This window comes from Monodon monoceros, unplaced genomic scaffold (genome assembly GCF_005190385.1).
Source record: "Monodon monoceros isolate NGI ecotype Baffin Bay Population unplaced genomic scaffold, NGI_Narwhal_1 Super_Scaffold_20, whole genome shotgun sequence".
Lineage (NCBI taxonomy): Eukaryota > Metazoa > Chordata > Mammalia > Artiodactyla > Monodontidae > Monodon > Monodon monoceros.
In genome coordinates, this window is record NW_021703777.1 from 51658035 (window position 1) to 51786546 (window position 128512).

Sequence of the window (128512 nt, forward strand, 5' to 3'; positions counted from 1 at the left end):
GGTGTGTTAGTTTCTGCTTTATAACAAAGTGAATCAGTTATACATATACATATGTCCCCATATCTCTTCCCTCTTGCATCTCCCTCCCTCCCACCCTCCCTATCCCACCCCTCTAGGTGGTCACAAAGCACCAAGCTGATCTCCCTGTGCTATGAGGCTGCTTCCCACTAGCTATCCATTTTACATTTGGTAGTGTATATATGTCCATATATACTAGAGAAATGGAAATAAAAACAAAAATAAACAAATGAGACCTAATGAAACTTAAAAGCTTTTGCACAGCAAAGGAAACCATAAACAAGATGAAAAGACAACCCTCAGAATGGGAGAAAATATTTGCAAATGAAGCAACTGACAAAGGATTTATCCCCAAACTTTATGAGCAGCTCATGCAGCTCAATATCAATAAAACAAACAACCCAATCCAAAAAATGGGCAGAAGACCTAAATAGACATTTCTTCAAAGAAGATATACAGATTGCCAACAAACACATGAAAGAATGCTCACCATCACTAATCATTAGAGAAATGCAAATCAAAACTACAATGAGATATCACCTCACACCGGTCAGAATGGCCATCATCAAAAACAATAAATGCTGGAGAGGGTGTGGAGAAAAGGGAACCCTCTTGCACTGTTGGTGGGAATGTAAATTGATACAGCCACTATGGAGAACAGTATGGAGGTTCCTTAAAAAACTAAAAATAGAACTACCATGTGACCCAGCAATCCCACTACTGAGCATATACCCTGAGAAAACCATAATTCAAAAAGAGTCATGTACCACAATGTTCATTGCAGCTCTATTTACAATAGCCAGGACACATAAGCAGAATCTTACTTTTAAAATAAAAGTTATTTATAAGATGATACCTTAATTACACTCCTGCAATATAGCCATTATTTTATTGTATAGTTCTAGTTATCTGTATTTTATTAATAAAATTGACAAGGTGGCTGCGGCAGAATGCTGGGTGTCACAGGGAACATACATAGCTATTCCCTGAAATTTTCCCTTTTAATTCCACTGTGGCCCTTTTCCATGTGCCTTCACTTTAGCTGTTTGCCTTAAAATCTACAGTCTTGCTCTCCAGGGTAGTAAATAAAAAGCAACACTTGGCATTCTTTTATGTTTAAAAAAATAGTATTTTATTTATAATAAAATCTGAATATTTGTAACCCTCAAAAAATTTTTTTTCTCTCTTCCTAGTGCATTTTCTTGCACTAGAAAGCTAGATATCTAAATTCTCCCGCCAATTCCTCACTTAACATTTTTTTGTACATCAGTGTGTGTTTTATTGAAGAAGAAATGGGAAAAACCAAAATGCTTTCACTCCCCTGGAAAAAAAGCATATTACAATTATTCTCACAGTGACTGCATAAACAAGAATTAGTTTAGCAAATATGTCACTTAAAATGAGGTTGCTTAGCAAAGGCTTATGTTCTGAAATTTTCCATTGTACTTCTTTAAAGTAGGAGTGCTGTGTATTGTCCAGTTTTCTTAGAAAAGATAAACACAAGTTAGGTTCCTAACACTGAGCCCGGTACTGATGAAACAAAGAAACAGCCCTCACAGAAAGTGTCATTCAGTTGTAGAGACAAAACTTACATAAAATGATTATAACTATGTACCAAAAAGTTTTTAAATGTACTAGAAGTGTAAGAAGAGAGAGAGAGATGAACAAGAGTTGAAATGGTGAAGGAAGGCTTTAGGGTAAAAGAAGGATGAACTGAGTTTTTAAAGATGAATGATTTTTGGATGGAAAAAGTAAGCCAAGGATCACATATATTTCTCAGCAAAGGTTGAAAAGTGATTAATTTTCATAGGAGACTTGTTTGGCTGAAGTGAAAGATTGAGAGTTGAGAGTAGCAGGAAATTAGATTTGGTGGTTGCTGTCTTTCCTTTGACCTCATGGCACATTCTTTCTTTGTCAGAAAACATTATGATTATGTATTTGTTTGTCTTTTCCACTATGGTATTTGCTCTTACAACAGTGAAGACTGTTATGTTCAACTTAATATTCACAGTACACAATGAGATACCCAACAAAAATAGAAATTTTAAATGTTTGGATACTCCCGTTTCTCTCCAGATCAAGTAGACCTTTCACCTTTTACAAAAAAAAGAAAGAAAGAAAAAAAAAGTTTGGATAAATGAATCAATCATTGGGGGTGGAATGGATGTATGTAACAGAAGACACCAATATCCAGGGTAAATTCTGAAAATAATGCAGAAGCCATATAGCCTTCATGAGTCCTGTGCAAGGAGTAAAATTTTTTTTTTTTGCTTTTTTTTCTTATTTCCAGTTTTATTGAGAAATAATTGATATACATCACTGTACAAGTTAAAGGGATACAGCATGATAGTTTGATTTACATATATTGTGAAATGATTACCACAATAGGTTCCACTAACATCCATCATTTCATATTGATACAGTAAAAAGAAAAAAAAATTTTCTCCTTGTGATGAGAATGCTTAGGATTTACTCTCAACAACTTTTCTATACATCATACATCAGTGTTAACTGTAGCCATCATGTTGTACATTATTAAAATGATTTTTAACAAAAATGTTTTGAGAAAATTATATAAACCAAATAGAGTGGAGAGAGGCAAAGAAGCCTCTTCAGGTCATCTGGTGATGAGGTAATTAGGTTGGAGGCTAGGATGGTGTTAGAGGAGGTTGATAGTATTTATGAGGGACTTTTCAACCAAAAAAACAAAGCTTGGCAACAAATTGGATTTAGGGGGGTTAGTAATAGACCAAAGTAAAATAAAGTTCCAATATTTTTAGCCAAGGAGTTTTAAAACCATTGGAAATAGACAGGTAGGTTGGGAACAGAAGGATTTGTTTGTTTGTCTGCCTGTCTATTTGTTTGAAGGGGGAGAGAAGGCAGGCTAGTAAAAGAGCTATTTGGAAAGCATTTGGTAATTTGGGATATTGATGCAAATGGAAGTCTAAACAAAAGTCTAAATAAGTCAATTTGTGATAATAACAAACACAAACCCACAATTTCACTTTCTTTTAAAGGACTCTCCCAGAGACTATAAATAAAAAATTGATGTATTAATTCAATTATTTTCATCTAAGTCTATCACAGCAATAACAGAAAGAAAATGCCAAATACTTATCTGTCTTGATGTAATGAAAAGAAAATATGAAATTAATTTCGAATTGTTTAGGAATTTCATGTAATAGCCTGAGCTCAAATACATTACTCTACCTGAGAGATTTGTGTGAATGTGGGCCACAGAAAATGGTAGTACTCTTTCACTTTGTAAAACAAATGACCCATTTTTGATTTCAGCAACACTTTAAATTTATAAAGCACTTTGCTGAAGTTTCCTGAAAAACCGCACAGTCAGAATCTTATTTGGTATTTACATTGACTCTGTGAGGTACATAAAAGCTGTGTTATTGTCTCCATTTCACATATAAGAGAACATACAAAGAGAACCTTGGAAAGCAATGTCCTTCAAACTTTTTTGACAGTAACAGAAAGATATACATACTACATAAAGACTTTGTCTCTCTCACACACTTATAACTGAGAAAAGTTTTCATAAAATAAATATTCTACTCTGTTCCATTTCATTTTTTAATGCTGATTACAACCAACTGATGGGTACAACCTGCAGTTTGAAAAGCACTGGTTTAAAGGGATTGTTTGCCCAATGCCACTTGGCCTGTTGGACTCCTGTCTCTTCACTAAGTCCAGTTTATCTTTTTATTATAGCTCTCTGCTCTCTCTCTGAATAAAAGAGGTTTCAACCCTGTGACTAATGTTATGTGTATTTGATGGGGAAGACAAGAGGTAGGGAGGGCTTTTTATTTCCAGACCATGGGATACACAGTGAGTACACCTCACGCTTCACCATGCTCCACGAAGAAGCCCATGGACAAAGGCGCATCCTGTCGTGGCCAATTTACATTGAAATGATGACTTTTATCTTCATCTTTTGGTGCATATGTTGATATTCTATCACTTGAGTAATTCATACCTAAGTTGAATGAAGAAATAAACTAACGAGCTAGTTGTCACATTGCCAGGAATCTAAGAATTTATGATGTTTTGCTAGAGCTCAGAATGACCAAATTTCAAACTGACCACCTTGTTTTTCCACCTCCTAATAACCTCAGTGTTCTGTGATGATTTGGGGCTATATTTTCAGAAGTTTTAGCATAGTGTGGCCAAAATGTCATACTTTTTGCTAGTAATGGAATTTTCTTTTAAAACGGAATTCTATGTGGAGCTTCAGTAAATGAAACAGATATAAGTGGACTTGCTCTGGTCAAATAGGGATAAAGGAGCCCCAGTCCTCTGCTTGGTCATAGTCTCTGAAGACCTCAGATCCCATTGCAAGTCTGAAAGGCAATGGGATAGTCAAAATAGCATGGATACTGGATTTAAACAAAGCTGGTTTCAGATCTCAATGCTGTCTCTTACCAGCTATCTGAGTAAATTAGTTAACTAAGTTTAAAAGGGTAATTGTAAAGAATTACAATTCTTTTGTAATTTTCAATTGTAACAAGTAAGATATATAAAATCATCCAGTACAAGACTATACTTAAACACTCAATGTTCATTCCTTCCTCTTTTCCTATCTTCATTACTTCCTTCATAACAGGGTTTTTGAAGTCAGGAGAAAAAAATAATAAGGAAATATGAGTATGAAAATCAAATAATTATTTAAGAAACAGCAAAGAAAATTGCTTATATAAAGATTACTTCATATTTCTCAAATTATGACATTTATTCTGACTGATAAGTAAATTTGGCCAATATACTCCCTAGTCACCAAGCTGTCCTACTCACTCTGAAAGCTCTATATGCCAGAGCACAATGATTCCACTCTTGGAAGTATCGTGTGTAAAAGCAGGATAAGAAAGGAAGAAAGAGAGGAAGGGTGAGGAAGAAAAGGAAGGGAAAAGAAAGGGAAGGGAAGGGCAGGGGAGAGGAGAGGAGTGGAGGGGAGGCAAGGCAACAAACAGAATCTGAAAGGATTTAAAACCGGCTATGGTTAGGCTAGTAAGTGCATGTTAAGAAGAAAATATTTCCTGAATTAGATGTGTCCATATCTAATTTAAAATAATAAGGTTTGCAATGACAGTCACCTAAGACCACAAGAGCTCCAGAGCAGCAAATTTTTTGCAGATAGAGTTCACATCATTAGTTTATCTGTGTTACTAGGGTGAATTACACGTTGACAGCTTTTTAATTCTATAGGTAACCCAGGCCTGCAGGGAAGATATGGTCATCCCTCAGTGTCCTGGGGGATTGGTTCGTGGATATCCTCCCTCTCCCCCTACCCCACCCCGTGGCTGCAGATAATAAATTTCCCAGATGCTCAAGTCCCTTATATAAAGTGGCATAGTATTTGCATGTAACCTACGCACATCCTCCCATATACTTTAAATCTAGATTACTTATAATACCTAATACAGTGTAAATGCTAGGTAAATAATTGTAAATACAATGTAAGTGTTATGTAAATAGTTGCTGGAGCTTGGCAAATTCAAGTTTTGCTTTCTGGAACTTTCTGAAATTTTTTTTCCAAATATTTTTCCATCTGCAGTTGGTTGAATCTGCAGATGTGGAACCCACAGATTTGGAGGGTCTGTTGTATATGAGCAATCCTTTATTCTTTGGTGTGAAGACATGTGGTCTGAATAAATGTGGAGGCTTGCCTGTTACACACAGAATTTACAGGGCTAGAATGCACTTCTGAACTTGACAAGCAGTTTAAATTCAATAAATACTCGTTACACGTGTACAATATGCCCCAAACAGTACTGGAACATAGTAATAGCATGCTAATAGCAAAAATAACAATAATGATGATGATTTTGATAAATAATAGTTATTCAGTACATAAATATGTGCCAGGAACTGTGCTAAATGCTTCTGTGGGGTTTTTTAAATATTTATTTATTTATTTATTTAGCTGTGCCAGGTCTTAGTTGAGGCACGAGGGATCTTCTTTGCCGCCTGCGGGATCTCTAGTTGCAGCATGCGGGATGAGGGATCTTTTAGTTGCAGCATGCAGAATCTAGTTTGAACGTGGGCTCCTTGCATTGGGAGTGCAGAGTCTTAACCACTGGACCACCAGGAAAGTCCCTCTTCTGTATTGTGTTTTTGTTTTGTCTTGTTTTGTTTTTTTCAACCATGCTGCACGACTTGAGGGGTCTCAGCTCCCCGAGCAGGGATTGCATCCAGGCCGCAGCAGTAAAAGCCCAGAATCCTAACCACTAGGCCACCAGGGAACTCCCTTCTGTGTTCGTTACTTCATGTAAGGCTCCCAATAACCGTATAAATTAGATACAATTATTATCTTTATTTTATTCATGAACAAACTAAGATTATGAATGCGATGTAACATGGCCAAGGTTACCATCTAGTAAGTGGAGATGTCAGTACATCCAGTTAGCTCTATACCCAGAGTTTTTAATGACTACAATATATCGCACTATACAATATTGTCTATTTTCTTTCTTCCTGTAGGAGGCTGAAGAAGAAAAAGACAGGAAAATCTTAAGGTGAGAATAGATAGTTAAGAGATATCAGAGGGACGGACTTCCCTGGTGGTGCAGTGGTTAAGAATCTGCCTGTCGATGCAGGGGACAAGGTTTGATCCCTGGTCCAGGAAGATCCTACATGCCATGGAGCAACTAAGCCTATGTGCCACAACTACTGAAGCCAGTGCACCTAGAGCCCATGCTCTGCAACAAGAGAAGCCACCGCAATGAGAAGCCCGCGCACCACAACAAAGAGTAGCCCCCGCTTGCCACAGCTAGAGAAAAGCCTGTGCGCAGCAACGAAAACCCAAAGCAGACAAAAATTAATTAATTTAAAAAAAAGACTTACAAATTATTAAAAAAAGAAGAGAGAGAGAGATATCAGAGGGTCTTCCCTGGCAGTTCAACAGTTAAAGACTCTGTGCTCCCAATGCAGGGGGCACAGGTTCAATCTCTGATCAGGGAACTAAGATCTCACATGCCCCATGGCACGGCCAGAAAACACAGACACACACACACACACACATATATATCATATATATGAGATACATATTTATAAGTTGTGTGCCTCTCAATTTTTATTTTAATAATGATTATAATTTACATAGTGTTGTGTGCCAGGCACTACTCTAAGTGCAAGTATTCACTTGTTATTGTCATGACAGCTCCTAGAGGCAGATACTATTAATATCTCCCTTTTATAGATGAGAGGAACCTGAAGCACATCATCTAAAGTTAATCACCTTTGGAAAAGATTAGGTCATGTTGTCACTAGCGTGGGTAAGGTGAAGGTTAAAAATAATATGTTATGAGGAATAGCATCTGCAAGGACTGTAAATATGGAAAACAGATTGCTATTGTTGAGGGCAAAATAAAGCAAGCACTGATGAAAACTGGGGCCAGGCATGAGAGTAAAGAAACATAAAGAAATTTTTAAAATATGATCCAAGGACAAAAGAACCACAGGAAGTAAAGTGGAACCTTATATTAATCATTCAAATGAACATGGCCTTGGAGCTGAAAATAAACAGAACCAAGCCTAAAACAAATTAATTTATGGACAAGTAAGATTCTGAATTTTCATAACACTATACCTCTCCTTTGGAACTTATCACAGTCTATCTTGTATTACAGATGTCACATACATGCTATATCTCCCCTACCAAAAATTTAATTCCCTGATGGCAGGATATATGTAGGTCAACTTTTACAACAGAGTGTGCCTAGTATAGTTTTTTGACCAAGGAGTTGCTTTAAAAACTAGCATTTGTTACATAAATAAAGATGACAACCAAATTCAAATCATAGTACTATAAAGTCAATTTTGTTGAAAGCTTCATCGTTATAACTTAAAAACGTGAAATATTAAAGTGAAAATGTGACCCAGTGCAGAGCAGAAAATCAAATTCAGGTCATCTGGTTCCAAGGCTGATTGGAGAGGTAGAGAGAAAAAGATTTTTAAGAAATATAGGACTCTTGGATTCTATGCGAAGGAACTCTTCCAAGGATTTCAACTCACAACACCTGTTGAGTCAAATTCAAACTGAACTTTAAATAAGGTCAGTTTGCAAAGAAGTATGGAAAAACTGAAAGGGTCACTTTGTAATGTGGAAAAAGTTGGTCTGGATCATAAAATAGAATTAGCTGAATGTATGTCGTTTCGACTTAAGGTAGATAATATGATCTTTGGCGTCCTCTAGTGGATTGATTTTTAAATTCTTTTTTGCCCTAGACGCTGAAAAGATCTGAAACTGAAAATCAACATTTTAACTACAAATAAAAGAAATAGGTTTATATTTTGTATTATACTTACTTACATTTTATTACATTTGTATATATTTTATTATATTTTACATTTAGTAAAATTTTTCTACTCTACAAGCAAAGAGGAAAAACAGTATTTTTTTTAAGGCATAATCTACTCCCACTCCAGCCCTCCCCAAAAGCAAAGAAATTCTGGGCCTATTAAGTTAATTAAATGTAATTTAAATTTACTAATTTAATCAAAACTAATGAAAAGGTATACTCTCCCTCATTTGCTTAAAAAATCCTGTAACATTTTTGCTTGAATTAACTTGCTATCAGTTTTTAAGTGCTTGGGCACTCTTTTCATTTTAATGTTTCATGGGAAAACGAAGTTTTTCAGTAGAAAATCTTGGAAATGACGAAGTCAGAAATGTGCTTGACGGATGGGGAAAGGATAAATAAATGTCCACTAGAACTTGTTTTTGAAAACCACTTGCAACGTTTCCTTAATAGTTAACTCAACTTGTTCTTTTTTTAACATAATTTCACATTTAGAGAAAGGTTGCAAGAATCATACAAAGATTTCTAGGATACCTTTCCCTTGGATTCCCCAAATATTAACATTTTACTACATTTGTTTATTTGCCTTATTCTCTCTCTTGTTTACATTTTTTTCTGGATTGTTTAAAAGTAAGTTCAGACATGACGTCCCTTTCAATACTTCATTGTGTTTTTTCTAGCACATAACCACAGTACTAATTATCAAAATCAGGAAATTATCACTAATACAGTGCTATTTTTTATCTATATACCTTATCCATATCTCACTCGCTGTCTCAATAATATCCCTTTTAGCAAAAGAAAATCCAAGATTATGCGAGGGATTCAGTTGCCATGTCTTTTTAGTCTCCTTTAAACTGGAACCATTCCTTGGTCTTCCTTTGAATTTCATGATGCTAACATTTTTGAAGAGTGCAGGCCAATTATTTTGTAGAATGCCCCTCAATTTGAGTTTGTCTGATGTTTGCTCGTGGGTAGATTCAGGTTATGCACTTGTCGACTGAAAAAAAATGTACAGCCTAAAAGTTAAGAATTATGTTTTATTCAGTAGATTTTCTGAGGACGTAAGCCCAGAAGACAGCCTCTCAGATAACTCTGAGGGACTATTCCCAAGAAGCAAGGGAGGAGCCAGGATGTATAGGTTGTTTTGCAACAAAAACCAGGTAGTCGGAACATCAAAAGATTATTGTTAATTAAAGAAAAATGATATATCTCAAGTTAATGAATTTAGTGCTTTTCTAAGTATGGGAAGGTGCAAGAGTCCAGACTTATTGAAATCATCCCTTTGAAATGCACCTTAACTATCTAGAGCCAGTATCCTGCCTTTTTCCATCCTGAATGCCCTCAGCGTGCACAGTCGGGGGTGGCTGCAGGGGCTATGGCTTGATGGCCACAACATTCTTTGTTTACTGATATGGTAGGTGACATTCTTCATCCACAAACTTTTAGCAAAAAATACCTAAGAGGTGACACTTTCTTCGCAGCATATTCTAGAAGGAAGCAGAAGCTGTCGATTGGTCCCATTATTGGCAATGTTAATTATTTGGTTATTTCTCGACTAGTAAAGTTATTATTTTATAATAACGTTATAATGACATATATCCTGCAGGTAGATACTTTGAGATGATATAAATAAACTACTCTCCTCAAACTTACACCCATATTTTTACCATCCATTGGTGATTCTTGCCTGAATCAATTATTATTATAGTGATTACAAAATGGTAATCACTACTTCACTATACCTTTTACATTTATTAATTGACTTTCTACAGTAAAGAGCTTTTCCCTCTCCCCATTTATTTGTCGTTGTTGGTTTGTAATTTATATCAACATGGAGTCATGGTTTCTTTCTTTATTCTATAGTTTATCATTGTTTTCTATCAGTGTTTGTTTGTTTTCATGCTTAAACTATCCCAGATTTGGCCAACTGAAGCTCTTTCAAGCTGGTGCCTGAACATTTTTCACATGCTCCATCATTCTCTGGGCATTTCCTGACTTTGCAGCACAACAGCTGTTCCAAGGACATATTGTATTTTGCTTTCCCCAGCCTTGAGATCACCCATTTCTCCAGTTAGGTCTGGTTCCTTCTGATAGAGAATGATACTTAGAAAACAAGATCTGGGTGCTGGAGTGCTGGGTGTGCTCATTGCTACTCAGACGTCATTATTCCTAGGCTCTCTCCACAGGCAGAGCTGGAATAAATGTATTTATGTGTACACACGCGCGCGCGCGCACACACACACACACACATAAATTACCCTTACTCTTTTTTTACAATTGTACAGCACCCCATTGTGTGGCCAACTGTAGTTTATTCAGTTACTATTCAATGAATTGTTATTTAGATTATTTTCAATGTTTTTCAGTTATAAGCAATGCATCAATGGTTAATCTTGTGCATATGTATTTTCATATAATGGAAGTAGGGGTGTATCTTCAGGGTAAATTCCTGAATGTCAGATTGCTGAGTCAAAGGTAAATGCATATGTAGTTATGCTAGTTATTGCCAAATTCCCCTCCTTAATGGTTGTACCAATTTGCATTCCCATTAGCAATGTATTAGTCCCTGTTTCCCTACAGCCTTACCATGAAAGTGTGCTACTATTTTTTTTTTAATTTTGCCAATCTTGATAGTAGAAGATGGCATATCATTGTAGCCTTAATTGGTTGGCACTGCTCTCATAAGTGAGGTTGAACGTCTTTTCATATGATTAAGGGCCACTGTTATATCTTTTCTGTGAACTGTCTGTTCACGTTTTATGACCATTTTAATGAGATTTTGTCTCAAAAATAAAATCTAAATTTGTATTTTGAGGGTATATTCTAAATACCAGACACAGTTTTATGTGCTGAGGATATAACAATAAAATCACTTGCAAAATCACTCGCAAAAAGTTTACTCAGCATAATAGCATCTGAAATTGAAATACAAACAAGGTTTAAATCTTTGGTTGATGATTGTGCTGCAAGGTTGAAATAATTGCAAAAGAAATCCAAAATCCTACAGATCCATTCACATTACCCAAACATATTTTAAGTAAAAATCCACTTATAACTTTTTGTAGAAATGCCAAAAGAATATCAAGATACTTAGCAGTTGCTTTGGGCAACAACATGTTAGAACGTTAGCAGAATACAGAAGAGAAAACTTTCAAGAAAACTTGCAAATACTGTTTGAAAATAAGCAACATCACTTTTTAAAAAATTTTCTTATACAGTTATACATCTTCAGGATGATCCATTTAGAAGATGACTCTGGACAGACAGAAGGTTTCTCTCAATGTGTAACACACTGCAGTTTTCCACAATGGTGGCATCAAGCCTTTTATAACTTTTTCACCTTCACCTGCCTCTTCATCATCCCTCTTCTCATCATGTTGATCTGCAATGCAAAAATCATCTTCACCCTGACAAGCGTCCTTCATCAGGATCCCCACAGTATGTATTCCTTAGATTTGGTGTTAATTGGGGGTAGACAGCTTTTAACAGCAATACTCAAAGCACAGAAGCAGAGTGGCACTTACGATGCGCTAGATACTGTTCTAAGCAGTTTACGTATATTAATTAACTCTTTTAATATTCAGAATCAACCCATGAGGCAATACTTTTATTATCCCCAATTTAGATATGAGGTAATTTAATACTCCCAATATTATAAATTTGCAGCATGAAATTAAAAATGAAAGGACAGTTACTCCAATTACCCGATAGAAGCATTGGCAACTTGTTCCTGCTGGTCCATCACAAAGCTCTATCAAACACCTAATGTCTAGAATGTAGCGAAGTACAACTCGTTAAATGGTAGCCAATAGACTTGTTAAAGTTAAGCTTTTCTGTATCACATTCAAATCTCCTGTACCCACAAAATGTATCCACACACTATGCACATTTGTGTGTTGAGTATGCGAACTTGAACGTGTAATTGACTATTTCACCTTTAACTTCACAGATGCAGTTGTGCCTTTTTGCTTTAAGAATCTGGTGCATTCTCAAATACTAAAATTTATGAATTTTTAAAATTTTATATTGTAGTATAGTTGATTAACAATGCTGTGTTAGTTTCAGATGTACAGCAAAGTGATTCAGTTATACATATACATGTATCTATTCTTTTTCAAATTCTTTTCCCATTTAGGTTATTACAGAGTATTGAGCACAGTTCCCTGTGCTATATAGCAGGTCCTTGTTGGTTATCTATCTTGTTTGTTTTTAATTGGGGTATAGTTGCTTTACAATGTTGTGTTAATTTCTGCGGTACAGTGAAGTGAATTAGCAATATGTATACATATATCCTCTCTTTTTTGGATTTCCTTCCCATTTAGGATAACACAGAGCATTGAGTAGAGTTCCCTGTGCTACACAGCAGGTTCTCATTAGTTATCTACTTTATACATATTAGTGTACATATGTCAATCCCAGTCTCCCAATTCATTTCACCTTGGTGTCCATACATTTCTTCTGTACAGCTGGGTCTCTATTTCTGCCTTGCAAATAGGTTCATCTGCACCATCTTTCTAGATTCCACATATATGCATTAATATACAATATTTGTTTTTCTTTTTCTGACTTACTTTACTCTGTATGACAGTCTCTAGGTCCATCCATGTCTCTGCAAATGATCCAATTTCATTCCTTTTTATGGCTGAGTAATATTCCATTGTATATATATATATACTACATCTTCTTTATCCATTCATCTGTCAATGGACATTTAGGCTGCTTTCAAGTCCTGGCTATTATAAATAGTGCTGCAATAAACATTGGGGTGCTTGTGTCTTTTTAAATTATGGCTTTCTCAGGGTATATGCCCAGTAGTGGGATTGCTGGGTCACATGGTACTTCTATTTTTAGTTTTTAAGGAACCTCCACTGTTCTCCATAGTGGCTCTATCAATTTACATTCCCACCAATAGCGCAAGGGGGTTCCCTTTTCTTCACGCCCTCTCCAGCACTTATTGTTTGTAGATTTTTTTGATGATGGCAATTCTGACCAATGTGAGATGATACCTCACTGTAGTTTTGATTAGCATTTCTCTAATAATTAGTGATATTGAGCATCTTTTTCATGTGCCTCTTGGTCATCTGTATGTCTTCTTTGGAGAAATGTCTGTTTGGGTCTTCCTCTCATTTTTTGATTGGGTTGTTCGTTTTCTGATATTGAGCTGCATGAGCTGTTTGTATATTTTGGAGATTAATCCCTTGTCAGTTGCTTCGTTTGCAAATATTCTCTCCCATTCTGAGGGTTGTCTTTTGGTCTTGTCTATTGTTTCCTTTGCTGGGCAAAAGCTTTTAAGTTTCATTAGGTCCCATTTGTATATGTTTGTTTTTATTTTCACTACTCTAGGAGGTGGGCCAAAAAAGATCTTGCTGTAATTTATGTCAAAGAGTGTTCTTCCTAATTTTCCTCTAAGAGGTTTATATTGTCCACTCACATTTAGGTCTTTAATCCATTTTGAATTTATTTTTGTGTATGGTGTTAGGGAATATCTATTTTAAATATAGCAGTGTGTACATGTCAATCCCAAACTCCCAGTCTATCCCTTCCCCCTACCCTTCCACTATGATAACCATAAGGTTGTTCTCTAAGTTTGTGAGTCTGTTTCTATTTTGTAAATAACTTCAATTGTTTCAGGTTTTTTTAGAATCCACATATAAGCAATATCATATGATATTTGTCTTTCTCTGTCTGACTTACTTCACTTAGTATGATAATCTCCAGGTCCATCCATGTTGCTGCAAATGGCATTATTTTATTTTTTTAATGGCTAATATTCCATTGTACATATGTACCACATCTTCTTTATCCATTCATCTGTCGATGGACATTTAGGTAGCTTCCATGTCTTGGCTATTGTAAACAGCACTGCAATGAATATTGGGGTGCATGTATCCTTTTGAACCATGTTTTTCTCTGGATATATGCCCAGGAGTGGGATTACTGGATCATATGGTAGTTCTATTTTTAGTTTTCTAAGGAACCTCCATACTCTTCTCCATAGTGGCTGTATCAATTTACATTCCCACCAGCAGTGCAAGAGGGTTCCCTTTTCTCCACACCCTCTCCAGCATTTATTATTTGTAGACTGTTTGATGATGGCCATTCTGACTGGTGTAAGGTGATATTTCATTGTAGTTCTGATTTGCATTTCTCTAATAATTAGCCATGTTGAGCATCTTTTCATGTGCCTCATGGCTATCTGTATGTCTTCTTTGGAGAAATGTTTATTTAGGTATTCTGACCAGTTTGTGAGGGGTCATTTGTTTTTTTGATGTTGAGCCACATGAGCTGCTTGTAAATTTTAGAGATTAATCCCTTGTTGGTTGCATCATTTGCAAAAATTTTCTCCCATTCTGAGGGTTGTCTTTTCATTTTGTTTATGGTTTCCTTTGCTGTGCAAAAGCCTTTGAGTTATTTAGGTCCCATTTGGTTATTTTGTTTTTATTTACATTACTCTAGGAGATGGACTGAAAAAGATATTGCTGTGATTTACATAAAAGAGTGTTCTGCCTATGTTTTCCTCTAGGAGTTTTAAAGTATCTGGCCTTACATTTAGGTATGTAATCCATTTTGAGTTTATTTTTGTGTATAGTGTTAAAGAATGTTCTGAGTTCATTCTTTTACATGTGGCTGTCCAATTTTCCCAGCACCACTTATTGAAGAGACTAACTTTTCTCCACTGTATACTCTTGCCTCCTTTGTCATAGATTAACTGACCAAAGGTGTGTGGGTTTATTTTTGGCCTTTCTATCCTGTTCCATTGATCTATATGTCTGTTTTTGTTCCCATACCAGGTTTTGATTACTGTACCTTTGTAGAATACTCTGAAGTCAGGGAGCCTGATTCCTCCAGCTCTGTTTTTCTTTCTCAAGATTGCTTTGGTTATTCAGGGTATTTTTGTTTTCCATACAAATTTTAAAATTTTTTGTTCTAGTTCTGTGAAAAATGCCATTGGTACATTGATAGGGATTGCACTGAATCTGTAGATTGCCTTGGGTAGTAGAGTCATTTTGACTATACTGATTCTTCCAGTCCAAGAACACAGTATATCTGTCCATCTGTTTGTGTCATCTTTGATTCGTTTCAGCAGTGTCTAAGTTTTCAGAGTACAGTTTTTTTGCCTCTTTAGGTAGGTTTATTCCTAGGTATTTTATTCTTTTTTATGCTACGGTAAGTGGGATTCTTTCTTTAATTTCTCTTTCTGAAATTTCATTGTTAGTTTATAGAAATTCAACAGATTTCCGTGTATTAATTTTTTAACATGTTTATTAGAGTATAATTGCTTTACATTGCTGTGTTAGTTTCTGCTGTATAACAAAGTGAATCAGTTATACATATACATGTCTCCCCATATTTCCTCCCTCTTGCGTCTCCCTCCCACACTCCCTATCCCACCACTCTAGGTGGTCACAAAGCACCGAGCAGATATCCCTGTGCTATACGGCTGCTTCCCACTAGCTATCTATTTTACATTTGGTAGCATATATATGTCCATGCCACTCTCTCACTTCGTCCCAGCTTACCCTTCCCATACCCCATGTCCTCAAGTCCATTCTCTACATCTTCATCTTTATTCCTGTCCTACGCTTAGGTTCATCAGAATCATTTTTTTTCTTAGATTCCATATATATGTGTTAGCATACAGTATTTGTTTTTCTCTTTCTGACTTACGTCACTCTGTATGACAGACTCTAGGTCCATCCACCTCACTACAAAAACTCGATTTCATTTCTCCTTATGGCTGAGTAATATTCCATTGTATATATGTGCCACATCTTCTTTATCCATTCATCTGTTGATGGACTCTTAGGTTGCTTCCATGTCCTGGCTATTGTAAATAGAGCTGTAATGAACATTGTGGTACATGACTCTTTTTGAATTATAGTTTTCTAAGGGTATATGCCCAGTAGTGGGATTGCTGGGTCACATGGTAGTTCTATTTTTAGTTTTTTAAGGAACCTCCACAGTGTTCTACTTAGTGGCTGTATCAATTTACATTCCCACCAACAATGCAAGAGGTTTCCCTTTTCTCCACACCCTCTCCAGCATTTATTGTTTGTAGATTTTTTGATGATGGCCATTCTGACTGCTGTGAGGTGATACCTCATTGTAGCTTTGAGTTGCATTTCTCTAATGATTGGTGATGTTGAGCATCCTTTCATGTGTTTGTTGGCAATCCGTATATCTTCTTTGAAGAAATGTCTATTTAGGTCTTCTGCCCATTTTTGGATTGGGTTATTTGTTTCATTGATATTGAGCTGCATGAGCTGCTTATAAATTTTGGAGATTAATCCTTTGTCAGTTGCTTCATTTGTAAATATTTTCTCCAATTCTGAGGGTTGTGTTTTCTTATTGTTTATGGTTTCCTTTGCTGGGCAAAAGCTTTTAAGTTTCATTAGGTCTCATTTGTTTATTTTTGCTTTTACTTCCATTACTCTAGGAGGTGGATCCAAAAAGATCTTGCTGTGGTTTATGTCAAAGAGTGTTCTTCCTATGTTTTCCTCCAAGAGTTTTATAGTGTCAGGTCTTACATTTAGATCTCTAATCCATTTTGAATTTATTTTTCTGTATGGTGTTAGGGAGTGTTCTAATGTCATTCTTTTACATGTAACTGTCCAGATCTCCCAGCATCACTTATTGAAGAGACTGTCTCTTCTCCATTGTATATCCTTGCCTCCTTTGTCATAGATTAGTTGACCATAGGTGCATGGGTTTATCTCTGGGCTTTCTATCCTTTTCCATTGATCTATATTTCTGTTTCTGTGCCAGTACCATATTGTCTTGATTACTGTAGCTTTGTAGTAAAGTCTGAAGTCAGGAAGTCTGATTCCTCCACCTCCGCTTTTTTCCTTCAAGACTTCTTTGGCTATTCAGGGTCTTTTGTGTCTCCATACACATTGTGAAACTTTTTGTTCTCGTTCTGTGAAAAATGCCATTGGTAGTTTCATAGGGATGGCATTGAATCTGTAGATTGCTTTGTGTGGTATAGTCATTTTCACAATATTGATTCTTCCAATCCAGGAACATGGTATATCTCTCCATCTGTTTGTATCATCTGTAATTTCTTTCATCAGTGTCTTATAGTTTTCTGCATACAGGTCTTCTGTCTCCTTAGGTAGGCTTATTCCTGGGTATTTTATTATTTTTGTTGCAATGGTAAAGAGAAGTGTTTCCTTAATTTCTCTTTCACATTTTTCATCATTAAAGTATAGGAATGCAAGATACTTCTGTGCATTAATTTTGTATCCTGCTACTTTACCAAGTTCATTGATTAGCTCTAGTAGTTTTCTGGTAGCATCTTTAGGATTCTCTATGTAAAGTATCATGCCATCTGCAAACAGTTACACCTTTACTTGTTCTTTTCTGATTTGGATTACTTTTATTTCTTTTTCTTCTCTGATTGCTGTGGCTAAAACTTCCAAAACTATGTTGAATAATAGTGGTGAGAGTGGAAAACCTTGTTTTGTTCCTGATTTTGGAGGAAATGGTTTCAGTTTTTCAATATTGAGAAAGATGTTGGCTGTGGGTTTTTCATATATGGCCTTTATTATGTTGAGGTAAGTACCCTCGATGCCTACTTTCTGGAGGGCTTTTATCATAAATGGGTGTTGAATTTTGTCAAAAGCTTTTACTGCATCTACTGAGATGATCATATGGTTTTCCTCTTTCAATTTGTTAATATGGTGTATCACATTGATTGATTTGCATATATTGAAGAATCCTTCAATTCCTGGGATAAACCCCACTTGATCATGGTGTATGATCCTTATAATTTGCTGTTGGATTCTGTTTGCTAGTGTTTTGTTAAGGATTTTTGCTCTATGTTCATCAGGGATATTGGCCTGTAGTTTTCCTTCTTTGTGACATCTTCGTCTGGTTGTGGTATCAGGGTGATGGTGGCCTTGTAGAATGAGTTTGGGAGTGTTCCTCCCTCTGCTATATTTTGGAAGAGTTTGAGAAGGATAGGTGTTAGCTCTTCTCTAAATGTTTATCGAATTCTCCTGTGAAGCCATCTGGTCCTGGGCCTTTGTTTGGTAGAAGATTTTTAATCACAGTCTCAATTTCCGGGAGGTCCTCTTTCCATTGCCTGACCCCCAGTCTGGGGAGCCATACATGGGGCTCAAAACTTTCACTCCTTTGGGAGAACTTCTGTGGTATAATTACTTTCCAATTTGTGGGCTGCCAACCCAGCATATATGGGATTTGTTTTTATCACGACTGAGCCCCTCCTACCATCTCATTGAGTCTTCTTCTTTGTCTTTGGATGTAGGGTATCTTTGGGGGTAGGTCCCAGCATGTTTTGTTCAGCAGTTAGTTGTGATTTTGGTGTTTCTGTAAGAAGAGGTGAGCTCACGTTCTTCTACTCCACCACCTTGTCCTCGTCCTTCAATATCCTTAATGCCAACTAGGATTCTGACACCAGTTCCAATGCATGTGTTTCTTCCATGTGCCAAGCTTACATTGCCTCCCACAATGGCAATGGCACCTCCTATGTGGCCAGTTGGGAAAGAGGGGGAATTTATAAATTTATAAAGTAAACATGGTTATGTTGGCATGACAACCAAAAGGTAGGGAATTCAACTCAGCTTAACCTCAGTCTGCTGTCTTAAATTTATATTTTAAGAATTTGAGTAGCCCCTTATTTCAAATCCATATTAGTTTGATGGAAAATTTATTTTAAGAGCACTACTATCTTTAATATTTTCTATTTATTATGTAACATAGTGGAAAACTTGAAATATAAACAAGCTTTTCAAACAAATTGTCATTATTAAAAATATTAGAAATTTGCTTCCATTATATTCATCAGGTTGAATTATGATTCTGTCTTCCTTTTTGTCTATTTTGGTTTTGTAATAAAACTGGTTGTTAAACACCTACTCTTTTCTCTATCTAAAAGAACTACAACTGAATCAATCCAAGAATAATATACCACAAGCTCGACTGAGGACCCTAAAGATGACGGTTGCATTTGCCACTTCATTTACTGTCTGCTGGACTCCCTACTATGTCCTTGGAATTTGGTATTGGTTTGATCCTGAAATGGTAAACAGGGTGTCAGATCCAGTAAATCACTTCTTCTTTCTCTTTGCTTTTTTAAATCCATGCTTTGATCCACTTATATATGGATACTTCTCTCTGTAATTGTTAGACTACATAGGAAGTCACGTAAACAGACACATAAACTATGTAGGACAAGGTAATGGATTTCCCCTTTTGGGAATGATAAACACAAAGCATATTCCAGCACATTTACATACAAACAAAGCAGAGTTTCAGATTACGGTATTACACTTACTCCTTTGGAAATCACATTGTCAGAAACTCAATTACTAGGAAAATTTTTTTCAGGAAAAATAATTATATATTTCCTCTTAACCATTAGCTTCTAAATTAATCTCTTCATCTCTTCACTTTCTGAGCTTCTATAACATATTATATGGGTTTTTAAATCACTTTCTTCTTGTATAATAATATATAAATATTTAAAATAGCCATGGCCTAAGGCAAACAGATGCCAAAAAGTAACGCTGAGAAACACAGCCCTAACCTCAGCATGCCTTGGAGAGTTTTTCTCCAAAGGGGCTTAGCAGCAATTACAATCTTATGCTAAAACAATAAATACATAGAGCACAGAGATAGTATTTCCCCTGCCCATGTGATCAGTTTTCCCTTCTATGGTTTAAAAAAACAAAATGCAATGAATCAAATTTTTTCCTTGGCTTCAAAAGCATTCTGATGTTTGGAGTATTCAGCAACCAACCCACCGTCCACTGCTCCAACCTGACAAGATTTATAAATAGTTCTCTTTCATCCCATTCTTCACTTGGTACAGGTTGTGAAGTGCTTCCATATAAAAGGGAGTTTCAGAGGGGCTCAGATTTGGACAGGGGGTTAGAACATTCCTCTTGGGCTGTGTAGTCTATGGAGTTTGTGGTAATTAAGTGTAGTAATAATAACAATGTTTTAAAATACAATCATGAAAAGATATATACTGATTATGTTTTATAAATAACATAACTTCTCTTTTAATATCAGGGATTTTCTTCTATCTTCTGATCTTTCTAAATCCATAATCCACAAATCACTAAAAAAAAAAAAAGAAATCAAGCAAATGCACAAGCAAAAAGTTATTTGATATGTAAAATTAACTCTGAAAACCTCAGTTTCACTATATATAGGTCAAAGGAGACAGAAAGGTATTAGAAAAGGGAAAAGAAAAACTCTCTGTAAATGTATAACTAATACCTGCTGATGTTCACATTGAGTGGTATGGTTTCCAAAATATGTCAGCACAATACCTCTTGTAATTTAGGCCTGTTTCCACCCATTCCATGAAAAAGGGGATAGGATGAAAGGGTTCTATAATATCCATTAAATAAGAAAACTGTATAAGGGAATTAAAAGAAATTCACCCACTCTTTAACTTATTTTTTAAAAGAAATAGGTAAAATATTATTATATTCACATGAGGTATGTAGTGCCACACAAAAGATGAAATGTCATTTCCACACATTCCAGGCCTTGTGGAACTGTGGTTAAGTAAACTACTAATTAAACTAATGGTAGGTCTTTCCTTTCCTTATTTTTCTCTTCTCATACTTTTAGTGTTGTAGTGTGTAGTAGTTATTTTTCCACATTCTAGGTTATTTTCCAATTCTGTCTCCATTGGTCCTATTTCTGTCACTATTGAACTCCTTCCTTCTACTCTTTCATTCATATCGTCTTTTTACTAAACTCATACCTTTAATTAGCCAATCAATGCCCCAACTCTACAGTTGAATTGGGCTGGACTCAAATTTGTAATGTGCTAAAATGCTCAAAGTTAACTTTAAAGGTGTGTATACTGATACCAAGAATTTAAAGTTCACTAGATGACACAGGAATATAGATAAGTCACAACAAAACCATTCTTCTCTACCATCTCTTTATCATACGTATTCTTATTCCCAAACTGATAACAATTCTTACATATGGATTTAAAGGCAAAAATATACAAGATACAATCTAAGGGCTTTGTTAGATATGTGTTTATTGAACATATGTCAGTTTGGCTTTTACACATTCAAGAAACTGTTCTACTTAGATACACTCTTAGGCATTTTTTAATACATTAACTAAAGGGCTATTCAAAATCTTGATGCAGGTGTTTTTAAACTGTGGACCATGCACAAAACTGTATTACAATGCAACTGCTTTACTTTTATTCCTATTTGTATTATTTTATGCATTTAAAAACATTATCCTGAGAAGGGTTTTTGGCCATACCAGACTGCCAAAGGAGCCAATGTCACAAAAAAGGTTAGGAATTCCCAACTGATTCTGTATATTCATAAAGAAGTTTATTACAATAAAAATGTATCAGAATGTATTCACCTGATACATTTATATATATATATATATATATATATATATTCATAATAATGTTAATATTGAAACTGTACTGGATTGATTCAATTTGATCACTCACCATTTTCAACCTTAAAAACTCTCTTAAGGCTCAACATGTAATGAAAAACTTGGCAGAAATAAATATATTATATAAATATTGTGGTCTGTAAATTATAATGTGGATATGGATTTATACCAAAATTAATAGTGCAAAAGGTAAATGTGGCTTTTAAGTTAAAGGTACATCACTCAACATAGAGTATTTCATATTTGGTATTATAGTCATTTACTCTATTTTCAGTCATAATAAAAGATGAGGATTCCTTGTAAAAAAGGATATGTTCTGCAGAGTTAATCCAATATATCAGATAATTAAGATTCTATCTTGGATATCTCCTCTTCTATTTGGCATATAAATCTGGTTAAAAACTGGATTTCCTCTTGCTAAATTCAATTTAGTAATACATGACATGAACAAACAACAATGAATTAAAAGATTGTGCAAATTCAATTTCAGCCTATAAAACAGAGATATCATATCTTAAAACAAACAAACCAAAAATGTTGGAGTACTACAAACATAATCTTCCCAGCAGCATAAATCAGTGTAAATGAGTTAGAAAAAAATTTTAAGTGCCCTATCTCAGAACTTACTTGGTAGTCACAAAGAGATAATATTTATGAGCAGCTAAAATACATTTGAATTTCATCTATTTTACCTTTAGCCTAGTTTCAAATGTCAAACCAATTCTTGTTGTCTAATTACTATAAATTGTGTCCATAGGAGACTAAATAGAATAAGGTTCAATTTAATTTCTAAGATTAATTGATTTAAATCTTCAATTTAATTCTTTTGGTTATTAAGTATAAAAATTAGGTATAAAACAATAAGTCTAATTTTTTAAATTATATAATATACAAAGTGCATGCATAGGAAAAATAGAATATGTGCAAAAAGTATTGATATAGTTACCTCTGAATGATTTTTTAAATTTCTTGTGAACACCTGTATCCCAAATTTCCAGAATGAACATATATTGCTTTTCTAATGAGAAAAAGGTACAATAAATATTATATGTGTGTTTGTATGACTTTTGTGCTGTTTCTGTTAGAGTGCTTTCTGCTGTAAGCAATAGAAATGTCAGACTAGACGTGGCATGTTTTCATTTCACGTTACAGGAAGTCCAGAAGAAAGCATGCAGAGTTGGTTAGTTCAGAGCTTTGAGTCATTTTCTCTGCTTCCTCTAGGCTTCAGGGATCAGAAACTACTTGTCACCAACTAGAAGTCTCAAAGGCACAAAGAAAGGGTGGCTTCTCACTATACATCTCTTTCCCAGAACCCTCAGCACTTCCTCTTAGATTGGCTAGAACTGGAGCACATGACCACCTCTAAACTATCACTAGCAAAGGAGAAAGGGATTACCCTAAACACCTTAAGGGTATGTTTTATCTTATGGAGAGCAGCACTCAATTTCCCTGAACATTTAGTCACCTGATAACTTTAAAAAAATATTTAGTTCTTTTTTTCCTCTCTCTTTTTCTTTTTTTGTGAGAGCAAGAGGGGAATGTTTTGGGGATCAGAAGACAGAAGTACCTGCTACAATCACCAATTACCTTCTCAAAATAAAATCAGGACTATGTATATCACAAAATTTAAATAGCACACAATTTAAACACAAAGAATAAAGGCTAAATATAGTCTTGGTACATTGTAATTACACAATAAATGTAGCCCTAAGGGAAAAGAACAAACTTTATTATTTTTCACAATCTAAATCCGAACATTTAAACTCCTGTGGTTGGAATCTTCATCTGATGCATAGAGGGTAACTTCCACCCAATTATTGACTTTCTTTTATAACAAGTCCATTGGATAAGAAATTTGCATAAGTTTTAAAAATTCTAACTATGACTTGAGATCAAGTGAATAATTGTCAAATTAATAATTTAAAAATGTGATTAAAACTAAAAAGCTAAAAACTAAAAAAAAAAAAAAAATGTGGCAACCTGAAGTGGATTTCCCATGAAGCTAATGAAACTTAATTTCAAAGCTCCTCATTTAGCCCCCTCATGAGCCCTGGAAAAGAAGTCTTCCCATGGGTACATGTTTTTATAAAATTCATAAAAATAAGATATTATAATTGCAATAATTAAGACTATCTCTTTTCACTTTTACTTCCCCTCTGTCACACTCATCCCTCAGATGAGGTGGTGTTGGAATGGCCATGGATAGCTTTGGGATCCAGCCAAGGGGAACTTGAATTAGGTATATATTTACATTGAATCTAGAGGGATATTTTGTGGTTCTTGGCCACTTTCATGTGTAGTTAAGTCACTGCTAACCATCACAGTAAGCATCTAGGCATAGTACTAGATAAAATATTGTTACCCCCATACAGACTTACCTGGCATAGTGACGGGAAAGTGTAGAGCCAGAGGTCATATCATGATATGGAGGTGTCTAGAGTATGGCACCAGAACTATTTGAGTAGTGGAGGAAAAGTAGGGTATAAAACGTACAGAAACCTGTCTACAGAAATTATTTCACTCTTTAGCATGTCCACCCTAAAGTGATTCCCAATAAATCACACCCCCGTATAAGGTACTCTTGCTTCCAACCATGCTTTACCTATGGAAAAGGTAATGGGATATCATTTCTTTGATTAAGCTATAAGGTAAAGGTGATAGATGTTCCTCCCATGACTCTTGTTACATTATATATGATTATCTTAGCTGACTGAGCCCAAAATTCTCCTGCTGCCCTTGAAGAAGCAAACAGCCACGCTGTGAACTACTTTTGCAGAGAGTATGTGGCAGGGAATTGTGGGCAGCCTCTAGGACCTGAGGGTAGCCTCTGGTGGACAGCCAATGAGAAGTTGGGACCCTCAGTCATACAGATGCAAGGAAACGAATTCTGCCAACAACCTGATAGCCTGCAAGTGGATTTGTCCTTAGTCAAGCCTACAGAGAAGAGCACAGCCTGGCCAACATCTTGATTACAGCCTGCTGACACCCGAAACAGAAGACCCAGTCTCAAGCCTGGGCTCCACACCCACAGAAACTGTGAGATAAATGTGTGTTGTTTCAAATCACCATGCTTGTGGTAATTTATTATGCAACAGTGGAAAACTAATATACTTAGCATGTAAAATTGTAAGAAAAAGATTGGGTCCTCATCAAATCCTAGTTAAAATAGAAATTCTCTCCTTTCAGAAATATACTCAACAGTGCAACATATACAATTATAAATGCCTACATTATTTTTTCTTTTTGACTGGAAATGTAAAATTTATCAGAATTCCTGTGTTTGTAGGGTACAAAACTGTAGCAGTACTAAAGCCAGTGAGTACATCTGTTTCATGCATCTCAATGTATGCGATTAAATGTTAGGATGTCATTACTTACAAAGAATTTTGAAATTGAAAGAAAAAATTTAAAACTATCACTATATAAAACATTATATTATAAAACATTGTTATACTAAGACATAATTAGGGAGTATGAAGCCAAAATAATTTACGGGAAAAAGTACTTTAGAGTTATGTCAAGCAGTTAATGCTTAAAATTATTACTTTTTTTTTTTTTTAGATTTTGTGATGTTTGTAAAAACTTCAGGCCCCAGAAAACATGAATCCTTCTGATAGGAACTAAGCCTCTGCATTATTTCTAAGACCACCTCCCACTTTCCAAACTTATACACTAGTTCTGGTAAAAGGATTCAAATCTTATTTTCTTGCCAAATTCACTATCCCAGTGATCTCTTCAGAAAGCTAGACTTGCTAGAATGGGGTCCTGCCTTATTCCTACCATTCTAATGCCTCCTCTCCATTAGAATGGGACTGAAGTCTGCTCCTAAACCAACTTTAACTAAGGAGAACATGCTATTTTATTTCACGCATCTCTGCTGCAAACTATATACTGGTCTGTGTACCAAAATCTCTAATGCTCCCTACTTTTACAGATTTTTAATTACTATGCTCCACCCACCTAATAGGATGTATCTTGCTGCACTCTCATCCACTGCTTTCTCTATTACTAGTTGATCTCTGCAACTAGTAATTATCTATCACTAAACATGCTGAATGTGTTCTACTTTCTAGGATGCACTTACCATATTCACTGATAGCTGGTTCCTCTACAACAATTACTTGCCCCAATAGATGTAGTTCCCAGGAATACCTTCACAAGGTCTCCAAGTCCATTGCAGATAATAATCCCATGACAATCTATTTGACAAAATGCAACCACTATCAGAATAGCACTGTCAAATTCAATAGAAAACAGATCCCAAAGAAATAGAAATGCAGAAGTTGACAAAGATTTATCAGAGGAGCGCTCTCTCAACTTCCCACTGTTAAACATTCCTAAACTATATCCTGTTCTCTGTGTTCTCCTATTACAATGGAAGACTTGTCCCTGCTCCTCTTAAAAGCCAATTCCTCTCCTTGTGTTGTGGATACCATTCTCTCTCACCTTTCAAGGACATCACTTCTTCGGATATCCCCTTGTCCTCCTATACCATCAATCTCCCCCTTTCTACTAAATCATTCCCACTGCTGTATGAAAATGCTTTTTATCTTGCATCTTAAAAAAAAATCCTCCTCAGCCATATACTCAATTTCAGCTTCACCTCCCACAATCCATTTCTCTACTCTCCCTCCCAGAAAACTTCTCAAGAGTTGTCCACACCTGATAACTCCTCTTCCTTACTTCCCTTTTAATCTTCAACACCTGTCACCTTGTAGTCTGTCCTTACTGCTCCAGTGAAACTCTAGTAAAGGTCACCAAAGATCACCCTACTATGAAAACTAATGGTGATTTCTCTGTTCTTGACTTACTGTAATTTTCATCAACATTCAAACAATTGTTCATTCTCTCTGTAAAGAGCTCAGGTGAAGGAGGACTGGGCCATATCTTGGAGAATACTGGAGTGGCAGGAGTTGAAAGAGAAAGCTTAATTTGGGAGAGAGCACAAGACAAAGAGGTGGGTTGGGAAATTGTCAAGCACCAGGGAGCTACATGGAAGCTTAATTGATGTCTGAAGGCCATCCCTCTCTCTTCAAGTGAGTAAATAATATTGCCATCACAGAGGAGCCCCATTGTTGTTTTTCTTATCACTCTCTGGTGAATGGCCTTCCATTTTCAGATATCAGCACAATATCCCTTAGCCATTCATGAAAAAAGTAATCATCCTAAAACAAGGCTGAACCCCCATCTGAATAACTATTCTGGGTAGAAATCCAATTTTCATCAGTCTAGTATATTTTTAGTTCCACTGAAAAGAGCGGGTGGTAATTCCTTAACAAATTAAGAACAAAGCCCAGCATCAATACTTGAGTGGAACCGGACAGTGATGAATTCCTATACCAATTTGCTTCCCACTTGAGACACTCCTCTTAGCTCTGTGAAACCATCCCCTCCCAGTTTTTCTCCTATCTCACTAGGAGTTCTTTCTCAGTTTCATTTTTTCCTCTTTCTATTCTACCTAATGTTTATATGGGCTTAGATCTAGGGATTCTTGGTTTATCTGTCTACCCTCTCCCCCTTGGGGATATCACCCAGTACTGTGTGTGTGTGTGTGTGTGTATATATATATATATATATATATATATGTATATGTGTATATATATACACATATACAAACACATACACATGTACACACACATATTTATATATTATATATTATTAAATTTATATATTTAGCTCAGACTTCTTTAAGCTACAAGTTCATAGATCCAAATTTATACTTGTTTCCTCTACATGCACATCTTAAACTCAATATATCTTTATTATGTTATAATGAACTCTTTATTTCTTCCCTAAATCACTTTCTCATTTATTCTTTCCATCTCAATGCTGGCACCAAAATATGCCTAACTTGTTCAAGCCAAAATCCAGGATTTATTCTTAATTTATCTCTCCATAGTATCTTATATCTAATCCATCAATAAGTTCAGTCTTCATAACATTTTCCAAATCTATTTCTCTATTTCTATTGTCATTGACCTAGTCTAATCCAGCATCATCTCTCTCAACCTGATTAGAGCCACAAACTTCTCACCAAATTCCTCTTGCTCTGCTATAATCCATTCTCCACAATGCAGCCAGAATGCTCCTTTTAAATATAATTAAAATGTCACTAGTCTGCTTACTCTCTAATGACTCCACATCCCACTTAAAACAAAATCCAAATTTCTTATCTTGGTGTTCTTGAGCAACTTTGAATGATCAATTATGACTTCAGGCTGAGAAGCTGTGGGACATTGCCAATGTTAACTTTTTTCCTTCTTCAGTAAAAGGATGGAATTAGTATAATATCATCATTGTCCCTAAAGAGTGACACAGCAAGACCCACACTGTGGTTCAAGGAAATATATGTGTGTGTGTGTATAATATATTTTTTATATATTTATAATTTTGTATATATATTTACATGTATATGCTAAGAAAAATGAAATATGTAAAACTCTGTAAAATTCTTTGAGATATTTCAGAGTGCAGATGTAATACAAGTTTGCTGCCTTAATGTTTCTATTCAGTAATGGAGAAAAATACTACCTTTATCAATTAGGATGCTTTAAGCTAGAAGAATGAGAAACCCAATTAAAAATGGCTTAAACAAAAAGAAACTATTTCACATATCAAGCATTCCAGAGCTTAGCTGACTCAGAGTTCTGGGAAATTTAGGGTTTTGGCATATGCACTGTATCAGTTTTTTGATCTCAGGCTTGTCCATTTTGGCCAGGAAGAACATGAAACGGCTGCAGGAGGCATCTCCTCACAGACTAAGTCCAAAGACACAAAAGGGAATATTTCCATGATGTGTCTATTCTTATCAACAGGGAGAATCTTCTTCAGAAACCCATCCATAGGACTACCTCTCACTTATTATCCTGAACCGCCTAACATGTCAATGCCTAAACCAGTCAACTCTAAGGAGATTGGGATTTTGACTATTTTAGTCCAATCATAACTCAGTATCTAGGGTTAGGGAGAAATCTAGCCTCCCATGAAGCTCATGGCAGCCTTATGTCTGAACAAAATTGATATTCTGTTAACAAGAAAGAAGGGAGATCTCTTACCAAGAAAGAAGGAGTATGATGTCTGTCAACCTGTCTTTCAGCAATTTAAATGACTAAAAAGAAGCTGTGATTAGATGTCATCAATGACCATAATTTCTGTTCAGTAGAAGTATTAAAAGTGATGGGAGCATCTCCCATTTTGAAGCAATCACCAGATCTATCCACGAAACTTGGTGGTAGGCAAATCTATTTCTTGCCTATTCCTTTCATCCAGAATTGCCCAACATTTGGAACTAAACATGAAATCTCACCAGCAGAGGGCTGAGGATTCATGCAGGTAATTTGCTGTTGTTGCCATTGTTACTTAATATTATCTTAATTGATAATAAAGAATCTTTAGAGTATGTTTATTCTAAACTTTTCATTTTACTAATTATTAAATCAGATATCTCTCTTCCTACCTTATTGGAGATGATAACCTGGACTCAGTATCTATTCCCTCACCTTTGCTTCCTGTTTCTACCACCCTGCATTAAAGCATCCCTAATCACATTGGTGAGGTTAGTGTCCAGAATAGAAACAGCTGCTGGGAACTCTATTTCCTGGAATATAAAATCCAGCGTCCCACCCAAAGCCCAGTGATAAGAGGATTGTGAGAGATGACTCTTTCAATAGCTTCTTCAGTGAGAATAGTGTTGTCTAGTATGTCCCCACAAGAATGTTTATAGACCTACAACGAATTATAAGTGATGAAGGTCTCTCTAGAATGCCATCACTGGCAAAGATGTTGCAAATAGCTGTGCCTCTAGGCACTACACCATTGAAAAGGAAATCAGTGACCTAGTGTTGAACAGGATTCAGAAGCTAGCGGACCTGAGTGTAGGTTCAGGCTTTCTTGGATTTCTGCTGGTTGGTTGTAAAGCCAGTTTCTATTTCTCATTCCTGCTGATAGTTGATTATAGGAACAGTTCTCCATTTACCCAGCTTCCTAGTTTTTCTTAGCTGTAACTGAAGTCTTCAACTTCATCACTCTGGAGTATTACGATTGTGATTTTATATGAGATAATGGGGCTACCTATATTTGTGTAGAAACCTTAATTACAAGCACTCAATATACAATAACCTTAACCATATTATCAACAGTATTGTATTCTCCATCACTGCTTCCCTCAGATTTTATGATGCCTTGCACATTTATGTGACAGAATTCCATATTAACTTTTTCTCTATCTCCATACCTACCTCCTTCTGTCCACATATATCCCAGTTATCTTTGCTAGAAAAGTCAATCACAAACATTTTCTGTACCCAAAATTACTAATTCTTTTTCTATTACCTTGCAATGGTAAATATAAGGCATGTCTAAAGGCAGGATCCAGAGTATAAAATGACATCAGATCCAAGAGGAATGGAACCGCAAATAAACTAAGCAACAGAAACAAAAGACTAACACAAATACCGGTGCAGTCCAAAACGCAGTAAGGAAAGCCGTACTGAAAGGAGGTTTAGAGGTAGCCCAAAGAATGAGTTAGAGGAAGCAAGTTAGAGCAGTGCAAAATTTGGTCCTAGGTCTAGCAGCGCACAGATCACCAGGGAACTTGTCAGAAATGCAAATTCTCAGCCCCTACCCAAGCATACTGAAGCATAAATGCTAGTGGGGGTCCAACAAGCTGCTTTAATAGGCAGGCCAGGAGATTCTGGTGTGTGCTGAAGTTTGATGCCTCCAGGCTAGAGGTGCTGGCTGCCAAATCAAAGATGAGAAAACAAGCTGAAGATGAGAAGGGAGATGATCTGAACATCGTTTCAGTCAAGAAAAAAGATGTGAAATTGGATAGTATAGTTTGAGTCTATGGTGAACAGTGACTGTGGCTGAATTCATCTTTGGAGTAGGGCTCTGAGCATCCTCTTTCATAAAGGGGTTGAGGTGCCTTTATCATCCAATTAGGGCACATCCAGATGCATTTACAGCATATTGCCTAGAAAGACACAAAAACATGAAGTCCCACTTAGGGATTTTCAGGTTTGTCATCTGTCTTCTACCAATATTAGAAGAAGGTTAAACTTAGGAGCATGATTTATTATTTTTATCTCTAGTCACTGTTGCATAATCAGTTAAATCAAACAATAAAGTGTCTTGAAAAATATATTTCAATCGTTAATCTACAATGACTTGTCTTTTTATTGCTCTATGGGCAATTTTTAAAAAATATTTCAGGAAAATGTGATATACATATATCCTAATTCATAGACCACTTATGATGATAATTATTCACATTTTGAAAAGGTTTATTTCCTTCACAAAGGAATTCCCTCTAGGTTCTTCTAAATAGTCTGTAATAATCAGCTTCAAGCCAGTTCAAATGTTATCACAACATCTTTGGACAAAGAAGCCTGCTTCAAAACTCAGGAGGTTGGCTGCTTTCCAACCATGTTCATGAAGGCCTGACCTCAGGACGTAGTACTTCCTATTCTTTATGACAGTCACGGAACAGGTATTCCAATTGTTGGGATCTGGGTATAATATACTAGAGGAATACTCAACAAGGGATGAAGCTAGTCATGGCTCTGTACCTGTAATGATGTGAATTTATCCAAGACATTTAAACTCTTTACCTCTTTGACTCATCCTCTATAAAGCAATAGGGTTGTATACTGAGGTGACTGCTAAATATCCTTTCTGTGCTAATAGTGAATAACTTAGGAGAATGAAGTGAAAAATGCATGTAAATAGCCTGTGTAATTATAAAACACAATATAGATGTTGTTTATTATCTTTATAATTTATGATGTGAACTATTTAATTTGCAGAAATCCAATTTGTACATAAAATTTCAGGAAGATATTCATTACAATGTACACTTACATGATGATCAAGACAGGGCAATTCTAAATGTATTGTGGTATCCTGGATTGGATCCATACAGAAAAAAGAACATTAGTGAAAAACTGGTGAAATCCAGATTAAATATGTAGCTAGTTAATGGTATTGTACCAGTATTAATTTCTTAGTTTTGACAAATGGACCACGGTTATGTAAGATGTTATCGTTAGAGGAAGCTGAGTGAAGTATATACAGAAATTGTTTTACCTTTGCAAATTTTCTGTAAATCTAAAATTACCCAAAATAAAGATTTTAAAATAAAATTATTGTACCATGCCTTGAGAATGTAACTATGCATTCATACATACATACACACATATAAACACATGCAGCACAGAGACAACAGAAATGAAGGAAATCACAGAAATCAAGCCACCATATTTTTCAGCACTACACCAAAGCAACAAAAAAGGAGCTCTCTGGCGTTAGAAAAGTTTTCCTGAAACCTGTGAGAAAGTAAAAATGAGCTTGGACTAAGAAAGTAAAAATCTGCTTTGCCATTCATCAGGTATAGATAATAAACACAGATAAAGCCAGCTATAAAGTTAACAGAAAATAGTATTTCTCCCAAGAACATGCTGTAGTGTCACCAAAAAAACCCACTATGAGTAACTGCTGCTTTTTTTACTCACAGAGAACTCTTTTCTCTAAAATCATAGATTGTCAAAAAACTTGCTCTTTGAAATCTTTCATTAAGATTGAAATATCCCATTCTTGGCTAGATGATCTGAGTTATGTGATAGAGAAACAGCCTCTACTTCCAGAACTTCAGAAAAGGGGTTTGTGGACACATTCCTCACCTACTTCGACTCTGTAGCTACCAAAAAAACAGGGTCCGTGTTACAGTCCAGACCTAAGGTAGGCCCCCTTACATACATCCTTCCTTTCTTTTGAGTCTATCAAAATACTACTTCGTTTTATTTCTCCTAAATTCTACACTTCCCCAAATTCCTATAATAAACCTACCTTTTCCTTTGATGAGGCATCCCATGGTGGGCTCCATGGAATGTGGCCTCCCTCCTTGCAATGAGCCAGAAACCTGACATTCTTGGAATACAGTTTTGTTTCTGATGGATGTAGTCTTATTGGACTAGGAAGCCTGCCTCATACTAAAAGTTAAAGAACAGTAATTTCACATAAAACTGAGCTGCCAAAAAATATCAAGTTCAAATCCTATACAAAATTATTATCAAAAAAGAGAGAATAGGGCTTCCCTGGTGGCGCAGTGGTTGAGAGTCCGCCTGCTGATGCAGGGGACACGGGTTCGTGCCCCGGTCCGGGAAGATCCCACATGCCGCGGAGGGGCTGGGGCCGTGAGCCATGGCCGCTGAGCCTGCGTGTCTGGAGCCTGTGCTCCGCAACGGGAGGGGCCACAACAGTGAAAGGCCCGCGTGCCGCAAAAAAAAAAAAAAAAAAAAGAGAGAATAAGGAGTATAACATCATCATTACAGATAATGAAAGCATGCCCCAAAGATGTGTCACAAAATAGATCAAAACCGAAAGTTACTATTTTTAAACTAGCTAAATGACATTAAGAAAATGATACAAGGTATGAAAGAACAACATGATTCAGAATTAGAAAAACACAATTAATTCTATGGAGGGAATCCTTTCACACTGTATACATATATCAGATCATCACATTGCACACTTTAAATATCTTACGATTTTATTTGTCAATTATATCTTGAAAAAGCTGGGAAGAAAATAGAAAAACTCAGAAGTTAAGGTGACAGAACTCAGGGGAATTAGTAATAAAGAATTAATTACACACAACAGATTATGATTTTCCGTAAAGAACCTGAACCAATCCTTAGGTCAATGTTTTTCTCATCATTTTCGTTGTCTGATGCTCATTCTCTAGTAATTCTCCAGGAAGGGCTCATGAAAATGATAGTCTCATCAAATACTGATATCATATCAAGTGCTGATAGTAGTTTATACCCTTTGCACGTGAGAGTTAGTTTTGCTGGATATAAAATCCTTAGTGCATTCTTTGTCCCTTGAGTACCCAAAATATGTTGTTCCACTTTCTTCTGACAAAAGTTTCACTGTGAAAAGTCTAGTGATATTCCAATTTTCTTCCCCATTTTGCAAATGTAAGAATACATTTAAATCTGGGTATCTGTTATATTGTTTGTTTGAAATAATTCACACTATACTTCACCAAATCATGACCTCAGTTTTAAGAACACCATTATTTTCTGTACTGATAAAAAAGAAAAAAAATACATTGCAATTTCAAGGAAGTTAAAATGTGGAAAAATGTGGGTCTTAGATAATATTCAGTATATTCATTTTCTATTGCTGTATAACAACTTACTGTAAACATAGTGGCTTAAAACAACACAAATTTATTAGCTCACAGTTCTAAGGTCATAATTGTGGGCCCATCACAGCTGGGTTCTCTGCCCAGGGCCTCACAAAGTTGAAATCAAGGTACTAGCAGACCTGTTGTGATCTGGAACTTGGGGTTTTCTTCCAAGGTCATGTAGGTGTTGACCAAATTTAGTTCCTTGCAGCTGTAGGCCAAGGTCCCCTTCTCCTTATTGGCTGGAAGCTGGAGGCCACTGTAAGCCCCTAGAGGCCATTCCCATTCCTTTCTATGTGCCCCCTTCCCTTTTCGAAGCCAGCAATGGAGATTTTCCCTCCCATCAAATTCCTCCTCACACTCTGAATCTCCTTCTCCAGGAAAAGACCAGTCTCTTTTAAAGGTAGAGAGGCAATTTACAAATAAACAAACATACACCAGAAGGTGACAAATCTCAAAGAAGAAAAATTTTAAAGTGTACACTTGATTTTCCCTCAGTCTAGAATGCTCTTCTGCTAGATATTCACAGGACTCACATCACTTAGGTTTTTAGCTCATATGTCACTTCTTCAAAGAGGCTACCTTTGACTACTATGTCTAAAATTGTCTCTCTCCTCCTCCCCAAGTCTCTTTTCTTCACCTTATAAAGTTTTCTTCATCGTATTTACTTTCTAATGTTATTTTTCATTTATTTTCCATTTTTTTGCCTTCCCACAATGAGACTGATGAAATCAGGGATCACTGTATCTCTATCACCTAATCATCATCTAGTCATTAGGCCCTAATGTTTAACAGGCATTCAATAAATATTTAAGAAGGAAAGAAACAGGGAAAAGAAATTAGGAGAGAAACTGGTGTTATTTGCGGAGCGAACCTTTCAAAGATATTTATATCTATTAATTTTAGAATAAAGAGAGAAGACAGGGGATTAGTCCAGTCCTAGAGCAGAACCTTGAAAGAATGGGACACAGACCAAGTTCATTTTCATGATTATGTAGAAAAGGTACACAACTTGATTGAGAGATCTGAATGATGGCATAGGTGAGCAATATGAAGTTTCCAGGTATTTGGAGATGTGCAAGTTGAAAAGAGAATAGAGGCACAAAGAATAATGCCCTTTTGCCTGGACCCTCTCTCCACACCAGAATGGGAAGAAATTCTAAGTAAAAATATCATACATTACAGATGATATAAATACATAGTGTCAAAGTATTTGTCAGTTTTTAAAATCCTACAGACATTTCTCCAAACATACACTTATTTAGAATGAAAGATAAATCGTAATATTATTGAGTCACACTAATTCTTGTTGTTTTCCAAGAAAAGTGAAAGGGGAGTCAATGGAAAGGGAATTAGATGAGAGGTCCTTACACATATGTTCAGGTACTTAATCTGGCAAGTCACACCAACCGTAAATTTCTGTCCCTCACAAAGTGAAGGGGGCAACCTGGATGACATATGCCATTCATAGCTCGTAAAATCACGATTCTATCAAATTTGTGACAGTGCTTGACACGTAGTAGACGTCCAAAATTATTTGTTAAACGTGTAACGTCTTAAAATGTAATCCCAGACTGGAAATCCGGAGCTACTTATTACTAGCCTTTGGGGTTTTTAAAAGTATAAAATGAAGGGGTTTCTTCTTCCTGCTATAAAACTCTTAAGGATTTTGCTACGCAATCCTATCACTTCGCTGGCCACTGGAATCCTCTGTGTTTGGTAGGTGACTCGTACCTTCAGTGTTTTGGTTCGGTTTACATCTGCCAGACGCCAGTCGCAACATTCCATTCCCTGCAATCACCTGCAGCAAAACCCACTCCACGACCACACCCAAACCGGAAGCCAGGACGCCTCTGGGCTTGACGGGAAGGCGCCGCCGGGCTGCACGCTCCCCCAGGCCCGCCCCCTCCGGTGACGTCACCGCCCGCCCCTTGACCTCACGGTCCTGCCCCCTTTCCTGCCTCCCAGTATCCAGCAGCGGCTGCGTCCCAGGAGGCGATGGAGGGCTCCGAGCCGGTGGCCGCACGTCAGGGGGAAGAGGCGTCCTGCTCCTCCTGGGGGGCCGGCAGGTGAGAGGACGTGTGTGGGCGCGAAGAAGCAAGGCGTGGCGGGCAGGACCCAGAGCCCGGCTTTCTGCTTCTTCCCCTAAGGCGGGCAGGGAGTGCGCGAGAGGCCGCGGGGCTGGCCAGAGCCGGCCCTGGGCGGCTAGGGGAGCGCGCGGTGTGGGTGTGGCGGCGTGGGCTCCGGCCTCTGCGACTGCCGGCTTCGTTGAGGAAAAAGCCCACTTATCGCCCCTTTCAGCGCTTTCTCAGTTCTGGTTGGGGTCTGCCATTCCTCCTTCCTCCTAGTCGCCGGACGTGGAGGGGAGGGAGGGGCTCCGGCGGGGAGTTCTGGTCCGAGTCGCTCGGTGTGAGCTTCCCAGACCTGGTGCCGGACACCTTCCCTCCTTTCGATAAAGTGAAAGCTAAGCTCTGCTGTGGCTGTCCTCCGCTGAGATCCTCCTTTGAAAACTATTACCAGAGGGAACTTGGTAATAATGAATCAGTGGTAGTCAGAACACTCTGAGGCCTCTGTTGACTAAACTTTAAAAAGAAAGAAAGAAAGAAAAAGAAATCCAGGAAAAAAACACGAGTTACCCATTCTTATTTCCCAGTTGGTGTTGAGGTTCACGTCTTTTCCATTCTGGCAAAAATAGAGGGGAAATGTGCGTGTAGTTCCTGTTTCAATCATTTCGTAATTAATAAAGCGGATAGTTACATTCTGCCCACTACCAGAATACAATATGCCAAAGATAAAAGTGGCGCAAATTTGATTTTGAGCTAATGTGAGTGTTCACAAACCTGTAGCATTTTCACCAGCTTCAGACTGAAGGGATGCTTTTTGGTACCATGGTATTGCCTGCCATTGCCAGCATTGCCAGATTTACTTGGGAGATATTATGTAATACAAACAAAACCTTCCCTTATTTAAAGCATTTCTGATCGCCATGTAGACCTTATCATAAGAATGATTTTTGAAATATTCCAGTAAGGCAGAACTTTCTGAAAAGTAGGTGCCAGTCGTATCGTTAAGTGACAGAACTGGTTAGAATGTAATGCTCTACTCATGTTTACTTAAGAGCTTTACCCACTAGACTACTGCCCTCCATGCAAGGAAGATAGCTAGTGAAAGTATACCACGGATAAGAAAGCTGTAATAAAAATTTTTGTTACAGTGCCAGGGTATATTGTGTATTTGTGTGTTTTTATTAGCTAGAAGCAAATACTTTGGCTTGTATAGCAACACCAGGCCTAGAAAATAAGTTTCCAAAACTGGATTTTGTGCTATCACGCTGTTTTTAGAATCCTGTGATTGATAATTAGAGCTTCCCAAAACCTAGAATGGATCACACTTTTGCCAAGATGATACTGATCTTAGCTGTCACCGTGGCTCAGGCCCAAATGTCCCAGCTGGTTCCCTCTGGCCAGGAACTATTTCTGTTTCCCAGTGTTTACCTATTATCATTTTTCTTTCTGTGCCATGCTGTGAAAAAATTGGAATGAACTGTGGTAAATGATACATCACTTTGTGTCTTGTTACACTAGTATGTTTAACCTTTTTTTAATTTTTAAAATTCATTTAACATATTTTTTTTTTAGTGCTTTCTTCATGCCTACTGTGAGAGGCAATAGGCAGTATAATGTGGTTGTCAGGAGCTAGACTGATTAGATTCAGGACTCTGCCATTTACCTGCTCTGTGACCATGGGCATATTATTTAAGTTAATCTCTGTCAGTCTCAGGTTTTTTCCTCTGTTCAATGGAGACAGTAATAGTGTCTATCTCATAAAATTGTTGAAAGGGTTAACTGAGTTAGTACATCTAAAGCACTTAAAGCAGTGTGTGACACATGTTTGCTCTTGTTATTAAATGTCAGGTACTGTTTTAGGGATTTGGAATACAGTAGTGAATTCCTAATGGATCATATATTCTATAGGGGAAGGCAGATGATAGTTAATGAAAAAAATACATAATTAATGATTTGAAGAAAATACAGCAGGTTAACAAGTTAGGGAGCCACTTCATTGATTGTGTTACTAAACCAAACTTGGTCTGCTTCCCCAATGCACACCAAAGCCAATCTCCTGGCACCAGGTAATGAAGAAAAGTACAGTTTATTGCAGGGCCAAGCAAAGAGAATGGGCAGCTCATGCTCAGAAGACAGAAACTCCCCATTGGCTTTCAGGGAAGGGTTTTTAAAGACAGTTTGAGGGAGAGGGTTGTGGGGTGTGTGATCCATGCTCAGTTCTCTGATTGCTTGATGGTGAGGTAACAGGGTAATGTTTTTGGAACCTCAATCATCAACCTTCTGGTTCCAGTTGATCAGCAGTTCAGCACACAGTTAACTTCGTCCACCTGGTGGGAGTTCTAGCATTTGCAAGACAACGAAAGGTCCTTGACTTGTTTTATGGCTAAACTGTTCTTACTTTGACTGCTTTCCTTTGTTTCTACATTTTCTCATCTCTCTGATTAAATTTGCTGTTTGGAACTCGGGGAAAGCCTAGGAGGCTAAAACTTTTGTACAAACAAGCGGGGAGAGGAAATCTGTCCCAGGGAAGGCCCCACAGGGTCCTGCTCAGTTTCAATGGGGTGATCCCGAATGGTCTGTGATGTTTGTGAAGCAATATTTTAATAGAGGCTTAAATGGTAATAGTCAGTTTTTCAGAGATCTGAAGGAAGAACATTTGAAGCAAAGGGAATAGCAAGTATAAAAACACTGAAGAGATAGCAAGCCTGGCTTTTTGAGAACCATCAAGTAGGCCAGTGTAGCTGAAGATAGTGAGCAAGAGGGAGAGGTGTGGGCGTTGAGGTTGGACAGGTAACTGGGAGACATACATAAAGGCCCTATTATGTATGCTAAGGTGTTTGAATTTTGTTCTAAGGGTAAAGAAAACTTACTGAAGGATAATTCTAAGTTAGGGAGTAATGTCTGACTACATTCTAAACGTTTTAGGCTGTTAGATGGAAAATTAATTAAAGGGAAGGGCAATAGAAATAGAATAGTTTAGGAGGCCTTTGAAGTAGTTCAGATGAGATATGATGATGGTTTGGCCTGAGATTGTATTGACTGAAATGGTGAGAAGTGATCAGATGTGAGAAGGTAGAACTAACAGCACTCACAGATAGAGAAAATAAGGGAACAAGTAAAGATCCTTAGATTTTTGGCCAGAGCATGTGAGTAAATGGTGGCATCATTTGCTTGGTAGTCCCAAGTGAGTTGGGAAAGGCTGGGGAAGAATAAATTAAGCAAGGGAAATTGAATTCTATTTGAGGCTTGTTATGTTTTTTTTTGTTTTTTGTGGGGTTTTTTTTTTTGTGGTATGCGGGCCTCTCACTGTTGTGGCCTCTCCCGTTGCGGAGCACAGGCTCCAGACGCGCAGGCTCCGCGGCCATGGCTCATGGGCCTAGCCGCTCCGTGGCATGTGGGATCTTCCCGGACCGGGGCACGAACCCGTGTTCCCTGCATCAGCAGGCGGACTCTCCACCACTGCGCCACCAGGGAAGCCCGAGGCTTGTTATGTTTGTGATACCAGTTAGACATCAGAATAGAGATATTGTTCTGGCAGATGCATAAAATCTGGAGGGCAGAGGAAAGGTCAAACATGTAGAAATAAGCTTAGATATCATTATATGGTAAATTCCGAGTGTGTATATTATAGAAGGTTTATGGGACACTCAAATAAAATTGCTAAAATATAGATCCATCAGAATATATGTAGCATTGATAAACAACACGTGAGAATAAAACAACCATGGGCTCTAATTTTATAATACAGGGTAGGCAGTCAGTGGATTTAATCTTGGATCTAGTTTTAAAATCTAAGTAAAGTGGTAAATAATAAAATATATACCTGGTTTGTAAAACCTGTTTTAGTAACTAGTGAATCTGATCCCATGTATAATTGAATATGTGTATTACAGAATATGAGTATTGAATAGCCATACTGGCCCTTATAAGTTATGTTTTCTTTTTTCAGTGTGAATACAAATTTGCCCAATATGCCAACAGAATCTGTGGAGATTGATGATGCATTATACAGGTAAGTACCTTATGGAAACTGAAACATTTTCCCCATTCATTGTTCTCCAGTAACGGAGTAGTTTTATTCAAAGACACCATTAGGCCTATGCAAAATTTTGTAATATATATTCTAAGAGTTCCACTCAAGTTAAAAATTCGGCTTTCTTTTTTTGTTTTTTTTACTGTAGGCTGAAAGCTTGAATAATATTTAAATCTTGGTTGCGTTAGGTTTAGGTGATATGACTAAAAATGATTTTACTATCCACTACAAAATATACCTCTTGTTTCTGGACAGGAGTACAGATTTATGTTCTTGATAGTGCAGGAGTCTCATGAGAGACAATTCATTTCACTTTAGTTAGTTATACAGTAGCATCTAGAGACCATGTTAACTTCACCGTGATCTCATTAACAACATTGCATGTTTGCACTGTATAGACAGTGGAGAAGTATTTTGTGATTGAAGAGCTGTGATTTGAATGGAATTTAGTGGGACTTTTTTTACCATATTTTTTCATGAAATAAAAATACTTTTTTCAAAATTAAAGAAAAATTAAAAACACATAAGTTGCTGTCATTTCTAGTAGATACTTTGAGATGTTTGCATGAAAGATAGTATACTCTCAGTTTAAAAGTTTTTAGATTTCCTCTATAAGTAATCATGAAAAAATGAATTTTATGTAGGTAGAATTTGGAACAATAGGCTCATCATGTATTTTGGATTTTTCTATATATTTTTATGTGTGATGCAGAGTCAATTTTGAGCAGTTTAGGAGGAGCTGATACATACCACCTGGTATGTTGATTTCAAGTCACATTTTGCGCTATACCTTGGAAGAAGAGATAAAGACTAACTTGATTTTGCTTACGTGAAAACTGTTTCACCATGTGGTCTCCTGACTATGATTATACTTCCGAAGTCATCTTAAATTTGGATTCTTCATCTGTAATTACAATGTTCTTAATGTCCTTCTGATCATATTCTTGGGAAAACAAATGGCAGCTCCTTGAGATAGCATTAGCTAATTTTTTTCATTATTTGTTACAGTCCTTGTGAAACATTTTTATATCCCTCCAATCCTATAATGGCTGATTAATGAACATAATTTTCAGTAAACCGGAGATTAAATTTTCCATTTGCAAAGCTAGGTAAGTAGGCTTACAGTTCGCTTGTAGTCAGTTTGCTGGACTGAAAGTTATACAGCAATTTAGGTATCATATATAGCAGTTCATATATGATCAGGTATTGCTGGATCATAAGGTAGTTCTATTTTTAATTTTTTAAGGAACCTCCATACTGTTTTCCATTGCATCTGGACCATTTTACATTCCCAGCAACAGTGCACAAGAATTCCAGTTTCTCCACATTCTCACCAACACTTGTTATTTTCTCGGGTTTTATTTTTGTTTTATTATAGCCATCCTTACAGGTGTGAGGTGCTGTCTCATGTTTTTGCATTTCCCTGATGATATGTGATGTTGAGCACCTTTTCATATTCTTGTTCGCTATTTGTGTGTTGTTGCTGGAGAAATGTCTAGTCCTTGCCCATTTTTTAATTAGGTTATAGGTAGGGTGGGGGGGGTTGCTATTCAGTTGTAGTTTCTTATATATTTTAGACATTAAACCCCTTATCAGATACCTGGTTTGCAAATATTTTCTCGCATTCCATAGTTTGCGTTTTCATTTTGCTGATTGTTTGCTTCACTATGCAGAAGATTTTGAGTCTGCGGTAGTCTCACTTGTCTGTTTTTGCTTTTATCGCTGTGCTTTTGGTGTCATATCCAGGAAATCCTTGCCAAAACCAATGCTGAGAAGTTTCCCTCCTGTGTTTTCTTCTAGAAGTTTTATAGTTTCAGGTCTTTTGTCTAAGTTTTTAATCCATTTTGAGTTGATTTTGTGGATGGTATAAGGTAGAGGTCTAAATTCTAATCTTTTCATCTTTTGTTTTGGAAATCCAATTTTCCCAATGCTATTTGTTAGTCCAAACCTACCTTTTCCTCTGAGTACACTGGCCATACTAGACTACTTCTTACTATAGTTTATGCGTTTACACCTGTTGTCTTTTCTTTTTTCTTTTTAGTTTATTTTTGGCTGGGTTGGGTCTTCATTGCTGCACAAGGGCCTTCTCTAGTTGCGGTGAGTGGGGGCTACTCTTATTGCAGTGCGTGGGCTTTTTATTGCGGTGGCTTCTCTTGTTGTGGAAAACGGGCTCTAGGCACACATGCTTCAGTAATTGTGGCACATGGGCCCAGTTGCTCCGCAGCATGTGGGATCTTCCTGGACCAGGGCTCGAACCCGTGCCCCTACATTGGCAGGCAGATTCCCAACCACTGCACCACCAGGGAAGTCCCCAAGGTCAATACTTTAAATACTATTTATTTATTCCTAAATATTGTCATTGAAATTTGTTTAATATTTACTAGGTATACAAGTTTTTCCCAGATATGAATAATTGAATCTCAGGTTATAATTATTTGTAAACATTTAGGCTTTCCTACGAAACTGAAACTCTGTAAAATCTACAAATCTTGAATGTTAACTAAGTCTGATATTTGTACATATATTTAGGTAGGAAATATTTTTAGGGCAGTTTCAATACCTACTTTAACAAAGTGGCATGTTAAATATATTTCACTTTTTTCTTATTACTCAATCTTAAATTACCTCATAGTTACTGATCAGCTAAACCTGAAATTATTCTCAGAATCTAAAGATTTCTTTTTTGGGGTGGGGGAGCACTTCTGACAGCATTCTGGGCCCCATCTATATTTAATTTTGCATCTTTATTGCCAGCAAATTGCTGGGTGAGTTAGACAGCTAGTTAGACTTGAGCCAGTTCTGTAGATCTGCCCATTTCTTTTCCTCTGAAGATATGCCTGAGCCTGCTAATCCCAAGATTTATCTAAAGAAATGAATGAGTCCTAATTTAGGACTAAAGCCTTGGTTTTCTAACTCTGCTTTTACCAAAGAACTCTCTGTTGGAGGTAATTAAAACTAATTCAGTTAGTGATACTTTGCTGTCTCTTTTTTTATGTTCCTTGCATATAGGTTCCTGTGTAAAGATCACTATATGAACAAGGCGTGAATATCAGAGCAGCACCAGGGCATTCTTAGCTTTCTGGATTAATACAGTCATAATAGTATCAAACCTGTGTGTGTTCTAGTGTAATACTAGAGGAAACTTCTCTGGCTTTTGAGATAACAGTTTTTCTGGATTTGCTTCTACTCAACTTCTTTCTGAGACTTTTCTTAGTCTGCTCTTGCTTTGCCTGCACCATAAATGCCAGGTTCCAACTTGAGGATTTTTGTCTCAGTTCATACTCTAGTTCACATCCATTTCCATGATTTTAGCTTTCTGTCTATATTTGAGTCCCTTTCCTCAGCTTTCTTCTTCCAAGCTCAAGACCTTTGTTTTTAAATGCACACAGGATGCTGTTTTCTTATTTGTTTGTTTTGGCTGTGTTGGGTCTTAGTTGAGGCACGCGGGATCTTTTCATGACGGCACGCAGTCTGCTCAGGTTTCTCTCTAGTTGTGATGTGCAGGTTTTCTCTCTCTAGTTGTGGCACATAGGCTCCAGGGCACGTGGGCTCTGTAGATTGCAGCACATGGCCTCTCTCGTCGAGGTGAGCAAGCTCAATAGTTGTGGCACATGGGCTTAGTTGCCCCGTGGCATGTGGGATCTTAGTTCCCCGACCAGGGATTGAACCTGCATCCCCTGCATTGGAAGGCGGATTCTTTACCACTGGACCACCAGGGAAGTCCACAAGGTGCTTTAAAGGTAAACCAGGCAGATGTTCAGCAAATAACTACCTTTTTTTAAATTTACATATAGTTGATTTACAATGTTGTGTTAGAATATCTACTTCTTAGAGAAACACTATTGTACAGTGAAATGAACATGGTCTCTGGATTTAGAGGATAATGTTCACATCCAATCCTGACATTTATATGAACCAAAACTAGTTATTTAATCTTTCTACTTCTCATGTGTAAATAAGAATAACATCTCTTAAAAATAATATCTAAGTCTTAAAGTGTTCACGCAAAAGCTTAATATAAAATTTTCAGCATTAAGTAGCACTCAACACCATTGGAACCCTTTTCCATCCCTCTTCCCATTCTCAAGCTTAATTAAATGGTGCCACACCCACTCAGTAACCTAAGCTAGAAACCTTGGTGTCATCTTAGGTTATTCCCTGTTTGTCATCTTCCAAATTAACTTTTTTAAATCCTTTATTTTTAAACAACTCTTAATTCCAGCTCTTTCATTTTCTCTCCCTGCATTTGGAATCTCTCAATTGAGCTATTATAATATTCTCTTATGTGTTCTCTTTAAAACTATTCTTGTCTCTAATCCATCTTTCATAAGTTATTCAAAGTTGTATTTTTGGCACTTACCTTGGAGTCCATGGCTTCTTGGCTTAAAATCCTTAAATGATTCCCTATAATCTACACTGATGAGGCCAAACTGTACAATATACATTTAAGCCCTTTTATGGATACAGCATAACAGTAGCTGACAGTTTGAACTTAGGTATTAGATATGAATTTGAATCATTCTCCATTTATTAGTGTATGATCTTAGGTTACTTAACCTTTAAGTCAGTCATTTCTTTCATTTATTCATTAAATATTTAATGAGAAAATGTGCACAAATTGCAAATAAATCATGAAGAATAGTACTGTACCTATGAATTCAGTAGCTTCTAATTTACCATGAGTTATGGCCATATCTTTCTTTTTAGCCTCCATGTCACTTCTCACCACTTTACACTCTGACATCCTATTCTTTAGCCTTGTTCAAAATTTATGTATATATTGTCAGGGTCTAGGATTTGATTTTGCCCTGTTTACAAGCTAAAAGCTAGCCTATTATTCTTTAGTGGATGCTAACATAAGGTGTGAAACATCTGGGTTAGAGACAGAGGATTTCATTACTTATAGCAAACAGCATGGGCATCAGCCTGCCCACTGTTATCAGTGGGCATAATTTGTGTGACTTAAATTTTTTTTAAAGCTTTTTAGTGCAGAATATGGTTTATCTTGATCAATGTTCTGTGTGCATTTGGAAAGAATGTGTAGTCTGTTATTTATTGGATTGTCCTATCAATGTCAATTAGGTCAAATCGATTAATAGTGTTGTTCAGCTCTTCTGTATCATTACTGATTTTTTGTCATTCTTTATATCAGTTACTGAGAGAGCGGTGTTGTCCATAATTTCCTGTTTGTATATTTCTTATTTCAGTTCTACCAGTTTTTGCTTCACATAGGTTGAAGCTCTGTTATTAGTGCATAAACATTTAGAATTGTTATGTCCTCTTGATATATTGACCATTTTATCATTATGAAATGGCCCTCTGTATCCTGGTGATTTTCTTTGCTCTGAAATCTGTTTATCTGATATGAAAAGTCTGCTTTTCTCTTGATTATTGGTAGCATGATATCTTTTTCCACCCTTTGACTTTCATTTGTGTATTCAAATTAGGCTCCTTATAGATAGAATATAGTCGGATTTTTCTTTTTATTCAATCTGACAGTCTTTTTTTTAAAATTAATTAATTAGGCCGCATTGGGTCTTAGTTGTGGCACGCAGGCTCTTCACTGCAGTGTGCGGGCTTCTTTATTTGTGGCGCACAGTCTTCTCTCTAGTTGTGGCACACGGGCTTCAGAGCGCAGAGGCTCAGTAGTTGTGGCACGAGGGTTTAGTTGCCCCGCAGCTTGTAGGATCTTAGTTCCCTGACCAGGGATCAAACCTGCGTCCCCTGCATTGAAAGGTGTTTTCTTCACCAGTGGACCACCAGGGAAGTCCCTGACAGTTTGTCTTTTAATGGAGTGTTTACACCATTTATATTTAATGTGGAATGTTGATACTGTTTTTGCTGTTTGTTTTCTAATTGCCTAATCTGTTACTGGTGTTCCTTTTTTTTCTCTCTCTCTTTTTTTGTTGAATAATTGAGTATTTTAATTATATTTTATCTCCTTTAATTGGCATGTTACTCTACAGGTGTCCCTCACTACCCTTGGGGGATTGGTTCCAGGAGCCTCCATGTACACCAAAATCCATGGATGCTCAAGCCTCTTACATCAAGTGATGTACAATGAATGCAGTTGGCCCTCCATATCCTCAGATGTGAATATAGAGGGCTGACTGTATATTTATTGAAAAAAATCCACGTATAAGTGGACCCACACAGTTCAAACCTGTGTTGTTGAAGAGTCAACTGTACTTCTTTCTTTTGCCTTTTTTAGTGATTACTTTATGATTTATAGTGTACATCTTTAATGTGTCACAGTGTATGTTCAAATCTTATTCTGTCACTTCCTGTATGACATAAGAAGGTTGCAACAGTATACTTCTGTTTTTCCTGTTCCAGGATTTGAGTTATTGTTGTCTTAACATTTTACTTCTACATATGTTATAAACTCACAGTACGTTATTGATTTTGGCTTAAGCAGTCAATTATCATTAAAAGAGATTTTAAAAATAAAGAAAAGGGGGTTTTGTATTTATCCATAGATTTGTCATTTCTGATATTTTCTATTCCTTTGTGTAAATTAAGATTTCCATCTGGTATCATTTTCCTTCTGCCTGAGGATTTGCTATAACATTTCTTATAGTGAAGGTCTGCCAGCAATGAATTCTTTCACCTTTTGTATGTCCAATGAAGTCTTTACTTCCTTTTTTTGAAATTGAGTATAGAATTTTAGGTTGACAGTGTCTTCCTTTCAGTGTTATAAAAATGTTGTACCGCTGCCATCTGATTTGTACTGCTTTCCTGGGAGAAAGTTGTCATTTGTACCTTTCCTCTGCATGATCTGTTTTCTCTGATTTTTTTGATATTTCCTCATCATCCCCAGTTTTAAATAATTATGATATGCCTTGGTATAGTTTTCTTTATATATCTTGTTCTTTGTTTGCATCATGGTCTGTGAGTTTATTGTGTTCCTGGAAAAATTTTAACTGTTTAGTTCTTCAGTTTTGTTTTTCTCTCCCCCTTTCTCTAGTCTCTTTCAGGGACCTCAGTTTCACATATATTAGACCAAGTGAAGTTGTCCTGCAGCTCATTTAAGCTCTGGGTTTGGGGGTTTGTTTGTTTTTTTTTCCCAGTCTTTTTTGTTTTCATCTCTGTGTTTCAGTTTGTAAAGTCTATTGCCATGTTTTCAGGTTCACTTCTGCAGTGTCGAATCTGTTGTTAATTCCATTCAGAGTATTTTTCATCTTAGATTTTATAGTTTTCATCTCTGAAAGTTTTGCTGCTTCTTGAGCATATGAATTATATTTTTAATTATTTTAATGTCTGTTTACACATTCTATCATCTGTCATTTCTAAATGTGTTCTGTTGTTGATTTTTCTGTTCACTGTAAGTTGTATTTTCTTGCTCTTTTGCATATCTGTAATTTTTTAGTGTATGTCAGACATGAATTTTACTTTTTTGGTTGCTGGATAACCTTGAATTCCTTTAAATATTCTTGAGCTTTTTCAGGGACACAGTTAAATTACTTGAAAACAATTTTATTTTCTCAAGGCTTACTTACTTTTAAGCTTTGTTAGGTGAGATGAGAGGAGACTCAATTCTGAGGCTACTTTTCCCCCAGTATTGATGTAATATTCTTTGGAGTATTCTATCCAGTGCTCTCTGTATTATAAGGTTTTCCATTTGGCTGGAGAGGAACATAAACTCTTTCTGACCCTTTTTAAAAACAGTGATTGTTTCACTTGCACTTGTCACCTGGTTCTTTCCCCAGCTTGAGGTTGTTTCCTCATCGTAACTTAGCTGAAGACTCAAGGAGAACCCTCTACAGATGTCTGGTGTTCTCTCTGTGCATCTTTCTGCTCACAAATTCTAGCCTTGAATTCACAACTCGCTCTCTTCAGTTCAACAAGGAGACCACCAGGCTTTTCTTGGGTTTCCCTTCCTGCTCTGTCTCCTGGAAACTCTCCAGGCTAGGCAGTCATAAAACTCACCTCATTTATTTTTCTCCTCTGAGATTACTGTCCTCAGTTACCTATTTTCCAATGTCTCAAATATGTTGTTTCATTTATATTGTCCAGTTTTCAATTGTTTAAGGCAGAAAGAGGATAAATCTGGTCCCTATTACTTAACCAAGGCCAGAAGTGGAAGTCTTAGGTACATACTATATATCTCTTACCTGCCATTCTTTTTCATGCTTTTCTTTTTCCTAGCATAGAATGCTTTTCCTTCTTTGATTAATTTAACTCCTCTTAAGTCTTCAGATTTCAGCTTGGATGAACCTCATTTGTGAAGCTTTCCATGACCTCCACTGATAGAGATAATCACTTTCTCTTCTGGATTTCAGGTTCCCTTAGTTTCTGGTACTTCTGTATATAGTACTTAATAATGGATTATTTGATTATTTATCTCCCCCAATAACATGTCGCAGGCATCCTCCTAGGTATTTTATATATTTTAAATAATTTAATCCTCACAGTACCTCATGAGGTTGTTGCTATCTTGATCCCCACACAGTGCCAGTGCCTGCCTTGAAATAGATATTTTAATAAATTTATGAATGCCTGAAGATAATTGAAGTACATCCAGAAGATAGTGATTAGAGTGTTGAGGGGGACTCAAAATGATGCCATGTTTGGAGTCGTTTAAGGAACTAGAGATGTTTAGCCTGGAGAAACCTGGAGGAACCTGAATACCATCTTCAAATGTTTGGAGGGCTGTCACATAGAAGAGGGATTACACAAGTTCCCTGTGGCCCCAAGGAGGTAAAATTAGGACTAGTGGTGAAAACTACAGGGAGATATTGTACCTTCATTAAAGGGAGAATCTTTAATAAATAGGGCTCTTTAAAAGTAGAGTAGTTAGCCTTGGAAATTTCCTTTTTACTGGGTACATTCACTGATATGTTGCATGTCTATTTAATACAGTCAGCTGTAATGTATCAATGCTGGGCTTGAAGTTACACTCTCAGCTCTTTAAATCCCATCCGGTAAGATTTAAGGGTCAATTGCAGAGTACCTGCCATTGCCTAGCACAAACTAGGCACTTACTTAGTACCCTTACCCTTGGTGGCCAGCATTGAAAAGGCAGGTAATTTAATCAACTGTTGAGAATTTGTCTGAGATTATATGATTCTTTGAAAACCTTGACTCATATATCTTAATTTTATTCTTTTGTCTGGATGTTCTTTGTCATTTATAACCACGTTTGTGTCATGGCTATTCATTATTTACCTAAGTAATCTTAAAAATAATTGATGAAGACAAGTGTGAGATGAAAAACATTTTTCTAACGTAGTTTTTGTGACTGTGAACGTAGAAAAAAGAATTCAAGCCCTCTGCTTAGTAGAGCATAGGAGTGTTGTTCTTGTGTGCCAGTTCATTTCTTCCATTAATTTAGCAAATTGGTTTTGTGTGTCTGCTATGCTCCAGGCCCTGTTAGTCAATGGGGATACAGTAGTAAATAAGGCAGGCCCTGTCTTAAGGAATCTGCATCTCCTAGGAAAAATAGACAAATAGTGAAAATGCACTGTGTTAATTGTTATAATAGATTGAATGTAGGGTGTTATGGATGCACACAGAAGATGATCTAACACTGTTTTATGAAAGTTTAGGGGTATCAGGGGAAGTATCATGGGAGAAAATAATATATAATTTGAGACCTGAGGACAAGTAGGAGTTATTCAGGCATAAAATAGTGGGGGAGAGGAATATTTCAGAAAAACATCTAATAGCCAAAGAGAAAACACGTTTGGAGAACTGAAAACCTTTAGTACACCTGGAACATGGAGTTTGTTGGTAGAGTGACAAAAATGAGACTGGAGAGCCAAGCAGGGACTAGATTATGAACAGCTTTGTGACTAATATTAGAGTCTAGACTTTATCATAAGGGAAATAGGAAACCACTGGAGTTTTTAAAGCAGGAAAATGATTTGACCAGATTTGTATTCAGAAAAGTCATTCTGTCTTTCTTAGTTGGAAGTTAATAGGTAATATGTAAAACTGAAAAATCAAGAAAAAGTACAGACATGTTATTGAGAAAGAAGGGGGTAAATATTAGAAGAAATAACTAAAAGAATTGAGGGTGGTTGTTCTTAGGACTTGGGAATCAGGGTAGGGAAGAGTTAGGTCAGGAACTGATTTTTTTTCTTCCTGTAAAAGCCTTGTAGAATGATTTAACTTTCTTAATCTATGTGCAGTGTAGTATAGTGGTTAAGAATATGGATGCTAAGACCAGACTGCCTGAGTTGAATCTTGCCTCCACTATTTATAAATTGCTTAATTTCTCTATGATTAAGTTTTCCTCTCTGTAAAAATGGGAATAACAATAGAACTTATAGAATTTTTGTGAGGATTAAATGAGTTAATACAAATAAAACACTAAAACAGTGCATGGTGTGTAATAAACACTGAGTTTTAGCTGTTATTCTTACATGTCAGCACTGTTCAGGTACTGATATATAAGGAGGATAGACAAATTTACAATCATAGTGGGGCATTTTTTAAATGTTGCTTTTAGTAATCAAGAGAACAAGTGAACAAAAAAGTCAGAACAGGTATAGAGTTCATCAGCATGATTATTAAGATTAATCTAATGCACATATAAGGAATGTTGTATGTAACAACTGTAGAGTACACATTCTTTTCAAGAACCCATGGAACATTTGTAAAATTGACCAAAGAAATTTCTCAAATATTAAAGAGTGAAAATTATATAGATTGTGATGTCTATTCACAATACATTTAAGCTAGAAGTCAACACAAAAGGTAATTGTAAAATGCCTCATAAAATTAGAAATTTAAAAATACACTTCAGATGAACCCATAAGTCAAAAAAAGAATCATGATTAAAATTGGAGAATAGTAATTTAAACTTCTATGGATCAAAATTTGGGATGCTGTTTAAGATCAGTTAAAGTTCTACATGTGGGGCTTCCCTGGTGACACAGTGGTTGAGAGTCCGCCTGCCGATGCAGGGGACATGGGTTTGTGCCCCGGTCTGGGAGGGTCCCACATGCCGCGGAGCGGCTAGGTCCGTGAGCCATGGCCGCTGAGCCTGCGCGTCCGGAGCCTGTGCTCTGCAACGGGAGAGGCCACAGCAGTGAGACGCCCGCGTACCACAAAAAAAAAAAAAAAAGTTCTACATGTGTATTTTAGAATAGAAAACCTAAAAATTAAGGAGTTTTTATTTCAGGAAACTCAGGGAAGAAAAATAGAAAAGTAGAATTATTAGCATAGGAAACATTTCAAAAGCCAAGTTCACAGGCAGTGGCCAAGGGCTAGCTCCCATAAGCAGGCTAAAGATCAGGCCTGCTATATTAACTTTTTCCAGCACATTAAGGATTTGAAACTATGGGGGCTTTGATACACTGCCAGGAGGAGAGTAAATGGGTACATCCACTTTGGAAAACAGTTTGGCATTATCTAATAGTTAACCCTGCATTTCCTCTCCTAGATATATGTGCTATAGAAACTACTACACTTGTACCATGACACATATATAAGAATACGCAGTCTCATTATTGGTAACTGTCAAAAACTGTAGAATAGGTAAATTATGGTAAACTATCACAATAGAGAATAGTACAGTATAATAGAATACAACATGAAATGAAAAATAATGAACAGCTACGTTGATACGAATAACTCATAAAAGTATTCAAATGATCCTGTTTATATAAAGTTCCAAAACAGACAAAACTTAAATATATTGTTTAGGAATACACAAATAAGGGTTGTAAGACTATATAATACACTGTTCCATACATACCATAGTAGATATTCAATAAATATTTCATAAATAAATAAATCGATTTTATCTCTGAAGCAGAAATGGTGAATACCAATTTAAAAAGAAAAGTCTAATAGAGAACAGACTTGTGGTTGCCGTGGGGAAGGGATGGATTGGAAGTTTCGGATTAGCAGACACAAACTTATATATATAGAATGGTTAAACAACAAGGTCCTACTGTATAGCATGGGGAACTATATTCAATATCTTGTAATAAGCCATGATAGAAAAGAATATAATAAAAGAATATATATATGTATAACTGAATCACTTTGCTGTATAGCAGAAACTAACAACATTGTAAGTTAACTATACTTCAATAAAATAAATTTTAAAAAAACAAAGAAGAAAAGTCTAGCTTTTATTATATATTGTAGGGAGTAAGGATGGAAATAGTAAAGATAGCTTGTGTTTATAAAGTTTCTTCTTACTAAACAAGAGACCCTTTTTCAGGCTTTTATCTTGAATATCAATAGATGAAATATGGAAATTAAATAAACATCTATATATTAAACATACATTAAACCAGCATCTGTAAATGTGCATGTGTGTCAATTCCAAAAGAAATATTTGGGCTTCCCTGGTGGCGCGGTGGTTGAGAGTCCGCCTGCCGATGCAGGGGACACGGGTTCATGCCCTGGTCTGGGAAGATCCCACATGCCACGGAGCAGCTAGGCCCGTGGGCCATGGCCGTTGAGCCTGCACGTCCGGAGCCTGTGCTCCGCAACGGAGAGGCCACAACAGTGAGAGGCCCGCATACTGCAAAAAAAAAAAAAAAGCCAAAAGAAATAGTTGCAACCCAAGGGGCTCTGGAATTATTTATCTATACTGAACTCATCTTTCAAAATAATTCTGGTGAGAAGCCATTAGAATGCCCCTATCTTCAAAAACTAGTATAGCATCAAGTTAATGAATGTTCTTTCAAATAAACTCTTGCTATTGACTATTACTATATCTAACTTTTTAAAATTGCCAATGTGTATTTTTTGAAATTCTCATCCTGATACTGCCTTGTGACTGTTAGGATGGATGACTTAACAAGGTCCTTTATGTAATTTATCAGCTTTTATATTTAAAATAATGTTTGAAAACTACTTAAGTCATCTAAACTCCAAGAAGGAAACCAAATTTTTGCCTGAGAAATCCTTTTCACAGTGAAAGGCTTTAAGTGAAAGTGGCAAACTCAGATGCCTGTGGTGGCCGCCGAGGTAGTAAATAAGAGGAGAAGGATGGGAACTGTGGCAAATCTAGATCACATAGTCCTCCCTCTCTGAACAGGGCAACTTCTACTCAACTCTGTAGCCATGAGGGAATGTGGACTGTGGTGCCAAATCTTCTAATTTTTAAAAATATGTCATATATTTGACATTAATTCAGAACTTTTAAGCACTATGCAAGTGATCCAAAACAAGTCTGTGGGCAGGATCTAGCTGCCAGGTTATTAGTTCACAAATGATTTTAAAAGTATATACAATTTTGGTAAAATAATTTTCATTGTGTTTTACATGTAGTCGACAGAGGTACGTTCTTGGAGACACAGCAATGCAGAAGATGGCCAAGTCCCATGTTTTCTTAAGTGGTATGGGTGGTCTTGGTTTGGAAATTGGTAAGCAGTATTTTTATTCATAATTTTATATGATGCTTTTGAGCAACATAATTTAAAGAATTTAATTCCTTTCCCTTGTATTATTTTCTATAAAGGAAATTAGACCCAAAACCTTGATCAGGTTCAGTTTTGATTTTGGGTGGGGGGGCAGCTGGGGCAAGAGTATTTCATACTGTTACATTCTTCCACAAGGAACCAGTAATGACTCTCCTGCTTCTCTTTTTGTGATGTTGATAGTTATTAATGATCTTTCTCTGTATCCATTAATTCATTATGGTAGAGCACACATGCACACATTCATAACAGCATGTCTGGAAGCATACACTGAAATTTTAAGAATGATTATCTCAGTGTGGTTTGATTATGGAAAATTTTATTTTTTTCATTTTGTTCATCCATATTTTCTAAGGAACCTATATTTCTTAGGTAGTAAAAAGTTAAAATTATTCAGAGATTTAACCAAACTCCATGAAGACATATCTAATATACAATTCCTAATATTAAGCTATTCCTTTTTTTTTTCTTCCCCCTTTATAGCAAAGAATCTTGTTCTTGCAGGGATTAAGGTGAGTAAATGTCCTTGGTAAGAAGAATTGTTTGTTTGTTATGAACTCTTTTTTTTTTCCTCTCATCCGTAGTGGTAATATTAGTTACACTTTGGCCTAATTATTGCTTCTTCATTTAGTAGCAAAATTGTCGTAATTCTCTATTTTCCTCCTTTTAAAAAGCTTTTTATTACAGAAAATTTCAAAATTATCCAAAAAAAGAGAATAGTGTTAGCAAAACCCCATGTATCCATCATGCACCTGCAGTTATTAGCTCATAGACAGATTTGTTTCATGTATCTTCTTCCCATTCCCCACTGCTCCCAACTGCCCAATTATTTTAATATCAATCTCAGACATCCTATTATATCATTCTTAAATATTTTACTATAAACCTCTAAAAGATAAGGGTGCCTTTTGAAAACATAACCACAGTATCACTTCCACACCTAAAAACGTTAACAGTTTTTTAAGATCATTGTTATCTTTAAACAGAACTTAGCAACTTAAACAACAGCATTTACCTCAGTTTCTTTGGGGCAGGAATCAGGTGCAACTTAGCAGATTCCTCTGAGGATCTTTCACAAAGCTCCAGTCACCGATATTGGCAGGGCCTGCAGTCATCTTGAGGCTAGGGAAAGGATCTGCTTCCCAAACCTGCCCATGTAGTTATGCATAGGATTCAGTGGCAAGGTTGTGTCGTTCAACTTGCCCACCTCAGTCCCTTGCTGGCTATTAGTCAGAGGTCACCCTCAGTTCCTTGCCATGTGGCCCTCTTCATAGGGCAGCTCACAATATGGCAGCTTGTTCCATCGGAGTAAGCAAGCAAAAGACAAGAAAGGGAGGGGCTTCCCTGGTGGCGCAGTGGTTGAGAGTCCGCCTGCTGATGCAGGGGACACGGGTTCATGCCCTGGTCCGGGAAGATCCCACATGCCGTGGAGCGGCTGGGCCCATGAGCCATGGCCACTGAGTCTGCGCGTCCGGAGCCTGTGCTCCACAACGGGAGAGGCCACAACAGTGAGAGGCCCTCATACTGCAAAAAAAAAAAAAGGGAATGTGCTAGCAAGATAAATCGCAGTCTTTTGTAACCTAATCTCAGAAGTGACATTCCATCACCTATGCTGTAGTCCTTAAAAGCAAGTCACTAGGAGGAGACAGGATTGCACAAAGGCCTGAATATCAGGAAGTGGGAATCATTGGGGTATCTTTGAAGCCTGCCTACCACGATCGTCAAGTATCTAGTTAGAGTCCATATTTTCCCAGTCGTCTAAAGAAAGAATTTTTCTTAAATTTGTTTTGTTCTAATCAGGATCCAAGTAAAGTCCATATACTGGACTTGGTTTCTTTGAATCAATAGATTTCCCTTCCCTGATTCTTTTTCTTTCTTTCAATTTACTTTTTAAAGAAATCAGGTCATTTGTCACGTGTACCTCCATCTCTGTATTTCTTATAAACTAGTCGTTATATCCAGAGAATCAGATTCAGATTTGATTCTTTGGGCACTACTGCTGCACAAGTGATATTGTGTTCTCCCATCAGGAGGAAATAATATTCTGTTATCTTTTTTTGTGATTATTACTACCTATTAATGATCACTGCCTAGATCATTATTTTATTGGGGCTGTGATATTCTATTTCTGTCATTTCTATTTTATTTATTAATGGGAATAATATTTTAGAAAAGTTTCCATTCATCACTTGTTTGGTTTCGCTACATATAGTTAGTACATGTGTAAAAGGCAAGATAAATACTTGATTTTCCCCCTTTATTTACTACTTTTCAAAATCACTGGTTTTCTCTGAATCCTCAACAGTGACAGGTGAAACTTAGGTGGTATGTGTGTATGTGAACATCATGATGGATTTAAACATATTTGATGTGTTTTGAGTCATTGATGTTCAGATTGTTTCATCTTTGCTTTGGGGGATCTTCTTGAAGCCCTTGAGTCCTTTTGACACTACCCCAGTATTCTTTGGTTGTCACTGCCTGTAAAGTCTTACCAGTGGACAGAGCTAGAACATTCATTGTGAATGAACACTGAAATTTCTGAGTTTCAAGTTTAGGATTACAGGGTACTTACTTATTTACTTCTTAGATTTTATATTTGTATCTCTTCTCTTACTATAAGGTTTTGGGTCTTAATGACATGAACCTGATTACTTATTTGCTTTATCCTATATTATATCCTGTTATATCTATGACATAGTTTTGGAATAACAGTTCCAGCATTATTATAACAATATGATTATTGAAAACAGTTTAAGATAAATTGTTTTATCCTTAGTATCCCATCTGGATTTGGCAGACAAATTAACTGCTTTCTTAAGTCACTAAATAATTCCTTTGTGTAATTATGCAACAAATTCAAATAGATAGTTTTGTCCATTTATTCACTTTACTTTGGATTTTTAGGGATTGCTTTTTTAATTTGATTTAGTTTTATTATTATATGAGACATATTCAAAGTCAAATTTATAAAGCAAAGTATATTCAGGTAAGTCTAGCATCTCTCTACCCTATTTCCTCCTTCCCTTATTAGGTTGCCTTCTTTTTTTAATCTGTTTTTAAATATAAGCAAATACATACATATAGACATGCAAATCTGTATGTGTGTATGTACATATTTATCCCCACCTGCCTTTCTTAGGTAAAGTGCCATACTTCTACCTTGCTTTTTATCACATACCAGCATATCCTGGTATTACTCCATAGTGATAAATATATTTTTTCACTTATTTTTTTCATAGCTGCATGGATATATGTTGTGTTGATGTATCATACGTAATTATACCCATTTCCTCATTGGTGGACATTTTGATTATTTCCAGTCTGTTGCTATTACACATAGTGCTGCAGCTAAGAGTCCTGTACATATGTATTTTTATATTATTTCCAGTGTGTCTTTGTGATAGATTCTTAAAAGTGGGATTGCTGTGTCAAAGGAGAAATATACTTGTCATTTTGCTAAAGAATGCCAATTTTTTTTCCTTTGAGGTTTTGTGCTACTTCATATTCCCACCAGTAATGTATGAGAATGCCTGATTTACTTCACTCTCACCAATTTGGATTTATGCCATTCTGATGAATGAGAAAAGGTGTTTCATTCTTGAGCAAGGTTGAACATACTTAAATATTTTAAAGGGCCCTATGTATTTCTTTTTCGGTATACTCTGCGTTCATATACCTTGCCCCTTTTTCTATAAGATTTGTGGCTTGAAATATAAGTTAAAAATATATTTTCCAGTTAGTCAGTTTTCTTTCTTACTTAGAACATGACCATTTGGAAATGTTAGTTTATGTGAATTTTTAAAATCTTTGTATATATGTTGATCTGTATAATGTGCTACTTTTCTAAACTTAAATTCGCTTACTGTTTTTTAAAGTAGATTTTCACATAGCATAAAGGCACCCTGGTGATGTAAGTGCATGGTAATATGCCTAATTTATTCATTTTTTTAAAGTCAACTAGGGTTCAGTACTATCTGAAAAATAAAGTACATATACACACACCTACAGCAAGCATATAGTATATTTATTTGGAATTACAATATTACCATCATGTTAATTATTTTTTACTTAATTAATTGAGAATTGTTATTGATAAATGTCATACGTGGAAAGTATTATTCTTATTGTCATCAGTATACAACTATCGTTACATGAACGTCTGTAACTTGGAATTACAATTTTACTGTGTTAAGTAATCAAAACCCTGCTTTTAACATTTGTCTTATCTCACTTCACAGTTGACAGTTGAATAATGAAGCTATATTCAAGTTAATGTAACAGTAATCTCTACCAAAAAAATCATATACTAGCATTAAAAAATTATTTTGCGTTATAAAAAAAAAACAAAGTAGTTTTTCCATGAACTTTTCTGGGTTTCCAGATGTATATAGTCATATCATCTGTGAATGGATCTAACTTTATAACCTTTCCAATTACTAGGACTTTAATTACTTTCTATTGTCTAATTAGATAATTCTTCCAAGTCAGTGTAAATAGTATTGGAAATAGTGAGCATCCTTGTCTTACTCCTGACTTTAACAGATAGTTTTCTCTTTTTTGAAGGCACTTACAATTCATGATACAGAAGAATGCCAAGCATGGGATCTAGGAACCAACTTCTTTCTCTGTGAAGATGATGTTGTTAGTATGAGAAACAGGTGAAGATAAGATATTTTGATGTATTATCATAGGATTTTTCTTTTTTCTTACTGTTGTAGTTACTTAGAATATTTTCTGTATCCAGAACACCAGTTCAATCATAGTTGTTTAACTCATAACCATAAATTCACTCTACTGTAGATAAGTAAGTGTTGACATTTAATTATTTATATTTGTCAAAAATTTAATACATTCACATTGCTACCTAGAAATGCATTTCTTTAAGATTGTTTAAGTAGGTCTTTATTATTACTGAATCATTAAGAGCCTTAAGGAGCATTGACCTATAAGGGTACACTTTGAGATTATGTGAATATGCTATATTCATATTCCATATTACTATGCTATTACATATGCTACTACTATGGAATATGACAGTGTGCTACATCTCAAGATTGTATAGTAAAAATAAGTTTCAACTTCTTTTATTCCTCTCCAGTTTAAATTCCCATGAAATTTTGAAACATTCACGTTCTTCTGATGTCATCAAAGTGTCCAAGTTTGAAAGATTGAGTATATTTATTGAACAAAAGAGTAGTAAAAGTCTTTTTTCTTTTTCTTTTCTTGTTTTAGGGCTGAAGCTGTACTTCATCGTATTGCAGAATTAAATCCATATGTTCATGTCACATCATCTTCTATTCCTTTAAATGAAACTACCGATCTTTCCTTCTTACATAAATACCAGGTTGGTACTCCATTTTATATTAGATGTTATTGACAGACTCCAAGGCAAATCATTATGTATTAATATAGTATAACTAGTTTAACCTAGTCTGTTGAGCAGCTCAAAAAATTTCAGGTAAAAAGACTTAGACTAATACATTTCAAGTGCTTTGTTTTAGGGAAAGGGCCTAGGAACTACTCACAAAGTAAATATATTGGTCAGCTATTTTCACAGTAATGTACATGAAAAACTACCCAAATTTAGTGGTTTATAGCAACATGTATTTCTTTCTCATGCATCTGCATGTCAGTTTGAGTTCTGCTGTTCTAGGCTAAACTTGAACTCCACAGTCTGGGTTCTGGTCCGTGTACCTCTCTTCTGGGACGAGGAGGCTACCTAAGACATGGTCTCATAGCAATAGCAGAAATGCAAAGGAGCGAGTGTAACCATTCAAACACATTTGTGTTGCTTCCATTAATAGTCTGTTGGCCAAAGCAGGTCACATGGACAAACCCAAAGTGAAGGAGCAGGAAAGCACACTATACTCTTCCTAAGGCCATGGGCAGAGAGTAATGTATAACCCAGGAACAAGGAAGTAAATAATGTGGACCAAAAATTCAGTGTAAGTCAGGTAACAAATAAAAACAAAATTTCTCAGCACCTTGAAAGTTCTAAAAGTGACTAGATTGACCCTGATTTTCCCTGTGATTAAATTATGATGTTATCCATCGTCTAGGGAAAAGCACTCCTGTGTTTCTTTAAGATCTCAATACTTCTGGCACTTGTGTGACTATATGCATGTGGGTTTTCCCCCCAGCACCAAACAGTTCTCCAACTCTCTGGACACCTAGCTTGGTGTCCTGCAGTTTAATCCAGTTCTGATACTGTCTGCCTGGAGAAATAGTGTTAGATTCCACAGGTTAAGGGCTCAGTCCCACAAGAACCCACACCCTCCAACCCCTTTCTGACTCCAATTTCAAGTCCAGGTTATTACCTGTGCTTCTGAGGACTGGCTATAAGTCAGAGGTTTCCACATCCCGTTCCTCAGGTTCAGTTAATTTGCCAGAGCAGCACACAGACTCAGGAAAAGAGTTTACTTACTAGATCACCAGTTTTTTGTAAAAGGCTATAACTCAGGAACTGCCAGATAGAAGAGATTCATAGGTCAAGGTATGGGGAAAGGGTTGCCAAGCTCCCATGCCCTCTCCAGGTATGCCATGTTCACAAGCTTGGAAGCTCTCTTAAGCTCCTGGTTCAGGGATTTTTGTGGAGGCTTCATTATGTAAGCATGAATGAGTAACACATTGGCCGTTGGTGATTAAGTCAGTCTCCAGCCCCAGAGGTCTGGGAGATACGGCTGAAAGTTCTGAACCTCACATACTAAGGTTGGTTCCTCTAACAACCAGCCCCCATCCTTAGGGGCTTTCCAAAAGTCTCCTCATTAACATAAACTCAGGTGTGGCTGAAAGGGCTTGTTATGAATAACAAGACATTCACTTCATCTTTATCACTCTGAAGCTATTTCAGGAAATAGGACAAAACTAAATATTATAACAAAAGATGCACCTATAGCTCTTATATAGGAAATTACAAGTGTGGTAGGAGCTATGTGGCAGGAACCTTGGATGAAGACCAAAATATATATTTCTTACTATAATCATAATATCACACCCACTTAAGAATCAGTGTAGACTTCCATTCTTGACTGGATAGCTTGAAATCCATCCTGCTACAAAGATGCTTCATAGACTGTCTACAATAGAATTGCTTAATAGACTTCCTTTTCAATGATTACATGAGGTCAGAATATGTAAGGGAGGTGCTCAGAGACCAAAAATGAATAGGTAGCTAACAGAAGACCAGTTAACTGTTGGCTGTGGTCATTTTCAGGGACAGGGTTTGCCTGTATCAGTAACCACATTTCTTGTGAATTAATGGTCACACAAAAACGATAAAAATTTGTCTATATATGATGGAAAAGTGTAATTGAGACATACCACCTTTTGTAGCTCTCTGGAACCTCAGAAAGCTACACCCTTAATGAAAGGGTGTAGAAGAACAATCTTTGCCCATCAGAACAAGAAGCTTGTCTGTTTTCTTTTGAGCTCTGAATTAAAAAAAAGATCTTCTCTGGGAGTTCATAACGATAGGCCTGCCCTCACATAAGTTTGGAGTAAACTTTATAATCCGTTATATTCTAAAATTTCGCAAGCTGAGAACTTAACATAAAACATAGTACTGCCCCTGTCCACCTCCCTGTGGCTGCCCGGCCGGCCGAAAAGTTTCTCCAGGTGCAGAATTCCGGTCTTCGTGACCACCAGCATGAGTGTGCGCACCAGTCAGGAGCCAGCCTGCCCGATGGCCCTGGGAAATGGATATATCAGAAACTGAAGCAAGAAAGTACTCGGCAGAGGGCGGAATCAAGATGGTGGACTAGGAGGATGCAGAATTCATGTCTCTGCACAACTAGGGCACCTACCAAGCACCGGTGGTGGACCACGGACGTCTATGAGGACGGGAGGAAGCCCCACAGACTGGGTCCTAAGCAGAGGCCCCGCCCCACACTTGAACGTCACCCTGCCTAAGCCCCGCCCCCAAGGCCTTTTCCAGCTGTGTGGGTCCTGAGCCTAGGCTCGGTCCAATGCTCAAACGTCACCCCCCGCACCGGCCTAGGTCCCGCCCCACCCTAACCCCACGCCTGCCTAAGTTCCATCCCTGCCTAAACTCCGACCCCATAGCCAAGGCTATTTTTTTTCTTCATTTTTTTCCTCTTTTCCTTTTTCCTCTTTTAGATTGAAGTTCTATTCTACCTTGTTGATTCACTGTTGTTCATTCATTTATATTTTATTTTTCCTAATCTTTTATTTTTCTAATTTTATTTTATTCTTTATACTTATTGTTCTCTTCTTTTGGCTTGTTCCCCTGCCCCCCGCCCAGCCCCTTTCTTTTTCTGTTATGGTTTTATTTTACCTTCTGGCAGTTGTTTCAATTATTATTTTTTTTTTTTTCTTTTGCGGTACACAGGCCTCTCACTGTTGTGGCCTCTCCCGCTGCGGAGCACAGGCTCCGAAAGCGCAGGCTGAGCGGCCATGGCTCACGGGCCCAGCCACTCCACGGCATGTAGGATCTTCCCGGACCGGGGCATGAACCCGTGTCCCCTGCATCGGCAGGTGGACTCTCAACCACTGTGCCACCAGGGAAGCCCCAATTATATTTTTATTTTTCCTAATATATTTTTTATCTTTCTAAATTTATTTTGTTTTTTATTCTTTGATATTGTACTGCTTTTTAATCTTTCTTTTTTTTTTTCCTTTTTTTTTTTTTTTTGCCACGCCCTGCAGCTTGCAGGATGTTGGTTCCTATTCCAGAAGTTGGGCCCAAGCTCCTGTGGTGCGAGCTCTGAGTCCAAACCACTGGACTAACAGAGAACCTCAAACCCCAGGGTATATTAATCAGAGTGAGGCCTCCCGGAGGTTCTAATCTCAGCACCAAGACCCGGCTCTATCCAACTGCCTGCAAACTCCAGTGTTGGAATGCCTCAGGCCAAACAACCAGTAAGACAGGAATACAACCCCACCCATCAAAAAAAAAAAAAAAACAAGACAAAAAAATGTGTTACAGATGAAGGAGCACGGTAAAAACCTACAATACCAAATAAATGAAGACAAAATAGGCAACCTACCTGAAAAAGAATTCAGAGTAATGATAGTAAAGATGATCCAAAATCTAGGAAACAGAATGGTGAAAATACAAGAAACATTTAACAAGGGTCTAGAAAAACTAAAGAGCAAACAAACAGTGATGAACAACACAATAAATGAAATTAAAAATAGTCTAGAAGGAATCAATAGCAGAATAACTGAGGCAGAAGAACGGATAAGTGAGCTGGAAGGTAAAATGGTGGAAATAACTGCCAGGGAGCAAAATAAAGAAAAATGAGTGAAAAGAATTGAGGACAGTCTCAGAGACCTCTGGGACAACATTAAACACACCAACATTTGAATTATAGGGGTCCCAGAAGAAGAAGAGAAAAAGAAAGTGTCTGAGAAAATATTTGAAGACTATAGTTGAAAACTTCCCTAACATGAAAAAGGAAATAGTCAAGTCCAGGAAGCTCAGAGAGTCCCATACAGGATAAACCCAAAGAGAAACACACCGAGACACATATTAATCAAACTATCAAAAATTAGGTACAAAGAAAAAATATTAAAAGCAGCAAGGGAAAAGCAACAAATAACCTAGAAGGGAATCCCCATAAGGATAACAGCTGATCTTTCAGCAGAAACTCTGCAAGCCAGAAGGGAGTGGCAGGACATATTTAAAGTGATGAAGGAGAAAAACCTACAACCAAGATTATTCTACCCAGCAAGGATCTCATTCAGTTTCGACAGAAAAATTAAAACCTTTATAGAGAAGCAAAAGGTAAGAGAATACAGCAAACCAAACCAGCTTTACAACGAATGCTAAAGGAAAGTCTCTAGGCAGGAAACACAAGAAAAGGAAAAGACCTACAATAACAAACACAGAACAATTAAGAAAATGGCAGTAGGAACATATATATTGATAACTACCTTAAATGTAAATGGATTAAATGCTCCAACCAAAAGATATAGACTGGCTGAATGGATACAGAAACAATATGCTGACTACAAGGGACCCACTTCAGACCTAGGAGCACATACAGACTGAAAGTGAGGGGATGGAAAAAGATATTCCATGCAAATGGAAATCAAAAGAAAGCTGGAGTAGCAATTCTCATATCCACAAAATAGACATGAAAACAAGACTATTACAAGAGACAAAGAAGGACACTGCATAATGATCAAGGGATCAATCCAAGAAGATATAAGAATTGTAAATATTTATGCGCCCAACATAGGAGCACCTCAATACATAAGCCAAATGCTAACAGCTGTAAAAGGGGAAATCAACAGTAACACAATCATAGTAGGGGATATTTACACCCCACTTTCACCAATGGACGGATCATCCAAAATGAAAATAAATAAGGAAACACAAGCTTTAAATGATACATTAAAGAAGATAGACCTAAAATTTTTAGGAAATTCCATCCAAAAACAGCAGAATACACTTCTCAAGTGCTCATGGAACATTCTCCAGGATAGACCATATCTTGGGTCACAAATCAAGCCTTGGTAAATTTAAGAATATTGAAATTGTATCAGATATCTTTTTGGACCACAATGGCATGAGACTAGATATCAATTACAGGGAAAAAAAACTAAAAAATACGAACACTTGGGGAGACTAAACAGTATGCTACTAAATAACCAAGTGACAACGACCCAAAACCTATGGGATGGAACAAAAGCAGTTCTAAGAGGGAAGTTTATGGCAATACAATCCTACCTCAAGAAACAAGAAAAATCTCAAACAGCCTAACCTTACACCTAAAGCAATTAGAGGAAGAAGAAGAAAAAAACCCAAAGTTAGCAGAAGGAAAGAAATCACAAAGATCAGATCCAAAAAGAAATGAAAAAGAAATGAAAACATAGCAAAGATCAATAAAACAAAGAGCTGGTTATTTGAGAAGTTAAAGAAAATTGATAAACTGTTAGCCAGATTCATCAAGAAAAAAAGGGAGAAGACTCAAATCAATAGAATTAGACATGAAAAGAAGTATCAACTGACACTGAAGAAATACAAAGGATCATGAGAGATTACTACAAGCCATTATATGCCAATAAAATGGACAACCTGGAAAAACGAAAAATTCTTACAAAAGTAACAACCTTCCGTGACTGAACCAGGAAGAAATAGAAAATATAAACAATCTAATCACAAGCCCTGAAAATGAAACTGATTAAAAATTTTCCAACAAACAAAAGTTCAGGACCAGATGGCTTCACAGGTGAATTCTATCAAACATTTAGAGAAGAGCTAATACCTATCCTTCTCAAACTCTTCCAAAATATAGCACAGGGAGGAACACTCCCAAACTCATTCTTCGAGGCTACCATCACTCTGATACCAAAACCAGACAAAGATGTCACAAAAGAAGAAAACTATAGGCCATTATCACTGATGAACATAGGTGCAAAAATCCTCAAAAAATACTAGCAAACAGAATCCAGCAGAACATTAAAAGGATCATACACGATGATCAAGTGGGGTTTATCCCAGGAATGCAAGGATTCTTCAGTATATGCAAATCAATCAATGTGATAAACCATATTAACAAATTGAAGGAGAAAAACCATATGATCATCTCAATAGATGGAGAGGGCTTCCCTGGTGGCGCAGTGGTTGAGAGTCCGCCTGCCGATGCAGGGGACACAGGTTCGTGCCCCGGTCCAGGAGGATCCCACATGCCCTGGAGCGGCTGGGCCCATGAGCCATGGCCACTGAGCCTGTGCGTCCGGAGCCTGTTGCTCCACAACGGGAGAGGCCACAACAGTGAGAAGCCTGCGTATCGCAAAAAAAAAAAAAAAGAAAAAAAAGATGGAGAAAAAGCTTTCGACAAAGTTCAACATGCATTTATGATAAAAACTCTCCAGAAAGTAGGCATAGAGGGAACCTACCTCAACATAATAAAGGCCATGTAGGACAAACCCACAGCCAACATTGTTCTCAATGGTGAAACACTGGAACCATTTCCACTAAGATCAGGAACAAGAAAAGGTTGCCCACTCGCACCACTGTTATTCAACTTAGTTTTGGAAGTTTTAGCCACAGCAATCAGAGGAGAAAAAGAAATAACAGGAATCCAAATCGGAAAAGAAGTAAAACTGTCACTGTTTGCATATGACATGATAGTATACATAGAGAATCCTAAAGATGCTACCAGAAAACTACTAGAGCTAATCAATGAATTTGGTAAAGTAGCAGGATATGAAATTAATGCACAGAAATCTCTTGCATTCCTATATGCTAATGATGAAAAATCTGAAAGAGCAATTAAGGAAACACTCCCATTTACCATTGCAACAAAAAGAATAAAATATCAGGAATAAACCTACCTAAGGAGACAAAAGACCTGTATGCAGATAATTATAAGACACTGATGAAAGAAACTAAAAATGATACAAACAGATGGAGAGATATACCATGTTCTTGGATTGGAAGAATCAACATTGTGAAAATGACTCTACTTCCCAAAGCAATCTACAGATTCAGTGCAATCCCTATCAAACTACCACTGGCATTTTTCATAGAACTAGAACAAAAAATTTCACAATTTGTATGGAAACACAAAAGGCCCCAAATAGCCAAAGCAATCTTGAGAAATGAAAACGGAGCTGGAGGAATTAGGTTCCCTGACCTCAGACTATACTACAAAGCTACAGTAATCAAGGCAGTATGGTACTGGCCAATAACAGAAATATAGATCAATGGAACAAGATAGAAAGCCTAGAGGTAAATCTATGCACATATGATCACCTTATCTTTGATAAAGGAGGCAAGAATATACAGTGGAGAAAAGACAGCCTCTTCAATAAGTGGTGCTGGGAATACTGGACAGCTACATGTAGAAGAATGAAATTAGAACAATTCCTAACATCATACACAAAAATAAGTTCAACTAACATCATACACAAAAATAAGTTCAAAATGGATTAAAGACCTAAATATAAGGCCAGACACTATAAAATTCTTAGAGGAAAACATACGCAGAACACTCTATGATGTAAGTCACAGCAAGATCCTTTTTGACCCCACCTCTTTGAGAAATGGAAATAAAAACAAAAATAAACAAATGGGACCTAATGGAACTTAAAAGCTTTTGCACAGGAAAGGAAAACATAAACAAGACGAAAAGACAACTCTCAGAATAGGAGAAAATATTTGCAAATAAAGCAACTGACAAAGGATTAATCTCCAAAATATACAAGCAGCTCATGCAGCTCAATATCAAAAAAACAACCCTATCCCAAAATGGGCAGAAGACCTAAATAGATATTTCTCCAAAGAAGATATACAGATTGCCAACAAACACATGAAAGGATGCTCAACATCACTAATCATTAGAGAAATGCAAATCATAAGTACAATGAGCTATCACCTCACACCGGTGAGAATGGCCATCATCAAAAAAATCTACAGACATTAAATGTTGGAGAGGGTGTGGAGAAAAGGGAACCCTCTTGCACTGTTGGTGGGAATGTAAATTGGTACAGCCACTATGGAGAACAGTATGGAGGTTCCTTAAAAAACTAAAAATAGAACTACCATATGACGCAGCAAACCCACTACTGGGCGTATACCCTGAGAAAACCATAGTTCAAGAAGGGTCATGTACCACAATGTTCATTGCAGCTCTATTTACACTATCCAGGACATGGAAGCACCCTAAGTGTCCCTCAACAGATGAATGGATAAAGAAGATGTGGCACATATATACAGTGGAATATTACTCAGCCATAAAAGGAAACGAAATTGAGTTATTTGTAGTGAGGTAGATAGACCTAGAGTCTGTCATACTGAGTGAACTCTAATGTGTGACTGTAAGTCTAGTGCATCATTAACCTAAGGACCTCACCATTTGGAAGTTACAGTTTTCTCCATCAGCTTCCCTTATCCTTTTTGGTCTGATTCTTTTCCTCAAACTGTGGAAACGTCTTTTTTCAAGTTGCTTTTGTTGCAGAGTTAAGCAAATGGCTGTTAGCAGCTGTGGTAAAAAAAATCCACAGAATACCCCAACTGTTCATCTGCTTCTCAGAAAAATGTACTTTGTGTATTTTTTTGTAAAACAAAGCTTTTTCCAGTGTCAGTGGTGGAAATGTCACAGAAATTGATCATTGGTAGTTCAGAATTTATAGTTTCACCAGAGAGAAAAAAAGAAAGACAAGCCAGCAAAGGTATTACCTCTGGAAAAGATTTGGTAAATATTGAAGATTCTACATCTCAACACAAGTTGGTGTCCCATTCCCTAATTCTATCTCTAGGTTCATCCATAGACCATGGGCCCTTGTCAGCCAATTCATTGCCTTCTTAACTATTAAAGTAACGTTTCTTTCTTACATAAGGGGTGAGAGAAGTTGGTTGATAATTTCTTTTATGCTGTTTCCAACCACTGCCCAAGTTAATGATTTCCCAGGATTATGAATAATTCAGAATGTTATTCCAGCTTCTTTTTTAAAAAATGGTTTATATGGAAATGAATTGGTTTTCAAATTGAATTAAATCAGAATTTTGGGGCATTTTCTTCAATTGATTCAGAATGAGATTTATGGTTGTGGTTAAATATAGGATGGTTATTATTTAAGACAGTTCCTGGTTATGTAGATGGAATATCAAATACACCTTACAAAACTGACTTGCATTAGTTACAATCTATGACTACCCAGTTGGACTGGTTTTGGTATATTCACCTTTTATAGAGAAGAGGCACTGTGGAAGACTGTCATTGATATAGCACAACTTTGGAGACAGAGAGCAGTAAGTTTAAGAAAAGTTAGGTTATCAGCCCTTAAATTTTTACCTTTTTCAAATTTTCACCCTAAACTCTTATTTCTGATTTGTATTATGGTATAGTTTTTGCCATATAGGTGTCTCTGAGTGAATTGTTGCTATGTTATTTTCATTCAAAGCATATTTTGTGAATGTCCGATCAGTAATTTTTTGTGTATAACATATTTGAGATGATTGTTATGTCTTGAAACAAGTGTGATTGAGAAAGCTGTGAAGGTGCCTTGTGATTTTAAAGATTTTAAGTCTTGATTTTACTTCTATGCACATTATCATGTAGACTTGCCTGCATTCAGGAGATTATATTGAATAACTTCCTAAGGCCTCTTTTAGCCTAATGAGTGAATGAATTATACAGGGCTTAGAATTTGAAAAAGACAGTAAACTATCATGTACACAATAAATATCTTGACACACACACACACACACACACACACACACACACACAAAGCATAGTACTAAGCTGGTGATATGCTGGAATGCCAGACAGAAACAGAAGATCTAGAGGCATATACCCTCAACCAGGCCACAGTATATTCTAATATGTAAAGCTCCTATGAGGCTGTGTTCATAATACAAAATAATAAGACAGGAAAAAGCAGTTCAGCATGATCAAGAGTCAGTGGATATAACAAACAATAGAATTAAACCTCCAAGAATTTCAGACAATAGAATTATTGGATAGGGACTATAAAATATAGATGTTCAAACAGACTAAATCTTACAAGAAGGGATTAAATATACAACAGGAAAATAAGACACTATTGAAAGCAATCAGGCAGATATAACCAAATAGAACTTTTAGAAATGAAAAATATAGTCCTAAAAATTAAAACAATGAATATATTAAATAGTGGATAGATACAACTGGAATAAGAATTAATAAATCGAAAGATAGAGCTGAGGAGATTAGTGAAACCACAGGGACTTCCCTGGTGGTGCAGTGGATAAGAATCCACCTTCCAGTGCAGGGGACAGGGGTTTGAGCCCTCGTCCGGGAAGATCCCACATGCTGCAGAGCATCTAAGCCCGTGCACCACAATTACCGAGCCTGTGCTCTAGAGCCCATGTGCCACAACTGCTGAGCCCGTGTGCTGCAATTACTGAAGCCCCCACGCCTAGAGCCCGTGCTCTGCAAGAAGTGAAGCCACCACAATGAGAAGCCTGCATACAGCAACAAAGAACAACCTCTGCTTGCCACAGCTAGAGAAAGCCCACGCACAGCAACGAAGACCCAACGCAGCCAAAATAAATAAATAAATAGAATTAAATCTAAAAATAAAAACTACAGCTCACAGTAATAAGAGAATATACTAAAGAGAAATTAAAAGAAATGAGAGCTTGAATAAAAAGGTCTAATTCGTGAGATTGGACTTCTAGAAAAAGTCATATTCAAATTATGGTTGAGAATTTTCTAGCATTGATGAAACACAAATTAGACTCAGTATGTACTGGGTCTAATAGGATTTGATTTTACCCTAATTGCAAGCCAGTAAGTTAGCCTGTTACAGTTTCATGGATGCTGGCAGAAAACATGAGATTCCTGGATCAGAGACTAAGGACTTTATTACTTAGAGCATGGTAAATGTGTGAGCATGATATTTGCCTTGTTTCCTCCTGCATTCCTCCAAATCCCACCTGTGCAGTGCAGAGGGCTCAGTGGATGCCTGCACATGTAGTGCGTTCCTTTAGAGGAAAGGAACATTGAGCTTGGGGAACTTGCTGTTTTATAGCAAGCAGTGAACAAGCTTGCTCTTTGTCCCAGAGGGAGACATCACCTCACTTCTCAAGTCTGCACAAGGCAAATACAAACCTGAGAAACAGCCCACGTAAAGAATGGTCAGAGCCTTGCATTCGTGGTATACCCAGTGAGAGATATATAAACAGTAAGAGATCGATGGAGGATTACCGCTCTGTAGGAATCACACCCTGTTCTAAGCTAGATAAAACTAAATCCATACCTGGTTATTTGTAGTGAAACTAAGTTATCCATTTCATGGAAACCAGCAGTAAGGAAAGCTCTGGACTGAGCGTGTCAACCTGCTTTTGCCACTTGATAGATAAATGACCCTAAGAAAATATTTGACCTTTATGAGTTTAAGTTAGCTATGATAAAGTCTAATTATAAAACCTTCTCTACTTATCTCACAGGGTGATGATAAAAAACTAAAGTAAGCATTGAAAATTATAATTTGCTATCTTAAATAACAGAACTTGGTGGCACTGTCATAAATAAAAGTTGTAATATTGTGAATCTGTTGAATCTCTGCAGTAAAAGTAAAAGAAAGCTCAGCCAACTAATGTATCTCTTTGAAAATGTAATTGTTTTAAGCTAGCATTTAATTAATATTTTGATGACTAAGCATTTCCATGGCAGTAACAGGTAAAATAAAATCTCCAAGGGGCTTCCCTAGTGGTGCAGTGGTTGAGAGTCCGCCTGCCAATGCAGGGGACACAGGTTCGTGCCCCGGTCCGGGAGGATCCCACATACCGCGGAGCGGCTGGGCCCGTGAGCCATGGCCGCTGAGCCTGCACGTCCAGAGCCTGTGCTCCGCAATGGGAGAGGCCACAACAGTGAGAGGCCCACGTACCGGAAAAAAAACCCCAAAAAAAAACCTCCAACCATTTGGGTTGTGTAAATGCCACATAGGATATTAAGGTTTGCTTCTAATTGTGATGATAATTGAAATTAGTGTGGGCAGGTTTTGTCCTGTATATACTATGACATTTTATGTAAGGGACTTGAGTATCTGCAGATTTTGGTATCCACAGGGAGTTCTAGAACCAATCCCCTGCAGATACCTAGAGATGGCTGTATATGTTACTTTTACTTTTGCTACTCTGTACCTCTGAAGGTATTGACCTTAAAATGGAGTACAATATGATAGTATTTTTTACCAAGAAAACAAGGTATTTTTAGCATAGTGCAAACTGAAATGCTTCTGATTTAGAAGTTGTACATTACCAAAATAATTGTTTATTTTTTAATCTTTAATTCTTGTATTCTTCTCAACAGTGTGTAGTATTGACTGAGATCAAACTATCATTTCAGAAGAAGATCAATGACTTTTGCCGTTCTCAGTGCCCTCCAATAAAGGTAATAGTATCACTTAATAATGACACATAGTTTACCAAAGGAAAAGCACTTTCAGTATTAGAATTTATAGCTTTTCAGTGAGTTATATAAGAAACTTTTTACATGAGGACAATCAATAATACTTTTTAATTTTGGTTTTCGAAGTGTGGTCCAAGGACACTGAGGGTCCCTGAGACCCTTTCATAGGGTCTGCAAAGTCAAACTATTATAATATTACTGAAATGTTATTTGCTTTTTTCACTCTGATTCTCTTATGGGGTGCAATAGAGTTTACAAAGTCTACTTGATATGTGGTGATATTATTGCTCTGACAGCTAATTGAAAGTGTGTGTGTGTTCTTGTCTTTTAAGTGTTTCTTGGTTTTACTTTCTAACACAGTAAATATCAGTAGGTATAACCCACATAAATAAAATCTAATTGGGTCATCAGTAATTTTTAAGAATGTGAAGGGATCGTGAAACCAAAAAGAAAGAGAACTGTTGAATTGTAACAGTAGAGTAGAGGTGGCTAGACCAGTTAGGGGCTAATGCAGTAAGTAGTCCAAGTGAGAGATACTTGTGCCTTGATGGGAATAGAGAGTGTGAGAAGTCATTGAATTCGAGGTATCTTTTGTAAAAACAGACTAATGGGATTGAGAATGGATGAATAAGAGTTGTGAAGGAAAGAATGATAAAGAATGACTCCTAGATTTTTGTTCAGAGTAATTAGGTATTGTTAAGTAGTGATGACATTGAGAAGAATGGAAAGAGGTCTAGATGAGAAGAATGGAAAGAGGTCTACATCCCCTACAACTGCATACATATTACTAACTCCACCTCCTTCGTGGGGTCCTTTGTTCCTTTGGCAAAAGGAAAATGCTATTTGTTCCTTTGAGATAGGCACTAAACTATCATCATACTGTATAAAATAGATGTGCTGAAAATCTTTGGATTGTGGTACTTACATAGCATATTTATACTCTGTAGAACATTTGTGTTGTTTTACAAATTAAATTAAGTAGATGAATAAGACAGAGTAGTCAGTAAACTTAGAACAGAACACAAAAGTTTTACAAAATAGGGCTTCCCTGGTGGCGCGGAGGTTGGGAGTCCACCTGCCGATGCAGGGGACACGGGTTCGTGCCGCAGTCCGGGAGGATCCCGCGTGCCGCAGAGCGGCTGGGCCCATGAGTCATGGCCGCTGGGCCTGCGCATCCGGAGCCTGTGCTCCGCAACGGGAGAGGCCACAGCAGTGAGAGGCCTGCGTACCGCAAAAAAAAAAAAAAAAAAAAAAGTTTTACAAATAATTACACAAGGTTGTAAAGTAAAATCTTTATGTGATTGATGCATATATTCATACTTTAAAGTTGTTTTGCAAAGAAAGAAATTGTCCTTGAGTTTGCAGCTTTTAAACTTAAAAAAAAAGCTTATAAGTTTCTTCTCAGTTTTATGTCTCATAAAAAATGCTGTAGGTACCTATTTTGATAGTAAAGGCAGTGCATGATCAAGTAGGAGGTAGTCTTCTGTTAGCTATTTCACTACCTCATATAATAGGTGGTATAAATTATTTTAATGGGCTACGTTCTTATGCCCAAATATGATTGGCTTTAGTTCTTGTTAGAAAAATATCACCTTATACAGGATCATATGTGTTACAGATTAAGACTTTTTCTTTATTATCAGTATGTCTAAAACTAACTGAGCACAAAAATAATTTCTTTACATTTTCTTAGACTGGAGAATGTTATAAAAATCACTTTCAATAAAACATTTATGATTGTGTTTAAGAATCTGATTCTTACCTTTCATAATTTCGATGTGCACTGTTAGTACCTCAGCCCCTTTCCTGTTGACGCCACTCTGAGTTTTTAGCTGTTTTATTTTCCTTCAACTCTACCGCTTTTGGTGAATGGACACTCCATTCTTCTTTTCTAAAATGAAAGGTAAGAATTCACTGCTAGACTGTCAAACCAAGTTATCTTTCTTATATTCTGTGCTTGATTTTTAGGGCAAGGCACGAATTTTTGTTATTTAAAAATTATAGAATGTACAATGATGGTGTGCTGATGTTGCTTCTAATTTTGTTAACACTAGATATCCAGTCCGAAATATCAAAATCCTTGATTCCAAAACCAATTTACAAACAAATTATCATATTTGTGGTCACTTTATACCTCAAATAATATGCTTAATTATAAATAAAATTGTCACCAAAAGGCCTAAGATAGTTGAGGGGTTTTTTTTCTTTATATAAATGTATAAGCTTGAACTTGTTTCTTCATTTCACAGTTCATCAGTGCAGATATACATGGAATTTGGTCACGGTTGTTTTGTGATTTCGGTGACGAATTTGAAGTTTTAGATACAACAGGAGAGGAACCAAAAGAGATTTTCATTTCAAATATAACGCAAGTATGATTATATACATATATTATTGTATATGTATATGATTGATTTTTTTAAGTTGATGTGAAAACTATTTTTTAAAAGGTGATATTAGCAAAATATTGTAATATGCAGTATTTTTTATTTGTTTAAAATTGAAGTTAGAATATTAAGAGAGAGTATTCTGGATTCCATCTAACATTTTTTAACAATTGATGAACATTTGCTTATGTCATTAATTTTAATTTTGTTCTCTGTCATGTTCCTGTGGGACATGAATTGTGAGTCAGTGTTTACTGAACTGTTGATTTGTCAGATCATAGATGTACTAAGTATGTAATAAGTCACTTGGCCCAACACTCTGACTCCAGGAAGATGAACACTTAAGTCATCATAAACAAAAGCTTTTCTAATTTGTTATATTTCTAAAACATTATTTGGAGGATGAGAAAAGTTTAAGAGTTAATTAACCTTCAAATCAAAAACTCTGAATTTTCTAACCATGTTCTCTTAATATCATGCAAGCTTAATTTTTTATTCCCTGAAAGAATTGGAGAAATTATTATGATCCATTTTTACTACTTTTTCTGTAGTTTAGCCTAAATCATTAACTTTATTTGCACTCTTAATGATCAATTTACATTAAAGCTCAAAAGAAACCAAACATAAGGAAATGATAATAAACTTTGACTGAATAGTATTTGTGATTTTATCTTTATGCTTTCTTTTTAAAGCCAGTGTAATGTTGCCTTTCTCACCCCTTTTTAAGAAAAAATTCATTGAAAAATCATTTTGTGTATCTCTTTGCTTACAGAATGGTTATTGTTCAGCCTTTTACCTTCTCTAGTTATTGTTAGTTTGTCCCTAAGAATATTATAGAGTTAGAATAAGCTCCAAGGGATCTTGTATTGCACTGATATTGTCTTTTTTTGACTAGTGCAGGAAATATGGAGGTTATCCATAAAAAATTAGAAAAATATCATGAATGTTCCCATTTAACTTATCTGTAAATTATTTCTCCTTAAAGTCCTTATGAATTCTGTTCTTGCTGAGATATTAGTAAACCCACATTACATTAATTTTATCTACATGTTTGTGATCATAATTGTATTTCTCAAACTCTTAAACAGCAAGAGAATTTTTAGAATCTACATACTTATGAAAGAGAGAATTATAATTCTATTAGTTTTTATGTAAATTAAATTATTATCACATTATTCAAGCAATGTGATGGATTATATGCAGTTAGGAAATTTCCTGGTGTCTGACCTATCTCATCCACCTTTTAGGTGAGTTAAGCCAATTCCTTCCTGTTTTTATCTTGATAAGCAGGGATACATAATATTTCTTTGCTTTAAAGTGTTGGATAAGCTTTAAACTACCACTTTCCTGGCTTTAAATTTCCATCCTCTGTTCTTACATTTCTTTGATCTTCAAAGTTAGACTCATCTTTTATGTACAGAGTCTGTCATGAATGACTTTGAAACTTACCATTCAGTCACTTTGAATGTTTTTATAAATCGCAAGAATCTTTGCATCTGTGAAATATTTGAACTCCCTTGTGGAATCTGTTTCCCCCAAACATAGAAATTATATTTTAAACATTCATAATAAAATAAGTTTGAAAATCACATAATAAAATGATAAGTCACTATTTTGTTACAATTCTTTAAAGCATTGCTTTTAATATGGAAGGAGAAGAATGGCTTGGAATTTTGGTTATTTTGAGAATTTTATGATAATATGTTCCTTTTTGTGTGAGATTTGGAATTTGTACAAAAAAGGAATACATGGACTTGTTTTTTAGTATATTACTCTTATTTCTAGGCTAATCCTGGCATTGTCACTTGCCTTGAAAATCGTCCTCACAAACTTGAAACAGGACAATTCCTAACATTTCGAGAAATTAATGGAATGACAGGCTTAAATGGATCTACACAACAAATAACTGGTAAGTTTATGTGTTTTATTAATTCATTTATACTTATCCATTATTCAGCATGTTTACAGTTCAGACACTATACTCAGTGTCAAGAACACACCATCAGCTCAGACAGACATGATCCAATTCTTGGCCTCAAGACATTTAATCCAGGTGAGGGGATACTGACATTCAGCAGTGATGGTATAAAGAGAGAAAAGGCATTCTGGGAACTCTAACCTTAGCAAGGAAACCTACTCACTTTTGGTACAGCAGCAGTGGGGACAGGGTATCTTGATTAAAATTGATTGCATTGGCTTACGAAGATGATGAAAAGAATATTCTGTGCAGAGACAAACAGTAAGAAGCAAGATAGAATTCAAAGAACTTAAAGATATAATATAGCAGGGGTGACAGTGGGAGTTGAGATAGCAAGAGTCTTAAGACATTTAAGAGAAAACTTTATGGTAGGTGAGCGAAGATTCTGGCACCTTATTTACACATTAGGGAGTGCAAGAAGAGGAGCAGGTTTTGGAGAGAGATAATGAGTACAGTCTAGGCTTGTTGGGTGAGGTGACAGTGAAGTATTCAAGTGAAGATATATGTTTTTGTTCAGTGGCTTGGATAAAGGGATGAATGGATGTTACTGCAGGCAGGTTTGTGGATTTATTGGCAAGAAGCTGTAGGAATGTTTTGTCAGTGGACTGAGATGAAATCATGACCCAAAGGAGAGGTAAGGTGGTAAGGCCAGAGATTTGAGGAGAATAAACATTTTAAAAAATCGAAAAATCATCAGGCTTCATTTAGGATCCATTTGAAGTTGAAAATAATGAATTTATAGCAGTGTTAGTCTGTGTAGTTTGTGATTTTCCTCCAGCCATGTTTAAAAGAGCTAAAGACATTGCTAGATGTCTTGTAACTCAGAGACAGCATGTTTACACCTGTTCAGTTGAGAGTGATTCAGTTTTATCTTTAGGGCATCTAAAAGTATAATTATGTGATTAGTGTATAGACTAGTAAATGGATTACTTTTATTTTTCTTTTCATGACTACGAGATGGATCCTTAGGAGAGAAAAAAAAAAAATCAGTCCCTGTTACGAGCTCTTTATACCAAAACAACTTTGGATCTATATTTAAGAATCTTTGGGGAGTTCCCTGGTGGCACAATGGTTGAGACTCTGCTGCCAGTGCAGGGGGCCAGGGTTTGATCCCTGGTCAGGGAACTAGATCCCACATGCGTGCCGCAACTAAAAGTTTGCATGCCACAACTAGGCAGTCCACGAGTCACAACTAAGGAGCCCACCTGCTGCAACTAAGACCCGGCGCAACCAAATAAATAAATATTAAAAAAAAAAAATCTTTGGTAACAAAACTGTTGGATTGTTTCCCAGACTGTATCTAAATATGTAAAATATAGATTGAGATCACTGATATTAAAGAATTTTTATCTGTTTTTGCATAAATTGACTCAACTATTTAGGACTATCCTTTGTTGTGTTGGGGGCCATGCAATGGTGGATTGCGGTGCTGGATCTGCATCTTGAGGCTATATGTATATATTAACAGGAGAAGCCACTGGATATCAAGGAATGAAAATAAAACCCACATTTTGTACCAAAAATTCTTTGGGCAGAGAGAGAATATTTGAATAGAGTAGCAGTTTATGAAACTTTTTTTTTCTTAACATTTATTAGTTGGTACTTACTGCTCTAAAGTAATTTTCTGTTATTTGAAAAACATTTTTAAATAGCTAAAACAATATATGCTTATTCTAGATATATATATATTTATGTTTAGGTAGAGTTAAAAATGAGTACTAGTTCAGACCTCCCCTCTACTCCAGAAGTAACAGCAGCTAAGTTTGATGTTTACTCTGCTGACCTTTTCTGTCTACTTAATATATAAACCTTGTTTATTTAATTTAATTTTGTGAATAAGCAAATCGTTCAAAAACAATAGAAGGGGGACTTCCCTGGTGGTACAGTGGTTAAGGATCCACCTGCCAATGCAGGGGACATGGGTTCGATCCCTTATCCGGGAGGATACCACATGCCACGGAGCAACTAAGCCCATGCACCACAGCTGCTGAGCCTGCACTCTAGAGCCCGCGAGCCACAACTACTGAGCCCGCATGCCACAACTAGTGAAGCCTGCACACCTGGAGCCCGTGCTCCGCAACAAGGCAAGCCACCACAATGAGAATCCCATGCACCGCAATGAAGAGTAGACCCACTCACCGCAACTAGAGAAAGCCCATGCACAATGAAGACCCAGTGCAGCCAAAAATAAATAATTAATTTTAAAAAAAATAGAAGGCAAGTGTTTATAGTGAAAACTTTATTGCCCACCTATGGCTCCCACTCATTCTTACCTGTCCACTATTCTTAGTTTATTGTGTGCCCTTCCAGGTTTCCTTATGCATTTTTACATGCAAGGTAACATATTATGACTAGAGCTACCCTTTGCCTTTTCATTAAATTAAACATCTAGATGGTCTTTTCACATCAGTAATTGTAGAATAGTCTCCTGTATGATTGAAAGTGGTATAGTATAATTTTGATTTGCATTTTACATTTTATGAATGAGATTAAGTATCTTTTCTTAAGTTTTAGAGCTATTTCTTTTTCCTTTAATGTGAATCATCTGTCCTTTGCCCACTTTCTCACTGAGTTGTTATTTTTCCCCAGAACTCCTAATATATAGGGCATGTTTGCTGAGTTTTTTTTTTTTAATATGAGTCGCAAAAATTTTTTTCTAGTTTGGCATTTGACTTTGCTTGTGATGGCTCTATGTGTATATGATGTCAAAGCTTTCAATTTTTTCTTTTGAGTCATAATTAGGAAAACCTTCCTTACTGCAAAGTTTTAAAGCAATTTTTCTCCTATGCTCTTATCTAATAATTTTTTGTCATCGTTTTTGATATTTAAAACTTTTATCCATTTGGAATACTTTCCCAGATGGCTTTTTTTCCAAAAGATTTATTGAGTATCTTTTCTTTGCTCGTTTGAGGTACCACCTTAATTGTGTCTCTTGTGGGTCTGTTACTGAATAATCTATTCTGTTTGTCTGCCTGTCTATTCATGAACCAGTATCATACTATTTTAATTATTATGAATTATATATAAAGTATCAGTATATTAATTATTGAGTCTTTATAAAGTATTTTAATATCTAATAATAAGCACCTCTCATTCCTTTTTTTTCCTTCCAAGTTTTCTTGGCCATTTTTGCTTAAGTCCTTATATTTGTATGGGAAAAATAATCTGTCTAGCTCTCCACACTTCCACCCACCACCAAATAAAATGATTTATACTGAGATCTTAATTTTGTAAACTATGAAAAATTAACATCTTTATGGTGATAAACCTTCAAATTTAAATACTTATATCAGTATGTAATGGTTTTCTTTTTTCCTCCTTTTAGTGGTATCACCATTTTCTTTTAGCATTGGTGATACTAGAGAACTGGAACCTTATTTACATGGAGGGATAGCTGTTCAAGTTAAGACTCCTAAAACATTCTGCTTTGTAAGTATTTTTTTTTCTGATTAAAAAAATGTTTCTTTACAGAAGAATGGCAGGGAGAAAAAAAGCAATAAAAGTAATTCAGAGGCTGAACAGATTTTGTTTTTTAATTTGTACCCACTTTCAGGAAAATGGAATCAATCTATGGAAATAAACTGATAGCAGCAAAAAAATTTACAGCTACAATACCCATCCATATAGTTCACAAAGGAACTACTCCTTTGTGAATCATCAAAGAGTTGATTATACTTCTTATAATTACTTCCTAAGACAAAAGATATAACTAATATGTATTTGAAAGATTTAATAAGCATTGATTCAGTATATGTTCTGTTTTATTACTCAGTCATTTACATTTTTGAAGTAAAAGGAATATTTCTTTTATTTATCATATTTGTTAATCCAGGTTTTTAAATTTTTAATGTTTTGGATTTCAAGCAATAGTGTAGGGGCTTCCCTGGAGGCGCAGTGGTTGAGAGTCCGCCTGCCGATGCAGGGGACGCGGGTTCGTGCCCCGGTCCGGGAAGATCCCACATGCCGTGGAGCGGCTGGGCCCCTGAGCCATGGCCACTGAGCCTGTGCGTCCGGAGCCTGTGCTCCACAACGGGAGAGGCCACAACAGTGAGAGGCCTGCGTACCGCAAAAGAAAAAAGAAATAGTGTAATATGTTAGAAATGTTAAATAATTTCCATAAACTGGCATTGAAAGGAAAGGTAAGTATCCGTACAGAGAGAATGTAGAGGCTACTTGTATCAAGGAACCAGCGAGCCTCTTGCTGCTTAAATCCTTAGGCCACTTCTCAGCATAAGCTGTCTAATAAGTCTCTGTTTTTTCTTGCAAGTTCTCAAGGTTTTAACTTGACTGCCTTTTCTTTTCCAGAACAATTATTAACTAAAGTCCTCTACAAGGTTTTGTTCAAGCCAAAGTTAGAGCTAAACAGATTAAAATGCTACAGCTAGTCAAATCTGCTGTAGGAAGATTTGTGCATTACTTCCTCTTGCCATTTACTCCAATTTTTAATTATGCCTCAAGTAAATTTCAGATTGGGTTTGTTTTTTTCGGGGGGCAGAGGTGGTGGTGGAGTGTTGGTTGGGTTTTTTTGGGCTTGGTGTGTCCTTTGCTCCACACAGAAAATTTTAACTGGGTATTTATTCAAGTTATGTCAGGCATAACGAGTCCTGATAACTTGGTATCAAAAAAATATGGTAGCTCTTTGACTAAGATTATAGATTTTTTCGAGTATACAAATGTTTGTACCAATTCTTCCCAAATTTACTATTTGGAACAGGTTATCTAGTTGCATATAACATTAAAAAAATAAAGTGTGATAATACGAAAAGTGGTAACCAGTGAATGGTAGCTATTTTACATTTCAGTTAAAACATATTAGCCCAACCTTATTTATTTCAGACCTTTGGGAGGGAGCCATTGCTTTTAGTGCTCTGTGTAGTTTGTCAAGTAGTCATGTGCTTGCTCCGAAGTAATAGTGGATTTTTTTCTGTTGTTTGTTTTGTTTTTTTCTGTTAGGAACCATTAGAGAAGCAGATAAAACATCCAAAGTGCCTTATTGCGGATTTTAGCAAACCTGAGGTAAATAAATGCTTTGCAGGTTTGAGAAAGGCGGGTGGGGATTGTTAAGGGATTATGAAGATTTCTGTCAGACTGTCGGATTTTTAAAAAATAAAAGTTGTATTCATGTATCTAGAGCTGATGCCGAAGGATTAAAAATAGGAATTTATATAATGGAAATGTTAAAATAATAGGAAAAAGGTTTACTTTTATAATGATATACCAGGTTTGATAGTGTAAAGGTGGTTTCATTAATTTATGCAAAGGTGATCATATTAAAAGATTTTCTGAACCATGTAGAGTTTTATATAATACATAGTTCTTCCATAAAAACTTTGGAAGCATTTATTCTGTTTTTTTTAAATCACTAGATCAGTTTTGTAGCAGTGAATGTATTTGTGATAAGTAAAGAATTATATTCGATATTAACAGTTTCCAAATTTGTAAATGTTAATAAAGAAAAAGAATTCGGTGCTCTTGTACAGACATTTTGTTTCCTTTGTTCAGTTGGTAATACTTTGTTTCATATGGATAACCTAATAAAAACTAGTCATAGAGCCTGGGATTAAAACTTAGATCTTGGGCTTCCTTGGTGGCACAGTGGTTGAGAGTCCACCTGCCGATGCAGGGGATGCGGGTTTGTGCTCCAGTCCGGGAAGATCCCACATGCCGCGGAGCGGCTGGGCCCATGAGCCATGGCCGCTGAGCCTGCGTGTCCGGAGCCTGTGCTCCGCAACGGGAGAGGGAAAAAAACCTTAGATCTTTGTTTAAATATATCTTTATGACCTTGAAGTCAAGTCTCAGCTTCCTTATCTGTTATATAAAGATAATAGTAATAAGCTAATACATTTATTATAATGATTAAATTAAATAATGTCTTAAAAGCATTAGCACAGTGCCTGACACATATTACACACTCAATAAATATTGACCAATTTTTAATGTTCTAAATAGGCACCTTTAGAGATTCACTCAGCCATGCTTGCCTTGGACCAGTTTCAGGAGAACTATAGTCGCAAGCCAAATACTGGGTAATGTTCTTTGTTTGAAATAACTTTTTTTTTTATTGTAATACCACTAGATACACCGAACTGTATAAACACTTCTGACCTGGTCTTTTTTCTGGTAAGAGTGGAGAGATCAATTTATAAAAATGGAGTTATACTAAATAAGAATTTTCCTATTTTGAAGTCTTCAAAAGCTATACCTTTTTAAAATAAAAAATCTGAGAATTATTAAATTATGAATCCACTATAGAATTTTTTACCTCCTGGTATTGTTGCAAAAAGTTTTTGCCATGTGTATTTAAAACTAAACATTATATACTGTTCTTAGGTGAGCATGATTTTGATGTAATTTTGAAGTAATGTATTTATAAACCAGTTACCTTAAAGTCAGTAAGCACTTTGTAATCCACAGGTTTTCAACATATTTCTTAAATTTCAGTTTTGAATATGACCTGTTTATAGCAATTGAGAACATTGAAATTGCGGTGTTTTATTTTGAATCCTAGATGCCAACAAGATTCAGAAGAGCTGTTGAAACTAGCAACATCTATAAGTGAAACCTTGGAAGAGCAGGTGAATATTCAAAGTTATGGCCATCAAAAATTATGTAACATATAAATCTTCTATATATTACTGTTCTCTTATCCTGCAAATTCCAGTTTTGCTACTTATTGACTCTGTGACAGTAAGCAAGTTACTTGACATTATTCTACTTCAGTTTTGCAAATCTTTGCCTGGTTTTTAATTAGGTTGTTTTCTTCTTATTAATTGAGAGCATTCTTTATATAATCTGGAAATTAGTCCTTTATCAGACACACATTTTACAGATATTTTCTTCCAGACTGTGGGTTGTCTTTTCATTTTACTATCAATACAGTGTCTTTTGAGGAGCACAGGTTTTTAATTTTGCTGAAGTTCAGTTTATCAGTTTTTCTTTTTTATGGTTTGTGCCCTTTTTTAACTCAAAATCATAAAGCTTTTCCCCTGTATTTTCTTCTAGAAGGTTTATTGTTTTGTGAGTTTATTTTTCTATACCATACAAAGTATAGTTCGTGTACATGACTATACATTTTGAACTCACTGTGTACAGTTTTGTACTTTTTTTTTTGCTGTACGCGGGCCTCTCACCACTGTGGCCTCTCCCGTTGCGGAGCACAGGCTCCGGACGCGCAGGCTCAGCGGCCATGGCTCATGGGCCCAGCCGCCCCGCGGCATGTGGCATCCTCCCGCACCGGGGCATGAACCCGTGTCCTCTGCATCAGCAGGCGGACTCTCAACCACTGCGCCACCAGGGAAGCCCTGTACTTTTATTAATTTGTTTTTTTCTATCTTGCCAGGCATAGATCAAGGTTAATTTTTTTGTGTATGAATATCCAGTAATTCTAGCCCATTTATTGAAAAGACAGTTTTTTCTTTATTCAGTTTTTTTGGCATCTTTGTCAGAAATTTATTGACCACATATGTGTAGGGCTCTTTCTGAACCCAATATTATCTTCCATTGGTTGTTTCTAGCCTTTTGCTAGTACCATCCTATTTTGATTACTGTAGCTTTATAGTAAGACTTGAAATCAGGTTTAGTCGCTGGTGCATTTCTCAGAAGGAGCTTAGAATTAACCGTATTCCCTGAGTTCTTAACACATTTCAAATTTTTCTGTAACCTTTATTCTTGAAAGGAGCCTGGCTGAAAGTAAAATTCAAGGCTGTTAACTTCCTTGATATCTTGCTTTGTATCTTGTAGTTGAGAAATACGATGTCAGCTTACTTTTCTTACTTTTTATAAATAATCTGGTCTTTTTGCCTTGGGGCCCTGTATATTTTTTTCATCTGTGAAATCTAATAGTTTTACCAAGTTATAACTCAAGATTGATCATTCAGTCAATTTTTCCAGGTATACCATGAGCCCATTTTGATTGATACTTTCTTTTATTTATTTATTTTTCCCCTTTGGGGAAGGTGGAATGGATCATTTGGGTTCTTAGTTATTAAATTTCTGATTCAAGGTGGGGTTTTCCACATCTCCAAGTGTTTGTTGATATATAATTCGCTCAGTCAAATTTACTCTGCCTTATAATTAGTTTGGGGGAGAAATTTTCAGTACTGAAATGTTTTGATTCCAATTTTCTCTCTCCTTTTTACATCTTCTTTGTCTGGTAAACTGATTTTTCTGTATATGCTTTTGGACAGGGTAAGGTTTTTTGGTGCTTTTTCAGATTTCTATTTCTAGAGCCCCTCTTCCTCTTCTCTTCCTGAAAAGGAGTTTCTTTAATAGGTGATTTTTTTTTTTAACTAAAAAAATTTTTTTGGTGGATACATGTTGATATATCTTGTGGATCTCTTTGCTTTCTGCCAAATCCTACTTAACTTCCTCTCTTACTTCCTTTTTTAGCCTTCTCTGTCAAGGGATATCTCCCCCTTTCTATTTACATCATTCTCCCCAGGGAAGTTCTTTCACCATAGCCACTGCTGAGATCTGCCAGACTTCATACATGTTCGGTATTTTTTGCACTTAGTATGGGCCTTCTGTTTTCTCAGGATGATTTTGACTGTGCTTTGTCACATTAGGCTTTTCATTCTCTCTTCTGTGGTTACACGCTTCCTGCTCTCTGTTCAGGCTTGCAGCAATATGAAGTCCAGAAATAGTTCATTTGGGGTTTGGTGTTTGTTTTTCTATTTACAGGCAATTTGAAGTTCATATTTTCTGTTTCTTAGTAATACTGAAGCCCTGCCACTGGTTTATTTCTCTTCTTGTGGATATGTATCATCTTTTGGAGACCGTGTGCAGAAATTCAGATATAGGCCTTAGTCGTTATCCTAGGGTGATGAAAAACTCCCCAGATTTGGATGTTTGTTTATTAAAAAATATAAAATCTTGAAAGATAGTGTAACCTAATGGTAAGAATAGAGCTGGAGAGTTGGACTTTTTGGGTTCAGATCCTGGTTTGACCACTTACTAGCAGTAAAATCTTGAGTAAATTACTTAATCTTTCAAAGTTTCAGTTTTCTAATTTGTATGATAGAAATTATATTTCCTAGGATTATTTTGAAGATTACATGTGGACTAATAATATACAACTCAAAATAGATGCTCAACCAAATTACCTGCTTCTATTAGCATTCTTGTCATTGTTTTTAATATTATCAGTACCACCAATATCTCTGCATTCAGAAATGCCACATCTTAAATGAAATTGTAATCTGAGTTGAGTTTAGTGCTAAATAGTTGTAAAATAGTGAGATATAGAAAATTGAAATGGAGTGGGTGGAATGTGAGTAAATAGTAATCTCTTTTTGTGTCATAGATATCTTTGATAATGTAATAAAAGCCTTCCTTCTTCCCCTAAATGTACATTTTACATAGAATTTCAAGAGATTAATTGAGCCCTACTTGAATCCTAGGTTAAGATTCTAGTTACTGATGTTGAAAGAACAGGAAGAGAAAGAGAAGCCAGAGCTCATGAAGAGATCTTTGTGACAAATAAGAAATTGTGCTAAAATAATAGCTCCAAAATCCAGTTCTCCATTTTTTTCTTAAAAATACTAATAAATTTTATTTTGAGAAACATCATTTCAGTTTAAGTATGATAATGAGAACTTTGTGGTGATTGGCTCTTAGATTTGTATGCAAAAGTGCCATTACTCTCAATTTTTTTCCTAAACTGCCTTTTCTAACAATGTATTGCCTCATTTTTTACAGTTTTACTTTTTATTTGCCACTTCAAGCACAAATGATAGCTCATCATTTTTTATGGGTCATTTTTTTTTTTTTTTCATTTATGTAGTTGCAAGGTTTTTCCATAGTTTTCATTAAAACATGTTTTTTAAAATTCTGGTTGTTTGTCCAACATCACGGTAGATAATCCAGTTAATTCTAAATTGTTCCCTAGTGTCACATAAAGAGTCAAAAAGCAAAATTGGGCAGGTACTGGTAATGAAATATACTGCTTAAGGTAACTGACATGGAATTGGATCTTTTATTATGAGATTGGGACTTTTTTTTAGGACTTAAAAACTATTAGGGAAATTGAGTAGCTCTTTTAGAAGTTAAGGTATAATTATTTATTGAAATTTTGAGTATACCATGTGAATACTGTTAATATTATTGTCTTTCATGGCTTGTGTTTCAGCCTGAAGTAAATTATGACGTTGTGCGTTGGCTCTCTTGGACTGCCCAAGGCTTTTTACCCCCACTTGCTGCAGCAGTAGGAGGTGTTGCCAGCCAAGAAGTATTGAAAGCTGTGACAGGAAAGTTTTCTCCTTTATGCCAGTGGGTTAGTTCTCTATTTTAATATTTTTTTTGTACTTAAGGTTGAATTATTCACCCATATAATGAATGTCTGTTATGAATTATAACATAGTATTAATTAATATATTATAAAAGCAACCTTAAAGTATTTTTTGATGCATGAGTCAGATGTGATGTGCCACCAAAACTTAATTCTATAATGGAAGCTGACAAGATCATTTGTTGAGGCTATTGGCATGTAACCCAGAGTTGCATTCTAGGATGTATTTCCCTCATTTGTGAGAGTGAAGGAATTTTCACTCTTATATTCCTTATATATAAGGAATTTTCTTATCCTTATATTTAGTTTCCACTACTGTTAGTTTAGCAGTCACATGCTTTCAGGACTCCTGAACTGTTTCATGGAGTCTTTTGGCATCATGAATCTTCAGATTCCCTAGTTTCTAGGTATAAACTTCTAAAGGTAGAAAGCATAGGAATGGTAAAAGTTTGAGAACTATATAGAGTAAAAACATCACAAGATGGAAAAACCCTGGTTTCTATTACCAGAAGGAATAATTGGCAAAGTGTATCAAAGGATACTCTTCAGGCCCTTTTTTTTTTTTTAATTTTAAACATTTGAATATAACATTGATCTTGTTTATTATGTTTTAAAAAGTTTAAATTTAGCTTTAATAATTAAAATTTGTAAATTTATTATTGCTGCTATTAATTAATGTTATTTTGCTGCTGGATTATTTGGTTTATTTTAACACAGTGTACAAGTTCAATTGTAAAAGTCTGGTTTAGATATAACTATTAGCAGCATGGGGAATATAAATTATGTTATTAATATAGATTCTATGTTATAATTAAATAAATAACCATTTATTCATGTTCATGGTCATGTTCACGTTTTTTAGCCATATAAGTTACTTAAAATGAAAATGAGAATGAGACTCAGGGGTTTTTTTCATTAACCTGAACTAATTCTGTTTGATATTATTTTAAATGCTGAAATTGTGGCTTCCTAGACCATTTCCTCTGTAGTATATGTAATAATTACAGATGACATAGTTTCCAAGTTGGAAATTAAATATGGACTAGGTACTTTCCTATCAAAAGTAAACAAATTATTCAAATGTAGCTGAAATTGAATGAGCTTCCAGAAGTTTTTATGTAGTTATAAAAAATAGATTTGGAGGTGAAATTTCCTTTTGTTTGTTAATAATAGAATATATCATCTGTAAGATGGCTAAATGACATGAATCAAATTATATCTTTTTACAGTTCCTCCAGATTTAACCATTGTTTCAATGAAAGAATGTAAGGAATGTTTATTGCATAAGAAACAATTATATTTTTAAATCCATTATTTTACTCTGAAGCAGCATGTTTATCATTGTTTTCTTTAATGATCATTAAATAACTACAGAAGATAATTACTTTTTCTAGCAATTTAGCTTTCTACATAGTAAGTTATGTTTTTATCTTCTACTTTAAGTTATATATTGAAGCAGCAGATATTGTCGAATCCCTAGGCAAACCTGAACGTGAAGAATTTCTCCCACGGTAATACTGACCTTTTTGTTGCTTTTTTCTTAGTTGTATGTTTATAAGGAGCAACTAGATTAAAAGAGTTTTTGTGCAAACATGCATTTGTTTTAGATGTCTTTTCTCCTGAGCTCACTTCTGCAGTCATTTCTTCTCTACTTAGAGATTGTGTCATAATAATGCAGTATCTCGTTACCACCTTATAAATAATGAATATAAAGTGTTAAATTTATATCATGAGAATGGTTAGGTTTCGAAACATCATTCTGATTTTAGATGAAAACAATTGCTACCTGCAGCTTTTATTTATATCAGTCATTCTTTACCTTTTGGGTCACATATCTCTTTGGGAATCTGATAAAAGCTTATGAATTCATTCTCCCAAAAATACACATAACCCAAAGTTCTGCCTTCAATTTAAGTGGGTTAACAACTTCAAAGCCCAGCCATAGTCTTCTCTACAAACCTTTATTAAAAATCCCTGCCTTAAAAATTTTTTTCCAGATAAACTAAAGTGACCTTCACTTAAGTCATTTGGACTTAGAATATTAAGTCAAATGGAAAAAAGAAACAACTGATTTCTTTATGAAGTTTCTTCTCTTTCAAATAAGATAATTTATCTATTAGTTTGGAAGAAACTCATTAAATTGGTACTAGCAGCAATTAAACTAATCTTAATAATGTTTTTTTATGCCATTCTATTTTCTTGGTTTATATTGTTTTTTACAGAGGAGATAGATATGATGCCTTACGAGCCTGCATTGGAGACACTTTGTGTCAGAAGCTACAAAATTTGAATATCTTTTTAGTAAGTAGGAATAATAATGAGAATAAATAGTACAGTCAAACTGCTCTTGTATATCAAGTTAATTTATTAAAGGAAATTTGAGTAAAGTTTCTAACATAGTAGACATTCAGGAAATGTTTAAAACAGGAATTTGTAAACTGTACCTGCAGGCCAAATCCATCCTGCTGCCTGTTTTTATAAATAAAGTTTCACGAGAACACAGCCAAGCCCATTTATTCAAATATTGTCTATGGCTTCTTTCATACTATAATAGTGGAGCTGAGTAGTTGTGAAAAAGACCATATCGCTTACAAAGCTGAAAACATTCACTGTCTGGCCCTTTATAGAAGACGTTTGCCAACCCATCGTCTAGAGAATTAGTACGTGTAAAGTTAAAATACGAGTATAATAGTTTTGAACATTAAATGATTTTCTAGAAATACATTAAAAATTGTGGGTTTGGGGTTTTTTTTTGTTTTTTCTTACCAAATGTAGGAATATGTAGGTGGATCTGTCTTTCTTAAATGTCTTAGTGCATTGACAGGGAAGCTCTCCCCAATAGCATAAGACGACTTCTCCTGCCACTTATTTTTTTTAATTATTATAATCAGTCCTAAAAGTACTACTGATTTTTATTATTCATTTTTTAAATAATATTTTGGAAATCAGCAGTATTCCTGAGCTTTTACCTGCATGTAGAATCTATTATTAGTTTTTACTTAAAAGTCTTAGAATAGTTGTATTCATCAAATGAGTTTAGAAAATTGTCTATAAACAAGTAATCTTTTTAATTGTAATGTTGCACTGTTTCATGCTGTTTGTTTCCATCTTATATAAAAACTGAGTTCAAACTTTGGCTTTTGTGTGGAATATTAAAATGTCTTCTTTTTAAAGGAATTATAAATATTATGCTTTTCCTTCTATGATTTATACATTTTTTTAATCGAGACACTTATAATGATATCATGAACCATTAAATCTTTTAAAGTAAAATGATTTTTAAGTTACTTTAAAAGTTCAAATTATTTTTAAAAGTATGTATTGTAACAGCATTTGAAGAAACTTAAGATGAAATTGCTCTTTAGTAAGTAGATGTTTTAATTTTATTTAATCTGATACCTTTTATTTTTCTTCTCCATAGGTAGGATGTGGAGCCATAGGCTGTGAAATGTTAAAAAATTTTGCTTTGCTAGGTGTTGGCACAGGCAAAGAGAAGGGAATGGTAAGATATAAATCCTTGAGAGTTAAAAGTTTATATTTCTTTTGCTGCCCAGTTTTGAATCATATTTGACTGCATGCATCTGAAGTATTGGTTTTTGAGGATAGGGCCACTAGGCTAGAAATTGGAAGATTCTGATTCTACCCTGACCATTTTTCAAAATTTATGTGACCTTGTGACAAATAACTTGAGTTCTCTGCTCCTCAGTTTCTTTCTTTAGTATTGTGAAACTGTTATCTGTACTACCTGCCTCATAATGTAATTATGAAGATCAAATGTGAAAGGGCTTTTGAAACAATAAAGCACATTAATACTGTTATTTCTATTAGATACTACTTATTATTAAATAAATATTTAAGATGGGAGAAGCTAACATTAGAAAGTTGCAGAGTACTCAAATATTGTTTCAATTGGTGAGTATCAAAAGAGTGAGTAGTGTAAACTTTGGTATACAGTATAAACTCTTAAGATGATAAATGTCAGTTAACTGGAAAGCCATGTCATATATTTAAATAAAAATGTATTTCATTGATGCTGTTTGCCTTTAAGATGTACACTACAGTGGTGATGTCATAGATTTATCATGGTGACTAACAGTGAGTAATTAAATGACTAAAATTTATTTAATAGTTCACATTTTATAGTTTATTAAACTTTCTCACAGTTACAGGCAGATGTCCTACAGTTATATTATTCCTGCTCAGCATTTCCTAAATTGTGTTCCACAAATGACTATTAGTTCTGGTAGTTTTTAAAGTATTTCTTAAAAAAAAATCCTTGGTTACACAAGTTTGGATATCACCTACTTTACTCCTTGGAACTTCATAATACATATCAGCATATAAAAGTCAGGAAAAGAACTATAGTAAATAAACCTACTTACTTCAGGTAACAAAACAAGGTAAGTTAATGTGGACAGATTTCTAGCCTACTGCAAATGCATAGTCTTGCTGTATAAATTCTTCTTTTTTAAAGTGTTTACATAAGTAGCCAAACTAACTAGAAGGAAGGAAAGAGAAATCCCCAGGTTCCAGGAACCAAGAGGGAAATTAATTCCTGAGCTAAAAGCTGTGGTGACTCATAAGTGTTTCTGTCTTAAGTATATGTCCAATACATTAACTAGAAAGAAAGTCATTTGTAAGAAATCATAACTCAGAGCTGCACCACACTGGTGTATGGGGTCCAAAATTATATCATATAAAAACTTCAAGAAGAGAAATGAATATAACAAGTTTAGGGCCATTGAAACCTCTGATTAAAACAAATGCAAAAACACATCATGGTGATACTTACACACTGAGAGTACATAGGACTATGCAGAGAAATCAACATCCATTCAAGACAATTCACAATGAAAAATGACAGTCTACTAGAAAAAGGTACCACCTGGAAGAATCAGCCAATGAAAATAGAAGAATTAACTCTCTAAGAACTATAGATAATAGGAGTGCTACAGATAATAGAACAAACTGTAAAGTTAAAAATGACCAAAGACATAGAAAGAGGAATGGAAACATGAGGGAAAAAGGCACTGGAATTTTCACAAAAAGCCAAGGAAGAATTTTTGTATAATCAGTGAACTTAAAATTCCAATATAGCTGAAGTGAGAATTGATGAAAAGAAGATAAATACCCAAAATATAGTATAGAAAGATTCTTTTTTTTTTAAATGAAAGAGGATACATTTGCATGGTCCAACATAAGTGTAGTAGTATTTCCAGAGAGAGTAAAGATAAGGGAGAAGAAGTAATATATTCCAAGGATAATGACAAGTTTCCAGAGTTGAAGAGACAAGTGTGTTCAGATTGAAAAGGTAAACTAATCCCAAATATATATATATATATATATATATGTATATATATATATATATATATATATATATCTGAAATGCCAGCTAAAAGAAAGTGAATGTGTTTGGGAATACAAATCAACATGTAACAGCTGGAACACACTCTGAGAATACTGCTTCTAGTGAAACCTTTTACAAATACTAGCTTAAGTGGCAAATGCATTATGAGTACTTTTTAGATTATCTTGGATCTGTTTACTTTAATCTTTCATCCTTTAGAATGGGGGTCTGCAAACTTTTTCTTAACCAGATTGTAACTGTTCTAGGCTTGTGGATCTTAAGGCTCTGTCACAGCTGCTGAGCTCTGCCATTGCAGTATGAAAACAGCCATAAAGTGGCGTGACAGTGTTCAGTAAAATTTATTTACAAAAACAGGCAGCCTGCCTGCACTGTAGTTCGTAGACCTCTGCTTTAGCAAGAGCTTTCAAATTGAAACATGCAGGCTTTCTTTCCCAATCAATTGAGACTGAGAATAAATATGTATAGAAAGAAGAGCTAACTCCTCTATGGCTAATCCATTACGGTTCTAAAATGTGATAGTGATGTTAAACCTTTATTTTGTTATGAAGAGTTAAAAAAAAGTTTTGAGTAGGAGTTGCAGTTGGTTTCAGCTGTTTTGTTTGACATGTTCGTATGCTAAACATTATCATTAAATATAAGTATAAAAACAGTAGTATTGGTAACCAGTTTTGGAGTATTTGTATTATAACTTTCACCAGCCAAAATAATTTAGAATAACTTGTGGGAGTTGTTTTAGTCATTCAGAGAAAAACAAAGTAGATTTAAATTTATCTCTTATGTAATTTCAGCCATTTTTTTCCTTGGTATTAGGTTACAGTAACAGATCCTGACTTGATAGAAAAATCCAACTTGAATAGACAGTTTCTATTTCGTCCTCATCACATACAGGTGTGTTGTTATACTGTTTCAAATTTGAATCATCTATTATGTTATACAAATAAGAAGAGAGTTTCCTTTTTATAAATAGAAAATGGAGCTTGAACAAGCATAGTATCTTCTTTATTTTATTAGAATCTCTCAAATTATCAAATAATGGGAATGACAATAGAGTAAATATATAATTATTTTTTAATATAAAAATTAGTTTTTGCATTGATTTTGGGTGTTAAAATCTGAGTTGTGAATGATGGGCAGTATTTTTTTCATTTTATAATCAAGATGTATCTATGTAATTTTAGAAACATCTTAGGATATAAAAACAGCTTCCCTAATTTGAAGTTTTTATAGATGACAAATTTGGCACTGTCTTTTTTATTAACCTTTATTACAAAACAGGTAAAGTTTGAGAATTTTTTGCTCTTTTGCTCTTGTTTGATTATTTAACATCCCTTTTTATTATAAAATAATGCTTATTTTCAGTCTTTTTTATGGAGGTCAAAATATTTAAGTCAGTAAAAGAAACAATTTAGTCAGTCAAGCAAATTTGCTCTTTAGAAATTTTTTTCACTTTGTTGTTCTACAACTCATTGAGAATCTTGGTAAACTAAGAAATGTCATGAACAGGAAAGTAATTAAAGCATACTTGTATATAGTTATATAGTGGCATAGTTAACCGAATGACCTCACCTATCCAAATACAAAGAACTAAGTAACAGGGTCTCTCATGAACTAAAATTTATGTGATAAGATTCATTCACAGACCTTTGTGCATTTTACTTATAAAAGAACTATTAAAGCCTGTTTGTTTTACACTTCTAACAAAGTTTACAATTTGTATGTATGAATGCTAATAGCACTGAGAAGTAAAAACATGTCCGTCTAACAATATGAGAAGAGACAGATACCATTAAAACTAGATGCATTCGTTCAAGCTGAATGATCTATAGATACTTAGGGTTAGAGCCAGTACTCCCAAATAAACTATGATAGCACCTGAAAGGACACCAGTGATTTAAAAATGATCACTAACTCTAAAAGAAAAGAAAGGGTACTCTTTTTATAAAACTGAAACATATATAATAATTTTTTATTTCCATCCAGAAATGGTAAAATTTTTTAAACATTTTAGTACCAAAATATTGATATTAGGTTACCATACCTCTGAGAGTTCATATTCTATAGAACTTGGATTTCTAATATTGTACTGAATGTGTTCTCATTTTTTTTTTCTAGGCACTTACTTGATTCAAACCTCATTACTAGGGAAAAATGTACTTTTAATTAGACTTTTAACTAATATTTTAAGAATTACAGAGCACTTAGCTGTAAAATAGAAGTTGTTTACATTTTTATTAATAATGTATGAATTATGGGGCTTCCCTGGTGGTGCAGTGGTTGAGAATCCGCCTGCGATGCAGGGGACACGGGTTCGTGCCTTGGTCTGGGAGGATCCCACGTGCCACGGAGCGGCTGGGCCCATGGGCCATGGCTGCTGGGCCTGCGCGTCCGGAGCCTGTGCTCCACGGCGGGAGGGGCCACGGCGGTGAGAGGCCCGCGTACCGCAAAAAAAACAAAATGTATGAATTATTAATTCTAATGTGCATTACTAAATGCAGCATGACCACAGTGAATGTAATATCCACAAATTAAAAATGAAAACTGGTCTCATTACATTATTCTTCATATAAAAAATGTTTTAAGTTCAGTCATGGTCTATTTTTCCTGTTTACCATTTATTTCTTGTTTTTATATGTTATTTGTTTAGAAACCTAAAAGCTATACTGCTGCTGATGCAACCCTGAAAATAAATCCTCAATTAAAGATAGATGCACACTTGAACAAAGTATGTCCAGCCACCGAGGTGATTTACAATGATGAGTTCTATACTAAGCAGGATATAATTATTACAGCATTAGATAATGTGGAAGCCAGGAGATACGTAGACAGGTATGTTCTTGAAATTCAGGTTCATAGAAATTGTCTTTCTTTTGTTTTCACTCATTTCTCACACCTATTTATTGAAAAGTTACCGAAGTTTCTGATTATTCTTTATGTTCCTATTATAGTTCTCCTTGAACCCAAGCCTTTTGATGATTTCCCATTAGAGACAGGATAAAATTAAAAATCTTTAAAATGGCCTAAATGTTTTTCATAGAGTATCTGCCACCTGTCCACCACTCCAGCTTAAAATTTACTGTTTCTCCCTGGTTCCCCTTATTCTAGCCACACATTCTTTCTTTCAGTTCTTACAGTGGGGGCATCTAACACTTTTCACCTCAGGGATTTGTACATGATCTCCTTCAACCTCAGGAAATTATGTTTATCTTGTTCTAAAGCTCCTGACCCCAAATCTGCCTACTTACTCTTCACTTCCTTTAGTTTTTTCTCTCATCCTTTCAGTTTCAGCCTAAATGTCTTTATCCAAACAGACTTTCTTTAACCCCTGAATTCTAAATTAGATCCTCCTAAGATAATCTTTCACAGCACTCATTTTTCCTTCATAGCACTTATTTTTTATTGACATGCACATTTATTTAATATTTGTTTCCTCACTAAATCATTTATTCAGTTATTATTTATTTTCCCATCACTCTGTCCTCAGTGCCCAATACATGGTGTCATTCAGTAAATATTTGTTAAATAAGTAGATGAATAAATGACTATGATGTATACACCTTACATAATCTTTCTTATATCTTTGTATGACTCTCTAATGTTAGGGTGCTAGAGCAGATTTATTAGCAGGAAAATTTACCAGTTGAGAGTACAGTGGAAAGTTTGTAAACTTGTGCAGAGAAAGGCAAAAAAGAAACTTTAAGAAATTAAATAAAATATGTTGAATATAGGTATCATAAGTATTGAGAAAGAAGGTTTGGGATGAAGAAAATGTTGAAAAGATATAGTGAGGTAGAACTTATAGTCGGAAAATAAACCAAAGAAGAAATAGAAAACAAGAAAAGAAAGGGTAACATATTAATTAAGAGTTAACCCAGAGGAAAAAAAGTTGAAGCCCAAAATTTGATAGGAGTTTGTTTTTTCTGTTTTCTTATTGAAGTATAGTTGATTTACAATGTTGTGGCAATCTCTGCTGTACAGCAGTGACTCAGTTATACACAGAGACATTCTTTTTTTATATTCTTTTCCATTATGGTTTATCATGGGATATTGAATATAGTTCCCTGTGCTACACATTAGGACCTTGTTGTTTATCCATTCTGTGTAGGAGTTTTAGAACAAGATAAACGTAATGTGTCTTGTTCTAAAACTACCAAACTTGGGAATGGAAGGTAGAGACAAAAATTGCTAGAGTGAGCAACAAAGTTTGTGGGAGGAAGGGGATGGTAATAATAAATGGGTTGTTTGGTGGTCATGTAGCTGTTTCCTAAAGTGTTATATCCAAGAAGTGATCAACATGTGAAATGGTCAGTAGAAATTGGTAAGTTGTCCTCTGCTTACATTGTTACTGCTCACTTTTATGTTTGTTACCTATTTTCTTTTCACATAGCCGTTGCTTAGCAAATCTACGGCCCCTCTTAGATTCTGGAACAATGGGCACTAAGGGACACACTGAAGTTATTGTACCTCATTTAACTGAATCCTATAATAGTCATGTAAGTGAACCACTTTTTTAAAGTAAATATCTCTTCTTTATATCTCATCATTTTTATATCTCACGGTTTGTTTCTCTTCATTAGTCAGTAAATTTGGTTTAGCATTCCTAATCCCTTCTGTTTTTGATCCGCCAATGATGTCTGTGCATATGTGTATAGACATTTTTTTAAATGTAGCTGAACTTATTTTTTTAATCATCAAAATTTTGTTTCCGGTCTTTCTGGAATATTATTCTTGTGTTTACTGTTTGTTTCTCAGAGCTGCTTGATTAGTTTTTAGCAACCTTTGAACTGGTGACCCACCCAAAATCTTACTGAAGACTCGGTTTCTCCATATGAGGGACCAAGCCATTTATAACAATATATTTTATACAAATGATATAGGTGTAACTTTTTTTTTTTAACCTCCACGAGTGATTTTGCGATACTACCAACTTTGAAAATCACTGGTCTAAGAAATGTAGGCTTGAGGATTTAAAAAAAAAAAAAAAGGTCGGGCTTCCCTGGTGGTGCAGTGGTTGAGAGTCCGCCTGCCGATGCAGGGGACACGGGTTCTTGCCCCGGTCCGGGAAGATCCCACATGCTGCAGAGCGGCTGGGCCCGTGAGCCATGGCTGCTGAGCCTGCGCGTCCGGAGCCTGTGCTCCACAATGGGAGAGACCACAACAGTGAGAGGCCCACGTACCGCAAAAAATAAATAAATTAATTAATTAATTAATTTTTAAAAATTTTTTAAAAAGGTCAACCCAAGTTGTAAAATTGAAAGAAGAATATTATTTTAGAAACATAAATATCCCTTTATTTTATGGATATGTTTGGTTTAGGAAATTTTTAAAATTTTAATAAAATTTGTTTTCCTCTTTACTCTCATGCAATCAGAAGTTTATATAGTGAAAACACTATAATAGACAAAATTGATAAGTTTGATTTGAAGGAAATTAGGTGGAGAAAATCATGATATGCTGGGATCATACTAGAAGATTTTCAAAGTAGGGGATGTTACAAAAAATGTTACAAAAAAAGTTCCCTTGATTCTCTCATTCTACCACATCTTCCCCTTCTCCTATACGTATATTCTCTAACTTCATACTCAGAAAAACTAGAATTGAATACTCCATCTGGCTTTCCTTTTTGGTTTATAAAATATTCCGTGGTATTTTATAGATCAACACACTAAAATAAAATCTCTAAGTAAAAAGAGACAAAGTGAGTTGTTTTAGATTGGGTAAGCCAATAAGACTAAATGTACCAAATGTACCCTTTAAGAGAATATGAATTTCTTCAATGGTACTTTTTCATATGACACAACATAGACATTTGTCATTTATTTAATACACAATTTCTGCAAGAAACTATACCAAGCATCAAGAACATATGATTCCTGCTTACAAATATTTTTTCTACCTGGAGAAAGAAACGGTATGTGGGCACTATATTGGGAATTCTTGAATTATTTTTCAAAATGCAGAATATTTAAAGTGTTAAATGTCACCTTGATACTTGGAGAAAACAAAAAAAGGTAATTATATATGGTAATCTGCTATATGAGTACTACATGGTACCAAAGGAGTGCACAGATAATAAGTGACCATAGAATTTGTGTTTGTTGTTACATGGCTAGAAACACGTGGGTTAAGTGTCAAAAGAATAATCTTTTCTTCTTAATGTGTAGGAGAAAGAAGATAAAAAATGTTGGATTTGTTTTATTTTTGAATTTTGTTTTTTAATGGTCTTAAAACACTCAAGTAAATTCATTCCATAAAAAATTGTCATTGCTTCTCTTAACTGTTGTCATATTTTATAAAATAGCGGGATCCCCCAGAAGAAGAAATACCATTTTGTACCCTAAAGTCCTTTCCAGCTGCTATTGAACACACTATACAATGGGCAAGAGATAAGGTAATAAAGATATTTTTTAAGAAATTTTTCTTTGAAGTAGAAAAGATGATATATTCAACTTTTTTTAAATTTTTTTATTTTATTTTATTTTTTTATACAGCAGGTTCTTATTAGTTATCAATTTTATACACATCTGTGTATACATGTCAATCCCAATTGCCCAGTTCATCAGATATTTCCAACTTTTAAACATACTTTTATTTGTAATGTGTTTTCCTCTTTTCCCTTATAGTTTGAAAGTTCCTTTTCCTACAAGCCTTCGTTGTTTAACAAATTTTGGCAAACCTATCCATCTGCAGAAGAAGTCTTAAAGGTAAAAAACAATATACTTTCTTTTTAATTGAAGTGTAGTTGATTTCCAATGTTGTGGTAATTTCTGCTGTACAGCATAATGATTCAGTTATATGTATGTACATTCTTTTTCATATTCTTTTCCATTATGGTTTATCACAGGATTTTGAATTTAGTTCCTTATCTTATACAGTAGAACCTTGTCGTTTATCCATTCTGTATATAGTAGTTTGCATCTGCTAACCCCAACACTTTATGTCAGTGTAATCTTATTTTCAGGTTGCCTATAAATAGTTTACCTCCTTAAACAGAGTTTATACATTAATATTGTATATAGTAAATATATGAGGAATCTCGAAGTTAGCAGGTCACAAATAACCCTTCATTTTTAATTTGGTCAAACTATATGGAGTTGCAAATATTTTACCATGTTTGACTCACAGAACAGCAATTCATATGGTTCAACCTGATAAGGATTTGATAAATGATAAGAGAGCTACAAATAATGAAACAGATTGTTAAGCTCTTTGGAAAAAACTGAAGTAAGTTTTAGTGAAAATTTCAGGAGTAGGAATGGTCTCAGATTTATTAGTCTCATGGTGAAGGCAACTTCAAAGCTGTTTTTTCACTTTCCTTTAATCCTACACTAAAAATGCCAGCTTTTTAGTATAAAATATTATTCATAGCACTTCGTATAGTAAGTACATACATAGTACTAACTTACCACTAGCAAGACATGAGGATAACTTGGGAGATAAGAAACTTTAGAGTTAACATTTTACATACTATCTTTTCCCATCTCCCCTCCAGAAAAGAAAAGAAAGAGGGAAAGTAGAAAGACGGGGACAGGGAGCGTGAGGTGAAAATAATAAAATCATAAGACACATGAGCTGGCACTTCAAACTTTGGCTGACATTTCCTGGGAATATGTGCATGTGTGTTTGTGTGATTAATTGGACATGTATTTGCTTTGTTTTCTTTTTTCCTTTCATTCTAGAAGATACAAACTGGACACAGTTTAGAAGGCTGTTTTCAAGTTATTAAGTTACTTAGCAGAAGACCTAGAAATTGGTCCCACTGTGTAGAATTAGCAAGATTAAAGTTTGAAAAATATTTTAACCATAAGGTAAGTATACATTATAAAACATTAAGAAAAAGTCTAAACTTGGCTCATTTAATTACTATGAAATTAATTTCATTGACCTGAAAATGTGTACTCTTTCTTTCAGGAAGCTTTTCAGAAATTAGTAAGTTAACTGAGAACAAGTGACGGGCACACAACTAATTTCTCCCTGAATGTTACTGATTAAAGAATGCATTTAGGGCTTCCCTGGTGGCGCAGTGGTTGAGAGTCCGCCTGCCGATGCAGGGGACGTGGGTTCGTGCCCCGGTCCAGGGGGATCCCATATGCCACGGAGCAGCTGGGCCCATGGGCCATGGCCGCTGGGCCTGAGCGTCCAGAGCCTGTGCTCCACGGCGGGAGAGGCCACAACAGTGAGAGGCCCGCGTACCGCAAAAAACAAAACAAAACAAAACAAAAAAAAGAATGCATTTAAACTCCACCCATTGGCTTGTCAGTTATACATTTAACTAATCCTTGTCTTTCTGTGTACAAAATGGGTTTTAATAAAACAGGGTTTCCTTCTAGAGAAGAAGGAATACATTTAATCAGTAATCATAAAGAAGTTTGTTGTTCAGAGTAAAGCAAGAGACTGAGAGAATAGAGATTCCATCAGAAATTTTGTTGGAATTTTGCCTTCCCCATATATATCTAATAATCACATTTTGTCTGTTTCCTCATTGTAAAATGGGAGTAATAAATTGGTGCCTGACTCATAGCATAGTGGTGAGGATCAAATGAGTTAATACATGCAAAGTCTTTAGCATAGAACCTGGTCCATCCCATAAATATTTAGTGAAATATTAGCTGTTATTCTTACTCCAGTTACATACAGAAGCTTGAATGTGTCCTGCACTCTGTTTAGTCTCTCCCTCTCTTTAGGCTCTTACCTATTGGAATATAAAATAAGCTCATCTTTTAAAGTCTTTAAATTATACTTATTCCTGTTTTTCACTTCCTTTTTTGCTCTGCTTCTTGGAAAAGTGGTCTATACTAACTGTTGCCATGTCTTCATCCAGTAAATGTGTCTTCTTTCCCCACGACTATTGAAATTATTCTTACCATGACTATCAATGACCTCATGTTTCAAAATCTACAGAACTCTTTTTTCTCCTTCTATGGGTTTTTTAACTTTTTTTTATCATGGAAAAATTCAACCACAGAAATAATAGAGAAAATAGCATATAATTAATCTCCATGTATTCCTCATATATTTGTCACCCAGGTTTAACAATTAACAGCTCATAGAAAATCTTATTTCATCTATAATCCCACCTAATATACCCTCCCCCAGATGGTTTTGAAGCAAATCTCAAGCAGCATATCATTTCAAAATATAAAATACTATGTATTTTTACTGTTTTTTATTTGCTTGTTTTAAGGATTAGCTCTTTGAAAGGAGCAGAATGATATGTAAAATATGCCACCGTTTGTGAAAAGGGATAAAATAATCTATATTCATGTTTGCCATAGATGCAAAAAAAAGAAAAAAGACTATATAAGTGTTGATAAAAAATAGCAATAGAGGTTATTCCAAGTTGGGGTGGGGGGCAGTGACAGGAGAATGAGCAGATTGAGTACACGGTGACCGGAAGACTTCACTATATATCTTTTTATGTATGTTGTTTTTTGAGGTTTTTTTACTTCAGTTAATATTAAGTAGTGATTTTTTTTTAATTCAATTTTTTCTTTAGGCTCTTCAGCTTCTTCACTGTTTCCCTCTGGACACACGATTAAAAGATGGCAGTAAGTATATATCAGTGTTGAGAAGAAAGTTTAATGCAATTTATTACTGACTGCTGACACTGAAAATAATATTTTGTATTTTGTATTTTGTTAGGTTTGTTTTGGCAGTCACCAAAAAGGCCCCCCTCTCCATTAAAATTTGATCTAAATGAACCTTTGTAAGTATATATATCCAGTTTTATATACATCCTTCATTGTAAACTTCTTAACTGTATAGGTTTACATTGGAGGGTGAAAACTGCAGGCTCTTTAATGTTAAATTATTGCATCCCTGTTAATCTAAGAGTTAGCATAGCATTTTGGCCAACAAAGCCAGCCACAATACTTCTCCCCATACATAGGTGAATCTACTTATTTACATGGTAAATAATCTTATTATTTTTGTCTTCTCTAAAGTACAACCAAAGTGTCATCTCTTTGACATTATTCATTAAAAAAGTAAAATGAAGACAGATGTTTTCCTATTTAATGAAGTCAGTATATAAGAAACTTTAGTTACATGGGGGAAAATGATCACTACTAAATAACTCCCTAAATAATCTCAGGTTAATTTTCAAAGGAGTTCATCTTTGAGTAAATGCCTGTATATCCTATCTATCTTAGATATGCATTTTATACACAAACACACTTATATGTATATATTTTAATTAAACACTTAGCTTGTTAACCTTCCTTTCAACAAATAATTCTGTGCTTAGTTTTTTCCTCTGGTGCTTATTCTAGTCACCTTATCCTGATTGCTGCTTTTTTTTTTTTTAATAAATTTATTTATTTATTTATCTTCGGCTGCATTGGGGCTTCGTTGCTGCGCTTGGGCTTTCTCTAGTTGTGGCGAGTGGGGGGCTACTCTTCGTTGCGGTGCGCGGGCTTCTCATTGCAGGGGCTTTTCTTGTTGCAGAACATGGGCTCTGGGCGCACGGGCTTCAGTAGTTGTGGCTCTAGAGCGCAGGCTCAGTAGTTGTGGCACCCGGGCTTAGTTTCTTCGCGGCATGTGGTATCTTCCCGAACCAGGGCTTGAACCCATGTCCCCTGCACTGGCAGGTGGATTCTTAACCACTGCGCCACCAGGGAAGCCCTGATTGCTTCTTCTATAAAACTTACCTTTTTTGGTTTTAAACAAACTCATTTGCTTAGTTTGAACTCATTGTACACTCTTTAAAACCAAGTTTGTAATATTTTCTTATGAATTAAAATGAATTTTCTTCCAATAATTTTTCTACTTCTGGCCACTTCTCTCCCCAAAGTAGTCTTGATCACTACCTGAATATTAGTGCTTATGAGGATAAACATGTGATGTTTTCTCTTTTATAACTTCTACAATGCCTTGGTCTAGACCGGAATTTCATTGCCTAACTTTAAAAAAAATAATCCTGTAACAAAAATTCTGTAATTACTTATCTTCAACATTTTAAAGGCTATAGTTTCTGGTAAACATCTTTGAAACTGTGCATTCACACTTTATTTTTTAATTTCAAAAGGCACTTCAGTTTCCTTCTGAATGCTGCAAAATTATATGCTACAGTCTATTGCATTCCATTTACAGAAGAGGTAAGATATTCTTCAAGCCCTAACAAGTGATAGAAAAGGTTAGAATTAGATGACTTAGCTAATTGCATCATCAAAATGTGTTTTATGTTATAAGAATCATTCTTCGATATAAACTTCATTTTGTTCTAGTGTTGCCCATTCTAATAAAGCAGAAGCTAAAATCTCATTGCAGCATCACTAAGTGGAAGAAAGTCACTTTTTTTTCTGAACTTAAGTAGCGAAACAAATATTTGTAAAAGCAGTCTTACTTTATTTTTAAAACATTTATAACCTACTAACTTTAATTATTGTAATTACACTGAAAACCCAAAGTGACCTATTTCATAACAATTTTTAAATATTTCTTAGTGACTCTGTTATCATTTGTTTGGCTTATTTTTGTGAAATTAACATATGCTTTTCAGGAGATTTGAAAATGCTAAGCCTACATTGACATTTCTTTACTTTTATCATTTATACCTTTTCTCTTAGCCATCGTCTTCATTGACTCATATGTAAAGGGATCTAATACAGTTTTATTTGAAAGGCAGGTCTGCATTAGTGAATTTTCCTTCTCAAATGCATAATAGAGCTAAATAAATTAATATACTTTTAGGTACTAGGCTAAATGGGAAATATGAGCCAGATCCATAACTAGAATTGGCTATTTTGGATCTAGATAAAAATGCCTGTTGTACATTAATCCCTTTTGGAATTAACACGCAGTAAAATATACCATAAATTTCTGGTAAAAATAGTGGCCTTCAGTTGGGTATTCTTTTTGTGAAAAGAGTGATAATTTTGTGATGAGTTGTAGGTGACCTCAAAAGCACTGTGTCTCAGTTTTTCCTAAGTAGATTCTTAATAATAAACATGTATATAGCCTTAAATTCATCTAAGTTTATCCTGAACCATTTAAATATTTTCCTGCTTCCAAAGGTATGAATTCCATTTACTGTGAGTCAATGTATATTGAGTATAACTTTCTGCAGGGAACTTTGTAAAACAATGAAGAGATAGTTCATGATCTCAAGGCACTCTGTCTGATAAAACCAGTCCTAAAACTACCTTTTTAAAAATTTGTGGATGGACTTCCCTGGCAGTCCAGTGGTTAAGACTCCATGCTCTCAGTGCAGGGGGCACGGGTTTGATCCCTGGTCGGGGAAGATCCCACCTGCTGCATGGCACGGCCAAAAAAAAAAAAAAATTTGTGGAAAGAACTAAGATTTAAGGTTTGTTGACTAACAAGTACTTTTTTACACACACCACCCCCACTTCCCAGCCTTTGTGGATGGTATTTCTATAGAAATAAAAGTAAATGTCACAAACAGATGTGGTCTAAACAGTTATATCATAAATTATTCAAATATTTAGTATGATAAAGGACCTTTTTTAGGTTGTTTTTTAGGTTTAGAATTCAGAATTTTAAGAATATGTTGATAAAATTACTGTTTTAAAAACCAGGACTTATCAGCAGATACCCTGTTGAATATTCTTTCCGAAGTAAAGATTCAGGAATTCAGACCTTCCAACAAGGTATGTGTACAAGTTCATTAATTTAGCAAATAGTTATTGAACTTCTACTTGTGTCAAGTCTCTTTCTAAACCTGGAGAAGCCCATAGGAACAAAACAAAATTCTTGTTCTTGTGCGAGTTGGGCCAGAGGCAGACTATTAAAAAAAGTGCCAATAATTATGTAATATTGCATTATGGGCATAAGTGCTAATAAGAAAAAATAAAACAGGGAAAACAAAGGGTAATGGAGCTGGTGTCATCTTATACAAGATAAAAGGGGAAAGCTTCTCTGATATGGTAACATTTGAGCAGAAGCCTGAAGGAAGTGAGGGAGTGAGCCATACTGTTATCTGGTGAAAGAGCAGTACAGACGGCAGGAACAAGTTCAGAGAAAGGCCTTGAAAGACTTTGAAGGCTAGAATTTTTCTGGAGGAGAATATGCAAGAGAAGAGTGGTAGATAGCGAGATTGGAGAGGTAGTGAGGGTTATAAGTACTTCATGTTTTATTATGGGATAAGAAGCCAGTGGAGGATTTTAAGCAGAGGACACAGCCTGACATATTTAAAAGGATGACCCTGGCAATTGTGTTAAGAATGATTAGGACATGAGAGGGGAAGCAGAAATAGCTATTAGGAGATTATAGTCAAGATGTGATGGTGGTTTGAATGAACCATCAAACAGGGGTAGTGGGTAACAGGGAAGATGTGGTAAGAGGTTGGATTCTGTGCACATTTTGCAGTAGCCCTGACAGGATTTGTAAGGAATTGGTTTGAGTGTGCAAGAAAAAAAGATTATTTTCTTAGTTGAAAAAAAGAAGCAAGCTTAATCGCTCCAAGTGACAGAGAGAAGATAGAGGAAGTTTGAGCAGAGAAAAAAAAGATGTGAAATAATTGCCTAGGGGAGTGGGAAAAGTGAGGAATTAGAAGATGTTGTAGAATTTTGAGATAATATTTAAGATCCACTTAATGTTAATTCCACTTAATGTATTCCACTACATGTGGCTGGAGAAAAGGCATTTAGCAGCTTGGGTGCTACTGTAGAATAGCTGGTAAATTGGATTGTAACGAGGGTTGGGATTTTGTCGGCAAATATGTTGGAAGGAGAAAGACGGAGTATTAATAAAGATGGAACATGAAATTTAGGCAGGGTAAATAAAAAAGTTTGAAAATACTAAATATTTTTCTTTTTCACATGTTCATTATGTGCCTTTTCATATGCACTCTAAAAAGAAATAAACCACAGAACAACCTTCTGTTCCCTTTACCTTTAGCTATACTGGAAAATGTGGAGTAATGAGTGCCTCTCTGCAGAATTCAAGTAGGAAGTGGTGTGTGCAGTCTTCCACTCTGTATTTTTATTTTAGGGACAAGGAAAACTTGTAGGCAGTTCATTTTGTGCAAGTAAATAGGTTTTCTGAATGAAATGTTCATGACTTGTAGTTTATCAAGAACAAAAGTACAGAAAGGAAAAACAAAATTCCTATATAAAGAAGATTCCTAGCCCATGTTTCTAATGGGCAAAGCTGCTAGACAGAAGCCAAGGAAATATGCATCAATAACTTTACAGGTCTCTACTGCTCTTCAATATGTTTTCTAGCTTGAATTGCTTCTTTCTGTGTCGAAGTTTTGGCGGCATAAATTACCCTGAGCAACTTTAACATGACTTATGAGCTTTTTCACCACTCCTTGAAGCAGCTCCCACTGAAGCTTCAGCATCTGGCACTCCTAGTTAAAAGATGCCATAGCCAAAAAATATCAACTACACATTCTGGCAAATAAAAATTACTGCTTCTCTGACTCCTTAATATTTCTCAAATATTTATAATCATATTTAATATGTAAAAATGTGAATTGGATTTTTTTAATAAGAAATAGTATTTTAATGATGATGTGTAGCTAGTTTCTTGGTTTGAGAATATTAACTTCACTGCCCTTGATAAAGATAAATCACTTATATGTGCTGCCCTAAGCATGCAGCTATATGAAGGAAGACATATTCTTTGGGATAGAACTTCTTTTCAGTAGTCAATAAATATTTAAAAGATGCCCATATTATATATTTTGTGGATTTCGTCAGTTTCTTTGGAGACAGAAAACAGCTCTGCACTAGTTAGAGGTATGTAATTTGGTTTGAAGTTGATTTGTCAGAATCAAACTGTTGATTAACATTAACTTTATTTTAGTGTGGAATTTTAAGAGAGAGTTGTATGAACTTAGATCTTATAGACTATTCAGTAAGTATTTTTAGCACCCACTATGAGCAAGTTTATTTTAGATATATTGAGGTTATCTCAGTGAACAAGATAAAGATCCCTGTTCTCATAGAGTTTACATGTCAGTGTGAGGCAGTAGATAATAAATATGTAAATAACATAATATTACTTAACAATAGAAGGTGTAAAATACATTGGACCATAATGATTAATAATCTAATTAAACCAATAGAATGTTTTCTTTTTGTGACTTATTTGATAAAAACAGATTTGTTAGTCAAACTTAGGTGTAGGATGTGATATCATTAATGAATATACATACATATATTTAAAGGTTGTTCAAACAGATGAAACTGCAAGGAAACCAGACCATGTTCCTGTTAGCAGTGAAGATGAGAGGAATGCTGTTTTCCAACTGGAAAAGGCTATTTCATCTAGTGAAGCTACCACAAGTAAGGGGAAATCTTTATAAAAATGTTTTGAACTAAAGGGATTTTTATTTTCACTTAACTGTACACTCAGAAGGTTGTGGGATTAAATCATAACAACAATAATGATATTACTTGATTCCATGATCATATGAAAGTCACTGTTCATTTTTAACTGTGACTAAATTCATAACTTTCTCCACCATTTCCCTACCGTAGAAGGCTGAAATGTAAGTCTGCTTTGTTTTTGCTGTTCTGATTGTTTTAGTTCTTGAGATTCTATTGTGTGATTCCTTTTTAACTTATGGCTAGCATAATGAAGAAAACATGGAGTCCTTTGGAGACTAACCCTGAGATCCAGTGAAATCACTTTAGGAAAAAAAATCATAGACAGATTTCTTCTTGGCTTGTTAGTCTCCATAATTACACACAGGGAATACAAACCTGACTTATGTACACCTTTGCTAAATGGTCTTAAATATAGAGAAACTGAACTTTTAATTCCTTAAAAACAGATCTGTATTAGCTCATGTTTTTAGACCTGCTCAGCACCTTTCTACTACATAAATTAGCAGTTTCCAAACTTTGGGGATTTTACACAAAGACCAGTAAAATTCAGGAGATTAGCCAGCTATTTATTTTGCAAGTAAAAGGTTTATATCCTAAGTTAATAATTATAATTCTAGAAAAAACATATTACCATTTCTTACTTTCTCGTTTCATCACAGATTAAACTACACCTGTCTACAGAATGATCTGAGGAACCACTAATCTAGAAATCTTTCATAAAGACACTTATTTTTATTTGACCAATATATACCCTATTCTTAGTTATCAGAGGTAAAATGTTTCAGAGTAGTATTTATGAAATCAATTTTTGAACAGTACCCAGTGTTGACTTTTTTATTGTAAGCCACTTAATAGCAGATGTACATGGCTTTCTTATTTTTATGTTTTTTTAGAAAGGTTTTTTTTTTTAAATATTAAAACTTCTAATTTAGTAGTTTTAAAGCCATCATTTTCATATCCTTCAGTAACTTCAGTTCCCTGGATGTTGTTGTTGTCGTTGTATTTTTCAGTCATTTGCAAACTTAAAGGAATCTTTAACAGTAGTGAACCCACACTGCCTTGCTTTTTACCTAGTAAAGCCTTTATCACTTACTAGGAAACTTTGTTTTTCTGGTTGTTGTCATCAGGTGACCTTCAGATGGCAGTGCTTTCATTTGAAAAAGATGATGATCGTAATGGACACATAGATTTCATCACAGCTGCATCAAATCTTCGTGCCAAAATGTATAGCATTGAACCAGCTGACCGTTTGAAAACAAAACGCATAGCAGGTAGAATTATACCTGCTATAGCAACATCCACTGCTGCAGTTACTGGCTTGGTGAGATTATGATTCTTTGAAAATGCTTGTTATTCATTGCTTCTTTTCTGTCTTCCCTGTTACACCACCCCAAACCATTCACTCAGAGATCTTAGAGAAGGAGGGATACATATTGATCTTATAATTTAAAATTGTAAGATATTTCTGAAAATACAGTAATCTGTATTTTGAACTTTTACAGATAATACAGACATTTTAATGTAAAAAAATAAGCTCTGTCAAGATAGAGTATAACTTTTCTTACAGGCAATAATCCTCTTCATCATCTTTGTATCCTCTATACAATCCAAATGCTCTATTTTTCTTGAATAAAATGAACTACCCTAATCTTTGCTCTTTGATTATATTGGATTTTAGTTCTTTGTCTTAAAATAAATGTAATTTCTGTTAGTGATTTGGACTTCTTTAAATTTAGTCTTTCCTTAATGATTTAAAATCTTTAGGATGGCCCTAGTTATTATACCTTACTGTAGTGTTATTCTTAGAAGCTATATAATTATTGTTCCTATTATTAAATGATTTTAGACTGCTGTATTGCTTGACTTCTGATATCTGCTTTCAAAGTAGGAAGATTACATGGTCAAATTAGTTAGAGGCTTATAAGAAATTTATATTACTCCAGTCCAATAGCTGCTTTTATTCTCTACACAGAAATGCTTGAGAAGAATTCAGGAAAATTATATACATGCAATTAAAGTCATGAATAGTTTTAGGCTATTTATATAATCAGATCACCTTCTTTTATCTAGGTTGCACTGGAGATGATCAAAGTAGCTGGTGACTATCCATTTGAAGCTTACAAAAATTGTTTCTTTAACTTAGCCATTCCAATTATAGTGTTTACAGAGGCATCTGAAGTAAGAAAAACTGAAATCAGGTATGCATGAAGGTGTGTTTCTCTTGCATAATGAGAATGAAATAATTTTTTTACCTTTTAAAAGGGATAAATAATAGCTTTATCTCTCCTTTTCTCCTATATATATAAACTCTTACATCACTTCATGATGAGGTCAAAACTCCATCTTCATGTAGCATTTCTTTTTTTTTCTTTTTTTATTGTATAATTGACATACAGCATTAAATTAGTTTCAAGTGTACAACACAATGATTCAACACTGGTATATGCTGTGAAATGATTACAATAAGCCCAGTCACCATCCATTATCATACGTAGTTATAGAATTTTTTTTTCTGATGACAAGAACATTTAAGATTTACTCACTCAGCAACTTTCAAATATGCAGTAGAGTATTATTAACTATAGTCACCATGCTTCACATTATATATCCATGATTTACTCATCTTACAACCAGAAGTTTGTACCTTTTGACTCCCTTTATCCATTTGCCCACCCTCACCACCTGTTTCTGGCACTATCAGTGTTCTCTATATCTATGAGCTTGGGATTTTTTTGGGTTTTGTCTGGTTGGTTGGTTGAGTTTTTTGTGGGATTTGTTTGTTTTAGATTCCACATATACATGAGATGATAAGATATCTGTCTTTCTCTGTCTGACTTATTTCACTTAGCGTAACGTCTTCAAGGTCTATCCATGTTGTCACAAATGGCAGGATTTCGTTCCTTTTATGGCTGAATAATACTTCATTATATATAGTACCACACTTTCTTTATCCATTCATCAATGGACATTTACATTGATTCCATGTCTTAGGTATTACAGGTAATGCTGCAGTGAACATGGGAGTACAGATATCTTTTCAAGTTAGTGTTTGCATTTTCTTTAGATAAATACCCAGGAGTGGAATTGCTAGATCATATGGTAGTTCTGTTTTTAATTTTTTAAAGAACCTACATACTGCTTTCCATAGTGACTGTATCATTTTTACATTCCCACCAAGAATGTACAAGAGTTCCAATTCCTTCACATCCTTGCCAACACTTGTTATCTTCTGTTTTTTGATGATAGCCATCCTAATAAGTGTACAGTGATATCTCATTGTGGTTTCGATTTGTATTTCCCTAATAATTAGTGATAATTAAGCATCTTTTCATGTACCTGTTGGCCATCTGTATGTCTGCTTTGGAAAAATGTCTTTTCAGGTCCTCTGCCTATTTTATTATTGGATTGTTTGGGGTTTTTGCTGTAGAGTTGTATGTGTTCGTTATATATTTTGGATATTAACCCCTTACAGATATATGATTTGCAAATATTTTCTCCCAGTCGGTAGGTTGCCTTTTCAGTTTGTTAGTGGTTTTCTTTGCTGTGTAGAAGATTTTTAGTTTGATGTAGTTCCACTTGTTTATTTTTGCTTTTGTTGCCTTTGCTTTTGGTGTCAAATCTAAAAACTTATCACCAAAACCAGTGTCAAGGAGCTTACCACCTAAGTTTTCTTCTAGGAGTTTTAGGTTTCAGGTCTTACATTCAAGTCTTCAATCTATTCTGAGGTAATTTTTGTGTGTGGTGTAAGATAGGAGTCCAATTTTATTCTTTTGCATGTAGCATGAAGCATTGCTGACTAAACTAGCCATAGAACTCTCACAATACATAATCGTCCACACTGTTTAGCATTGTACTTTCTATGGTTTCATCTGTCTGCCTAATTCAGATGAATTAGAAGCCATTCTAGTGTCTGACTAATGGATAATGAGGTTAAGAATCTAGTTCCAAAAGTTGTATGACAAAGCAAATCAATTCCCCTGGACTTCCATTTTTCAATTTTTAAATTGGTAACAACCAAAAATTTGAAAACTATTATCTTGGCAAGAGTATGAGAAAGCACTGTTATACATTACTGATGAGAGTATAAAATAATATAACCCATATTAAGGCAAATATAGCACTATATTTCAAACTTGCAGATACATTTGCACTCATCTCAAATGATATATGAACAGGATATTCATTTTGGCATTGTTTATCATAGCCAAAGATTGGAACAACCTAAGTGTCTAGTAATAGGAGACTGGAACATCCACACAGTGAAACTCATGCAACTGTTTAAAGAGAGAAATGGAACTCTCTTGCTAAGACATACTGATTTATAATAAGACACTGGAAAGATAAACAAGGTACTGATAAAAGTGGTTACCTGTGTGGTGTGATGGGGAAGTAAGATGGAATTATGGAATATTTTGTTATATTTTCCTTTTTTATTCCCACATTAATATCTAGCTAAATCACAAATAGTGGACTTCTGGGATTTTTTATTATTACTAAAGGGAAGAAAATTTAAATGTTTTTGTTCTGAATATTTTTCTACAACAGAAATGGAATATCATTTACAATTTGGGACAGATGGATTATACATGGAAAAGAAGAGTTCACCCTCTTGGATTTCATAAATGCAGTCAAAGTGAGACAATTATTCATTAGCTGCTTTGAGTCTGTTAGTTTTATACATAATTTCGTTAGAGGTTTTTATAAATATTATTTAGCAGGAGTTTTCTCTCTTTTTACTGGTTGTAAAACATTGTCATCCAGCATTTTATATTTGGGTGGAGCTTTGATTGTTTCTTTTGGGTATTCACTTTCAGGAGAAGTATGGAATTGAGCCAACAATGGTGGTACAGGGAGTCAAAATGCTTTATGTCCCTGTAATGCCTGGTCATGCAAAAAGATTGAAGTTAACGTAAGTATTGAACATTATATGCAAGATATTCTCAAAAGTTGAAATATAAGTTGGATGCACACTAGAAAATTAAATATAGAGGTTATTGAAGTTCAGACAAAAATATGTGATTTACTCCTATCTAATGGCAGTAATAAAGACAGTGACTCTGCCAAGCTCCACAGGCTACCTATCAAGTGAGATTTATAGGATTATAATACCCTTGTGAGTTTATTATCATTCAGGGTCATCTTATAAGCTAATAGGCTTAGAAACCTGATTTGGTCAATATACCAAGTAAAAGTAGATTCACCTCTTATATGCAAACACATAAGGACTAGGCTTGTGAGACTGAAGTATTTTTTTTTAAATGCCGAATTGTTATTTTCATTTATTCAACAGATTTTTTTAAAGAATGCCTGCTATGTACCAGGTACTTTTGTAAACATTAGGGATACAGCAGTGAGCAAAGCAGAGTCCCTGCCCTGCTTGAGGAGTTTACATAACAATTAAATATGTATGTAAGATGGTGATAAGTGCTGTGGAAAAATAAAGCAGAATAAGGGGGTATTAAGTTGCTACAGTATATTGGGCAATCTAGCTATTCCCTCTGCCTGTCATATTCTTTTTGTTGTTGTTGTTAAAGATTTATTTATTTATTTTATACTTATTTTTGGCTGCATTGGGTCTTTGTTGCTGCATGCAGGCTTTCTCTAGTTGTGGCAAGAAGAGGCTACTATTCATTGCGCTGCGCGTGCTTCTCATTACAATGGCTTCTCTTGTGGAGCACGGGCTCTAGGCATGCGGGCTTCAGTAGTTATGGCTCATGGGCTCAGTAGTTGTGGCTCGCGGGCTCTAGAGCGCAGGCTCAATAGTTGTGGCGCACGGGCTTAGTTGCTCTGAGGCATGTGGGATCTTCCCGGACCAGGGCTCGAACCCATGTCCCCCGCATTGGCAGTCAGATTCTTAACCACTGCACCACTATGGAAGTCCCTGCCTGTCATATTCTGATGTGAAAGGCTGACATTTGAGCAGAGACCTAAAGGAAGAGAGGGAGGAAAACAGCCAGTCTTTACAGTGGTCTGCAAGGCCCTAAATTATCTAGTTCCCACTTACCCTTCCAAGTTCCTTACTTCTCTCTCCTTGCTCACAATATTCCAGTTATACTGGCCTCCTTACTTTTCCTTGAAAATTCCAGTCTCCAACATGCGACCTTTGCTCTAGTTTTTCCCTCTGCTTGCAACTCTTTCTGAGATGGCCATCTGACTAACTCTCACCTCTGGTCTTTGCACTTCCTGAAGAGGCCTCTCTGAACTCTATTTAATACTGCATCCTGTCTGGTACCCCAGCCTAGCATGCCTAATCTCTTTTACGCTGCTCTACTTTTCCTCTTTCTCATAGCATTTATCACTGTCTAACAGTTACTGTATTATTTATTGTCTCTCCCCTCCCACCAATATAAGCTTCATTCACAAGGGCAGGGATCTATATTTGATATATTCATTTTTTAAAATCATATCTCACATTTTAGGTTTTTTTCTGTGGAGTTTTTTGTTTTTGTTTTTAAATAAGTGGTCTGTATTCCTTATCATTACCAGCAAAGGTAAAAATTGATTAACTGTTAGGTAAAAGAATGTCTTGATTTTAGAGCTTTTAGTATAGAAAATAATTATATGAAAGCAGGTGAATTATTAGATTTAAAAATAAATTTAAACAAGCCCAGATTCTTTGGACAACATTATCACCAAATCACTCTTTCATTTTACAGAATTTACCAAATTATTTTTCCTTGCTTATTTTTCCTTAGAATGCATAAACTTGTGAAACCTTCTACTGAAAAGAAATATGTGGATCTTACTGTGTCATTTGCTCCAGATACTGATGGAGATGAAGATTTACCTGGACCTCCAGTAAGATACTACTTTAGTCATGACACTGATTAACAGAAGTTGTCTTAAATTTAGGACTACTTGATTTTGGAAAGAATGCACTTATTCAGGAGCTTAAAGAGTCAGCTCATAATGCTATGGATTTCTCTTTGATGAAGCCTTGATTTAAGGGAAACATCAGTAAAAAACTACAGTGAAGAATTGTAAAGCATTTTGAAGCATAGTATACACATGTGTAGTGCTTCATATGTGGATGTGCTCACAAGCAACTTCGAACTGGAATGCTGTTTTATAATGCTTACCAAAAAATTGTGTATTAACCTCTTTGGATGAAAAGAAGGAAAAAAGAATGTATCTAAGACCAGAAGAAATAAAAGATCAAGAAATTGAAAATAACAAATGCAACTATCCAAAAAGTTTAATCCCATTTTATCAATTTCTTTTTGTTTAGTATTTGAGGCCCATTTTTCTATACAAACAGTGTTTGGCTCCCTGCACCTCTCATGATGAGGCTTTGAATTTAACACCAATGGAGCAGGGATGGTAGCAGTGGATGAAGAGTAGCTACTCTTAAAACTTTGAAAGTTACAGTTTACTGACATGTTACCTCTGCTGATTTAACCAGAGTTTGTTATATCACTGTCTCCCTAAAATCAGGATCTTTTGCTGATAGCATCAGTGTTGTAAGTCATGAGCAAGCACATCAGATGACAGGTGTTAACTGCGACTAAATGTTAACAATAGCATATGGACTCTGACAACCCGCTTAGAGAATCCATGAATGTGAACAGATAAATATGGCTAGTCATTTGATTCTTTAGTATGCCTTCTAGTGTGGCTATTTTATTTATTTGGAACTCTAAACCTGATTGTCATAGTATATAAGACTAAAAGGTTTTGTAAAGGGAGTGTCCTTAGAAGTAGATGAAAAGTAGAAATTAAAAAATTATCACTAGTTTAGCCTTGATTTTTTTTCTTCCAGCCGCCTAATGGACAGAAAAAATAATCATAAATTAATATTTTATTTTAAAGGGAAATGTATTATTTAATTCTACATTCCCAGAAAGGGAGTTGACAAAGATAAAAATTTATTTTTTTAGGTCTTTATTGATAGAAACTTTCTGTTTTCTGATATGAGCTATTGCATATGTTCATAGAAATGCTTTCATTAAAATAACATAAAGTGTACTCAACACTGTAAACTCAGTGAAAACAGCAAGTGTTTCTTTTATTTCCAGGGCTGTCATGCATTCTAAAGCAATTGGCATTTTGTAACCACAGAAAGTCATTTCCCTCTAGCTGCTTTTCTTCTGCTCTTCTGTTCAAACCATTAATAGGTACTTTGATAAATTAAAAACTAGATTCACATCAGTATTACTCCAATTTGGTATATTTTTATATTCTCTACTTAACTTTCCTTTTATTCCACTTACAAATAGTTTAAGTTACTTGGTCAACCAGCTGTATTGTTTCATTCTTTTGTAAAAGTATCATCCAATTGGGAAAATATATTTAGGAGTGGAGGGTGAATTTGTATGAATAAAGGGTAGTCTGTGTTGGAGGTGAGGATAAGTGGACAGGATGAGTTTAAAGGAAATGGCTACCTTTGAAATAAGCAGTTAATTTTGGTTCATCGTATCCTACCCTCTCCCATCATGTATATTGCAAATATAATGCTTAAAATTAATATTACTTAAAATTGAATCCAGGAATATCAAAGCTCTATGGCTTGGAACTTTAGAGGCTAGCAGCAGTAAAAGCACTTTCCTATAAGAAGTCTGTTCCCACTTTTTTGTTTTGTGCTCTATGACAATAACTGATATTTTCCAGGTAGCCATTCAATAATTCTCAACTATGATCTAGTAGCTTGCTTATATTTGATCTAAATCTCCACATCTCTTCAGCAGTAAATTTAGAACAGAACCGTGCTATCAATTCTTATTTATAGAGATCAGTGCTTTAGCAGATATAAATAAAATCAGTAAGGATTAAGTTCATTTTGTGATTAAATCTGAAACCATATTGTCATTGCTTTTTTTTCTGTAATGGTTATTGCCATTAGTTTCTTCTGTATAGTTCTACTAGGCTGGAAAACCAGCGTGAATTTAATGACGGTTTTTTTTCATTATCTGTTTTATTTCTGTACCATGAGATCAGTGCTGGTGATTAAAATACCAGGTGCAAAAATTAATGATTTGATTTTGTATGGTACCACTGAGTGATTTTTTACTTATTAAAAATAAATTAAGAAATTTGACAATATCTTTGTAAATCCTGTTCCATAGCTGACTCCAGAGATTCCAATTTTATTATTCATTTTGTGAGTAGTGTTGCTTTGGTGTTTCCTAGTTTTCAAGTTTTGCAATCATGGGGATAGAACACTCACTGGATGTGGAGAGACATTACTTCAAAGTGCTTTCAGCTCCTGGAAATTCTTTTAAAACAATTGAGAAATTGTAAAACCTAGAAGATCTGGTAAATCCCAGACTGTTGGTTGGGGATTTCCAAAGTCCATTCCTTTTTAGAGTTCAGAGCAGTATGTTACACATCTATAAGTTCCTCTAAATTGTCCCAAAGAACTTGGATGTAGATGTGTATCTTTATTTTTATTTTTTATGTGTCATGGCACTCCCTGGTGGTGCCAGTGACAAGACATAAAAATGTCAGCAGTGTTTAGAGTCCACTATTTTATAATTAGTAAAATGAAGACAGAAAGAAAATTATTCTCTTGAGATCTTGAGGGAAAATATTCTCTTGACCTAATAATCCTTTCAACTGCAATGAATATTATCAAAAATTCATTGTGATTGTAAATATATAACCATTTAGTATACAATCATTAGGTATGGGCTTAAATATTTTACTTTTAACAAATTCAAAACAAATCAGGAAGTTGCAATCTTGGGGGGTCACAGGAAGTAATCAGTAGGTAATTTGTTCATTTTTGTCTTGCCTTGTCTTAGCTTTGTCTATTTAAGAAATATATATTCATATATATATACATATATGTATGTGTGTGTGTATATATATATATTCAAAAGAGTATATAAAACACAAATACACAGTTTAAGGAATAATTTTAAAGTAACTAGTTGTATAACCAGCTCTCAAATCAATAGAACATTGACAGCAGCCCAGAAACTTCCCTTGCGGTCCCTTCCCAATCACAACCAGCTTCCCCACACATACCCTCTAGCAGTTAGCACTTTTCTACCTTTTGTGATAACTGTGTCTTTGTTTTTATTTATAGTGTTACCACCTATGTATGTACGTAAACAATACATACAGTTTACTTTTGTTGTTTTTGAACTTTATGTAAATAGAATCAATACGTTCATTTGTGGCTGCTTCTTTCATTCAACATGGGATTCATCCATGTGGTTGCTTGTAACAATACTTCATTCATAGTCATTGATGTATAATTTTACCTTTGCGTTAATATACAACTATTTATTTATTCATTCTATTGACTGTGGACAATTGGGATGTTTGGGGGGTGGGTAATCACAGTTCCACAATGAAAATTATTTTATGTATTGCCTAGTGTAATTAAGGTATATGTGCCTAGGAATGGAATTCCTTGGTCATAGGATATTCACGTCTTAAATTTTATTAGGTAATAACAGAGTTTTTCCTGAGCAATAGAATTGTCGTGTTTTCCCACTTTGCTCATCTCTGGTGTTAACAGATTTTTTTTTTTTTAATTTTGCCAATCTGTTGGATGTGCAGTTATATCTCGTTGAAGTTTTACTCTGCATTTCCCTAATTACTCTTGAAATTAAGCACCTTTTTATATGTTTGTTGGCCACTCTTTCTTTTTTGTGAAGTGACTTTTCAATTCTTTTGTCCATTTTTTGGTTGTGTTGGCAGATTTTTTTTCCTCCTTGATTCATAAAAGATCCTTATAAATCCTGTTCTTAGTTGGCTATATAATTGCAAATATTTTTTCCCACTCTGGCTTGCCTTTCCCTCTCTTTATGATGCTCTTTGATAAAAAGAATTTGTTAATGGTCAGGTACTGAGAAGTGTCAATTTTTTGTTTTAAAGCTAGATTTTTTTGTGAGTTTTAAAATAATTGTTCTCTAGAGCCACAAAGTCATGAAGATACTCCTCTCTATTGTCTTCTAAAGCTTTAATTTTAACTTTCCCATTTTAAGTTTTTAATTCAAGAGGAATTAATTTTGTGTATGCTAGGAAGTGTCTCACCACCATTTACTGAAGTCCGTTCTTTTCTGCAGTGCCACCAAAGTAATATGTTATATCCGTATATGTATACGTCTCTTGCTGGATTTCTTGTTCCTTCTTTTCTATCCATGTGATGGTATACTTCTTCATCACGATAGCTGATATATTGTTTTTGATATTTGGCAGAACAAGTCCTCCCAACTTATTGTTCTGTAAAAGTGTCTTGGTTATTTTTAGCCCTTTGTATTTTCAGTTCTCAAATTTCTAATTTCAAACATGCAAATCTATCACTTTGCAGCTTCTAATTGTCCTGCTGAAATTTTATATCTTTTATCTACCTGGACATGAAAAGCATGATTATTTTATAGTCTGTGTTTAATAATTCCCAAATCTGAAGCTCTCCTGGGGTCTCTCTTTATATTTTTGTTTCTGCTAATTCTTATTTATCTTGTATCCTTGTATGTGTGGTTATCTTTAATTGTATGCCAATACTGTATTTGAAAGCTTGCTTGTAGAAATATAGTTGACCCTTGAACAACACAAATTTGAACTGCCTGGGTCCACTTATGTGTGGATTTTTTTCACTAAATACTACAGTATTATATGATTTGTGGAAATGGAACTTTGGTTACGGAGGACTGACCGTAAAGTCATAAGTAGATTTTCAACTGTGCAGAGGGTTGGTGCCCTAATTCCCATGTTGTTCAAAGATCAACTGCAATTTGATGCCCAATAAGACATTTTCATCCTCCACAGAGTTTTTGTATCTGCTCTACTAGGCACTTGGGCACTAGTAATTCAGGAACATTTTGACCCAATTTCAGAAACTGAGATTTTTTGAGTCATCCATGTGACTCAGAGCTGAGCTAACTGTACTAGTGCCCTTACTTCCTGTTAGTCCTTACTTCAAAAACTCTTCAGGCTTACTAAGTGTGGATTTGTGTTACCAGAGCTAGTGCCCCCACCTCTTGGCTGGCACTACATTCTACCTTTGAATCTCAAGTCCCTTAGCTCTGCTCAGCTTCTCAGTAGCCTCTTAAAAATCTGCAAAATCTCCCAGGGTACAAGTGGTCACAAATGAAGAATTCATTTCCTTTATGAATTTCTATTTTGTCTCAGATATTAACTTGATAATTATTCACTAACTTAGCTTTCTAATATCATCCAATACTTTTTCAAATATATTTGAAATATTTCTAAATATCCTCAAGTGAGAATGTTAAATCCAAATTACTCAGCCCACTTTATTTCCTGTTGATTATGTGTAAAGTGTAATTGATATCTTTGTATTGCTTCTGTATCTGGAAACTTACTAAACTCTAATGATGCTTGTAAGTTATTTGCAAATTCTTTTGGATAGTCTACATAATCTTTAAATAGGGACAGTGATTTGTTTTTTCTAAGATCCAAATTTTGGTTTTGTTAATCCTCTCTGTTTGTTTTCTGTTTCATTAATTTCTGCTTTTATCAGTATTACTTATTCTATTTTGTTTGGAGTTTTTTATTGTTCTTGTTTCTGATTTCTTGCGGTAGATGCCTACCTCATTCATTTTCAGCCTTTATTTTCCATTTTTCATTAGGGGTTGTTCCTCTTCAACTCTTGGGTTTTTTAGGAGAGTGTTCCTTCATTACCGACATAGAGTTTGGATTTGGGTTTTTTTTTAAATCCAATTTGATATTCTTTGTCTTTTAATTGGAACACTAAAGCTATTTACATTTAACATAATGACTAATAGATTTATGTCTGCCATTTTATTTTATGGGGCTTTGTTTTTTGTCTAGCTTGTTCTACGGTTCTTTTTCTCTATTTTCTTGCCTTTTTAAATTTGTATTTACTTTTGTTTTTTAATTCCATTTATGCCAATTATTAACTGTCTTTCAATTCTAGACACCCTTCTGTATTCTGGAACTTTGCAAACTATATTTCTCCTTCACCATCTAGCTTCATTTAGGTTCCACAAATAGGGGGCACTAGAAGGAGACTGGAAAGCTGGAGAACGGGAGAAGAGACTTTGACTATTGCCATTTGCTTCCTGATCACCAGCATCACCTCAGCAATGGCTTTTCTCCCAGTAATTGTGGTTGGTTCCCAGGCTCTACCTTTTTTCTGGCTCTCTGCAGGGTATCTGTTCTAGGTTTCCAGGTTCTAATAATCCTACTTTCTTCCCTTTAATAGTTGTGTCCCTTGCCGACATTTTGACTTCTCACAAAACCTGTTTAACCAATTCCTTATGTTAAATTCTTTCTTAATATAAATAATATGGTTTTTCTTTTCCTGAACTATACACATTTTTTTCTTTACTACTCTAGTGGCTTTTATCTTTTGATGATTACCCTGTATTACAACATGCATATTCAGATTAAGTCAGACTAAAGTTAATCATTATCTTTACATTTTGGAAGATTATAATTTCCAAAGATAGCCACAGCGATATTTGTAGTCTCACATGCTTTTCTAGAAGCTTGCCACCCTGCAACCACCATCAAGCAACAGAATGTTTCCACTTACTTTGAAACAAGAATTTATGACTACCTCAACTAATACAACAGAATGCAGCATATGTAATTGTACAACTTCAAGGTTAGATCTTAAAAGATTATATGGCATCTGCATGGCTGGCTCTCAATCTCTTTTGCTTGCTCTTTCCCTCCTGGAAAGCTCACCCTTGTAATCCAGATACCATGTTGTGAGGAGGCCTAAACTAGCCCCCAGGAGAGAAACTGAGACCCCTAACCTACAGTCAGCATCAGGTGTCAGACATATGAGTAAGCAAGTTTTCAAGTGATTCCAGGCCCCAGACTTCATGGAGCAGAGACAAGCCATCCCTGCTGTGCCCTGCCAAATTCCAGCCCCACAGAATCTGTGATCATGGATTGTTCATGCAACTTAGTTTGGGGATTATTTGTTACCCAGATGTAATAACTAGAACAACTATCTAACTAGCAGCTTGCATACTATGGTCATATATTTTACTTTTGCATTTTAATTCCATTGTCAAGTACTTCAGCGTCTTTTAATTCTATAGACTTTATTATTTTCTTATATAGTCAATGTTTATATTTACACACACACATATATATCACTTTCTTTACTCTTTATTCTCCTTTGTGCCTCAGGCTTACCATCTGGGATCAATTTCTTTCTACCTGAAATATTTCCTCTAGAATTTCATTTTGTGACAGTCTACTGGTAGCATACTTGCTCATGATTTCTTTGTCTGAAAATATCTTTATTTTGCTCTCATTCTGCAGAGGTATGTTTGCTGAATGTAAAATTCTAATTTGGCCTTTATTATCTTTCAACATGTTGGAAATATTTTTCTACTCTCTTACGACTTCCTCTCTGGCTCTTGAGTCAACTGTCAAGGTGAATATTGCATCTTTAAAACAAATATCTGCTTACATTGTATGTGGTATAATTATGTGTCTGGGTATGGATTTCTTTTGTTAATCCTGTTTAGGATTCGTTCAGCTCTTTGAATCTAGATTTGTGCCTTTTGTTAGTTCATTACTCCTTCACATATTGCCTATATCCCCCTTCTCTTTTCTTATAGGAGGATTCTCATTACACGTGGCAGACTTACTCTGCCTTCCATATTTATCACCCTCTCTTTATTTTCCAATTGTTTTTGTCTTGTCAGGATTTATACTGTATAATTTCTTCTGACACATATTCTACTTTACTTCTCTTCATCTCTTTCGTACATACTTACTATTAAATCCATCCATTTTGTTTTTAATTTTGGTTGTATTTTTCAGTCCTAGAAGTTCTATTTGGTTCTCTTTTTTTAAACTGCTGGAACACTTATTATGGTTTCCCATCCTCTGCACATACTGTCTAACATCTATTTAAACTGTGAGGGCCATTTTATGGTTTCATCAATTTCAATTTCTGCAGTTTTTGTGGCTCTTTTCCTGTTGTTTCTCCCAGCTCAATGTGTTAGTGGCCTTCTATTAGACTCTCCACCTTAGGCCCTGGGCTTTGATTTCTTTCTCCCTGTTCATTCCTTTCATTTTATTGCAGTCAACCACTTTGCCTCACTATCTTCAAGAGTCCATTTTTTTAAGTGTCCTATATTAAGAACTGCATTTCTTTTAGATTGCAAGAATTCATTCTTAACATTTGAGATGGTAACAAATCGGAGCTCTTGAGTCTCTTGTTGCTTATCTATATTTGGACTAACTTAATTGTGAGGCCCTTGAGAATAAGAGATAGATAGGTCGATCTTTTGTAATCTATGCATCAGTTAACAGTTGATATTACAGTAGATTTCAGAGAAGTATTTCACAAACTTTATTGTGTGTAGTAAACTTTATTGTGATGTGTTTTAAAAGAGCAGATTTCTGGACCAACCCCCAGAAATTAATTCACTCAGTCTGAGGGCAGCTCAGGAGTCTGCATATTTTTAGGCATCCTAGATAACTCTTTGAATGAGTTTGCTAGGGCTGCTATAACAAATACCACAGACTGAGTGGCTTAAACAACAGAAATATATTTCTTCAGTTGCAGAGGCTAAAAGTCCAAGATTGATGTGTCAGTAGAGTTGATTTCTTCTGAGGCCTTTCTTGCTGGCTTTGTTGATGGTCATCTTCTCCCTCTGTCTCACGTCGTCTTTCTTCTGTGTGTGTTTGTGATCTACTCTCCTCTTCTTATAAAGATACATCTTTATAAGGTGTTGGAGCTAAGAGGACCTTAACAATCCATTGCTAACCCCTTCATTTTTTCAGCTGAAGAAACCAAAGAAGCCAAACATTGAAATAATTAGAACCAGGAGTAGAATATAAGCCGTATCTTTTGATTCTTAGTTGATTCCCAATTTGAATGACCATCAATTTAGGAGCCTGTTTTTCAAGAAAAAAGAGTTTATGAAAAAATGTCCCTGAGATTTTGGTTCAGTAGATCTTTTTTGGGCTGAAGAATTAGTATTTTTAAGGAATTCTAAGTGATTAGTCTCATACTGTGTTGTATTTGTGAAATGGGTGATTATGTAGCCTTTTACCATCCTTATAAATTAATGATTTTTACAAAAGGAGGTTATGGGTTGACTTTGAGCCAGCGAAGAGACAACTTGAAGGAAAACATGGAAAATGATAAATTTCACTAATTTCCAATAACCAAAAAGTGTGGCATAGAGTATTTTCACTGGGAAAGGACTTCTCCTAGTACTTTTCATGTCTCTGGTTTTTAGCTGGGTAATTAAAATAACTTACGTTTCATAAATTGGTCAAATCAGATTTTAACAAAATCTTGTGAGGCTTTTTTGGAATTGCTAGAATTTATGAGAACTAGAGGATCTGCTATGGAGATTGTATAGAGGTAAATGTATTAAACTGAAGCCCTGGGAAATAAAAACTCCATTTAGAAAGGACCATATGTTTTCAACTTATATCAGTGCATGGGAATGCATATATCTTTGAGTTACCCTCACAGCCATATACTATGGTTTTCTAGTGAATTGTTTTCATTCTGATAAGATAATGAAATTGTATGCTGCAGTGTTTAATTCTGGTATCCAAGTAAGTGACTTTGTAATCAGGATCAGGAGGATAGAGATAATTTTCTTTAAAAGTAATATCTTCCTTTTGAAAATAATAAATTACCAAGATACATGAAAGTATAATAGTTTTACCATTTTATTTTATGCAATATGTAGATTTTTCTTCAACCTCTCTCTTCTCCCTTCTGTGGTGGGTTCTTGGCCTAGAAATTGTGGGTGGGAAAGCTTGATTGAACCAATGTTGAAGAGGGTAGTTCTTTATTTTCAACATGAACAATTTTTCTGCTTGTACTTGAAAGCTTCAGCAGTATGTGTCAAAATGGATTTTCACCTTTTTTGTAGTTTTTCTTAGAAAGTCCTATTTCCACTCTCATTTACTCTTCCAGTTTACTCTTCCATCATCATTCTGCTTTTGAAAGAAAATATATTACTCTACAGAAGACAGTGTGACGATCTGAAGTCTCTCTTCATGTTTCCTTCTAACTCTGTTCATCTGTCATTCCCTACTCCTATAACAAGGGAATCTAAAATGCAGGGAGGTTGATAATTTGTTCCTGATCACAAAGCAAACTGAGCCAGTTCAGCCACCAGAATAATAGTAATAGCAGAGAACTAAACTAAAGAAACCACTGCCTAAGTCCCAGGCTAATTCCTGAGATATACATGCGTAAGAGAGCCCCAAAGCAACATACCAAAGGTTTTGAAACTGAACTGATACTGGAACACTTCCCAGAGAAAGTAAGGCAAAATTAGTTCAATCTAATCAGGATGATTGCCTGCTTAAAAAAAAAATCTCCGGAGGATTTTAATAGGACCCAGAGGCTCATGACATAATATTCAAATTAAAATATCCAAGATACAATTCAAAATTACTTGGTAAGCAAAGAGGCAAAAAAACGAGACCACTTCTTAAGGGAAAAGACAACAGATGCCAACACTAAAATAACCAAGATATTGAAATTATCAGAGATTTTGAAGAGCTATGCTCCATGAGGTGGTGATAAATATTCTTGAAACCAACAGTAGGATAGATGTTCTCTACAAAGAAAGAAATATTACACCAAGCAGAAAGTTTCAAAATAAAAAATCTGAAATTAAAAAGATCCACTGGATAGATTCAGTAGAAGTTCTTCAAGTTGAAGATAAATGATACCACAGGAAAAAGAGCAATAGGTGGGAGTTATCTAGGTAATAATAGACTACTTTTCCCACATTCTTTAATATGTTTATAACAATTGAAAGCAAAAATTATAATGCTTGTTGGGGTTTTAAATGTTAGGTAGATGTAATATATATGACAACTATAACATGGAGGGGAGAGTAAAGGGACCTATATGGTTGCAAGTCACTATTGGCTACAAACAAGTTACAGTTGCAACCCACCCTCAAGATACAGGGTTTACACAGTGTGTGAATACCAGGAAATGGGAATCATGGTAACCAATAGAATATGGCAAAGGTGATGGGATGTCAATACCATAGTTATGTTACATTGCATAAGACTCCACCTTGCTAGTAGATTTGCTCAATAGTCCCTCCTTCCTTCTCCCTACCTCCACCTCCATTGGTATCTTTGAAGAAGCTGGCTGCTATGAATCCTAGAGCTGCAAGAAGTCAGTTCTCCAAACAACCTGATTTGAAAGTGGATCCTTCCAGGTCAAGTCTCGGATGAAAACCCAGTCCTAGCCAACACCTTGATCGCAACTTTGCAAAAGCCCCAGCTAAGCCAGGTCCAGACTCCTAACCCACAGACACAGGAAAGGATGGAGTGAGGGGAGAGAGAATACGAATATACACAAATATTTATCACTGGAGCTGCAGAACCACTAAGAAGGTTTTTTTAAAGAGGTTTCAGAAATGAACATGGATTTGGATTTAAGCTTCACTTAACTAGCTTCATGTGTGACTTCTTTAAATGTATGTGAAAACTAAAGTGTTGCTTTTCTTGATTATAAAATGGAGATAGTATATCTTCCTCATAAGATTCTTGGGAGCAATAAGACGAGATGATTCATGTAATCCTGGCTCTTCACATAGAGCCTGGAATGTAGCACATGTACAGTTAATTGTGATAGTCCTTTTGTGTTTCTGAGAGTGACAGTTTTCCTCTGGGAAACAGAGAATATTGCTTCCTCCTTCCCCAATGCTATGCTTAGGCATTCAGCCATCCATTTATTCCACCAACATCCATCAGTTTCCACTCTGTACCAGGCCCTGGGTCAGCAGACTATTTATTGAAGACACAGAAGAAATGAACCAATTCCTTGAAAGACACTACCAAAATACTCTCAAGAAAAAAATAGATAACCTAAATTGTCCTACATCTAAATTCAATTAAAGAAACTGAATTCATAGTTTAAAACCTTCCAGCAAAGAAATCTTCAGGCCTATAGGGTGAATTCTACCAACTATTTAAGGAAGAAATAATACCAATTCTACACACATTTTCAGACTATAGAAGAAAATACAATACTTCTCAGCTCATTTTTTGATGCCAGCATTGCATTAATACCAAAACTAGACAAAATTGTTTTGAAAAATAGATAATATATATGATCAAGTGTATATATGCAAGGCTGGTCCAAAAATGGAAAATCTATCAATTCACCATATTAAATAAAAGGAAAAATCATGATCATCTCAATAGGTACAGAAAAATCATTTGACGAAATTCAACATCCTTTCACGATTCAAAAAAATAAATCTACTTCAGCAAACCAGGAATTGAAGGAAACTTCCTCAGTTTGATAAAGGGCATTTTAAAAATAATAATAATAAATATAGAGAACATCATACTTATTAGTGAAAGGTGGAATGTTTTTCCTTTAAAACTGGGAGCAAGACAAGGATGTCCACTCTTACCATTTCAATTCATCATTGTTCTAGACAGTCCAGCCAGTAAGTACAATAATACAAGAAAAATTTTAAAAAGGTATCCAGATTGGACAACATGAACTGAAATTGTCTCTAGTCACAGATAACATGATTTCTATATATAAAATTCCAAGGAATCAACCAAAAAAAAAGGCTTTTAGAAATGAATGTGATATTAGCAAAATCTTGGAATACAAGATCAATATATAAAAATTATATTTCTATATAATACCAACGAACAATTGGAGTTCAGAATTTTTCAAACAGTACCATTTAGAGTAGCACCAAAAAATTAAATACTTAGCTATTAATCTAATGAAATATGTGCAGGCTCTGTATGCTGAAAACTACAAAAGCATTGTAAAAGAAAGACAACATAAATAATTGGAGGGATATACTTCTTTCTCGATTGGAAGACTCAGTATTCTCAAGATGTCACTTCTCCCTGAATTGATTTATAGATTCAACAAAATCCAAATCAAAACCCAGGAGAATTTTTCTGTAGATAACAACAAGCTGATTCTAAAACGTATACTAAAAGGCAAAGAGACTAGATAGGTCCAAACAATTTTAAGAAGAATAAAGTTGGACTTATACCTCTTGATTTCAAGACTTACTTACTGTAAAGCTACAGTAATCAAGATAGTGTGCTGTTGGCAAAAGGGTAGGAACATAATCATAAAGTGTAGAGGCTATTTAATGAAAGGATGATCTTTATAAACCAATGGTCCTAGAACAATTACATATCTAAATGCAAATGAACCTTGACTCATCCCTCACACCTTAAACAAAAATTCCAAATGGATCATAGACCTAAATTAAAACATAAAACTAGGAATTCCCTGGCGATCCAGTGGTTAGGACACAGCACTTTCACTGCCAGGGCCTGGGTTCGATCCCTGGTCGGGGAACTAAGATCCCGCCAGCTGCATGGTATGGCCAAAAATAAATAAAACTGTAACACTTCTAAAAGAAAACATAAGAGGGGGGACCTTGAAGATGGCGGAAGAGTAAGACGCGGAGATCACCTTCCTCCCCACAGATACACCAGAAATACATCTACACGTGGAACAACTCCTACAGAACACCTACTGAAGGCTGGCAGAAGACCTCAGACCTCCCAAAAGGCAAGAAACTCCCCACGTACCTGGGTAGGGCAAAAGAAAGAAAGAAAAAACAGAGACAAAAGAATAGGGACGGCACCTGCACCAGTGGGAGGGAGCTGTGAAGGAGGAAAAGTTTCCACACACTAGGAAGCCCCTTCGCGGGCGGAGACTGCGGGAGGCGGAGGGTGGAGCTTCGGGACCGCGGAGGAGTGCACAGCAACGGGTGCGGAGGGCAAAGCGGGGAGATTCCCGCACAGAGGATCGGTGCCGACCGGGCACTCACCAGCCCGAGAGGCTTGTCTGCTCACCCGCCGGGGCGGGCGGGGCTGCGAGCTGAGGCTCGGGTTTCGGTTTCGGACGGAGCGCAGGGAGAGGACTGGGGTTGGCGGCTTGAACATAGCCTGAAGGGGTTAGTGCACCACGGCTAGCCGGGAGGGAGTCCCGGGAAAAGTCTGCACCTGCCAAAGAGGCAAGAGACTTTTTCTTCCCTCTTTGTTTCCTGGTGCGCGAGGAGAGGGGTTTAAGAGCGCTGCTTAAAGGAACTCCAGAGACGGGCGCGAGCCGCGGCTAAAAGCGCGAACCCCAGAGACAGGCGCGAACCCCAGAGACGGGCGCGAGCTGCGGCTAAAAGCGCGAACCCCAGAGACGAGCGCGAGCCGCGGCAAAAAGCACGGACCCCAGAGACGGGCGCGAGCCGCAGCTAAAAGCACGGACCGCAGAGATGGGCAGGACACGCTAAGGCTGCTGCTGCTGCCGCCACCAAGGGGCCTGTGTGCGAGCACAGGTCACTTTCCACACCCCTCTTGCGCGGAGCCTGTGCAGCCCGCCACTGCCAGGTTCCCGGGATCCAGGGACAACTTCCCCAGGAGAACACACGGCGGGCCTCAGGCTGGAGCAACGTCATGCCGGCCTCTGCCGCCGCAGGCCCGCCCCACACGCAGTGCCCCTCCCTCCCCCCCCCACCCCCGGCCTGAGTGCGCCAGAGCCCCCGAATCAGCGGCTCCTTTAACCCCGTCCTGTCTGAGCAAAAAACAGACGCCTTCCAGCGACCTACACGCAGAGGCAGGGCCAAATCCAAAGCTGAGCTCCTGTGAGCTGTGAGAACAAAGAAGAGAAAGGGAAATCTCTCCCAGCAGCCTCAGAAGCAGCGGATTAAAGCTCCACAATCAACTTGATATACCCTGCATCTGTGGATTACCTGAATACACAAGGAATGATCCCGAATTGAGGAGGTGGACTTTAGGAGCAAGATCTATGATTTTTTTTCCTTTTCCTCTTTTTGTGAATGTGTATGTGTATGCTTCTGTGTGAGATCTTGTCTGTATAGTCTTGCTTCCACCATTTGTCCTAGGGTTCTATCCGTCCGTGGTTTTTTTAAAAAAATTTTTCTTAATAATTAATTTTAATTTTAATAACTTTATTATACTTTTCTTTCTTTCTTTCTTTCTTTCTTTCTTTCTTTCTTTCTTTCTTT

The 128512-nt window shown here is 35.7% G+C and overlaps 2 protein-coding genes across 3 annotated transcripts in view; both read left to right on the forward strand.

Moving 5' to 3' along the window:
- Positions 1-20538, forward strand: part of GNRHR (gonadotropin releasing hormone receptor) — a 22715-nt gene extending 2177 nt beyond the window's left edge. The window contains exons 2-3 of one of the 2 annotated variants that reach the window (XM_029235561.1): positions 11549-11768; positions 19228-20538. In XM_029235561.1, the coding sequence (XP_029091394.1) occupies positions 11549-11768; positions 19228-19472 (465 nt within the window). In that variant the 3' untranslated portion in view covers positions 19473-20538. The remainder of the gene's footprint in view (positions 1-11548; positions 11769-19227) is intronic. The other variant, XM_029235562.1, reaches the window with a different exon arrangement.
- Positions 20539-35931: 15393 nt separating this feature from the next.
- UBA6 (ubiquitin like modifier activating enzyme 6) lies at positions 35932-116285 on the forward strand. The gene is made up of 33 exons (XM_029235092.1): positions 35932-36002; positions 39949-40011; positions 53269-53363; positions 53901-53929; positions 57981-58075; positions 58650-58761; positions 71186-71266; positions 73534-73656; positions 75457-75580; positions 78975-79078; positions 80603-80665; positions 81599-81675; positions 82158-82224; positions 85776-85919; positions 87378-87445; positions 88157-88235; positions 89356-89436; positions 92113-92190; positions 93947-94128; positions 95687-95792; positions 97601-97690; positions 97923-98003; positions 98979-99107; positions 100796-100847; positions 100942-101005; positions 102326-102395; positions 103839-103910; positions 106436-106553; positions 107726-107919; positions 108669-108796; positions 111144-111231; positions 111413-111507; positions 113294-116285. Exons 1-33 carry the CDS (start codon positions 35932-35934, stop codon positions 113427-113429), a joined length of 3159 nt encoding a protein of 1052 aa, XP_029090925.1. The 3' UTR covers positions 113430-116285.
- The last annotated feature ends 12227 nt before the right edge of the window (positions 116286-128512 follow it).

Bases quoted from the DNA above. Each gene is read 5' to 3' on its own strand.
- UBA6 (XM_029235092.1), top strand. From the start codon at position 35,932: ATGGAGGGCTCCGAGCCGGTGGCCGCACGTCAGGGGGAAGAGGCGTCC. The intron at 71,267-73,533 runs GTAATAGTATCA...TTCATTTCACAG, and splicing joins CTCAGTGCCCTCCAATAAAG to TTCATCAGTGCAGATATACA. The intron at 95,793-97,600 runs GTAAGTGAACCA...TTTATAAAATAG, and splicing joins CTGAATCCTATAATAGTCAT to CGGGATCCCCCAGAAGAAGA.